At 36.3% G+C, this 121896-nt stretch overlaps 4 protein-coding genes, 2 non-coding genes and 1 pseudogene across 6 annotated transcripts; all 7 read right to left on the reverse strand.

The window, feature by feature from the left end:
• Positions 1-12300: 12300 nt before the first annotated feature.
• Trnaa-agc lies at positions 12301-12372 on the reverse strand. The gene has a single exon. It is a non-coding gene; the product is annotated as a tRNA-Ala (tRNA).
• A 177-nt stretch (positions 12373-12549) lies between these two features.
• On the reverse strand, positions 12550-12621 carry Trnaa-agc. Its single transcript has one exon. It is a non-coding gene; the product is annotated as a tRNA-Ala (tRNA).
• A 418-nt stretch (positions 12622-13039) lies between these two features.
• Positions 13040-23725, reverse strand: LOC117324651 (neo-calmodulin-like). The gene is made up of 5 exons (XM_033880583.1): positions 23441-23725; positions 16581-16611; positions 16086-16229; positions 14312-14554; positions 13040-13653 (listed from the first exon to the last, which is right to left on the reverse strand). The coding sequence occupies exons 1-5, from the start codon at positions 23465-23467 to the stop codon at positions 13616-13618; spliced, it is 483 nt and encodes a 160-aa protein (XP_033736474.1). The 5' UTR covers positions 23468-23725; the 3' UTR covers positions 13040-13615.
• A 4324-nt stretch (positions 23726-28049) lies between these two features.
• Positions 28050-31803, reverse strand: LOC117324673 (calmodulin-like). Its single transcript, XM_033880611.1, has 3 exons — positions 31210-31803; positions 30442-30687; positions 28050-28244 (listed from the first exon to the last, which is right to left on the reverse strand). Exons 1-3 carry the CDS (start codon positions 31280-31282, stop codon positions 28219-28221), a joined length of 345 nt encoding a protein of 114 aa, XP_033736502.1. The 5' UTR covers positions 31283-31803; the 3' UTR covers positions 28050-28218.
• A 5830-nt stretch (positions 31804-37633) lies between these two features.
• Positions 37634-41861, reverse strand: LOC117324669 (calmodulin-alpha-like). The gene is made up of 5 exons (XM_033880606.1): positions 41663-41861; positions 40891-40921; positions 39185-39328; positions 38255-38497; positions 37634-37742 (listed from the first exon to the last, which is right to left on the reverse strand). Exons 1-5 carry the CDS (start codon positions 41663-41665, stop codon positions 37717-37719), a joined length of 447 nt encoding a protein of 148 aa, XP_033736497.1. The 5' UTR covers positions 41666-41861; the 3' UTR covers positions 37634-37716.
• Positions 41862-41984: 123 nt separating this feature from the next.
• On the reverse strand, positions 41985-56159 carry LOC117324676 (calmodulin-like). The gene is made up of 7 exons (XM_033880614.1): positions 56034-56159; positions 53569-53632; positions 52948-53091; positions 52231-52473; positions 43210-43353; positions 42601-42843; positions 41985-42278 (listed from the first exon to the last, which is right to left on the reverse strand). Exons 1-7 carry the CDS (start codon positions 56034-56036, stop codon positions 42253-42255), a joined length of 867 nt encoding a protein of 288 aa, XP_033736505.1. The 5' UTR covers positions 56037-56159; the 3' UTR covers positions 41985-42252.
• Positions 56160-60222: 4063 nt separating this feature from the next.
• On the reverse strand, positions 60223-121566 carry LOC117324586 (annotated as a pseudogene).
• Between the last annotated feature and the right edge of the window lie 330 nt (positions 121567-121896).

A 121896-nucleotide genomic window follows, 5' to 3' on the forward strand; every position in this document is an offset into this window, starting at 1 on the left:
TCTATATACACTGTCTGAAGTCTATATACACTGTCTGAGGTCTATATACACTATCTGAGGTCTATATACACTATCTGAGGTCTATATACACTGTCTGAGGTCTATATACACTATCTGAGGTCTATATACACTGTATGAGGTCTATATACACTGTGTGATATCTATATACACTATCTGATGTCTACATACACTGTCTGAGGTCTATATACACTGTCTGAGGTCTATATACACTGTCTGAAGTCTATATACACTGTCTGAGGTCTATATACACTATCTGAGGTCTACGTATGCGTCTATATACACTGTACTGATGTCTATATACACTGTTGAGGTCTATATACACTGTCTTGAGGTCTATATACACTGTCTGAGCTCTATATACACTATCTGAGGTCTATATACACTATCTGAGGTCTATATACACTATCTGAGGTCTATATACACTGTCTGAGGTCTATATACACTATCTGAGGTCTATATACACTGTCTGAGGTCTATACACTATCTGCTATCTACATACACTATCTGAGGTCTATATACACTGTCTGAGGTCTATATACACTGTCTGAGGTCTATATACACTGTCTGAGGTATATATACACTGTCTGAGGTCTATATACACTAGTCTGAGGTCCTATATACACTATCTGAGGTCTATATACACTATCTGAGGTCTATATACACTGTCTGAGGTCTATATACACTGTCTGAGGTCTATATACACTGTCTGAGGTCTATATACACTATCTGAGGTCTATATACACTGTCTGAGGTCTATATACACTATCTGAGGTCTATATACACTGTCTGAGGTCTATATACACACTATGAGATCTATATACACTGTCTGATGTCTATATACACTGTCTGAGGTCTATATACACACTATGAGGTCTATATACACTGTCTGAGGTCTATATACACTATCTGATGTCTACATACACTATCTGATGTCTATATACACTGTCTGAGGTCTCTATACACTGTTTGATGTCTATATACACTGTGTGATGTCTATATACACTGTCTGAGGTCTATATACACTATCTGAGGTCTATATACACTATCTGATGTCTATATACACTGTCTGAGGTCTATATACACTGTCTGAGGTCTATATACACTGTCTGATGTTTATATACACTGTCTGAGGTCTATATACACTGTCTGAGGTCTATATACACTATCTGATATCTATATACACTGTCTGAGGTCTATATACACTGTCTGAGGTATATATACACACTATGAGGTCTATATACACTGTCTGATGTCTATATACACTGTCTGATGTCTATATACACTGTCTGAGGTCTCTATACACTGTCTGAGGTCTATATACACTGTCTGAGGTCTATATACACTATCTGATATCTATATACACTGTCTGAGGTCTATATACACTGTCTGAGGTATATATACACTATCTGAGGTCTATATACACTATCTGAGGTCTATATACACTGTCTGAGATCTATATATACTGTCTGAGGTCTATATACACTGTCTGAGGTCTATATACACTGTCTGAGGTCTATATATACAGTCTGAGGTCTATATACCCTATCTGATGTCTATATACACTATCTGAGGTCTATATACCCTATCTGAGGTCTATATACACTGTCTGAGGTCTATATACACTGTCTGAGGTCTATATACACTGTCTGAGGTCTATATACACTGTCTGAGGACTATATACACTGTCTGAGGTCTATATACACTGTCTGAGGTCTATATACACTGTCTGAGGTCTATACACACTATGTGAGGTCTATACACACTATGTGAGGTCTAAATACACTGTCTGAGGTCTATATACACTGTCTGAGGTCTATATACACTATGTGAGGTCTATATACACTGTCTGAGGTCTATACACACTATGGGGTCTATATACACTGTTTGAGGTCTATATACACTGTCTGAGGTCTATATACACTGTCTGAGGTCTATATACACTGTCTGAGGTCTATACACACTATGAGGTCTATATACACTGTCTGAGGTCTATATACACTATCTGATGTCTATATACACTGTCTGATGTATATATACACTGTCTAAGGTATGTATACACTGTCTGAGATCTATATACACTGTCTGATGTCTATATACACACTATGAGATCAATATACACTGTCTGATGTCTATATACACTGTCTGAGGTCTATATACACACTATGAGGTCTATATACACTGTCTGAGGTCTATATACACTATCTGATGTCTACATACACTATCTGATGTCTATATACACTGTCTGAGGTCTCTATACACTGTTTGATGTCTATATACACTGTGTGATGTCTATATACACTGTCTGAGGTCTATATACACTATCTGAGGTCTATATACACTATCTGATGTCTATATACACTGTCTGAGGTCTATATACACTGTCTGAGGTCTATATACACTGTCTGATGTTTATATACACTGTCTGAGGTCTATATACACTGTCTGAGGTCTATATACACTATCTGATGTCTATATACACTGTCTGATATCTATATACACTGTCTGAGGTCTATATACACTGTCTGAGGTATATATACACACTATGAGGTATATATACACTGTCTGAGGTCTATATACACTGTCTGATGTCTATATACACTGTCTGAGGTCTCTATACACTGTCTGAGGTCTATATACACTGTCTGAGGTCTATATACACTATCTGATATCTATATACACTGTCTGAGGTCTATATACACTGTCTGAGGACTATATACACTGTCTGAGGTCTATATACACTGTCTGAGGTTTATATACACTGTCTGAGGTCTATACACACTATGTGAGGTCTATACACACTATGTGAGGTCTATACACACTATGTGAGGTCTAAATACACTGTCTGAGGTCTATATACACTGTCTGAGGTCTATATACACTATCTGAGGTCTATATACACTGTCTGAGGTCTATATACACTGTCTGAGGTCTATATACACTATGTGAGGTCTATATACACTGTCTGAGGTCTATACACACTATGAGGTCTATATACACTGTCTGAGGTCTATATACACTGTCTGAGGTCTATACACACTATGAGGTATATATACACTGTCTGAGGTCTATATACACTGTCTGAGGTCTATATACACTATCTGAGGTCTATATACACTGTCTGAGGTCTATATACACTGTCTGAGGTCTATATACACTGTCTGAGGTCTATATACACTATCTGATGTCTATATACACTATCTGATGTCTATATACACTATCTGATGTCTATATACACTATCTGAGGTCTATATACACTGTCTGAGGTCTATATACACTGTCTGAGGTCTATATACACTGTCTGAGGTCTATATACACTGTCTGAGATCTATATACACTGTCTGAGGTCTATATACACTATGTGAGGTCTATATACACTATGTGAGGTCTATATACACTGTCTGAGGTCTTTATACACTATGTGAGGTCTGTATACACTATCTGAGGTCTTTATACACTATCTGAGGTCTATATACACTATCTGGGGTCTATATACACTGTCTGAGGTCTATATACACTATCTGAGGTCTATATACACTATCTGAGGTCTATATACACTATCTGAGGTCTATATACACTATCTGAGGTCTACATACACTATCTGATGTCTACATACACTGTCTGAGGTCTATATACACTGTCTGAGGTCTATATACACTGTCTGAGGTCTTTATACACTGTCTGAGGTATATATACACTATCTGAGGTACTTCAAGTATATAATGTATTGGTGCTGTACATATATGGGAATCATCCGAGGAGCACGAAGTCTTTTACAGAGGTGAGAGCTAAGCACTCTCGTGTTTGATATTGCTGATAAATTTACAAATCAAACAAGCGAAACAATTCGTTCTGTTAAAACTAGCCAGGTATCGATCCGTTAGTGAAATGGATACCGGGAGTGACAAGCCGTATGATATAACACCAGCACCTGGGTGGAGCCTTGTCGATATCGCTAGCACAGGTGTGGAGGCACGTTAGTATTGACACCATACCTCCTTAATTATTTACGAGTCTCGTAGTTCCTACAGATGGTCAATGAATTTGTAATTCGATATTCTCAAATATTGGGTCACTTGATCTATGTACGGTTCTGAAGCTTGTGGCCAAGCTTGAGTCAATCTGACGCGTGACCTGCAGCTTGTGGCCAAGCTTGAGTCAATCTGACGCGTGACCTGAAGCTTGTGGCCAAGCTTGAGTCAATCTGACGTGTAACCTGATGCTTGCGAAAAAAAAAAACCATTGAGTCAATCTGATGCATGGCCGGATGTTTTTGACCAATCATTTAATCAAACTGACGCATGACCTGATGTTTTTGACCAATCATTTAATCAAACAGACGCGATGTTTTTGACCAAAGTACTGATTCAATCTGGCGTTTATTTTACTCGTTGTCCAATGAGCGTACAGCAATAAAACACAGCAATTTTTGATGATGATGGCATTTTACCTGTCCATATTAACTTTGGCTTGCGTGAAATTGACACGTTTGTTGTGATTTTTTTTATCTATTTTAATCGAATTGGATCAAAGCATATGTTGCTATGCGAACCTGCTGTGAACAAATTAAATTCCGAAAAAAACAGTTCGGATATCTTTGATGTTCGAAATTAAAAAAAAATAAAAATAAAAATAAACCCACCATAAATAGGAATATTTATCAAACATAAACGACAGCCAATTCTAAAATTTAAAATTAAATTACAGAAGAGGTGCTGTGATCTTAATAGATCAATCTATTATAACGGAGCTTGGTTTGGTTTGTTTTTGTTTAACGTCCTATTAACAGCCAGGGTCATTTAAGGACGTGCCAGGTTTTGGAGGTGGAGGAAAGCCGGAGTACCCGGAGAAAAACCACCGGCCTACGGTCAGTACCTGGCAATTGCCCCACGTAGGTTTCGAACTCGCAACCCAGTGGTGGAGGGCTAGTGATAAAGTGTCGGTACACCTTAACCACTCGGCCACCGCGGCCCTATAACGGAGCAAAATGTTCCATAATTTGCTGAATTCCTTGCAGTTCACAGAGCAATTTTATCTAATTTGATATATGAGGCGATACGATTCGGTATCTGTACTAAACACATACTATAGGGACGATTTGGTATTTTGTACTATACACATACTATAGTAGACGATTCGGTATCTGTACTATACACATACTATAGTAGACGATTCGGTATCTGTACTATACACATACTATAGGAGACGATTCGGTATCTGTACTATACACATACTATAGGAGACGATTCGGTATCTGTACTATACACATACTATAGTAGACGATTCGGTATCTGTACTATACACATACTATAGGGACGATTTGGTATCTGTACTAAACACATACTATAGTAGACGATTCGGTATCTGGACTTTACACATACTATAGGAGACGATTCGGTATCTGTACAAAGCACATACAATAGGGACGATTTGGTATCTGTACTATACACATACTATAGTAGACGATTCGGTATCTGTACTATACACATACTATAGGAGACGATTCGGTATCTGTACTATACACATACATGTACTATAGGGACGATTTGGTATCTGTACTATACACATACTATAGGAGACGATTCGGTATCTGTACTACACACATAATATAGGAGACGATTCGGTATCTGTACTACACACATACTATAGGAGACGATTTGGTATCGATGCTACACACATACTATAGGGGACGAATTGGTATATATAGCACACGATTTCGTTTTTATACCAAAGAAGACGATTCGGTACTCGGTACATATACTATAGGAAAATTTGGTATCTGCACTATACACACATGCTCATATCATAGGGATGATTTAGCAATAGGTGTGTTGTCCTTTGACACTGGATAGCTATCGCATGAGATGCGGTAGCCACCAGCTACTACATGACAAGTCGCCCTGGTAATGACATTGGGTTTTAGCGGGAGAAACAATCATCTCATCGCAATCGTATACACTTATTATTCTTTATGGGGGTCGTTTCGATGATTCATCAACCGAAGATAATATCCTCTTATCCGGAGGGCATTTTGTTGCACGTCGGCCTAACGTTGACTTCGGTTTACCGATCACGAGAAACTATTCGACATCCGATAAGACAATGGGTATGTTCTCTTTTGTGACATTACCAATTTCGTTTGTCTTACCTGACATCAAGAAATAAAGACATGGTTTATTGAAATTAAACACATCAACACCTGTTGGCAGAACATGGCTCATTGACTAAATGTAAATATATCGCACCTGTGGAGCAATCATTCGTTGGGTGGCTACCTGGCATAACGGCTACTAATTAGCATTAATTATTCATTAAAAGAGACAGTTTTTTCCTATTGGCGCCTGGTATGTCACGCGTGTATATCGATTTCAGTTTCCTAAAAAATATATCGACATTTATCTTCAACAGTGTTTTATTAAAATGCATTGAGTTACAATTAAGTTATCAAATATCAACGATACAAATTTAGATTTAAAAAAAAAATATTAATCAATAAATATTAAAACTCAACAACACACAACGCCCATACTCTGTTTTCGTTGAAGGCAATGATCCCTGTCGTTTGATCGCATGCAACTATAGTAATCTGCCGCATTGCGGTAAAACTTTCTCGGTTGAACCCCGTAAGTGTATATATATACATGTATATGCGGTGTCATAATATACATACACATGGCCGTATCCACACAATGGAGAGAGGTGACCCATAAAATATTTGCCCCCTACTTCTGGACGTTGTCCAGTACACCTGGACACTTAGAAATACATACTGGATACATGGTTGTCGTATGAAGTTTAAACACTGAAATGATTTGGTCTCTGATCGATCTGGTGTCGGCTGGCGCGTTATGTTTACTGGGAGCCTATAGTACTGTACACAACAGCGTTATAATGCCCAGAAATGCACACTGTTTATTAAAGCAAAGGGGAGTCCCTATTTGATATACTGTTAAATTTCGCTAGGTTTTAGTTCCGGAATCGACAAAAGAAAACAATGAAATGCCATTAGGTTGCTCTGGGACTGAATGGTTATGTTATGGCCTTGGTTAACGACTACATTGTCTGTCCACGTGCGGAAATGCTTACATAAATATCTATATGTACACACATCCACATGTATACCACAAATGAGATGGACTTGAAGAGCTAAATCGGATGTGTATTGTAATAGTTTCGAGGAGAAGCTAAACAAATCGTTCATCAATGTCCATATCCTGGTTGTCGATTTCAACTTGGGGTTGTTGAACTTGTCCAACGGACACATTGAGGCGACCTCTGATTTTATTGACTCAGTATTGAAATAGATGTCCCCCATTCGTCGTACATCTAGGATTTTATCGACGGAGTGATTAAATGTATGTTCCATTTATAATTGAATACAAACAGACCTTTGTAATGTATCTGTTAGTAGATATTATGTTGTTAAAAGATTTCGAAAATATTTGATGAATAAAACAAGATATATTGAAAGACCAATGAGAACAACAACAACAACAACGATGACGACAACAAAACAACAACAACAACAACAACAACAACGACGTAGGATAAACAAATATTCCACATCAATATCATATCATAAGTGCTCCGCAAGAGTAAGCGTCTATACAAATCTAGGTCGAATTTGGGTTACGTCATGTTCTCAAATTGAGAACTAGGGTGATGGCAAGGAACCGCTAGGTACATCAACAAGTATCAAAGACCTCTGACTTGATACCGCACACAAATAGAATATCTCCAGATGAGATCAAGATTTCGACCATAAAACTTTCCTATTATCTTCATCAACCTGCATCTCTCGAAACCCCGTGTTGAAGATTTCTCCTCCAGAAGTCGATATCTGGCATGGAAATCGTGATTATGGGAAAAATTCCTTGAAAATTTAATCAACTTGGACATGAAACCACCGTAGTTTGGGGATGCAGGGATGTTGCTATCTAGAAAGGGAAAATTAACAATTGTGAAATTATATCCTGCAGCTTTTTTGTAAGTGGTCCCCGTTAGTTAGTATGTAAGTAAAGATAAAGGTAAGCTACCGGTGTTGAGGAATATGTAGTAATCCTTAATTTCATTTCAACTGGATATATATCATCAAAGTAGTCAATAAACGTTTTGTTATTTAGTGATAACATATCGTCAATATACCTTTAGGTGAAATTGAAGGACTTCACAAAGTCTCTGGAACCTGTTTTAATAAGATATATTTGTCTCTAATCATGGGTATATAGCTGGATGTTAACAGCCGTTATTTGATGTTGTTACGCAATCTGAGTCGGAAATTTTCGGTGTTGGTCATCGTGATGTCAAACTTTCAAGATTTCGTCACTCCGATAGGTCAGTTGGTGTTGCCTTCCCTTTTGTTTTGGTGTCCAATCAGTTTATCTATTATATTGCATAGTATATATCTTACCAGAACATGTCATACGTGAAATATGTCATCTTCAGCCCATACACCATGCACACAATATGTATGCAATTAATTCAGAATTTTCACAGACATGTATGTTTCGTGTGTGAATAGCGCATACTCGTCAATGATGTCACTATTTTGATATGCCACGTGACTTCTGGCAATGATGGACGTTGATCATCAATGGAAGGTCTGTCCCATATTGTTAGATTTTCTGGTATAAACTTGGTCCAATATCGACAAATACCGAATATTTCAATTGTATATTTGAAAGTTTTGAAATTTCGATAGTACTGCAAGTTCCACTTTCCCCTATCAATTTCTTTCTTTCATCTATTTCACTTTTTGACGCCGAACCCTCCCCCCCCCCCCCCCCCCCCCCCAAAAAAAAAAAAAAAAAAAAAAATCGACCTTTATCAATAAAACCAAAATCTGAAAGTATCTTGGATTCATTTCCAATCGTAGAACGATGTAATTTACAGCGACTCTGTGTCGCTATGGTTACGGCGGATTTATCCTGACTGAAGTAAGATAAATCTATACGCACTATAAACAACTGTAGTCTGATGCGCCAGCCGAAGGTGTGGTTTTCTTACGTAATTATAATACTTCTTAACATTATATTTACTATAAACATTTCTACAAATTGTTCACTTATAGGGAACGGTTAAGGTGTCCCGACACGTTATCACTAGTCCTCCACCCGTTAGGTCATGAGTTTGAAACCCACGTGGGGCAGATGCCAGGTACTGACCGTAGGCCGATGGTTTTTCGCGGTGTACTTCGGCGTTCACCCACCTCTAAAACTAGATACGTCCTTGAATGACTCTGGCTGTTCATAGGAAGTTTAAAAAATATTAAACCAAAAATAAAACCAAATATCAACATTTTTTTTTGAATTAGTCATTCAAGGTGAACAAAGGAACAGAGATTAATAGAATCTAAGATGGGTCTGTTCCGTGGACAGGGATATCTCAACCCGAGTGTAAGAGCTTGGCCGGTCAGCACGAGACTTGCCGAGTGCTGGCCAGTCAGACACTTACACAAGGGTTGAAATATCCTTGTTTTATGAAAGATTTTCATCGCGCCATCTGCAATGCTCCCTTGAATGTGCATCAAAATTAATGACGCCATCATTCAAATAGAGGTTACACAGCGAGTTGTTGTTGTATATGGTATTTCTTTCTCACGAGTTAATTATTTTTCAAAAGTTGCAAAAACACGAGCTTTAGCGATAGGTTTACTGTTTGAAAGCAATATATTGATAAAAATCTTTGTATATTTTCAAGAATATGGCAAAACAACTGCGAACTACTTCTTATGCGTTATCATTTCCAGGACATCGTGAAGCGGCCTTCAAGCGTTAGCCAATCAAATTGCATTGAACCACGTTATTAAAAGTAGTCCCGGTCAAAGGTCATCATGTCAACCAATCAAAATGTATTTAGAGTTTATTCCACGTGTGGTATACACTGAGTGCTATTCAACAGGTGTAATGATTATTTTATGACTTGGGAGTTGAATAACACCCACCTATTGTGGTAGAAATCATGGTGACTCAACGTAAAATGATGACGTTACGTTATTGTGAACAGCGTCATATAGCGCGTGCCAGCTGTCTTTACAAACCCTGTGTGAGATGGATTTATCTTTTCCCTAGCAACCGCGGGATAACACTGTGTTACCTAGCAACCGCAGGATAACCCTGAGAAGTATGTGAGAAATTTTGATATCCTTTCCAAGCCATTGTCGTCCTGACATATTTTTGAAGACCAGACAGACAGACAGACAGATTCTTTATTTCCTCTTTACAGAGATTTTGAACAATACATAAATACAATACCTTAGTTACGAAATGCAATACATAAATTATTTGAATCAAATCATCAAATCATTAGAATGTTTTAGTTTCTAAATCAGATTACACTGATTAAGTTTTTTTTATAGTTATAGTCTTCAGAGAGCAGCACATCAATCCCGTCTGAGACTACCAGCATTAGGTGTTTCACTTCCTCATCATCCAACTGAACCTGCGTACGACATCCCAGTAAAAAGTCAGTTTGAACATTGTCTTCAAGAAATGAAAATTTTACATAATCTTTTACGTTTATTACATTAACAACCTGCTCTAAGAAAGCATCGCGTGTCATATAGAGTACTGGGCATTCAGTAAGTAAATGCGCAACGATATCGATGCTATTTTTCGCACACAATCTACATATCACTTCTTCGGTTACATTAGTCACTGATAAGAGCATAAGGTCTACTAATTTCCAGCAATGTTTCGGAAACTTTGAACATAAACTCAGAATGGGGTTAGGACCCATCGATACGTGTATTCCACTATACCGTTTTAGTTCCACTTTTGAAGCAAGATCATGTCACCATTTATCATAATACCAATATGCTATAACGTTTTTGATAAACCTTTTCCATGTAGTCTTCGGATATGAAATATAGTCAGTAACCTGTTCTTTGAAAGACATATCGATTTGGAATTTCGCCATTGATTTAAAAACATCTTGGATAAAACCCATTACGAGGACGTGGAAGGCGCAACAATGACGTCATGTTACATATGCATACCTCAAATGTCACTAAATGTTCTGGAGTCCGTTTTCATTTCCATTCCCGATATGAGCAATCGGCAAAACCAAGGATTTTAGCCATAAACGTGGTATGACTGCTGTGTAATATAATTGTATTGAAAGGCGGAAACGTGTGCTCTGAATATTGTCTGGAAACTGACTGCCTGTCTGTCGTAAGACTCGCCATGGGCATAATAAACATGAAATATGTACGATGATATTATTTTTTGTACGGAAATAAATCTAACCACAAAATCAATATTTAGTATTTGAACGCAATGTAGAAAATGTATGTAATGCAGTTTTATATATATTCTGGAAAACCATTGTTACCGTGGTCTGGTTAGAGCTACTAAAGGTGTTCCGAAAATCGTCATTATATATACTGTGGTCCAGATCGAGCTAAAACAGGCTTTCGCGTACTTTTCATTACCGTGCACGTGATCCGGATAGATGTACAAAAGGATATCCTGAAATCGTCATTACTGCAGTCCTGGTATGGGTGTAACAATTCCATATCTAGTTCCAATATCTGTATTCCGTAAATCGCTATTACGATAATCCGGATATTTGTATTCCGGAAATAGCTATTACGATAATCCGGATATCTGTATTCCGTAAATCGCTATTGCGATAATCCGGATATTTGTTTTCATTAAATCGTTAGAACAGTAGTCCAGGCAGGTTACAATATATTCATATGCAATTTATTGCATAGCATAGATATTATTCATAAAAAATGTATAACTCATGTATATATTTATTTGTATCTTTAATAAAGATTAAGTGAAGATCATGTACATATACATAATTCAATGGACATTATCTACAATATATATATATATATATAATTTTAGATATAGATATCTGATATTCGCACCATCAAATAACACATGTTGTAAACATGCTATTTAAAAATAAATTGATATGAAGACGGATTTTTGTTCATCACAAATGCATTAATGTATATTTATTGACACACTGCATGGACATGATTTATATGAACTTCAATATTCTTAAACTGTAAACCTTTTATGTTTGTGAATTACAAATTTTAGAGGGGTCCGGAACTCCTCGTTTTTTTTCTTCAAAATACACCCGAGGAGTTCCGGATGACTTTAGAGGATGACACTTACATGTACCCTGTTGCGAGTGTCATACAATATCAGTCATAAGGTATGGTATGTTGCACTGAGCGGAGATCGTAAGTTCTTATGGTGCTACTTATGACGTCATGATTCCAAATTTATAATTGTATTATTGTAATAGGAGTGGAAAAATGCACGGCCAGACCGGGGTTCGAACCCGGGACCTCCGAACGCTAGCCGAATGCTCTACCGATTGAGCTACCTGGTCGCCGATGATCGACCCGGCAGTTCCGCTACACTCTTCCCTCCTATTTTTTTTAAGTCTTCGACCCAGAAGACTTCACAACTCACAACCAAGGTTCGGGTATCCCCTTGTCAAGTATTCACCTCACTTGAAACAAGGTTTGGTCACAGGCACCAAATGTGTTAGGAGTGGAAAAATGCACGGCCAGACCGGGGTTCGAACCCGGGACCTCCGAACGCTAGCCGAATGCTCTACCGATTGAGCTACCTGGTCGCCGATGATCGACCCGGTCCAGTTCCGCTACATTATGACGTAACTAACGAATTGAAGACAAAATATCAATATTTTCCCTTTCATCATACTTTTTTCACGAGTATAAACAAAATATTAAATTAATTTTCTTGTCATGCGATTTACTAAATCAATCTTTGGTTAACCATTTAATTTATAATTAAGAGACTTTTAAAAATAGAAAGTAAATCTGTGACTCGTTTCATCAATCTTGTACATTTATGAAGCGGAAAGTGGCGTGGAAAAGTGGATTTCTTGTGTTTTTCTATTGTGAGAAATTTGATTTAAACATATTCTACTGTATCTTATTATGTACAAGGGAATTGGGCACAAGTTAATAGTTATAGGAAAAATTATAAGAAAGGATATAAGAAATAGTATATCCATAACAAATGAAAAATTGGTATTGGTGATTGTGTTTATTTGAAATCAATGACATAAAAATTCACGAAAAATATTTGACGTTTGTTTGTCTGATAGGACGAACTCGTGTACATCAATCATAATAATTATATATTAGTTAAACGGACGGATGATAACTGACAACCATATTTACTTACAATATAACGATAAACTGTACGTACACATGCAGTTATACTGGCATGAACGCAATTGTATGTATAAAACAATAATTTCACCACAAAGTCCGGCTATAGATCCGGTATAAGTATTGATATTCATCCCTTGAATATATACTGTAAGCCCGTATATTTTAGCGGTGCTCTTATTTTGCGATTATGGCGCTTAAAACGTGCCTAAAACCCCTAGATTTGCGCAAATTCCAATATTTTCTGCAACACATTTTTGGGAGTGTGTAATATCATTTTATCTAAATTTGATGAAGCGCAAAAAAATTATTTCGCCAAATCATGTTGGCTTACAGCATAACTCATCTCGATTTTGCAAATAGCGTAGTGTCCATTCTTTTGTCTTTTCAGCGTACAAAATTAGGAGGAATACCACGAACGTTATGACATCACGGCATATTCTGCATGGACATCATTTTTGAGAATTCTGAAAAAAAATACAGAAATTGCTGAACATTGCAATTAAAATAGACGCATGAATTAGTAAAATAACGCGTACATACATTTCTCTACTGCAGCATTGCGGTGTTACTAATTATATAAAGCGATAATTTTTGCACGGACAATCTATTTATTTGTCAATTTCCATTTAACAATATATATATAAAACATGTTATTATACAAAAAGGAATAAAAAAACAAGTCTCAAGACACTTATATATATCTAACACCTATACATTAAGGTTGACGTTACATAACAGCATAGCCATGATAAAACACAACATCGTATCATAATGACAATAGAGTCTAATGTGAAAACATCAGTTGGAATTTGATCGAATAATTAAATATTTGTAGTTAATAAAAAGGAATAAAAACGTGAATCTGTTAAATGGATGGAATGTAAAAGTATTTCAATATTTGTAAATAGATTCTATTTGAATATGAGTAACAGATATTGCCCTAGAATCAATTGTGAAAAGTATTTTTTGTAAGTGATGTGGGCGCTGGGGTTAAATATTACAGTGATCTGGGGATCGGACACTGGGTTGGAATATTTCTGTAGTCTTTTCATGATGGGTTATAGGAACGTGCTAAGCCCCTGTTGGTATAACGAGGTTGTGCCAAACGTAGAGATAAAATACCTTCGTAATTAATTTGCCCATCACCGTCTAAGTCAGCCTCTCGGATCATCTCGTCCACTTCATCGTCCGATAACTTCTCGCCGAGATTTGTCATCACGTGACGTAATTCCGCCGCGCTGATTTGTCCATTTCCATCCTTGTCAAATACTTTGAATGCTTCGCGGATCTCTTCTGTGGAGTCCGTGGCGTTCATCTTCTTTGCCATCATTGCAAGGAATTCAGTGAAATCTATGATTCCATTTCCTGAAATGAAAAAAAAAGTTTAATGTTGGATTTTCATTGCTGAATCGAAATAAATAGGACATCAAATATATACTTTACTCGTTCTCTTTGCCATGGCTTTATGTATTTTGTCTGGCTAACATCGAGTTTCAATGAAACGAAATGACCAATTCCGGTTGGTATAAAAGACATTTTTATATTAAGAATTGTATTCGGCGATTTGAAAAATTTTGAAATTACATGTATGTTAAACTCAGACTTCCGTGTTTATTAAAAGAGATTCATGTTCGCAGAATTAGAAGAAAAAAGTTCAAACGCATTTGTATCTTACAGAAAAATAGAAACTATTGCAGTTACCTCCCTTCGTGTACTTTTCATGTAGAAGGAATGCTGACATACACTACAGAGTTTGTATTTACGTACTCTTACCCACAGAGGATTGAGAATTGATTACAGTCTACATTTACAGACGTTTTTTTTTTTTGTAGCATATTTTGCAAACTGTTTATTTATTTTTTTTTTGGGGGGGGGGGGGGGGGGGGGGGGGGGGGGGATTGAAATTCAGTAAAAATGAAACCCCAGGTGTTCATTGTATACAGAACTACCGGAGTACCCGGAGAAAAACCAACGACCTACGGTTAGTACCAGGCAACTGCCCCACGGGTTTCGAACTCACAGCCCAGAGGTGGAGGGCTAATGGATAAAGTGTCGGGAACACCTTAACCACTCAGCCACTGCGGCCCCTTAGAGCAAACCACGTGCTCGGCCAAGAAATCGAACCCTGGTCATCATGGATGAAGGAACATGCACATCAAGTGCCCAAATCGCCACATCATTTCAACCACTGTCAGACCACAGGCACACGTTACAGTGTATGTGAAATGGTCTGATTGGGTATACGAAAGTATATTCCCTAGTGCCACACCACCACCCCCATATACCCAATAAAACCTTTCCATATATCCCCTAACACGCTCTTCCATTCCCTATCGCCCTCCCCCCTATACCCAATACGATCGTTCCATATATTCCTATAACACCCTCCCCCATATACCCATTAGGACCTTTCCATATATCCCCTATAGCCCTTCCCAATATACCCAATACAACCTTTCTATATTACTCCCAGCGCCCCTCCCCCATATACCCACTGTGACCTTTCCATATTACCCCTAACGCCCCGCCCCCATATACATAATATGACCTTTCCATATTTCCCCTAACGCCCCGCCCCATATATATAATAGGACCTTTCCATATTACCCCTAGCGCCCCGCCCCCATATACCTAATATGACCTTTCCATATTACACCTAGCGCCCCTCCGATAGGACCTTACCGTATTTCCCCTAACACCCTCTCCCATACACCCATTAGGACCTTTCCATATATCCCTATTACTCTGTCCCATTTATCCAATACAACTTTTCCATACATCGTAACGTTACAGTATACAATCAAAGATGATTGTAAATCAACGTTACATTGTAGCTTCACATGTAAATGGCGTTTCATCTCCACGAGTATGAGATCTTGTTTCTCCCGATACCTACCGTCAACATCCACTTCGTTAATCATATCTTGGAGATCCTGTTCGTTCGGAGACTGTCCCAGTGATCTCATCACTGTTCCTAATTCTTCTGTCGTAATGGTTCCATCTCCGTCTTTGTCGAACAGACTGAACGCTTCTTTAAATTCTGTAAACACGTGATAAATAGTGAAAATCGATAAAACTGTGAATGATTTTTTTTTTTTTTTTTTTTTTAAATTTATCGAACCAAAAGATAACACATCATCCAATAAATTGTGATAGTATACAATTTCCGCAAATAATAAACATAATATTTCTATCATAGGAGACTGGTGTATGATGACGTAAGACTTCTTGTTATAGTTTCTTATATTAAAAACTTCAAATTAATTTAATGTGATTACATGACGTAATACTTCAGTACATGTAATGTATTCATGATTTTATACATACGGACTATCTCTCTACTTAAGATTTTAAATATTGAACAACATTTATAACGTAAAAAATAACATACCTTTTATTTGTTCATCTGATAATTTTTCAGTCTAAAAAAACAAAACATACACAATGTATTAAAAAACCAAAACAAAACAAAACAATAATAGTTGAACATTTTATGTCTCACGTCTGCTAAACACTTTCTGACAACACAAGGGCGATAACTCAAAGAGCTATGCGCTTCATGTATGAACTAGATAAACAATTGTCTATCGAAGTAGAAACTGAAAACCGAAGTTCGCTCTGAATATTGATAAGAGTGAAGTTTAGTAAACTTTTATAGATCAATTCATGATCTTTTTCAGTCCTCATAGTTAAATAAATAATAGTAATAAAAAAATATATATGCATGGTGTTGATACTGAATTTGCTATAAGGAGAGTAAGCCATGACATGTGTAAGATGATACAGGATAATACATGTAATTTGATAAATCACCATTTTGTGAAAAAAATAAACGTTCGTGTATGACGTCATTAAAATATAATAAAATTATATACAAATGTGTAATGGATACACTTCTAATGACGACGGAAGATCTAAACAAAGTTCCATTTGAATAACAATAAGGTTTTAACTATCTTTAATTATGCAGATTACAATACAAATAAAATAAAACGACTGATTGCTCGAACCTACAATGTATTTTCATATAGAAATTCAACATGGCAGCTCTGTTGGTGACGCAGGTAGAACATCCAAATAAAGAATTACCAGAAGCTAGTGAACCAGTGACCTCGGTAGAACCAAGGAATTACCGGAAGTTTTGTGACCTCAGTAAAACTAAGGAATTAAAGAAAGTTCCGTGAACTCGGTAGAACTTAGGAATTACCGGAAGTTCCGTTACCTCGGTAAAAATATGAAATAACCGAAAGTTCCGTGGCTTCGGTAGAACTAAAGAATTACCGGAAGATGTGTGACCTCGGTAGAGCGTACGCTAGTCTTACATTTGGTTTGTTTTGTTTAACGTCCTATTAACAGCCAAGGTCAATTAAGGACGTGCCAGGTTTTGGAGGTGAAGGAAAGCCGGAGTACCCGGAGAAAAACCACCGGCCTACGGTCAGTACCTGGCAACTGCCCCACGTAGGTTTCGAACTCGCAACCCAGAGGTGGAGGACTAGTGATAAAGTGTCGGGACACCTTAACCACTCGGCCACCATAGCCCCTAGTCTTACAACTCGCCGTACGTGTTTTTGCACACACGGGCGGCGTCAATTTTATCGAATTCATTGGCCGTAGCCATCCCGTAGAGGATGTAGTGTTTCTGTGGTGTTGCAAGTGTGTCGTACTTATGGAGCAAGTGGCTCGTACATCCAACTTACGTGCCGCTCGCCCATCGTACGTCAATTGGACGATTTTAATCATGCGTGCAGCGTGCGCCTCGTTCGTGCTAAGTGCACTTCTGGTACGACTGTCGTGCGTTTCACTCACTCGGTACGTACGTGTTTGGGAGTCGTACGTCGCCCGTGCGACTCACTCACTTCCATTGCAAGATAAACGTACTGGCATCCTACAGCATCTACTCCTACCCTGAACTTTATCCAGAAGTAATAAAGACAGATTATATTGGACCACATCTTCAATATCATCAGTATCACCTATAGGATCGCCATGGCTACTCCAACCACCACTGTGAGCTATTGGAGGTTGCTCGAAGACGAAGACCGTGTTCGCTAGGAAGCGTCTAGAGCAACAGAGAATGAACCGACGTTTCTGGACGAAACCTTGGCTCCAGAGAAGGCCAAGGTTGGGTCAGTACGAGACACCTAGACAACTTGACAAAGAGTCAGAAGATGGCCATTTTCTTCCTTTCTTTGGAGTCATCTCTTCACAGAAGCCGAAATAGAAGTGTGCTGTCCCAAAGACAAGTGCTGCCACATGCGTGTGGAGTAAAACACGTGTTTGCCCCTAAGGTCACTCTTGCGAGTTAGGTGGTACACGCACTTGACAAGCACGAGCCACGTAAGTTGTAGGCACTTGCAACGTACTTGACACGGGGAACGCAAGTGGCAAGTGAGGCACAAGTACGTGCCCCGTAGTTGTTTGGAGGTGACTTTTTCGCCTAACCTTCCATTTTAAACGTGTGACACACACAAGGAGAACGCAAGGGTAGCGCACTGTCCCCGTGCAGTCCCCTTGCGGGCTAACTGCGATTCTGAAATCGCAGGGTGCACGCAGAAAATAATGTGCATGCCAATTTTCTTCTACGGGCCTTTGCGTTGGGTCTACGGGGCTGGAAAACCGTACGGGTGCCTTGCGTGTCTCTTGCGATTTGGTCCATTTTTGCCCGTAGACAGCACGTAGAAGCACGTACGGCGAGTTGTAAGACTAACTTTAGGAATTACCGAAAGTTCCTAGACCTCGTTAAACCAAGGAACTACCGGAAGCTCCGTGACCTCGGTAGAACAAAGGAATTACCGGTACCTCGGAAAAAATAAGAAATAACCCAAGTTCCGTAACCTCAATAGAAATAAAGGATTACCAGAAGTTCTGTGACCTCGGAAGAAAAAGTCATAATGGCGACTCACGTTAAAATATGGCTGTTTTCTATAAATGTATATAGTATTACGCCTATAAAGGACACACTGTTTATCTATGTTTAAAGATGGTACATGCCGACAGTTTATACACTGCTTCCTAAAACATACATAAAATGGCACCAACAATAAATCTATCTAATTAATTAACCTAATGAGCACCACGAGATAAAAAAAATAGTAATTGCTTCCTAATTAAAACCAATTTTACATACAAAATAAACACTAAAGAATAACCGAAATTTTCGTGACTTCGGTCGAAATAAGGAAGTACCGGAAGTTCTTTGACCTCAGTAAAACCAAGGAATTACCGGAAGTTTCGTTACCTCGGTAAAACTGAGGAATCACGGGAAGTTCCGTGAGGTGGGGTTTCCGTGGGTTTTCCGTTGGGTTGCTGTTGGGTTTCTTTGAGGTTTCCGTAGGGTTTCTATCCTTTTAATTTAGACTCCGTTAAAAGAACATACAGCTGTAACGTACATGCATCCTGGGGTCCGCAAGGCAGACATTTTTTTCGACCTGCACTTTTCGAACGACTAATAAAAGTGAAAAAAAAAACAAAAAAAAAACAAAAACACACACACAAAACACACCTTGAACGTAACTTTGTAACCCAATGATTCTGAATCTACATGTACATATGCAATTTTGACCTGACAGCAGTGAACCTGACCCTATTCGACTTTCACAGAAGTTTGAAGTTTCTTAAAAAAAAGCACGAGAGATGTTACATCTTCGACAAAGTGTCATTAGCATCGATTGAAAACAGGATATTCTGTTTACGCTATCACCACCATCTAAAAGTTTGAGTTTTTTAATTTAATGTTTTTAATTCAAAATTGGTTAAATAATTAATTGCATACCTAAGAAATTCTATTATATTTTGTAAATAAAATAGGTTTTAATTAGGACGCTTTTACTATCTATCTTTAATCTCTTGGTGCTAATTAGGTTAATTAATTAGATATAATTGTTGTTGGTACCATTTGATGCATGTTTTATGAAGCAGTGTATGGAATGTCGACACTGTAGCATCTTTAAACATAGATAAACAGTGTGTCCTTTATAAGCGTTATACTATATATATGTATAGAAACCAATATTTTCAACATTATTTCAAAGGAGCAATATCCCAAGTGAGTCGCCATGACTGCATTGCAAGCATAGTGGAAGGGAGAATCATAACTGTCTCAACAAGAACCAATTCATGTAGCCTATTTCAGACTTTAAAACTTTAAAACTAAAAAAAAAAAAAAAAAAAAAAAAAACAGAATGTGACAAAGTTTCATTGTATACACAGCTATATGCTTTTACTATCCAACACACACAGGTCCTTATATGGAAGTTCAATACCTGGCCGAATTGTCGTTTTAAATTGTATAAATATATATATAACCCTTCGGGATTATATGATGCGGAATAATGCGATATCGACAAAACCTGTCCTACATGTTTAAAACTTACAGAACTCTAAACCTGACAAAATTTTCTGTAAACTGCATACATTTTGTGATAAGAATGATCTAAACCGTCTGATAAATCTTTATATATGTATGTAATAACTAACAACTTAAACAACTCGCAATCATTGATTCGCGTTTTAAATGTTTGGCTTGACTGAGCAAATTTTAAACTGCAGCTTTTAAAACTTCCGTTTAAATCATTTTAATTTTAAAAGTGCTCTGTTATTAAAATGTGTTTTAAAAACTACATTGAAATCTGGAAGTAACCGTTGTGTTAAAACTGAAGATTGTAACAGGTATTATTACAGTATTATACACTGAACATTCACGGATAATTTCTTGTAGGATTTTAATCTATGAAGATAGCTTCGTGGTTAAATTTCCATGGCTAACCTAATAAAATGCCTTAAGTACAGGATAGATCACAGGAGCTGTCATTTCATATGAACACCTTAGCATTGTTGCTCTGATACCAAATCCCTGATGGTTCCCGTTGTTGTCTAGTTATCCTCCAACCCCTATGCCATACATTAGGCCGTGCGATTCCAACGTTCCCTATAGGGCGACTCCCAGGGTTTCCGCAGTACCGACACCGATTCAAGTGAAACATTACTGCGCTTCATACATCTGATGACGTAAGATTATGTTCTACGTCATCACTGAATCACTGATTGACATCATTCTAAGACTTAAATGATTTCCTTGATGTATGGTGGCGTTTTCCCATAAATGAAATTTATCGTTCGCGACTTCCTTCCGGCTGCGCATGCGCTTCAAGTATAAGAAAAACTTAGTATTTGTATTTTTGCCCTAGTAACAAGGGGGTTTCTGTTCATAAAGTCTAAATTGGCACCATGAACTAAATCTCAAACAACGAATAAGTAGCCAAACGTACCTCCATCCACACAATAACTGGTACATTTGTACTTGTATGATAAACTCTGCTACCAGAGACGACATAGATTGTGTCGTTCTTTACTGTCGGTATAACCAAGGATTTTAAAACTTAATTTTGCTTTAGCGAAATAAGAGACAACAGTGCAAACAGATTGTGACGTGATATCACTCTATATACACGGGTCTACCGTCTAAATCAACGAAATCCTCTCCAAAGTCAATGTGATACAGGGAAGGAAATCTATTTTTACAGGGAACTTAACACAAACAAGCAATCAAATTAGCAATTTAGTAAGCATGCAAGCAAGAAGCAAACAAACAATCGTGATAACTGGCACATTCCAACGTCAATAAAACAGACAAGGGGCGATGTTATATCAATGTCTACGATATGGTATTTCAGGGAAATATCTCTCCAAAAATGCCCGTAAATTTGCCCCTTTAAGGAGTCACCTTCATTAATCCAAAAGATGACATTAGAGTGTCATAGAGTGAAGGTTTATCAATGGCGTCTGATCTATTGTCTGGCCTTTGTTTATTGTGTATACATTGTAAATTGATAATCAAGCATTGTTTACTTTACTATTATAATTTTATTGTCATCATCATTCAAATCACTATCCGTGTTTATTAGATTAATATACGCATACGTTTCATCGTAGTGTCAACGCGATATCATGTATGACACTATATGTATTGAGCATTTCAGAGCATATTCTAAACCATTTCAGCTTTTTGTTGTTGCCTATGGTTATTTTCAATTAATAATTCCCAAATTAGTAGTCTGATTTTAATTGCAATTAAAATAATTTAGTAAATATCTGGGATTAGAGTTAGGTTTGCGATAATCTAGCTACGCCTCATTGAACTTTTCGATAGAATTTTATTAACCAACGAATGGCATTTAATGTCCAATATCAAGTACTCCTGTATGATATTTAAATTCTATACATGAAAGTACACTCTGTATTACAACAAACATTTTGTTTAAAACTTTTATACCTGAGGGACTCAAAGTACCGAAACTGACGCAAATCAGGTAACTCTTTTACGTGTTAAGTTCGTTAAAGTAAAGCATGAAGAAATGTTCAACATTATACAGCTGTGAGATATGAATGGGGTATTTAGAATGTGTGAATTCACAGGGCATTTCAGGGCCATTGACCGTAATCCGGATAAAAAAGCCGTATTTGTGTGGTACACCTATCCGATTTAACTGTTAGACGTAAACTCTGAAGACTGGACGGTGAAAACACAACTCCGTCACGGGTTCGTAAACACTACGTATATGATCGAAACACAAAATACGAGACTGAAATCCATTATATAAAATCATTAAATATCGTGTTGAACTTTAAAAAAAACACACACACAAAGTTGTATGTCTATATGTACGTATATAATGTGCGTTTTAACTTTTAATGAGTGAAATCTGATTCCCTAGACGGTAGTTTTGGATCTTGTATAGGTGTTTTAAATAAACTGTGTGTATATATTTCATTTGTACAAGAACGCCAAATGATTATGTTTGACAATGAAAAGAAATGAACTGCCAGGTAGAACTTGTTCTAACAATCATAGGTTAAAGGCTATAAATAATTCCCAAATTATATTTCATAAACTTGGGTTTTGTTCAGAAATAACCAAAAGTTTTTATCAATACATATACTATAGTGTATCAATCAACTTATATTCTCCTAGATATCGATACATTTTGTAAATCGAACTATAATAATTCCTGTTTTATATAAAAGTTTATAGAACATGAAAATATTATTTATTTACAGTAATCAACTATAAATAGAAATTGTATGTAAATATATTTGATTGATAGCAACGACGGTGAAACCTGTTATATTTGTCATAAAATTAACATTGGTTTATTGTTACTGGTGCCTTACAATCATTACGATATCTTTTTATCATACTTAATGTACTGATATAAGTAAATTATGACAAAGATAAGTAAAATCGATACTTACCAGCTCTTTCACCGTTTGGGCAGCCATGATGTCACCAGCTATTAGACGAAAGCTAGTCGAGACTAGTAAGGCAGTATACAGATTTTCTGATATACACCACGCATGGATTTGTCAATACTGTTGATTCTATGGATAATGACAGAAACTTAACTTCTGGTGTTATTTTCTGTCATTGCCTTTAAATATACACCTTCCACGTACATGTACCTGTAACTAACTATAGATATCCTGTTTTGTTAACAGACACTTATCGCTATTTATATATACTTTTCTTTACACAGCGAAGGAAGGGGAAAACATTGTGGATTGTCCTTTGTGTAACTTTGGCTGGATATATATATATATGTATATTTGTACAATACACGCGAGTGATTTGTGCACCCGTAAATGTTACGCTCAACAGTCTCATATATATGTTCTTTGTGCTGATAACACTCACTATTCATTAGCCGAGCGGAAGTTCATTCCGGCTACAAATCACTTCATTAGGTTCATATATATATACAAATGCACAAATGTATATCTATTGCATTAAATACATAAATAGATAAATAGATAAACAGATAAATAAATAAATAAATAGATTAATGAAACTAGTTTCCGGAAAACTGAGTCGAAAAAAAAAAAAAAAAAAAAAAAAATCATAACTTTCAGTTACTTAAGAATGAGAAAGCTAATTTAATGTTTATAGGGGAAAAGAAAAAGATAAAAACTGATATAACTGTCGACTAAAGAGCAAATTAACAATATGATCCGTGAATAGACTACGGGGCTCGATGAAACAACCCATAAAGAAAAGAAAAGTCAATGAAAAAATACGATGGGACACAAGAAGAAGGAAGAAAAGAAAAACCAACGCCATTTCCCACTGGAACCGGTTTAGAATAAACACGTATTTATGATTTATTTGAAAATTATCATTCAGAATACGGAATTATTTAAATTATGAAATTTATGCACCTCACTTTCCTAATTTAGCTTTTGTTTACCTCCATTTTGACTTCCCATGAGAGTTTACAGAGTTGTAGCCCCTTGTATCACTATAAGATGTCATATTGACGATATGATAAAATTCATATGTAAAGATGCTTTTCACTGGTGTGTGTAGTTTGTGCAATACATTGTATGTCGTTCCCTCAACTTTTTGAAAAAAAAATACGTCCTTAACATGACTTTAGAATGATTGAATTAAATTCAGGTAATAAAACAAAAATGATTTAGTTTTCAATCATTTAGTCATGTTCTTACTATGATACATATTTATCATAAAATAACTTGGATACACTGTTAGGGATTATAAGATGTTCGGTGGGGTACCGTTGTATGGAACGGAATATTTATATGAGCGTAACTAATGTTTATATATTAAAGTTTTATCCAGGGATTTTTCCACTTCATTAATCAGATTTACGACTGTAAACATCAACACGTCACTCCAGACAGGTAAACTGTGCATAGGTAAGTAATACAAATATGTATTACACTGTAAATGTGATGGTAAAGATTTACATGTCGCCGTTGAAGGCGTGTGTTGGCGAGACTAGAAACTGGAACACCGTTTTTCGTGGAAGATTTCTTTCCATTTATTCCTCAGATACTTAAAAAACCCCAAAAGAACATGTTCTATAAACATTACTGTAACGAAGACATTGTTTGTGTGTATTCTAAATGTTTAGATAGTTTTTCAGAATAAGCCATAACAACAACTAGTAATGTAGTATATCATCTATATGTATTGTTTTTTCTTTCATTGTTCATTCAACACAACACATCTTTAATACAACACAGAAGCAAACAAAGTTGCTCTGAGGTTGGTGTGTGATAAGCTGTATTAGCGGTTGGTATAAGTTGTCACTGTTTTATGTATCCTCGCATACTGTGTCTAAGCCGTTTTGGATAGTGACATCCGTTCAGAATAAACACGCATGCGTTATGCTCTTGTAAATGTATTAGGTATCCAACGCCTATAAAATTGGTATAATTATCATATTAGTGAAGCTCTACTTCAATTTTTTAAAGTTTGCGCAATCATTTTTGATTTCCCGAATAACCCTTTTTGATTTCCCTAATAATCCTTTTTGATTTCCCTAATAACCCATTTCGGTTTCTCTAATAATCCTTTTTAATTTCTCCCTATAATCATTTTTGACTTCCAAATAGCCCCTTTTTATTTCCCCTATAACCCGTTTTAATTTCCTTAATTACCCCTTTTGATTTCCCTAATAACCCTTTTTGATTTCTTTAATAACCCTTTTTGATTTCCCTCCTTTGGCATTTTTCAAATATTCTGGCATTTGGCATCACTGACGAAAAGTAAAAGGACGAAGCAACTGCTATGATGTTCTATTAGTAGATACTTAAAAAAAGTAATATTTATTGGTGTTTGGTTTTTCAATCTGGAGAAAATATACAAACAACACACGTCTAAATAACAGGTTTAAATATTAATCTGGTAATGTATGCATGACTAGCTGTATAATGAGTCTAAAACTGCATCATACAGCCAATTGTTCTTTCGGTGACTCGTCAGTAATATCAGAGGTCAACATTGTACAGATCCTTAAAGGATGGTTGGAGGAGAGTCGTAAGACTTAAAGTGATTTTCACCTATGTATGTTTAGTAACATCCCCCCATTGATTGAATATCTGTTATTTTACTTAATTTGTTAATTTAATTTTTATATCCAAGTCTATCTTCGGATGGTCCGCGAAATACATTATACACAAGACAATGGATCTTATTCTGTAATGTTTAGCTTTGTATTATTATCAAAATAATAACTTTCTGATAAACCTTGGACTAAATAACATGTGTAGTAACATATGACTATTCATCTATCCTTTATCGCCAAGTTAATTATAAAGTCAATTGATAGCTAAAGAGTCAAAATATACAATGCATATTCGATTACCATATATGTAGCTTGATCACGGTTATTGAAATCTTCAAGCTGGTCTCGTTACTTCAGAACTTAGTGAATTCACAATCTCACACAAAAATGTCTACGCGCTGGAAAAGTAAACTTATACTTTGGAGGCATTTTCATGTTAAAATATACTAAATAATCTATATTTGTTGTAAACTATAAGGTCATAGGGTCACGTATTTACATGTAATTGTTGTCAATAAATGATAATTTCAATAATGTGTAGCAGGATTAAAAAGAAATGGATTTATGTTGAGAGAATATCATCTTTTGACTTAAAAGTTTGGTCGAATATCATAATAAACTATCTGTTGAATAACTAACGTACTATTAGTGGAATTTGGTAATATTAAAGAAAAAAAAAAGTTCATCATTCTTAAGATTAAAGTGTCTCATAATACCGCAGCCAGTAAAGTAGTGACGTCAGAAGGAAAGTGTTGGGTATCAAAGTAAGGGATGACAAGTTGTAATAAATAGGGATTGAACGCTGTTTTTATTGCGTTTACGGAGGTATGAACGCAATGGGATACAGACATATTCCATATAGCGCATCATGATATTTAAATCACTTGTTATCATTTATGGAGTCTCAGATGCTGATATTGCATAGATTTTAACGCACGTACTGGACTCGTTATGAATTAAATAGACATCAGGTACATGCATATAACTTGACCCTTAAAGCTTTGCCAATCACTCACCTAACATATAAAACCCAAATGTTAGATTCAATTTTATCCCAGACCGTCTGAGGTTTATCGATTTCACATTTATAATGTGAATCATAATTATAATGATTTTTAAAGTAGTCAATAAAAATAAATGAGCTTTTCCGCAAAAATGTTTTGAAAAGGAATGGGCAAGATGATATCAATATTCGATGAACTGTTAGGGAAGATTGATGTAAAATTTGTGCTATTATTGTTATTATTTGTGAATTTTGCTATGTTGGCCCGTATTGAATTGATAAAACATTTTGTATTTGCTTTTAGTATTTCTATTTTTTATTGCAATATATCCAGCTAAAATATATCTTTTTATTAAAAATTCTTCTTGGTGTTCTACACTCACAATATAACGATGGCCATGCCAAATATCGTAATAGATAAAATCATCCTTTCGATATATTAGATAGACAGCAATTGCAAGCTTTCCGCGATACATGTACATGTATTTCTTTTTCATTGTTTCCTTTTTCTCTCGACATATTTTAAAACAATTATGTATATTGTAAGAAATCAGCGAAGAGCTTCTTCTAAATATATTTTTCTCTCTATAAAGTTTTTTCTTCTTTTACCAAGATGCTGTCATTAAGGAATGAAACATTATCATCATAAGACATATATGTCAGTCAGTAAGGTATCCTTATATATGGGGCCGTACAGTGGCTGTCTATAACAGGGGGCCGCGGTGGCCGAGTGGTTAAGGTGTCCCGACACTTTAACACTAGCCCTCCACCTCTGGGTTGCGAGTTCGAAACCTACGTGGGACAGTTGCCAGGTACTGACCGTAGGCCGGTGGTTTTTCTCCGGGTACTCCGGCTTTCCTCCACCTCCAAAACCTGGCACGTCCTTAAATGACCCTGGCTGTTAATAGGACGTTAAACAAAAACAAACCAAACAAACCAAATATCCATATATACTAAATATTTACGTCCGTTTACAACAAAATAACGACACAAGTCTAGTTTCTAAGACAGAAAGCGAAATAGGAATGAATATTGATTTATTATATTGTATAATATCGTCTTTTCTGCGCTAAGGTATAATATAATGATTAGAACAATGGCGGTGGGTGGCTTGTCCTTGTGCGTTCCTGTACACTAATCATCTCGTGGTAATCTCAGCATTTCTAAGAATTCATCATTTCCACAAAATCTGTGAAAAAAACAACAGAAATTCTGTTATAGGTGTGTGTGTGTACAATATTAGAGTATAAAACTGTTGTCACATACAACATACCTACAGTTCAGATACTCTAGATAGTGAGTCAGAATACCGCTTCTAAATGACCCCAAAGACACTTCAATTAAGAAGTTGTGATTATTAAAAAAATCAACTTGATCTATATTACCCAATATTTTAGCAACGCTCACTCAGGATTTTACGCACTACATCTCTCTATTTTATTCCTCATTGCTTAAATATTGTTTCTTCATTGACCATTGTTTTTTTTAATTACAGCTAACCTTTTAAAGTTTCTGGATGGTAGAATCTTAATCCACTAGGTAACGCAGATTGTCGTCTTTATCCAACTGTGTCTTAATCAACTAACACTGGTACTGAACAGTTTTAATCCACTAAACGTTGTTATAGTCTCACTCCACTAACCTTTGTAGTAAACCGCTTTACCACACTAACCCTTGTATTAAACCGCCTTACTACACTAACCTTTGTAGTTAACTGACTTACCACGCTAACTTTTATAATAAATCGCCTTAGTACACTAACCTTTGTAGTTAACCGCTTTACTACGCTTAACTTTGTAGTTAATAACCCCACTCCATTAACCTTTGTAGTTAACACCCCTACTCCACTAACTTTGTAGTTAACCGCCTTAATTGACTAACTTTTGTAGTTAATACAGTAGCTATACTCCACTAACCTTTGTAGTTAACCGCCTTACTAAACTTATCTTTGTATTTAACCGCCTTACGAGTTTAACCTTTGTAGTTAACCGCCTTACTTCACTAGCCTTTTTAGTTAACCACCTTATTTTACTAACCTTTGTATAAAACCGCTTTACCACACTAACCTTTGTAGTTAACTGACTTACTACACTAACTTTTATAATAAATCGCCTTAGTACACTAACCTTTGTAGTTAACCGCTTTACTACGCTTATCTTTGTAGTTAACAACCCCACTCCATTAACCTTTGTAGTTTACCGCCCTACTCCACTAACCTTTGTAGTTTACCGCCCTACTCCATTAACCTTTGTAGTTTACCGCCTTACTCCACTAACCTTTGTAGTTTACCGCCTTACTCCACTAACCTTTGTAGTTTACCGCCTTACTCCACTAACCTTTGTAGTTTACCGCCTTACTCCACTAACCTTTGTAGTTTACCGCCTTACTCCACTAACCTTTGTAGTTTACCGCCCTACTCCACTAACCTTTGTAGTTTACCGCCCTACTCCACTAACCTTTGTAGTTTACCGCCCTACTCCACTAACCTTTGTAGTTTACCGCCTTACTCCATTAACCTTTGTAGTTTACCGCCCTACTCCATTAACCTTTGTAGTTATCACCCCTACTCCACTAACCTTTGTAGTTTACCGCTCTACTCCACTAACCTTTGTAGTTTACCGCCTTACTCCATTAACCTTTGTAGTTTACCGCCCTACTCCACTAACCTTTGTAGTTTACCGCCCTACTCCACTAACCTTTGTAGTTTACCGCCCTACTCCACTAACCTTTGTAGTTTACCGCCTTACTACACTAACCTTTGTAGTTTACCGCCCTACTCCACTAACCTTTGTAGTTTACCGCCCTACTCCACTAACCTTTGTAGTTTACCGCCTTACTCCACTAACCTTTGTAGTTTACCGCCTTACTTCACTAACCTTTGTAGTTTACCGCCTTACTCCACTAACCTTTGTAGTTTACCGCCTTACTTCACTAACCTTTGTAGTTTACCGCCTTACTCCACTAACCTTTGTAGTTTACCGCCTTACTCCACTAACCTTTGTAGTTTACCGCCTTACTCCACTAACCTTTGTAGTTTACCGCCTTACTTCACTAACCTTTGTAGTTTACCGCCTTACTCCACTAACCTTTGTAGTTTACCGCCTTACTCCACTAACCTTTGTAGTTTACCGCCTTACTCCACTAATCTTTGTAGTTATCACCCCTACTCCACTCACTTTTGTAGTTAACAGTCTTACTCCACTAACCTTTGTAGTTATCACCCCTACTCCACTCACTTTTGTAGTTAACAGTCTTACTCAACTAACTTTTGTAGTTAACATCCTTACTCCACTAACCTTTGTAGTTAACCGCCTTACTCCACTAACCTTTGTAGTTAACACTCCCACTCCAGCAACCTTTGTATTTAACCGCCTTACTCCACTAACCTTTGTAGTTGATATTCCCGTCCTTGTTTTTGTCGGCACTGTGTATGAGCTCCTCCACTTCATCAAATGATAGCGCTTCCCCTAGTTGGGTTAAAGCCTGTCTGATCTGGTTGACCGTAAGGTACCCCTTCATATCCTTGTCAAACACTCGGAATGCCTCTATTAGTTGTTTCTTTGAGTAGGGGTCGATCTCCTCCTTCTTCATCATCAACGTAATAAACTCGGGTAGATCTATACATCCATTACCTTGAAAACACAATAAATATTTACCATATCGTCATAATGTTATCTTGTGAACTATTCTTTCATCTAGAATCTAGAACTCCCCCCCCCCCCCAAAAAAAACCCCCCAGCAAACACGCACAAAAAAATATAGTGATATTTCAAAAAAAAAAATGAAATAAAAAAAAAAATTATAAAAAAAAAAAAAGATAAAAAAAAACAAAAAAAAAAACGTATAACAAAACTATTCGGTGTTTAACCTGCTCTGAGAGTAATTGCAATACATTACATTGTATGTTCATATGCAAAGATGATACTTAACATTGGTTCCATACATGACAATTCAGCTGCTAACTCAGTATATAGCGTAAGAGGGACAACCACCAGTGTCACGAGTACAATATATGGGTTTAAATAGCCAGTGCCTTAACGCTTAAATGAAATGTGTGTTTTGTCTTAATCAGAGGAATGTTTTATTCGTCATTTCTACACAGGGAATTGAAACGCCCGGATATACTGCCATTGTTACATTGATAAACATCTTACCGTCGCAGTCGAACCGGTTTATAAATGTTCGCACTTCGGCGTCAGTCGGGGCTTGCCCAATGGAGAGCATCATGGCCGCCAATTCCTTAGAGCTAATAAAGCCATCGCCATCTTTGTCAAACAAATTGAACGCCTCCTTCAACTCTGGAAAATAGATTTGCTTTAATACAATAAAGGTAATATTGTCATAATGGAAATTGTGATCATTGTTACATTAGCAAAATTTTCAAATTTAATCCAATGATTAAAACTACTATACCAACCTTTCTTTTTCATCATTTTCTTTATGTATAATAAAGATATAAGTAGACACATATTCATTTGAACACTGATGGTAACATATACAAATATACAAAATATGGATATTGCTATAACAGTGAAAAGTTTGGTTATCATTTCTAAATCTTAATACAAAATCTATATTTCAAAAAGCTAGGCATTATAATGTTATTTCTTTATCTCAACAAACATAGAAGTATCATAATTCTTTCACAGTAGGTCCATCTTGTCCGGAGTTGGAGTACATTGTACATTCTGACCTCTTCTCAAAACTGTCATCTAAGTATTCAAATACACTGTCTTATCTGACATAAGCTTGAAGTTACGATGGCCGATATCGGACGGGCAAAACAGTGTTACTAGTAGTACGTTTTTGTCAACGAAAAATGTACGTACATATTGTGTGTCAAAAATATCTACTGCTAGTAGTAGATAAATTTGTACACAAAAAGTGTACGTACAAATCCTGTGTCAAAAACCTGTTACTAGTAACACATTTTTGATAACAAATTTGTACGTACATATTTTGTGTACAAATTTATCTACTACTTCTAAATATCAATTAACATTCTTTCCTCTCTTGATTGATCGCCTTGTGGTCGTATGTTGACTGCATCCGATAGAAATACGAGAAAACAATGAACTTTTGTCACATTCGCACGAGGCAAACCAGACATATTTCGGTTTCGAGTGATACCATTGTTCTATTACGCTGGATGGATATTCTGCTTTACTTAACATCATACTTTAAAGCCAAATGCTTCAAAGGCAATGTTTACATTTCGAGATCTTAACAGTTTTCAAAATTAATAGATATCTAACAAATCATCGCGAATCAAAAATTGGAGGAAAATGTGTATTTATGAAAGTAAAAGGGATATTCTCGAAAATAATAACTGGGTCCGACAGACCAAGTTTCTATGCGAAATAGTCCCATAATGCAACAGGCGTGTTATCAGTCTGTTTGAGCCTGCCAAAACACAGACCGATTCTGCCCAAAAGAAACGTAAAAGGGACTGGAATCGGCAAAACCCGAGTATTTTCTAGGAATAGGAAAGGATTCGTTGGAACTTAGCGGGAGTAGATAAGGGAATAGACTCGATTCCGATTTTGCCGGGCGCCTTTTGGATTGCTGGTTAGCTTTTGCAGAGACGTATACCACACGTCTCTGGCTTTTGAACATTGTCAACTTTACCGATGTTTGTTTATTTTGTTCAGTTATTACGCGAATATTCTGTTAATATGTTCAAATTAAAGCATTAACAGGCAAAATTCCTCACCTATACTCGTAACGTAAACAACGGTCATGTGTGTACAGTAGCTTGTTTATGTTCAGTGCACGTTGTCATAGCCTCGTTCTCGGCTCCATGACAAATCTTGCGATAAAAAGAAATGCGGCGATCTCAAGTTAATTTTATACACAGATCCTCCTGTCAAGCGTCCAGACCAGTGGTCATTTCAATAGGAGAGCATAAATGAGCATCTTGGACTGCCATTAATACATGTGTGCAACTAGAATTTTAGGTTACATGTATTTGGGAGTATGTGGCTTTAAATTCAAGCAGATAATTGGGTTCTGGCGTTTATTACCTTATCAGGCAAAATCAGCATACGACCGCATGGTTATCAATCAAGAATAAAAGGAATGTTAATTGATATTTGGAAGTAGTAGATAAATTTGTTACACAAAATATGTACGCATAAATTTTGTGTCAAAAATGTGTTACTAGTAACAGGTTTTTGACACAGGATTTGTACGTACACTTTTTGTGTACAAATTTATCTACTACTATAGCAGTAGATAATTTTGACACACAATATGTACGTACATTTTTCGTTGACAAAAACGTACTACTAGTAACACTGTTTTGCCCGTCCGATATCGGCCATCGTAGGAAGTCAATTCTATAAAACCTTTATTCTAAGGCTAAGTCCTATTGTGCAATTTTGTGGATTTCAGGTTAAAACAAAGTCTCTGTAGATAGGTTTATATTATTGATTAAACTTCTCACAGGTCTACCAAAACTTGAATTTAGCGAAATAAACACACACAAGATAATAGTACAATTGAATATGAATTACAAACTATAATAATGTATAGTTATTATTTTTTATAGGGATAGTTAGCGGTTGACCCAATCAGAACAGTTTCTCTGTTATTAAATTTCGCGCAACCTCGCTTTATAATCATTCTGTAGTGAATGCTTGTATGCATTTGTAGGTACATTATTATTTCAAATATTTGCTGGCTGAGTATTCATATTCAGGTTATATTAAATGACTGCGGATATAACGAAATTAAATTTCCCGCGAATAGCAGCAGCTATACATATACGGTATATGTATAATAATTCATAACAACTGCATCATACAACTGTCTCGTCTTATTAGGATTCCCCAGTTGACGCCATGTATGACGAGTGTCGTCGACGAAGGAGAAGACGCTTACTATTCCTGAACGCATGGCCTGTACTTTTCATGAGTGTCCAATACAATCTCTACTGAATAACGGTTTCGTCATTTAGCGGTTTTCTTTTTTGTTGTTGATTCGAATATGAAAGTAAGTTAATTATGTCAACAATATCATAAATACAGACAATTTTAGTGAATACCTCGTCCAGTACAAATGCCGGTTTATCGCATTTATATCAAACACTTATTCGAGCTCCACTGTTGTTGAACGAGATTTCATATCTTTGCAAAATTGTAATGTTTTCATTCCCTTTAAGAATTCTCCTATACAATCATCAACTAAAGAAAAGTTGAAATTTGTTGAAAATGTCATACATTGTAAGAAGATGTATAAAAATAAATGCTTTCTCAGAATTACACCATTATGCAGACATGAGCACTATTGACTTACCGTAGTACTGTTCAACACTTAACTGGTCCATCTTCCATAAGAAACAATAATATATTACTCCAAGAGATTCCAATATATAGATAACTACGTAATCCCTGCCCTTTTCCTGTAGCAGGTTGTTTATGTAGGTCCTGTTTATTGACGGTCAGTAGGTATAATAAGAAGTTAAAAGCTCCCGTTTGGTAGGTGAATTTTTACATTGTTTGTAACATTCAAGTCTAAGCCCATCTTACACTTACATAGCTACAAACTTTGACCTAACGTTCTCTTCATCAAAGGTGGGTGACATTTTTGCACGATGGATACCATCCGTCCTCATAAAGTTTAAGAGATTGGATTCAGACACATCAAATAAAACATGTTTTATTGGCTCAAATCCGTTAATAGTAGAATAGCAACGAGTTGTGTCTTTTATGATAGAATGGCACAGGACTCACTTAACGACTACAGGTAGCTATTGACGCTATAGTTAATTCTGTCAACACACGATTAGAGTGCCTCATTGTGGTGGTTATGTGCTGTATTAAGTATCCGAGTGATGGTATGGTAAAATATATCGTGTGTGTTGACGCTTTGGTATGATTTGTTGCTCTGTGTTGACATTGTTGAATATTTTGTTGCGTTGTGTTGACGCTGTGGTATTTTTTGTTGTTGCTTTGTGATGAGACTGTGGTATGAGCTGTTGTTTTGTGTTGACACTGTTGATTATTCTGCTGTGTTGCGTTGCCGCTGCGAAACATTTTGTTGTTGTTTTGTGTTGACGCTGTGGTATGTTTTGTTGTTGCTTTGCGCTAACGCTGTTGAATCTTTAGTTGTTTTGTGTTGACGCTGGGGTATTATTTGTTGTTTTGTGTTGACAGTGTTATATTTTGCTGACTCTTTGGTATTGTATTTAGAGTATTGAATCTTACTAGTGATGGTACAGTATCTTTGGTTTTCGTATAAAATGATGTAATATTGTAACGATATTTCAGCTGAATAATTAGTTTTTGTTTTTTGTTTTGTTTTTGTTTTTGTTAAATTGATTTCAAAAATGCTTTGCTTGTTGCTTACCTGTTTGTTGTCATTTTAGCGATTTCTTTTAACATAACGTACATTATAATTTCCGTATATACTGATACTGTAGTACGTGCTGCTTCATCTCTTTCTTATAAACAGAAAAATATTTTCTTATCGCAGTATACATCTAAAACAAATACACAGCATCCATTTAAAGCAATGATTCATTCTAAAAGCATGGCATTCCCCTAGTCTTTGCGCAATGCAGGCCTATGCAGTCTACTGTGGTTTAGCTGTATTGACGTCTTGTTATACCGGGAGGTTTTGCAGAAGTTACTATTGATTTCGTCAAGTCTGATGCAGAAAACGTGATTGTGTTCAAAGCTTACCACGTGATGCATTTACAAATGATTGATATTGTAATGAGTTTTAAAATACAGCTGCAATTGTTCTGCGTAGTTATCATAACTTTGCCCACAAATTGGATTATTGTGCTTTTGTTTCCAAAAAACGTTCAACATCATATATAATAATCACCTCAACTAGTCACAGGCAACAGTATCACGTGACATATCATTTGATTCGACAGCCTGCAGGTCAGAACGGCATTTTGTACTATCTAGATTTCCTGTTTAGCCTGGTTTCTGGCACAACAGTTAGACGTTTCCATATCATAAATGAAGCTACTATTGGATTCTATATAACGAAATGGTTACAGCACGATAAATGGTAATGTCAAAAATTGAGGAGTGAATGCTTTGTTCCGGAGATATAGTTTAATTTCTTGTTTATCCTGTATGGATGGTATTATTCGTTGAATATTTAATTTTATTATATTAACGGTCATTAGATATAGCGCGAAAATAAATACATAACGTAATACAATGACATGTGAAAAGTGCTTACTTAATTAGGTTTACATAGCATGGTTGCTCGCAATTTATTATCCGCGAACTAGGTGTGACTGGTTCAACCGCGAAAAAATAGCACCGTGAAGTTTAACAACTCTACAGTAGTTCTAAAACTATATCACTTTTACAACAAACCAATCAAAACACGACGTTTACATCACATGTCAGGTTCCTACCCATAAGGTCATCATTCCAACTGGACATGGTTCATCAGCTGTCAGGTCGGTAAATTATTGACCAATGGTATTCTACCCTGACGCATTAATTTCGGTTTAACAATGGTAAAAGAATAGAGTAATTTCAGATATTTGGGCTTAGAATTGTATGTTTTCATATATGTTGTTGATATCAGTAAGATACAAAACAAATGTTATTTCAGGACATATGGTCTAACATATTTTTCTCCTATTTTATCCCTTTAGCGTATTAAATGCAGTAAATGATGTCAAGGTTGAGATGCCATTGGACCATTCCTTAAATTTACAATGGTATCTAATCGCATAGTATCACACCATACTTTTATAACACAAACTTACTTTTTTCCCTGAAACTCGTTAACATACCTTAATAGTGTCTTTTACCATATAACTCCTTCACTCGTTCTGTGCTGTTAGACCAACTTAACAGTAACAACAGAATAAACTAAAGATATTTAGCACCTTTCAAAACGAATTGAGAGGAAAGTACAGTAGAGTAAAAATGAATTAATCTGAATCATACTGCTGCATAGTTTTTCGTTTAGGACGCGTTATTTATGCTAAGGGTCTAAAGGGGTTATAGGAGGCGATTAAACTCGAAACTGATCGAAGAAATATCAAAATCTGGACGGGGAGGAGCCGACGACACCTCACTTGAATACAGGTCGGTCCTGTTGACTTGATTTTGTAAAATGGTTTCATAATGCGAGACAAAAACCTTTATGTTGTGGAAGACAGTTTCACACTGCATTCGCAGAACTATTTCGCATGTAACTTATAAAAACGAATTATTTAACTGTCATTCATTCTAGACGAGCGGATTTTGTTTTGGGAACAACAGATACATTTTAAACGAACCATTGGGCTCTAGAACGAATATTGTCATATAGAAAGTAATATTTTGAATACCGATTTGCAACAGAGACTTCCAATTGAACTAAAAAGGGCATTTTAACATCGTTACGTATAAGGAGTAATGCTTTGCAAGTAATAATTCGCCTTTTTGGTATTGTGTTAGGTCTATATAAAAATACACGAGTCATAGTTTAACCTTCTAACTACTTTTAATTAACTTTAAATCATACATGTATCTATTATCATGATAGCGACAACAGAGAAAGATAAAAAAGATGAAAAATCAAATCAAGTTTCTAAGCAAGTACATGTAGTAACGTGGAAATAGAAAAAAAAAAGAAAAAAAAAAAAAACAGGAACGGATGGAATACGCAAAGTAATAATCATGAGGGAGTCCATTTTCCTATTTCTCCAACAAAGCACGAAATTCTAAAAATAGATAAAAACACTTTGTTACCAATATTTTAATTAAGAGGTAAAAATACATGTTCATGAACAAAACTTTATATACATTAATATGAATTTAAGAAATGTTTCTGATGGAATAAGTATTCTTTGAAAATTGTCATGTGGATACATGTACTATCTAATGAATTCCATTGTTTGAACCATTTTAATAATTATGGTTTCGTTCGCAGATTCACTTCCTCTTAATATGTCTTAGAAAGTCGGTTGTTTAGGTCACCATTGCCTATGTAAAAGACTGATACTTGGAACAAAAGACTATTAAAGAGAATGGAGAAAAGAGAAAAGAACTTAACTTGTAGTTCTTCATTTATCCATTTAAGAAGCGAAATCAATTATCTGGAAGTGGATATACAAACACCTCCTACACGATATCGTTAACGCAACATAAATCCATCAATTGTTTCGACAATACATATATCGAAATATTTGAAGTTATTAAATGAAAATACATTGTGCCTATCACAGCTTCCTACCTTTAAAGTTGATCTTCCCATCATCATCTTTGTCAACTCTGGAGATGATATCCTCGACTTCCTCATCAGAGACTCTCTCCCCGATACCCTGAAGTACGAATTTGAGTTCCGAATGTGTGATGTAGCCGTCGCCATTTTTGTCGTACACCCGGAAAGAAGATTTCACCTGGTCCTCTGTCTTCATATCATTATAAAACATCTGGAAGAGACGCATGAATCCCTTGATGTCGAGTGACCCGTCACCTACAGAAGAATGAAATAACAAATTATATAGGATGGGATGTTCCGTATACCTAGATTTGATACACTATATAACATGCAATTTGTTCATGCGTTATTTCTTTTTATGGTTTGGAATCTTTCAATTATTTCGTTGGTACAAACATTCGTGGTAAGCCAATGCATCAAAATTAAAACTATAATATATATATAGCATTAATCGTTGTACTTACATTTGTGATTCCATAGCAACCACAGTATTACATAGTGTAATGCGTTGATATTGCGTTTGGTAGAACAAGAAATGTGGGAATATAACTATTTGATTGTACTTAGGCTAAGAGTTTTTTTTTTTTTTTTTTAGAAATATATATATATTTATTTAGAGTCATTGATAACGTATGCATTCAACAATATATTTCTATCTGTATGGCATATTTCCTTTTTGTTTCTTTGGTATTTTTTTCTACCGAATATCATATTCTTGTGGAATACGAATCAGAAAGTTAAACGTTAGCATTGAACTATTTCAATCAATGAATCATTAACTTCAAAATGAAATGTAGCTGTCGTAATGCAGTTATGTTTAATGTCAGTTATCGATTAAACGTATTGATTAAAGATTATCTATTTAAAGTATAGTGTTGAATAGTTGAAAACCAAAGTATAATCACATTGATAGCATATCATGAATCATTTATCAATACGTACCTTGAGGATCCGCTTCACTAACAAGCTCCTCTAATTCGTCTACAGTAGGGATAAATCCCATTGCCTTAAGCATTTTCCCGAGTTCGCCTGTCGTTACTATTCCATCTCGATCCTGATCGAAGATATGGAATGTTTCCAGACATTCTGTTAGGTAAAAGATAACACTGCAATGAGACATGTAAACAAACAAACCAACCAACAAACAAATAAGTATTTTTGTTTTTACAAAAGGTCACATAAAGTGTACAAATACAAGAAACCTTCAGTATATGAGGTCACTTCGATTTTCTAATTTGTATCCTTTACCCTTTTCACTGCCCGCATAAATACCATACACACATGCATGTCCCTCAAAAACTAACAATCCAAATTCAGCCAAAATGACACCAATAACCAATTGATAACTAACCGCTATGCATGTTTTTTTGTTTTTTTTTGTTTTTTTTTGTTTTTGTTTTTTTTAAATAACATCATCGTTATTCTGTGACACTATTTCAAAGCACAATTATCATATATCAACTACAGTGATACTAATGTATCAATTACCTTGAATAGGGGTTGTACATGTATGTGATTTGAAATCTCAACGTGCGATATGTAGATGTTTAAGTATCTTTTTAAGTTATAGAATATATGTATTTGTGAGTGGGGTATGTTTGTTTTAATATCTTAGAATCTTAGGAGAGGAGGGATTACGCTTATACCTTGAAAAATAATACCTTTATTGTTTATGTACGTATGAGTATAAGCGTAATCACTCAACATCCTTGTGGGGTGCATTCACCGATTCATTGCGTCAAAATATCTTCGTCGCCTATAGGAGACGATTTTTAGAGTATTTTTCCCTTTTACCCATTAATCAACATTAAATCTCACGGCGCATGTGCTTTTTAGCGACGGAATGAACGGAAATAGAAACAGATTTTGAAATTCTGATCGACTTGCACCGTGCACCCCACAAGTTTATAGACAAAACACTATACCCCACTAGTCGACACTGGCCGTTCGTCCGTAAATATGTATGAATGTAATATATCAGAGTTCCCATTCGACTGTCTGACTAATGAAAGCATACTAAAATAGTTTGCATAGATGTGGTGCATTGCGATTTCTAATTATTCTCCATAAAATAACTAACAGGTAAATCAGGTACCACTAAGTAGTGTTTAACTGATATTTAAAGCTAGTCTGTGTAACCTTAATGTTGATACTACGATAAGGAATCACGTGACATCCTTAACTATAGCTGAATGCCTAACGTAGGTAATTATTTAAATACTGTGCCATAATTACCATGCTATTACGTATTTGGCCCTTTTGACCTCTGATCCCTTTTCTGTTTAAAATCCCCTTACTTACAAAGCTGTATGTGTAGGTCAGAAAATAGACATTACCGCATTTTTTCATGTCGGGGTAGATTATAGCCATCTTATTCATGTCCGTAGTGTTTGCATTAATTAAGTATTAAAGAGACAAATGTAAGCGACCATTCAACCAGCATAATGACTTGTACGTCAAACTTTTTCTTACACATGGTGATTATTTATAAAGAGACAGACAACCTATTATGATATTTGAATTATTAACAGAGTACTGTACAAGCATTTAGAGTATTTTTTTCCCCTTGACACCCTGTAGATTTCTAAGCGACATTACTGGTCGTATGAACTAAAGATGTATGGAAATTTGCACTTAAAGACACAAACCTTGCCTCTGTTTCTTGTTGAGTTCATCAGCCTGTAATAAATATTTAAATGTTTCATTTGAAACACATTGAATACCTTAATTCTTCACGCCGAAATATTTCTTTAACCCAGACATAATACAGTTCTTTAAAAGACCTCTAGTGATCGGTAAAACGACCCTTTATATACTTATATTTGTTACACACAAATTATAATGGGTTCGACTGATGATTTAAATTTCAGAATATCTTTAAAATCCATCAATCTTTCTGAATACCTTAAAATATGAGGAAATACTGTGAAATGTGAGATAAGCAATTTGTAATCGTTTTACTTCATAATCTTTGTGCTTAGAAAACTATCTTAAAATATCTTATTCATTAGCATAACAGTGTATTTTAGAAAATCATGCTTTTAGAAATAAATCATATCGTTATTATTATTAGAATATTCCATCTAACAATTTAGTTTATTAGAGTGTAAATAAATGCAGTGAGAAATTCGAAGACTTTCAATTAACACAGTCATATATTCGTTAAAAAAACATCATCGAAAACATTTTACACAATGACATCTCATATAACCACATGCATTTACATTTAATTGCATGTTGTCGTTGATCTTGCTTCCTGTTTATTGCCCCTTATCTTCTGTTTTCTGAAATTGATCATGAAACCAAATTACGCAATATATGATATACTGATGATAGATAAATATATATAATATATATATGTATATGTGTGTATAATGTTCTTTAATCAATACATTGTAGCAAATCCAATGTTAAACTTACCATCGATGGTTGTATACAATTTTCCTCTGGCTATAAAGCTGCAGGTAGAAACCAACGGGTATCGCACAACTGCCTGATTTGAAAATACTTTCTCAGTATAAGATGGATGCGTGCGCATTTGATGCTTCCGCGAGAATTTAAGTACCCTTAATGCTTCAGATATAGTGATATTTTGGTGCAGAAAAATAAATAGATGAGGTTCATATTACAATCAAATAATTGAAGTTGTTACATCAAATACGTATTCGTTACAGATTCAACAGAATTATAGTCATCTTTTGAAACGGAAAATCTCCCTTCATTAAAAGCCAACACAAGCACGTAATGTTTTATCAATATTGTTTTATTGATTTGTTTATTAAATATTCAACAACAAGATGAAAACAAAACATACATTTGTTTGATCCGTCGCGTTTTTTGTTCGCTCCAATCTTCAAAATATTGTAGCGACAGTTTCTTTATAACAACTATAAAACAACAGGACAAAAGCAGGAAGATGGCAGGTTTAAATAAACAGCAAGTTGGTGACGGGAATGAATAATCCGGACTGTAGCAAAAGCGATGACCAGGAATGAGTCAGGAACACAAGGTTATTTGCGTAGAATAGACGTGAATTCTGAAATAGAAATGTGCATATATTAATCATTATAACACATCTATAATCCATTCTATTTATTCCATCAAATTAAATTATAGCCTGTTGTCTAAATGTATATGAAATTCAAATTTAACAAACATCACAAATATTTGTTTTGTTTAATTATTTAGCGCTGTAACAATTAAACAACCAGTATAATAGAATTCCATAAGATTCCTGAATTCGAGTTACTGTATGGTTTTGATGAACAATTAGATAGTTTACATTTAAGTGAAAAGAAATAAAACATTCTTTAAAAAAAATCAATATTGATATAACATTTTAAGCTGGCCGAATTTACCTTGATAGTTTAGTTGACCATCTCCATCCATATCTGCCTCCTTGATCATTTCGTCTATTTCTTCATCAGTGAGTTTCTCTCCGAGGTTATACATGGCATTTCGGAGTTCAGCTGCTGTAATCATTCCGTTCCCGTCCCTATCGAACACCCGGAAGGCCTCTCGCATTTCGGTTTCACCGCCTGCCTCCTTCATCTTTCGGACAAGGAGAACAAGGAATTCTGGGAAATCGACTGTACCGTCGCCTGTAAGAACATACGATGTTGACGTCACAATATACATACATAAAAACTTATATAACAGTGATTTTCGTTCAGTACATGCCGCAAACCTTTTCCTAACTGCTTGCTTGTCATTGCAACATGTGAAAACAGTTGATTAGTACCGAAACATACAAATTAGAACTAATTTTTGATATTTCAAAACCACACAGAAATATCTTAATGTAATCAAATACATGTTTATATTTATGAATCCTCTATATTTCAATGAAGTCAAATTGACCACACAGCAACTTATTTTTGATATAGTTTCAACGATATTTGCTGACAGATATATGGAATTTTCGTTACCATAGCATTAAGAAATCAACAGCTTGAGTATAAAATTACCATCTTGATCGACTTCATTGATCATTTGTTTCAGCTCGGATGCCGACGGATTCTGACCAAGAGCTCGGAGTACTGTTCCCAATTCAGCAGTAGGAATGGATCCGTCTCCATCCTTGTCGAACAGACTGAATGCCTCTCGGAACTCTGCCAATACAATACATAGTATATAATAAATATCTTAATAGTAAAGAATAAATGTAACATGGAACTCTACCAATTAAATGTATTGCATCTAATGGAAACGTTTACTTAAAGAGTCATTCTTTTCTTCGGTCTACTTAGATAAATATAAATTTTCCAGTAAGTTTAATTTTGAAGACCGAAAATTCATTCAAACGAAGGAATGCCGCTTTAAAGGGTTGAGGTTTTCTATTGGAACTCCTCAAAATGAAATACATTATTTGTGAAGTCCCATTTTATGTGCCCTAAACTAAACGAGGAAACATAACAAACTGTCCCTATCAGTACTTGAAAATAATAACTTAAGCAAAAATACGAATCATTATTTTATCTTTATCAACTGTCTAACAAATGTGACGTCATAAAAATGCCCGAATAAAAACTAATAATTTTATCCGTAATATATTTTGTTGTAATTTTCTGAAATATATTGTAGCTTATGGAGTAAATATTGGCAAGAATTACACTAATGCATGGAAATGAGGTATTTTTTTTATTAAAAAACTTTGGATGACGTAAACAAAACTTTAAATCTGCTACTTATTATTTTTTATAATATTTTGATAAAGAAGTAAAGTTTAATCGTAAGGTTGATCTTTAAAGTGCTCGGTATAGATATTTACCCTCGATTTCGTCGTCCGTTAAGCCTGTCTCACTGAGGCTCTGTAAACATAAAATGTTTATAGCGGTTAAGTGTATACCTATAAATCAATAACGCCATATGTTGTGTACAGGAGAAACCAACTCACCTGGACATGCGAATCAATCTGCAACACACGCAGGTAACAAAGGGAGACAATTCGAGGTAGGAGGGCCCTGTTGTTTCTAATAAATCTTGTTTTACATACAATAGGCCCATTAGGGTTCCGCTTATCATAGTTAATGTAACTATTGGATATTTTGTTTAGAATATTTCTATGACATCCCACCCCTAATGGTTATTGAATACAATACAATCTACCACACTTGATCATCAATTTTAGGCCACCTCAAACGCTAACAGATGGCAGACCACAAGTGTACGTATACATTGTACACGTACAAATACAGCAGAATATTTTCGTAACCATGAGTTAAAAAACTAAAATATTCTAAGCAATTAAAGATTTAATTTAATACGAACAGAAATAGCATATGGAGGTATATATTGTATATAGAACTAATACAAAAGTTAAATATAAGAACTTCTCATGACATGCAACCATATACATGATTTTTTTTATCTTTAAATATAAATCATGTTTTTATTGATTGTGATAATATTTTTTATCAGAAGTGATACTAAGAATTTTGACAACAATCACGCACTTACCAAACTATTACATAAGCACACACACACGACGAATTTATCTAGACTATCTATAAGATTCCATGAATAAGATATCTCGTTAAAACGTTCTAGCCTGTTTATATTCAATACAGGTAGATAACATATACTATGTTTTACATGTTTGAAGTGTTCATATGTAAAACCATAATAGATAAGATAGGAGAAAATTCATGATCACGTCTTCCTTCAGAGATATGGCAATACAGTGTCGACAATTATATATATTGATTGATATATGTTTTTGATTTTGTAATATTAATTTCCATGTTACACCGAGATGGTAAGAAGACTATGAATTCAATATTTCTCTTTCGATTAACTATTTAGCCGATCTGAAGACAAAAGTGTCAAAAGTATAAGAATAATAATTTCCATAAACAATATCCTTTGTTATAAGCCATTCCTTACATCATGCTAATTATATAATTCATTGATTAGAAATATATTACTATATCACTACAAACATATATCATGTATACATATCCAGTAATATTTGTATAATCGGAAACTGTACCTACATGTATATATGTCCATATCGTCGCTATTACTTACGAGATCCTGTATATCCAATAACATAAACATACATGATATATCTATTTTACTTATAAAGATGATATCAGCCCACAGACTTGAGTTCGGAATTACTTATATGACACATCTCTTCAAACATTCCTTTGTAACCTTGTATTGGCATATGGGTAAAACAAGCGAATACATATCCAGTATCCGTATCCATACAAATATGCATATTAATCAAATATCGAAAAACCATAGATATTCAAAAGGGAAAACAGAAAACAAGATTGTTTAAAATACTTACCATTGTGGCCTTCAGAGGTGTTGTGTTGATCTAACGGTCGTTCTCTCTCTGATCACCGGAAAGTCATATAAGCTGTCGACCAAACGTTGTTGTATTAGCTGATTAAAATCCAAACACTAACGTTACCGCTTATCATTTACCTATAGGATTATACATATCAAAATATCACCCTGTTCGCTTTCACGCACTCTTAAACACCCTACTCCAAACGACACACCTACAACACGTACCGTAAGGTACAAAGTATAACGGCGATGGATCCTATCTATGTATATAAGTAATATCCATCTCTTATGAGAGTCAGGTAGGGTATTAACATGTCAATGTAAGGGTAGGATCGTTTTAAATATTATAAATCTAGCATAGTAGATTTTTTGTTTATTTTATACACAGGATTTCCGAACGGTTGGCGGTCTGCTAAACTCATTACCAATACAGTATAAAAGCAGGGCGCGTTTTAAATCACCGATAATACACATGTTGAACGCCGCTAAGGAAATCGATACCTATATTGGACATGAAACAGGTTTTAAATTTTCCTTCTATAAACATATCACGTGGTAAAATGGGATTCAGGTAACATAAAAGGCCATTTAAATAATGTCGCTAAAACGCCATTAACTGAATTAAAATAAAATTTGTACCTATTGGTAAAAAAAATGTGACATGTTCATGTACTTTGCGGCTCAGATTTATTCCTTTGTACTAGGCACGATAGGTTTATTTGTATACCACATCAATGCCTCATCTAATATTTTTCGCATTTTTAAATTTTTTTATAGTGATGAGTCCATTAGTGCATAAGCATGCTTTTATGTAAATAAAATACATAATCAAAAGCTAAGTTGACAAATTGAGGAAAAAGATTCGAACTTAATGAACATAGCGAGATAATAGAATCTGTTAGCAATGTTGGGATAACACAGCATGTAAAATGTATTGTAAGCTTAACATTACTAACAATGTCAACACTGCTAGACCAAGTCATGTAAAGTGTCATCAATCTAAAATTTTGTTATACAAGACTGCACACCTGGACCACTGTGTATGTCTTTATCAAAATAGCTTATTGAATTGCGACATAATAACTGTTTATTCTATTTTTGTGCAGACATCAAATCTGGTATCGTTTTGACACAAGACCAAGAAGTCTTTGTCTGTATAACCGAATAGTATGGAATTGCGACAGTAGCGTTTTGCCCAAAATGTGCAAGATTTCATAACAATACCTAGATGTCTATTTGATTTTTTTTAAATGTTGCTCTTTATACAAGTGTAGTACCTTTAAGTGACCAATGCATGGTCTTAAGTACAGTGAAAAGGTAATATGAGGTAAAAACCAGGCTGGTTCAAATCCAATAATAGCTGGTATGGGACAGGGATGTTTAAATATACATTATGTTTTCTATTGGTCTGTTTCCATTTAATTTTCTAGTACAGGTAGATATTTAAGTACGCTTGTGCGCTCGAATTTTACGGCTTGAATAAAACACATTTTTTTCTGGGATTGTATAATAGGCACACAAGCAATTAGCACCTTTCTTAACAGATTGAGAGTAAGATAATTTGATAAGGTAGAGCCAAAATAAATTATACCTAACAACTATTTTTTGAGCCAGCAGTATTGCTAAGAGCCTAAAGCATTGGCACAGGATGTGACCAAAAATCTGAATATGTCGAATGAAATGTCAAATTCCAGATGGAGAGTTGTAATGTATTTGGTATGTGTTACTTTCTCTATAGTCTGTGACGGTATTTAGTAATACTTGAATTCGAACTCTCCTGTGTAGAAAGTGCTGAATAAAACTAATTACTGTTGGGTTTATCATGGATTCAGTCCTCAATATATCAAATGGAGTCAGAAATTACCTCAATAGCTCAGAGCTTATCGAAAAAAATGATCGAAAACAAGAAAAGTCAAGAGCCGAAGACCTGCCATTAATCAGTGGAAACGGGTAGTATACACCCCACACCCAAAGTCAACAGGGAGGTAGCTGACATCGTGGAAGAATACAGACTCTTCATTCAACATGAAGAATTCTGGTTTCTTTGGCCGTTGAATAAAAAGACAGAGGAGGTAAAATGTAATTACTGATACATGTAATTCGGATAGGAAGTAAAAGTATAAATATTTACTCTAAAAGTACATTAACTGGTGAACAGAAAAATCTTTGAGTTTGAGAGGCATGTTAAGCTTATCGAAAACCGTATGCATTCTTAATATCCGTTTCTCAGTAGAACATAAAAAGTACAAAGTAAGAAGGAATAAGAAAAAAATGAAAAGTTCCTCATCGACCTTAAAGGAATAGTGGTTTGCGCCATTTTGCATGGTAACAAGTGTAAGACACAAAATCGACAAATCCTTAATAACACCAGGCTATAAGGGAGAGAAAACAAAAACTGAGGATCACTTTATATAAGTCGCATGGACGTTAATGAAGACAATGAATAGACAACATACACAACATTCCGTTAAACTCCCAACAAGATAGATGTAGCGTGATGCTCTATGCGTTTTCTATGACAAATCAAGAACATTGCTCTGAAACCTACTCCGATATATCTCTGATCGTTCGTTACCACACAGTCAACAGTAAAAGGATATGTTTTTTTTCTGTTGTTGACCTAGATGTACACCCAGTGTTGGGATCAAATGATTGTCAGGATTTGGGACTAGTGCTCCACGTTTACTCTCTCCAACAACAATCCAAACTAGTGCCCAAAGGAATATCGCCGAACTACTCTGATCCCATGGCTTAGGATGCTAGACTGGAACTTACACTGGCCAATCGGTGCCGCCAGTGGTTCACTCACCAATATGCATTTCTCTCTTGAAAAGGGATAAATTGAAAGCCGAACATGACATAATGAATGAAATAGGTCCGGCTATGAGACCTAATGACCGAAACAAGGCAATTCATGGGTGAGACCCCCCTCAAAACAATTAAATTTACTGAAATGATGTCCGAGGCCAAACTATTTAGCAAATGTGATGCTACCTTAGGGTTCTGGCAGATGTGTCTCGATGAAGAGATTTCTAAACATAGTGGTTCACTGACCCATTTGGTTGCTACCAATTTACACGCCTTCCCTCTAGACAAACTCTCCTCATGAAAGTGTTCAAAATCCGATTTCCGATAAGATGAAAGATCCTGTCGGTGTCATTGATGATATCCTTATTTAGGGTGTCACAGATGAGGAACATAATCACCTCTTTTAGAAGTGATGGATGGCGCACGAGAGTTTAGTAAAACATTTCAGAGAAATGCGAGATTGGCAAATTTGACGTTACATATGTTAATCACAGACTCACGTATGTTTGCCTCTAATCCGATCCAGCGACGATCCGTGCTACCATGAACATGGGCCGGGCTGTCTGTTTCTATAACACTAAGCGCATAGAGTTTTGATACAATTACCACTTGTATCAAAATATTGAAAACGTTGATTATACAGTCATACTCGATTATTCTTATAATGATAAAGAAAATATTCTGTTAATGTAAATTTGGTATTTTGTATTCGAGTTATCTCCCTTGAATGATAAAAACAATTATATAATTTCATGCAAACATGCATTTATAGTATTCTCTGTCTAAGATACAAAATTTATACTGTAAGTGATATTATTTCAGCATTTCATAATCGCACATAATTACTATTCCATCATCGATTGAATTTGCCGTTGAATCGAGAAACGAACGAAATATTAAAGAAATACGAAAAATAAATGTAAATAATATCTGATAAAACTTCGACACCACTATCCATTGAAAGGAATGTATTTGATTATCCTGAACATATTGCTCTACCTTACTTCCTACATAGTAAATGAAGTGCATTGCAGTTTCGAGGTCTCTATGATACTATATACAAGCAAGTAAACATATATGTTTCTAAGGTATATATATATGTAACCAAAATAAATATACACGTGTCTTCCGAGGTTTGATTCTAGGTTATGAAATGTATTGACGTTTACTTCCAGGTGTACGCTGTATAAACAGAGTAATCTTCAAAGCTTAACGACATTCGTTACACTCAATATGTAGTGCTACAGTGTTAAGGTGTGAAGCTTTTACAATTCATATTGTTTATTTATGGCAATTTACCAAGTAGCACGCGTATACTGGTATTTGATTTTCCCTCCCAAGCCTTAACACAAACACTCATATTACACATCGTGACATTTGATAGCACTTGATACATTTTAGAAACTGTTTCTAAAATAGTCCCTTAGACAAAGGCAATGCCAATTCACCCCTTAAGATTGTAGCAACGGCAGAGTTAATCTAGAATAGCATTAAAAGTATGTAATTAATATATCACTGAAAAAGGTGTTGTTAGTTCATATATTTCTATCATATCTCCCATTTGTCAGAAGTGTATTGAAGACATAAACTTGAAATGGCCATTCAATATGAATTCAGAAAAATATTAATGAAAGTCATATAATAAATAAAACTCATATCATCAAGTTATTTCGTCCATCAATATCTCATTAGGGATGTAACCTACATACATGTAGTTCCAGTAGAGAAATCCACGTCCGTCGCAAGATGTTCAACAAAGAAGACACGTACAAAAAGTACAGCTATATTTGAATAAAGAATGTGTTTTGTGGAACATCCGTCATTGATACACCGTTGCTGTTGCCCTCTTATATTCTCCTCACTTGCCTGCAATAAATATCTGAAGGAGTTTCTGATGAACAATATTAACACCTCTGCAAAATGAATGCGTGCGTTGAGCATCAGTATATAAATGAAAGTCAAGAGTTTTAATTGTTGTCCTTGATAATAGTTTATTCAACATTAAATCAAACCATTAAAAAGCGAAAATAGTATTCAAGAAATTAAAACAAGAAAGACATTTGTTCAACGATCCAATGAGCAACCTGTCTTTCAATTCCCAAAATTATTAGACGCCAAAATCACTCAAGACTCTTTTTATAAATGTAACTCTCTGAGCTCCATTGTCAAAGAGGGTGTCAATGTTGAGTTTCATGTGATCACTTAATAGACGGAATAACACATGAACAATTATATATATATATTTTATAAAATATACATATGGTGATGTTGGTGTTAAATGGTGTCACAAAAGGTCTACAATTACGATGAAATAAAAATAAGTCCAAACGACAAGATAATTGTGGGAAACGAATAGATAAAATACTATTATACTGAAGTATAGGAATGCAGGTCTATGCCATTTTAATAGTTTAATGGTAAGACTGTCTAATCTGGTTCAAGGAAGGCATGAGTGCCTGGTCCTTGGCCTGGTTCAAGTGATAATGCAATGGGGTAGAGGTATATGAGGAGATGCGGCTACGCATGCGCCTTCGGGAATACTCGGGATGCATGCGCAGTCACAGATATTCGATTGTCACAGTCAACTCTCTCAGGTGACAAATATGCATATACGTGGACAGACCAGGCCCGAATTATGTAATGAGAAATTCACAACTTGTAAATATATACAATGTACAAATATATACACACAGTCTACACATAATTCTATATGTATATGTAGCAAATGATGAATAAATACGACTGGAATGAGTTGTAAAACATAATGAAGAATGCTTATGAAATGATACTGAAGTAAACTTTTTAAGTTCCATATATGTTACACAGTCTCTATGACTTTTAAGTATTATGTTCATGATCAAGTCCTGGGTATATAATTTTGAAGACCGCTTAACTCATGTAATGAAAAGAAAACACACAATGTTTTGACGTGGAATTGGGACCATATCATAGTCACTGTTACGATGTTCATACAGCATGATATATGGTCCTGATGTGTTTTGATATAGAAAATTGTCCTTCGATGATCATTGTCATCAGATATCTTCACACTGGCAGGCTAAACCTGGACGTCCAGAATCAATCACCACCGCCGCCCATCATACGAACAAATTCTGCAAAAAAGAGAACACGTTCAATAAAAATATTAGTAGAAGTTTCCCCCTTTAAAATGATTGAATTCATAGCAGGATTGTCCTAGTAAAAAAAAAATATTTTTAGATTACATACTTGTGTTTGCAGCAAATATCATAAATCATTATATAGATTAAATAATGTCAAACAATGTTGATCCTTGAACAATGCCTTTGTAGTACCACCACCAGTAACGATTCTTTCCGACAAAACTATTCCCAACTGTTTATTTTCATTCCCCATTATATGATTTTATTTGCTTTTTCGAAAGAAAAATTTTGTACGGTATATACAAAATGAAATATAATTAAACACAATCTTTGATAAACAATGCAAATAAATTTCACATAATAAACAAATGATCTCTTAAATTATATTGATTAACGCGACTCATTTTAATAAAATGTACATTTTTTTTTGTATTTTGTATTACTGTTGTACATTTCGGATACATTATGCTTTTATGATATGCTTTGTTATGCTAAATATCCTTAAATATCTATCAAGGTAAAGCGTGTATTGTCTACCTGCTTAGAATTAATAGTTCATGTAAATCATTTTCATTCTTTTGTAATTATGATTGTATTTAATGAGACTACTAAATAATTATTTAACAAAGAAAATTAAACCACTATGAAATGAACTGATATTCATATAATGAAGCCCCTTTCTATACTTATACAATGTATATCACACCCAATATTTGCTCATATTTCTCCCAATGAATGCTGATACTTTTTACCTACCTTCGAAATTAATTTGCCCATCCCCATCTAAATCTGCTTCCAATATCATTTCGTCGACCTCTGCTTCTGTCAACTTTTCTCCCAGATTTGTCATGACATGCCTAAGTTCAGTCGCACTGATGAACCCATTGCCGTCCTTGTCAAACACTTTAAAAGATTCCCGTAAATCATTCTCCGGATCAGCGCCTTGCATATAACTTCCCATTAGTACTAAAAATTCTTCAAAATCCACAGAACCACTACCTATATGTAAATAAGAAAAAAATATTAATAAACATATGAAGTCATAAAGCCAGGATACTACTGCTATATCATTATGACGTCATCTAGAGGTGCGTATTACGTCATTTGGTTACAATTTTGTGTTTTTCAACTACTGAATTGCAATGTTTTTGTCATCGTCCCTCTTTGAGTAGCAACTACAAGCTAGTTCTAAAATGTGTTATTTTGGTAATTTTAGATTGATGTGTTATGGAAGGAGAGGTACCGACATATACTACAAACATTGAATGTAACAGAGGTACCGACATATACTACAAACATTGAATGTAACGAGAGTTTGTAACAACAATTACCTATTATGACCTAGTTGAAGGGATAGAATGGAGTTCAATATTAATCTTATTTTGTGATACATAAATTAAAAGAGACTGGACACCGCGACGTTAATATAAATACTACAATAGTGATTCCATTGATAGTATAGTGTTATCATACCGTCTTTGTCGACATCGTTGATCATCTGCTCTACCTCAGCATCTGAAGGATTTTGTCCCATCGAACGCATCACTGTTGCTAGTTCGTCAGTGGTCACTGTCCCGTCACCATCCTTGTCGAACATCGCAAAGGCTGCCTTACATTCTGAAACACAATTTAATTTCGTTGCTATTAATATTCTCGTTGTATCAGCATTAAAACTTTCTGTTTGACAAATTTGATTGAGGAACAACATATTTTGATAGGAGGTAGAAATAATTTCTTTATCCAACCTTTATATGATCTTGTAGTTTTTTCATACAAAAACACCCAAACGGTCCTTTCAATAGGCACTCACTTCGATCTATTATAAAGTCTACTCTATATACAGGCAGCTGAACGCATTATGATATCAATGATCCGCTTTGGTGATGTTTCCACGTCTTAAAGTAATACTGAGATATCGGTAAGATGCCACTTTGAAATCCGATTGAATCTTGCTGATACTACTCACTTTTTTCTGCCAAATATGGCGCATGCTATGTTTCTCATTCTGATTAAACATTGTAAAAATGTGCATATAAACCAATATATGTTCGGAGGGTAACACTTCAAGATTAAATGATAAAAATGTTTACTTACCTTCCAGCTGTGTTTCCGTCAGCTGGACTGGCTCGGCCTGTTCCTCATCAGCGTCACACTGGGACTTAAATGAAATAACGATTGACGTCGTTACTAAAATTATTCTTGTAACTTTTTTTATTAGTACTTATATTTATACAATTTAGACATTTTTGATAAACTGTCTATCAACTTGACATAAATTTGTTACAACAGAAACAACACGTGCTCATACCATTGTACAAAAAGATGATGACAAGTTTCTCCGAAGTTCCCTCTGACGTTAAAGAAATCAAACGGTTCTCCGCCAAAGACACGTTAAAGATGGCTTTGTGTCATAGCAAACACTCATAGAAGTACTGGTTTCTCTCCTATCATTGAAATCGGTTCGATAACTAACACGTGTTATTTGATCAGGTCCATACTATTTAATGAAGGGTTCTTTTAATAAGATTTACATATAAAGCGGAATGAGAAATAAGACTTGGCATATTGCCAATATTTGATATCGTTAGGAGATAATGCTTTCTGATGGGTACAAAAATCAGTATTAATAAACACAGTGATAGGATGATCCACATATTGTATGCCTGGTTCGAGTATACGTCAAAGTCATCAATTTATGAATGCATTATTACTTATCTACTAGTCGATAATACATCTGAGGAGTGCAAATTCGTTTTGCCAAGCCTATCACAAACTATGTCTCCAGTATCACGATTTAATTCCCTACGAGTTAATTGTATTCTGTATTTCAATAGCCTTGATCACTCCTTGTAAGTAAGTAATGGGGTATTATCATAAATCTAAATGATGGTTTCTATTGTGATGGTGAAGGATAGCTTAAGGAATAATGATATTCTGAATATATAATGTGAAACCAGAATTGTCTTTAATATAAAAATTTAAAAAAGTCCAACTGAAGGTCACAGCGTACAAACATCTGGTTACAGCAAATACGTATACTTTGATTTATTTACACTGCGTGCATAGAGCTGAAACACCCTGTTCTTAATTGAACTCCACGATATATTGGACAAGGTGTATATAACTCTGCTGCGAAAAGTATGTGTGCTGTTTAAATGATTATTGATGTCAGTACGTCCACCCGTCCGTCCGTAGTTACTGAGCCATTCACTTACTGACTGACTGACTGACTACTGACTGACTGACTGACTGCCTGACTCACTGACTCACTGACTCACTCACTCACTCACTCACTCACTCACTCACTCACTGACTCACTGACTGACTCACTCACTCACTCACTCACTCACTGACTCACTGACTGACTGACTCACTCACTCACTCACTGACTCACTGACTCACTCACTGACTCACTCACTCACTCACTCACTCACTGACTCACTAACTCACTCACTGACTCACTGACTGACTCACTGACTGACTGACTCACTCACTCACTCACTCACTCACTCACTCACTCACTCACTCACTCACTCACTCACTCACTCACCGAGTGAATGACTGACTGACTGACTGACTGACTCACTCACTCACTGACTCACTCACTCACTGACTCACTCACTCACTGACTCACTCACTGACTCACTCACTGACTCACCGACTCACTCACTGACTCACTGACTCACTCACTGACTCACTGACTCACTCACTGACTCACTCACTGACTGACTCACTCACTCACTCACTCACTGACTCACTCACTCACTCACTCACTCACTCACTCACTGACTCACTCACTCACTGACTCACTCACTCACTCACTCACTGACTCACTCACTCACTCACTCACTGACTCACTGACTCACTCACTCACTCACTGACTCACTCACTGACTCACTGACTCACTGACTCACTGACTCACTCACTCACTCACTCAAAAGCTAAACTTAAAAGCTCCGTTGTTAACACAGTTATCAACCATTCAAAATCGTATAGTTCTAACTTACATTTTGGTACCATAGCGGAGTATGCTTCTTTATAAATGAACGTTAATTTCTCGATAAAAATGAATGAATATATGAAAGATGATGTGGCATGTCTATGTTAATTTGATAATATGTTTAGTTTATTGGAATGTTTTTAATATTGATTTGATAGCGAAGATGGCCGAGCACATTTTCAGAGAAGACCATATACATGTAGTATTTTTTCATTCTTTCATTTATATGACATTTGTAGTGTTCTTAAACATGATGATGTAAATGTATATATCAAATCTGTGTAAAACAATATTATCTCCACATATTGATAATATATAGGCATTCTTGTTAAACCAACACATACTCGTCTAAAATCCCTAAAGCATATTGCTGCCATACAAAGTATATGTATACCGCTGTCATCTTTAAACAGAAGTATTTTAGAGAAAATATCAAATATCATTTGATTGTCAAGTAGAGGTAGAGGTTTAGGAGTGACAGATGAAGAAAATTTGTTTATAATGCAGCGCTACATTTCTTTATGAAGACACAACAGATACATAGAGACAAGGGACTTACCATTTCGGCGATCACTTAGTGTATCCGTCCGTATTGTGTGGTACACGTGGATATATGAAAGGGAAATAAAGAAAGACTGTCGAGAACAGTTATATTTACCTGTTCTTAAGCTACACAAACACTGAAAACGACTGCTCACTAAAGTCGAATCCAACAAATAGAGTTTTAATGGATATGATTATTATGTTCCGTTTGTCAAGTGTAGTTTATTGACATTCTCCGAGTAGCATTACATAAAGAAGTTTAAAGAATACCTAATTGTTTACGAGGGTCAATGGCAAAATTGCCGAATGCGGCTTCAGGCAATGAACTTTATCCATATTGAAGCATTCTATTCAATAATTTATCTATTTACATTTCCACAACCCGAAAGGAATCGGCTCTAGTGTATTTCATTGACGTCAGTTAAACAGACATGTCATGACACGGGTCAAATCAAAACATTTGTATACCCGTAGTAAGTTAGATGGACTACCTATCGTCACGAGACGAATGCGTCACCTTAATATAAGAGCCACTCACTTCTGAAATACAACCACTTATTTGAAACATATTTCTTTCAACAAGCACCTGCCGAAATGGATATATACATTCAACAGTTCCTCCTTAAGATACAAAATTAAATCTCAAATCTGTATTGGCGTCGTCGTTTCTTAAAATCACTAACATGGCACAATATAAAATGTTACTTTTATGCGTTAAAACTTTTTTCGATAAGCTTCTTTCATCAGCTTGTTCGTCATTTTTAGGTTATGTATTTCCTTGGTTGGTAAACAAATCACGTAAATATCTCATAGGAAACAGTCGTACATTACCTGTATGATGAATATATATTAGCATTTATCATACAATAGTAGAAGACTGTCTTAAATTAAACGGATTTACTTGTATAAGTTATCAATTTGATTTATAATTTTGGAATCTAAGATTGTATTGTTTTCAAATGAATAATTGAAATTGATAAATGCTATCAATTATTTTGATATTTCGATTTTTTAACAGGGAATATCTACATAATTACGAAACCGTCATTCTTACTCAGAATCAATCAAACGGAGCAAAATATGAACAGAAATAAAGTTTCGCATGGAGGTTCTCCTTTATGTAAGTTTTCATTATTATCAACAGTCGGCACACCACTCTTTATTTGGGATTTAATTATACATTAATGGTTTGTATAGGAATATTCTTACCTTGGTACTGAAAACCAGCTATTCCTAGCTGGGCATTGGTAATTAGAAAAAGGTTATTTATCTTGTTACCAGCAATCTTTATTTGGACGCTTATTGCATATTTCAATCATATCATTGCAATTTATATATATCAAAACAAGTACATATAATAACCATCTTCAAGAACTTGACCTTGACTTCGTTGCTCCTCTTTCGTAATTGACATTGACATTGAATTGACACTGTAACAATGGATGTTAAAAGTCCGAAGAATTCATTTTGTCCACGAAACCAGAACAAAATTGGTTTTCTCTAAGGATATATTTCATTTGACGCGATGTCTTATTGTGACAATTGAATAATGGTTTTTTAATCCAAAATAATTAAACGTTGTGTGGTATCGTGCCAGTAAGCTACATTCCGGTAATTCTATCGCCTTTGTGAATACCTAACGAGGTGAAATGTATCTACCCGACTAGAAGGTTAACCTAGATTGAAATGTAGTTCGCCTTTTTTGAACATTAAAAAATGTTGAAGACCATTATGTGTTCCAAATAATGATTTTTGTCTCTTTAATTATTGAAACTAATATTCCTGTTTATTTCTTTGAGGTTGTCTGATTTAGTTCCATGATTACCAACTGCACTTAAGTTTTCCTTAATCGGTTGGCCTTATTGTAACATCAAATCAAAACCTTTCCAATTCGACTACTCAGTATTCCGACGTTGTGTTTCATTGAACGCCATAAACTGTACTGTAGTCAAATTTGTTATACAAATCTACAAAATAAAAACAATAGAAAACTAAAATAAAAAAATCGATGAATGAGGGACAAATACGAACAAAAATATAGATTTGTTGAAGACATGTGACAGAATTTATGAAACCTTAATAATGCTAAAGTAACACATGGTTTGCTCAGACCATATACTTTTGGTGATATGTTTAATGTTTAGGCAATAATTGAAGGGAGTTTGGAAAGATATGCGATATATAGTTTTCATGAATATATTATACCTTTAAATTGCTATTTAAAGAATGTTGGGTTCCCCACAGAATTAATGTTTGAGCATGAGAATGGTTTTATAAGTGCGGGCCCGGAAGATCCGGAAGAGTAAGCGTCTTCTGCCTCATCCACGACAACTGACATACATATCGGGTTTTGAAAGAATGGACCTTGATATTCCGACATTATGCGACCACAGTCTGCATAACTTGCAATCAAATGATAATAGAGGTATTTCAAAGTATAATAAGCCATAGCCACAAATATATATGAATCTTTGTCAAAATCAGCAAACCCCGTGTTTGGCCTTTTCCCAATTCGTCAATATATCATCTTTTTTTTTAACATTACGGGAAGATAACGATTGATGTCGTCATTCAGCGTTCGTACCTTAATAAGTTTTTCTAATTTTGACAAAATAAAATGTAAAATATGGGTTACTTTGTCTTAGTTACTATATCTCAGGAAAAGATAGATAAGTTAGTGAATGAACTATAAACCTGTTATTCTGAGACAAACAAGTTATTATTAATGTACCTTAGCTTCTACCAATCATTATTCGTGCTATATATAGAATTCATAACTCTATGTCTACATTACTCTGTTGGACTGTTTTAATATTCAGGAAAGGGAAATTTCATTCCGTTATAATCAAATGACAACAAAACAGATTCTTAACAGCATTAATATCAGGCCCATTTTAACCTTGAAGTCTTTTTCGTTAAAGGTCTAATAGTTCGAATGAGTCGTGCTGTTTTACGTGCAACTTTCTAAATAATTAGTATGTGTTGACCATATGCAAAATGTCCTGTAGAGATGGTAATATTTGTATATTTGCAATTAATACATTTTTTATATTTTATATACATCAAGCAATATGTGACTTATTAGCAGAAATTTACAGTATAAACATAGTTAAACAATAACAGAGTTATACAAGTTTAAAATTTTCCTTATTTCTAGAACATGTGTAGGGTACATACATGTTAAAAAACTATAGTTTCATAGGACTCTGCCTAACCCGGGCTCTGTTTATTCAGAAATCCAGTTCTATTTAAAGGTCCCGTTCCTTCTTTACCCTTGTCGTTATAAACCGGCGTCGGCTTCGTTCTGGTCCAGTATGCAGTGGTACCTTTGTGGGCTCCTGGTGGTTGATTATACCGTTCAAATACGTGACTATGCAGGAACATTATCAATTCATCATGCAAGGTAGACACAGTCAGCCAAACACCTGAGATCATTTAAGGCTTTACGTAATTATGTCACAATTTCAAATTGCTTTCTGCGAACGAGATTTCCTCTCGAGGGCCTCACACTCGCGGAATACCCTGATGAGGAAATAGGTAGACGACGATAACAAATGTTTCCACCACTAGGCCTACCAATATCATCTGGAAATGAAACAGGGACTAAACACTTGACAATGTCCGACCAGTTTACGTTGGTACAAAAATAGATAAAAAATGAAAATGAAAATGAGATGAACTTAGCTATAGGCGTAAGCGCGATGTTTCTGAATTCATGGATAAAATCTGGAAAAATGATATCTACTATCTGGATGAATTGAAAAAGGATAACAGGGATTTAGATCGTTATGATGAAGGCGACTTTTTCTAAAAAGAAGAAGACTTTTTAAGTAAATATCGTTAATGTCAAAGTTGACAATATAGTTAAGTGATAACGACTGAATGTCAGAGCTGAGTTAGATTTCATATTTTTACTTTCGTTCATATCTTGCATTATGAAATAAACGCTGTTTATATACAGATAGAATAAAACGTGGTTTAAAGATTTGTAAAAACACTGTAACATACATAACAAAACTATTATAAACAAGAAATATCTTTAAAAAAGATAAACGGCATAGTTTTATATGCTGGTGGTTATGATGTAAAACTGCTGGTGAAATAAATTAACGAACTAATGCGTTTCAGCACGGATAACAAAATTATATCAATTTGAATCATTTTTGGTAATAATAAGACTGCATTTGAATCAAGAATACAATTTTATTGATGTGTCATTTAAGAAGATACATCCACTTATTCAGCTTGCATTCAATCGTAACTCTGTTTCGTTTTTAAATGCATATATGCATTTTTCATTTATCGCTACATTGACCAATCACATACTTCATCTTGACCAGTAACGCCACCTGTCGCATCATATCCGGGGCCGAAAGAATATCATACGGCTATGCCGAAAAAAAGTGTACATGTATTGATACAAAAATCAGACACTGTACAATCCGGAGCTCTATACAAACCGGCCAAATTGTGAAGTCTCGCTGGAGTCTGGTTAAGGTTTGTTTGGTTTTATTTGTTTAACGTCCGATCAACAGCTACGGTCCTTTAAGGACGGTCTCCCGTGCGTGCGACATGCATGCGTGTGGTGAGCGCATATGAGTGTTTTGAGAGGCTGCGGTATGTTTGGGTGAGGTCTCCTTATGATAGTCCTGAAGTTTTGCCAATTTATAGTGCTACTTCACTGAAGCATACTACTGAAGACACCCAGCAGAACTACCCACCTGGTCACATTATACTGACAACAAGGTTTCACTAAATTGAATAGCCGCAAACTAGGTCCGACTTAGACACCCATGAATGTCAGACCCGTGAATATTTTCAGCTTAACATTATCCAATTTTTACCATACAACAACGTATACATACATGTAATATATGTATTTTTTCCAAACGACACGATACATGTACCTAAATATGTAACTATTATATATAGGCAAGCACAAGCAATAAACATTAAAAGACATTAGTACATTGTATACAGTCTTAAAGTACACATGGTACATTTGTTTTCTTATGGATTGATCTTCCATTGAACGATGAATGTTAAGTAGTGTTTGGCTGCTACAGCAACTTAAATGTTTGTTCCAGAGATGAATATGTCGACGAATGTTCATGAAAATCTCGTTCTATATTTGACCACTTTTTAAAGATTTTCCTGATTTGGCTCATGAATTTTCAAACTTATGGACGTTAAGATGAATGAAGAGCCCAAAAAGGGCGAAACATTTCATATAGTTTAAGTAGTATGTGGTTACGTGTCGTTAATGTGAATGGCAGTCTTTGATCTCTTTTTGATTTATGCATTCCATAGGTAATATAGTGATAGTCTTCTACGTTCTATTACGTCACACAATTACTGCTGTAACTTTATAGTGATGGAGATCATTCGAGGACAGTGCTAAGCTCTTTTGAAACAGGTTCTGGCGAGGGAACCTTTTCAGTTGCCAACATTTCAACGAATTCTGAAATAAGAACGATATATTTAAGTGATAAATTAATGTCAATTTAGTAGTTTCTAGGTTATAGGTATCATCAAGCAATATTCATATCTATCTGCCCTTTGTTGAATTTGCTAAAAGAAGTTTTGTATGTGAGCAACTAATTAGCGGTAATTATGGGTTTTTTGTGGTTTTCGAAAACATTCAGTCTGGTATAGATGCGATTCTTAAGGAAAATATTTGCGGTCGTACAGTTGTACAAGTCTCATAATAATTTAAAACAGAATATCATCACATTTTCTCACATTATTTGAACTCTGTCCTGCTTTTATATTATGGCGCATTGAGATCCAATTTGGCCACTGTACTTAATACATGTAGCTGTATTTGTTGAGGTAACTCATTCTTATACGACATATGTATAGATTCAAGGTTTTTAGTACTTATCTAATAGGTATCTTACCTATATAGTTTATCCTGCCATCACCATCAGCGTCAGCATCTGTGATCATCTCCTCAACCTCCTCCTCTGACAACTTTTCACCCATGCTCGTCATCGCATGACGTAATTCGTTAGCAGTGATGAAGCCGTCTCCATCTAAGTCGAATACTCGGAACGCCTCGCGTAGGTCCTCCTTCGATCCCCGGTCTTTCATTCTTCGGGACATCATTGAGAGAAACTCCGTGAAGTCTATTTCACCATTTCCTGTATAAATGAATAACAACATATTGTAATACTGTATAAGCCCTATGTAATGTTATAGCAATCTTGATTCACATATTCTGAAATCTATAGAATGACATATATTTCTAATGTAAATGCCAGTTAGCAACTTTCATATAAAGATGTATAGATTAAACCGATATTCTTATGATATGACATGTATTTATAAAACACACGAGAGATTGTTACGTTTCAATTAAAGTTGATAATAGGATACAGTAGAATTAAACTAAAAATGGATTCAAAGATCATGAATTATGTTTCTATTTCTGAAATAAAAGGATGCTGTAAAGTGTACACAATGCAAACTCATCTCCATTGCAAATTTTTCCAGACTTGTATTCCATACGGCGCCATTAACAAATGACGCATATATTTCCCGATATAGGGCGCTTTGACTAATGTGTCTTGACTTAGGTGGTACAGCTAACTGGACTTAACTACATTTTAATTCACCCTGCCGGGTCCCTAGGAAGAACCATAAGATTAGTGTGATCAAAATCGAATAGATGTTGTTTGCTGAAGTTATCCAGCCGCTGTAGTACACCTACCGTCTTGATCGACCTGTAGCATCATATCGTGAAGGTCGTTATCCGACAGACTCTCCCCAAGGGACCGTAGAACTACCCCTAGTTCCTGCTCAGTGATAACGCCATCTCCGTCCTGGTCAAATGTCTTGAACACGTCACGCATTTCTGAAGAAGAAAACAAGAAAACAAAAAAACATCTTCTTTATCAAGTTTCTGCTCGTCATGATAGAATTTAAAAAACAAAAAAATCAGTTAAATCAAAGACTTCATAGCACATTTTACTTTTTATTTCCTAAAGATATTCAAAAAAATTAATTTCGCGAATTAATTTTTCTAATGAAACAAAGTTTGGTCATCTTCATATTTTTGCCGATTGTTGAGGACTCTGTTGAAGGCATACCTTTCCTTTTCTAAGGGATGTCTCTTGTTTCTTTTTAGATAACAGTAACAGTTTATGATCCAAGCAATAATAAATGAATGTTTACGTACAGATAAAGATTTGTCAGCTTGTTTGTTAAATACCGTACGACATGTACTTCTTAGATTAAGTATCAGACGCTGTGTTCGAAATTGTATTTTAAATTACTTAAGCACAATTATCCAGCCATTTCTGCGTTAAAGCGTGTCATGGTAGATCAAAGATAATTTATCAACCACATTCTTCTCTATCACACCATGTTTTAAATGTGTCAGGAGCATGTCTCAATAACTACAGTCTATTGTTATGGTGTCAATATCATTGTCAACATACCTTTGATCTGCACCAAGGTCATGTCGTACTTTTCCATTAGCATTTGCTGTGAATTTAAGATATTAAATATCTGAATGATTTAAAGATATTTTGAAGCAAATACATCTTCGAAAATATAGTTCCATATTTATGATATACTTTATGATATATCTATTAATGGATTAGAAGATAAGCATAATGTTTCACAGATATCTATGAAAGTATGCATTTCCAAAAACAAAAAGATAAGATTGAAAAAAATTGTAAATACATACCAGTGTCATGGTTGCGGTGATTATAAAGTTTGATGGGATATGAGATCAAAATTTCGTCCTTGAATGATTGGTTCTTGTCGTTGATTTTCCTTTTTGATGATGATTATGAAAAGGAATCTTCTATCGCTTTATGGTCAGGCGACACAGTTTAAACAATCCTTACTTGTTCATTATCCTTACATATTTTGTTTTCCTTCTTGCATGATGCACATTGCTTCCTCTCTGAGTACTTCTATAATACTCCTTTCCTCTTCAGCATATATATTAATAATATTTAAAAATGATGAAGTATGCAAAATATGCAAAGACACTAAACTCTAAATTTTCTCCTTCTGGCAAAATTTCAAATATTAGAAACTAGACATCTGTAACAACAGGTCCGAATATTAAACTGAACACATTGTCAACTACTGAGGAACGATTTTATTAAACCTTGAAGACTTTAAACTATTAAATTTTAACAAAGTGATTCTGACCTAGACTTAACAAAGGGATGGGACACATTAACAGCCTTTATGAGTTTGTCCTTTACTAAAGTTTCATTGTTGCGCTACTGTGGATGACATCACGTGAACATAAATGGGGAAGACCCAGACACATATCACTTAATCAGGATTTAATGTTTGTTGTATTTAAATCGCCAAAGGATTGAATTCTTACGTAAGCTAATGGAATGTTAATGTCACACTGTATACAATTATCAGAGCTACCGACTTCTTATAAAAGATGACAACTGGGTGATTTAAATATCACGAACACATTTTATATCGAACAAGAAAAGAAATAAAACTATGGCATGAAATATGTAACATTATAAACATACTGTCATGTATTTACCTATTTGCGTCACTTTTGATTTCCAACGATGTCATTAACAATATAACACGGACTTCAGAATTTAAAATTCAGATTTTCTGTCATTGTTACAGATATTTACAAACTTTATTGCTAAAACACGTACGGAGAGGATGATATCTGAAAGGAATAATCTGACGTTCAACGTCAGCTGAGGATGTACATTTCAAATGTGAAAGTGTGTTTAAATGATAAATGAATGAATAAATAAAGATAATATGTAGCCCCCCCCCCCCCCCCCCCCCCCCCATAAAAGAAACAGCGTAAAACCAAATTTAAAAAAATCAGTACTGATGCCCTTTCTGATGAATAGGGTTTCTACATATTTCTTGTCTCATGTCTGTTTTAGAGCTTTCAGCCGAAGTCATAAATAAAAGTGTTGTCATATTGAATTGTCGTATATCGCAACCAGAGTAACATGTAATACGTCGTTTTACCGCGACTTCACCGTGTCAAATGAACAGTAAAGCGTATGCCCTTGGAAGTGTGAAAGTGTACGAGATTGTTATGAAATCGACATGTCTTTTTCGTCTATGATGCTGGTATTGTCATCGTATTACCAAAACAATAAAATGATACCAGCAGCTGCAATGTACCATCAAACATCACAAACGCAACCCCTATATTGGTAAGTTACATTTGATCCATATTATCGAGGCAGCCGACTTAGCTCATTGCAATTTCGTCTTCTAGTTTTTTCTCGCCGATATAAAGGTCGTGTCAGGCGAAATGGTATGTTGATAATACACTACTAAGCCATGTATCTGTATAAGCAAATATTCAGTCTACGCTGACGAAATTGTATTGTCTATTGTTTTTACTATGAAAAAACTGTGTAAGGTAAGTTTGGGATCAGATCACTGGAACAGCTAGTCGTCAAATATCGTTTCGAGTAGCATATTTTTTGTATTGCAACTTTCAATTAATTATCAAAGACATTAAATTACAAAAGATCTTTTTAATATACCAAATTTGTAAAGTTTCATTTCTCATGAATAAGTATTGAAGATATCCTCCAGTTATGTGTCAAGGGAGACTACTCCGCTAGGTATAGTATTTTGAAGACAAGTTCACTGCTCAGCACTCTCCGTTCAGGAACGTACTTTGCCACAGAGAATCCTTCACAGAACATCCCCACCTTCAAAATCTATCTATTCTGCTGGTTGATTAAGGTACATATTTAGCAAACGAACAACATACAAATATACAAGCGATGATTTCACTTTACAAGTAATTTTGAAGCATTGGATAATAGCCTAGCTTATTTTATTATACAAACCCAGTTATAATATGAACGCTAGCATATCAGTAAGTATACTTCCAACACTCATATGTAATATTTTACGTCAACACGGCTTCCATAGTGATATGAAATAGTATAATATTCGAAGAGTATGACAACCGGAATACCAGGAAGGATGGGAAAACCCTCCAGTCTTAGACATGCAACACACAGCTGGGTTGTTTATAGTATGATCTTTTCCACTTCCATGTAGTTATGTCTCTTTCAGTTATACCAAAGTTCCATGGTCACTACACACAGTTGTACACTACAAGATCTACTTAGTTGTCATCATCTTAACAAACTCTGAAAGGAAAAAAAATGGTAGTATTTTTAATAAGTCCTGCATGGCATTCAACATATTCTAGATTGATTATAATTCACTTCTATACTTTATGAGTAGCAATTATATTATCTACATAATACTATTGAGTTCAATATAGATACTGATGAGAAAACATATGGTTATTCTTGTATGAAATTATTTTCTATTGTGGCTTTCTCGAAGTCAATGTTATCTGTTTAAATAAAAAAACCATATATCATAACGATTCGAGTTTCCAAATGCACACTGTGACATAAAATTCATAAGAAATAGCAATTTTAAAGGTTTTGATTCTTTTATCTAATCAGGATGATAAAAAGAAATAAAAATGATATATTAACGATATTGCGTCACGCTTAAGCAATAACGTTACCCGTATTTATTTTCATATTTCTATATTGTTGTATTCAGCCATACAACAAAACCTAGTGATCTAGACTTAGTTTTATTAACAGAGCAGAAAAAGGAGAATATTTTCTTCGTATAGACCGATAAATCCCAACATCTTTACCTTCGTAATTAACGTGTCCATCGCCATCGACATCCGCTTCTCGAATCATCTCGTCCACTTCCTCATCTGTCAATTTCTCGCCGAGATTTGTCATCACGTGACGTAATTCCGCCGCGCTGATTAGTCCGTTTCCGTCCCTGTCGAAGACTTTGAAAGCTTCGGTCAGTTCTTCCTGTGAGTCCATGCTCGTCATTTTCCTCGCCATCATTGTCAAGAATTCCTGAAAATCAATCTCCCCGTTTCCTGCGAAATAGAAATTTTGAGAACATATACATTGTGTAGAAAAGTATGTATCTCTGCAGTAAACAGGAGCAAACATGATAAGCGTCAACAAAGACATCATATACAACAGCGACAACAAATAATGACATCATATATCCATGCGTCATCAAGCAACAGAATAATATACTACAAAGTCAGCACAAGGACACTATATGCAACAGCTTTAGCGATGACCATAAAACACAGCGAAAAACCCGCATAATTATACAATATATAATACATCAAGGCAAAAACACAAAGCGCATCATACAGTTAACAATTGCAAATATACACGAAAATACGTGTACAATAGCGAAAACAACCAATAATATAATAACAACAACACCGGGATAACAAACAATGAGATCGTTTACTACAGCGTCAACAATCGACGACAAAGCATACCAGTTGTCAACACAAATTGATGTAATATACCACAGAGTCAACACACAAGGATATTATAGAACACAGCGTCAACACAAATTGACATAATACACCACAGTGTCAACACGAATTGACATACAATACCAAACCGTCAACGCACACAGATATGATATACCACAGCGTCAACACACACGAATATATTATACCACAGCGTCAACACACATAGATATGATATACCACATTGTCAACACACACAGATATAATATACCACAGTGTCAACACACTCGGATATAATATACCACAGCGTCAACACACATAGATATGATATACCACAGCGTCAACACACACAGATATAATATACCACAGCGTCAACACAAATTGATATAATATACCACAGCGTCAACACAAATTGATATACATAAAGATGTACTTATTTAAGAAATGTAATATACCACAACATTAACGCAAACGGATATGCTTAAATTGATCATAATCTTTATCATGCATTTTTGTTATGAAATGAAATGATATGATAGCTTTTGTTACATCCAAACTACCATAGATTTAATGTTTTCCTTCAAATTACCTGATCACGTTTGCTATTTACTGAATGTTGTGCCTAAGCTCTGGATTTTCTTTTTTAAATCTCAGGTTTCTATAGAATGTCATTAGGGATACATACATATCTCAGAATAGTCCATTATTGTACAAATACATTGCAAAGAGCTTGGTCGTCTGAGCTAGCTTACGATAAATTTAGACTAGACTCCATTTATCAGAGACGATAAAATCAAATGGATCTTCGATTTTTGAATAGAGGGATATTAAACTGAGTACAAGGGGAGTCTGGAGAGTATTGAAACTCTGGGAACGCTGATGAAACGAATAAGGTTACAGAGTTTCTTTTAGAGGAAGATGGTCAATATGGTATATAAAGTGAAATGGATGTTTTCTAACAGAAAGACTGAGATTCACATCCATTTCGAAACAAAGAACACAATGACAATAAAATGTGTTTACGATTGAAATAAATTTCACTTTTGTAAATTAGGTTTTTGTAATTATGTCTTCTCCTCGTGGTGTACCTTGGCCATTTGCATCAGTTCCAAACAGTATACTATGTTAAATCTTTGTTTCACTTTGTTAAAGAAAATATCTTTATAGGACATGAATTGTTTCAGTTTTTATTGTTTAATGCAAACATCTTCACAGCTACTCTATTCGGCCGTAATTTTCCTATTCTCTTACGAAAACTCTCATAACGTCACTTAGTTGTCTGCAGACCTCGAACACTATGCATTTTGAGAGAGGCGAACCATCTAATGTTATTCGGCTCAGTCGACTTCGACTTATCTGAACTTTTACTCTATTGTAAATATTTGCATATTCATATTTGAGCAAATTAGTGAATCGATGAATTAATGAACAAAAATGTATCTATATAAAGCATTTCAAATATATAGCATTGTATTAGTATTACTGTTAATAGCGGAAAGCAGTAACCGTGAAAATCGCTAAGATAAGATTACCGCTATATATAGATATTTAAAGTTCCCTGTTTATCATCCCCATCCTCATAGACTTATGACACATTGTAAAAATACTCATTTCGCCCAAATTATGACTTTCAATATAATTAACGTCCCTTCCATTGTAGTAAAATTTAAAATGTCAACAGATGTGTACTTGTTTCCCTACACCTGGATGAGATAGCTCAGTATCTGGTCACTCAGTTTTATTCTGTGTTTACTCTTGCAGAATAACCCGTACATGTAAGGGAAAGACCACGACTGTCCTTATGTTGTCGTCTGATATCGGTAATTCTGAAGGATATATATATTATAGTATATAATAATATTTTGGAAAAGTTTATATACTTTCTTTCGGACAAATATCGTCTTTTTTCGGTGTGTTATATTTACCGTCCGCGTCCACTTCGTTGATCATGTCCTGTAACTCAGCTTCCGTCGGATTCTGACCTAGTGACCTCATCACTGTCCCCAACTCTTTGGTTGTTATGGTACCGTCGCCATCTTTGTCGAACAGACTGAATGCCTCTTTGAATTCTATATATAAAAGGAGTATGTAGTATGGTGATTTTCATTACAGCTAATGGGCGTAAACAACAATAATATGACGTCCAAACGATACCTCGTACAAAACGAATGACATATCACCAACATCAATGTAGGTGGCCAGCGGTCTATTTTTCGATGATTGACATTGGTATAATGTATTAATACATTAGTACATTAATCTAAATAATGGCCTTATGTCATTTACCTGCAATTTGATCCTCCGTCAGGGCCTCCGTCTGAAATTACATAAACGGCAACATCATAAACCAATTACATTTTGGAACACGGAAATACATGTATATTTGTTCCTGAATAGTACACGCTTCCATGAAATTGTAATTCATTAGGGATGAATAAAGTCCTATTTTCTTAATTGAAAAGGAGAGAATTGGCACGTTTATAGGGAAAACAGCCTTGAAAAAAAATTAAATTATGCGTCTTTAGCAACTCCCCATTCAGATTTTGTCATTCTGTTTATCTATTTCTAGGTTTTGGACGAAACAGCTGTATTGTGTCCTTGGCAACACTGACGAGTCATAGAAGGACGAAACAGCTGTATGATATCCCTAAGATCACTGACGAGTTATAGAAGGACGTATTGTCTGTGTGATGTCCTTAGCATCACTGATGATTCCTAGAAGGACGAAACATATGTATGATGTCCCTTACATCACTGACGAGTTATAGAAAGACGTATTGCCTGTATGATGTCCCTAGCATCACTGATGATTCTTACAAGGAGGAAACAGCTGTATGATGTCTCTAACATCACTGACTAGTCTTTGAAAGTCGAAACAGCTGTATGATCTCCGCTAACATCACTGACGAGTCCTAGAAAGACGTAACAGCTGTATGATTTCTCCTAACATCACTGACTAGTCTTTGAAAGACGTAACAGCTGTATGATCTCCGCTAACATCACTGACGAGTCCTAGAAAGGACGTAACAGCTGTATTGTGTTCTTAGCATTACAGACGAGTCCTACAAGGTGATCACACATCCACGTTATTTGAATGAAGAATGAAACACTTGAAGTACTTTATAACTTAATCATATAAATATGAAACTAGAGTATGGTGCGGGCTTCCTTAGCGACATAACATCAATCGACTTATATGTAATATATATTCCTCTACACGTGCTGTTTAGTCGAGGTTTACGACATGAAAACAGGGATAAGTATAAATTAGTTTATCATTAAATTTTCGTATATCATAACCAGTACAGGATGTGACGGTTTGGTGAGCACACTCTTAAGAAATGATGAGCCACAAGTGGAGGAAATAAAGTAAAGTCAAGCTTTTGTTCAGAAAACGAAACAATGTGAGCTGAAAATCTAACGCAAAATGAAGCAATGGATGCCGAGAAACAACCACAAAACGAAACAAAGAGATTAAAAGCGAACGCAAAAGGAAACAACAAAAACTAAGTAACCACAAAAGATAAAAATTGAAGGCGCAACCGGAGCTGCGAAGGAACTACTAAAGAAACAATGGATACTGGCGAGTAACCACAATAGGAACAATGGGACCTGAGGAGTAACCACTAACGAAACAACGGAAACTGAGGAGTAACCCCTAAAAAGCAACGGGAGCTGAGGAGTAACCATTAAAGAGAACTAAGAACTTAGGAGGAACTACTAAAGAAACATTGGAATTTGAGGAGTAACCACTTAAAAGGAACAGGCGCTTAGGAGGAACTACTTAAGTAAACACCGATAATTGAGGAGTAACTAATAAAAAAAACCCGCGGGAACTGAGGCCTAACCACTAAAACGCAACGGGAGCTAAGGAGTTACCACCTAAGAAACAAAGAAAATCGAGGATTAATCACTGAAGAAACAACGGAAATCGAGAAGTAATCAGTGAAGAAACAACGAAAATCGAGGATTAATCACTGAAGAAACAACGAAAATCGAGGATTAATCACTGAAGAAACAACGGAAATCGAGAAGTAATCACTGAAGAAACAACGAAAATCGAGGAGTGATCGCTGAGGAAACAACGGGAGATAAGAAATAATTACCAAAAAAAGCAACAAGAGCTGAGGAGTAACAACAAAACGGATTCACCATACGGGTAACAAGAGCAGCTGGAAGTCACCACAGGTAACCAGAGCGGCTGGAAGTCACCACAACAAGTAACCAGAGCAGCTGGAAGTCACCACAACAGGTAACCAGAGCGGCTGGAAGTCACCACAGGTAACCAGAGCGGCTGGAAGTCACTACATGTAACCAGAGCAGTTGGAAGTCACCACAACAGGTAACCAGAGCAGCTGGAAGTCACCACAACAGGTAACCAGAGCAGCTGGAAGTCACCACAACAGGTAACCAGAGCAGCTGGAAGTCACCACAACAGGTAACCAGAGCAGCTGGAAGTCACCACAACAGGTAACCAGAGCAGCTGGAAGTCACCACAACAGGTAACCAGAGCAGCTGGAAGTCACCACAACAGGTAACCAGAGCAGCTGGAAGTCACTACATGTAACCAGAGCAGTTGGAAGTCACCACAACAAGTAACCAGAGCAGCTGGAAGTCACCACAACAGGTAACCAGAGCAGCTGGAAGTCACCACAACAGGTAACCACAGCAGCTGGAAGTCACCATAACAGAAGCAGTGGATAGCCACCTCAGCTATTAACAACAGAAGCTGAAGAATCACAAGACATAGAAACAACGGGAGTTGCGAGGTCACCAATAGAAGTTGTTAAGATAAATAGAACAAGGAGCTGAATTGTCAACACAAAAGGAAAGACAGTGTGAATGAATAGACAGCTGGGGATTGTTACTCATTATCTGTAAATATACATTACACCATCTCTGTCATGTATAACCTTTAATTCATAGAGTTTCACCTTGCGAAAGGAATGTGAGAGAAGCACCTGAAGTGTTATCGACTGTCTGAAAAAATCGATATGTTCTGAAATATGAAAATGGTATTAAACTAAGGTGGATTTCTAGCACGGTTACAATATGAACGATCGATTACGGTAGATTTCAGGCATGCAACGAACTTGATATATGAGGTTAGTGATATATTTCATACCTTGTATTGTTGGTTGTTTATTATGGTGTTTGCTGGTGACAAATAATGTCTCTACACATAAAAAAGAACAACAACAAAACCCAGAAGTTTATGATGTCACTGATGGCTGCTAAAACAAGAAAATAAACTAATTTAAGTCTAAGACCGCTCTTCCTATTTTCCTTTCCTATTTCCTAGTAATTGAAGTGAGCCAATGAATTATCGATAAATGGTTCAGGAAAAACAAAGAACTAAAATCATAATACATTATGTATACAAATCCGGATATAATAAACTGAACTATTTCCCGAAACATCAAAGAAATCAGAACCTTACGTGAATTCACATATCATATTTCTAAAACAAGATAAAGATAAAACAGAAAATCCGTATCTAACATTGTCTTAATGAGGCATATCCTGATTCATTCCTATCAACCTCACCATAAATGTTATGATTACGAAAAATTTATATCAAAATGTTTTGACAGATTCATACAAAATAATATTTTTTTCGTATTGAATGAAATAAGATCAATGGTACTTACCATGGTCTGTGTTCCTCCGTGTAGTTAGGTACGTTTCCTTTCGTGGAAGCACTTTGAAATCGTCGTCGCACTACAACACTAACTTAAGTCTTTTCTCTCAACATCGATTTTACACTGCTGTTTGCTTTAATATTTGCAAGACATTTGTGTAAACTTTCAACAAAGCCTCAACAAACTTTCAAACTACCGATACAATGTATATTTTTGTAATGCTTAGTACATTGACTTTCATAAGTGTTGCAATGTATCTAAGACGTGTCTTGACACATAGATAGAGCGCAGGCCAATAACCAGTCTGGTGTTAATCAATGCCACTAGAAACGGCTGACTCTTTAGCATCGCCTCACAAAGGATTACATTGTGTTACTATATAATATTATCCTGTATGAAATGCCATTTTACAATTCACTACCACGTGATGTTGTTTGTAAAGGTGTATAATATCATAGAGTTATCTGTATAGGTGTCGTGTAGTTAGTCTAAATATGTATACTAGTGGTTATTTTTATTGCTTTTGATCTCTCCAACATAAATAGTATCGTCACTGAATGCACAGGTGATCATTGACGGCAGCAAAGCTATAAAGTGGCTTTCTGTTAAATATGACGCCTTTGCATAGAAATGTATTGTCTCGATTTCTATTATGAATGTTTGAATATACTACGCAAGTTGTAGTCATGTTTTTACATTAGCTAATATTTTATTTGCGAAAACTGAAATAGATACAAAAGTTATTGCTATTTTTTCTTTTTTTTTTCTGTTTTGCTGGGGTTTTTTTTTATAATGAGGTTTATTTAAACTTGTACACATTTTCTGAACTCTCGCTTGTCATCAATGTCATTCTGTCACTAAATGTGACAACTATATTCCATCTTAGAAAATTATTATATTCTTTTTAAGAACCCACAATTTCAGACTCCATCTTATGTACCTCTCAATCAAAGTAAATACCTTGTTCATTTTACCACTTTGAACTTAACATCCACTCTTACAAAGGATAATCACATATTTTCTTTCTTTCTCGGTTGTTTTTCATTGATTTGATTTTTTGTTTGATGTTTTACTTGATTTATATAATATTCAAATAAGGTTCCATATTTTCAATCTAGTAATACGTATTCAATTTTCTTGTAATTGTTAAAATAAATGAATTGATGGAACGATATTAGTTTGTCTGCTGCATTTTATTTGTCGTTCCTTTTACTTTTTATGACACAATCTATCTATATTTTAACCATTATGATATGACGAACCGTAGAATCTCTAAATCCTAACCAGGTTGCGTAGCTGAAAAGTGGGATATCCGTCAATGCTAGTGTTAATAGACCGCGCCTACGATCAGTTTAACAGTAACAAACTGGCAAGATATTTACAACATTTTATTCGCACGTCTTCATTAACACATTCCTGTCGATAATCTTTCTAGCTTTAATTTCCTATCTCCCGCGTGGAGCTATTTACCCAACAACGGAAAATCATGCAATATCAATTTACTTGTAAATATCCAATTTTTTAAAACTATCAAATCAGGGTTGACTATTACCTCGCGTCTCAATTAAGGATATAAAGTATTAAAGAGTAAGGATGTGAAAAGGTATTGGGTCACCTGCCCGACCACGTGTTTTTTTCACCATGGGTAAGACAATTCGCGTGCTTCTATCGGGACCAACAGGCATGATTAATATAAGTTGATATCACTTGTTTCACAAGGAGTTATTTTTTATTGGGATAATGATATTAATCATGTTTCCATTATTTACGGATAGAATTCTAGTTTTTACAAGTTGTTTACTTTCAGTAAGAGGTTAACAATGACTTATATATCGATCCATAAGAATCAATCGATATTACATTGTTTATATACATGTATATATCAGCCTTTTGTCCAAACGCAGCTTATTACAAATTTATTATTGACTCTAGTGGAGGTGCTGGCTTTCAGACCTAATTGCATAAATTGTTACATCCAGATTAATTAGATTTTAACAATTATAGTTACTAATTGATGAATTATGCATTAATGTGATTTTTTGGTTCAAAAATAAACCAAAAGGTTTCAAATATAATATAGAACTGTTCAAACATGTATAAACATTCCGTCAGTTTGACAATGAAATAAATATATCCTTGAAATTTAGAATTAAATAATTATTTGATAACAAAACAAACAAAACAAAAAAAACAACAACAACAACAAAACAAAACAATGGATAGGAGCATTTACATGTACAAACTCGTGTATTTCCGAGGCGTTCTAGCGACGTGTCGTTATTGGATATCGTGAAACGTGATTATAAAGTTTAATGTAATTGATAGTAATTTCAAAATTATTTCACTACAAATCAGTGTATTAGGAAGAAACGAGAATATTCTCCAAGGCCAAGAGACTAGAATGATTGTATGAATGACACACAGCTGAATATTATGTTAAACTTGGATTCAGTAAGTTAATCAATGCAGTTGATACTGATAATTAAGTAAATACATTTTCAGAAATATATAAAGAAGTTACAAATTAAAAAGAAATCTTAATTGGTATGGATGTTAAATGAAAGAAGACAACTTCAATAACTCGGTGGTTTACGTACATGTAATCCATTTTGTAATTTTTTTTTAAAACTTTTTATCTCTCTTATGCATGCATTCATAATCCATACCATTGTTCATAAGAAATTGTCGTAGCGTACACGGTATAAATAACATACGAAGACTACTAGTTCCGCCATGACATTAACACATAAACCGCAGATTAACTGCACTTAAACGTAATTACATGATGTTTATGGATGAGACTTAGTTAAATATCAATACACATCAAATAATACACGTATAAGGCATGTTAGCTTATAAAAAGATGAGTATAAGTATCCAGTGCAGAAGGCATATCTATTCTTCTTCTTTAAAACAAATTAAATTTGTATTGCGATACACTGGTTTGTATCAACCTCGTCAAAATGAGGGTCAATATTAGTGATAACAGTTTTGGTGTTGCTATCTTCCTATATTGTCATTATTATTGTCATTTTTACAATTGACCTGAGTGTGCAGCTTGTAAGGTGTTCTGAAACTTCTTCTGCATTGAGGTCAGCCTCCAACGTATAAGGTGTTCCGAACTACTTCTGCATTGAGGTCAGCCTTCAATTTGTCCACACTCCGTGTATGATGACATTAACCGACCGAATGTTTGTGTGTTAACCTTATCTGTTAACTAAGGATTCCAGTAACGTCTTTGTTCTACGTTGTTATTGTTATCAGCCTTCGGTGCAGTTTCTTTTTACTGTTGACGTTAACAATCATTCACGATTTTTTCACTCTACTTGTGAGCTTGCCTTCGTCTTAAGAAGAGAGTCTGTCCCCTTTGTGTATGCCTTCAGTGACGACTTTGTCCTACATTTTTGTTGACATTAGCCATCAGTGTAGTTTATTCTATTTCTGTTGTCGTGAACCTTCATTCACAATTTTTCGCTCTACTTGTGAGCTTACAAGACTCTTCAGTACAGATTGTGTCCTGCTTGTGTCTGGACCCCGATTTTGAGGTAATTTTTTCCTCTATACAAGTTTAAGTCTGGGTGTACTTGATAACCATTTGTAATACCTTTGTACATATCTTATATCCGAAGTACCTTAGTTTTTAGGTTATGTCCTCTATACAAATTTACACCCATTTGTACTTGGCAATCTTTTGTTATGCTTTGAAATATCCTTTTTTTATCCGAAGCATATTCATAATTTATATATAAAGTAATCAATATCGGTCATTTGAAGAAACATCAATACATACTCCATTGTTGAGATAACTAGAAATTTCCTTTGAACCTGTATCTCTCCGTCGCCATGTTTTCCTCAAGAGCCTAATTATCAACGATATCAACTCAAGGTCGTTTCAAACTTGTTCAGAAAATAAATTGCTGGCGAAAACCGTCACGTAATGTTACAATTGTATTAATCCGAAATCAACATCAGAGTGACGAATTTCTGAATGGAAATAACCGCAATCGGAAAACAATCGCTGTTGATCTGATTTCAAAGATCAGGTGTCATGTTGGTCTGATCAATGAAATGTTACAAGGTTATTGACCTCGCCCATTTCAGAAGATGGCCTTTGGTGTTTTCCCCCGGAAATCTTGTATTAACGAATAATGAGTGTACATTAACGTTGAATTAAAGAAAGTTATAAATGACGGGAACAGGAAATGGATTTGATTCGTTCTATTTTTGTCACGGGTTTCTTACAAGCGTAATCAACATCCCAGTATCTTGTATTTATATGTACGATCTGTAGCTTCGCTATCCAAGGGTTTCAATCCGTCTATTCCACTTCACAAAACGGAATAGGTGGATCGTTGCCCTAGCAATGATTAACTTGACAGACTTGTAATTTAACTTGTTCTATGCAACTGTCCTAACTAAAATAAAAATGTTTCTCTACAGCATTATCGTGTATCAAAGTTTGTATATTCTCAACAATATGGAATTAGTATCAGGTGACATTTGTTACCAAAGACATTTATTCCATCTAAAATTCCCAACTAAAATAAAAATGTTTCACTACAGCATAGTCGTGTATCAAAGTTTGTATATTCTCAACAATATGGAATTAGTATCAGGTGACATTTGTTGTCAAGGACCTTTATTCATCGCCCATAGTCATTGGCGAGTGTTTCAGGAAACAAATTCCATATTGTATTCCAATATAGGTCGATGGGAAAACACAAAAAGATGTTGGTGATTGTTTGTTGATTCCTTGACAGATTGCATTGCAATATTTAGTCCCTGAGGGTCACTAACAGTGGCTATGTTTCTATACTACAATATGCATACTTATCCTATATTCTGTTATTTCTCGCAGCGTACTATAAAGAGTAAGTCGCAAAATCTTTGTAATACAATTGTCTGAATTGTGTCTCTATATTCAGTATTTCCTGACTTTTTAAGAAGAACGATAGTTAATATCAATATTTTACTTTCTTAAATAAACAAATAACTTTACTCTTCTGAATTTTTTTTCTTCGTGTTGGTAATGTAAATATAATATAAGTTACATGACACAACCAATGTGATATCTAAGAGTGTAAGGTTTCAATGACTACACTGTCATATTAATGCGACTAAACTTTAAATGAAATAAAATAACTTTGCTTTTTTGCAAGGTGCATGTAACCAACAGAATTTCCATCACAGGAAACTTAATGCATTTCCCCATAAAACTAACTTTAGTTTTACCTTATGATAGTACCGACATTGGAATATAAGTACTTTCCATGTTCACTACCGTAAGTGGAATTCACATTATCAATATCTAAATGCTGCTATATTTATGCATATGTCATCTTGGTAAATTTCGTAGTTTGCAATTTGGGGTTGAGTTGTGAATTGATTTGATCCATGTGGTAAGTAAATAGAAGAAGAGTACGTATACGCGGTCGTTGGTTTTGTGAACGGAATCACGATGATATATGTAAGATAGCTGCTGTGTGGTTAACGCAACGCAATGTGAATTTATATTAGTAAGTATGTCAAGAAAAAAAAAGGCAGTATTTGACCTTGGGAAACTGAGCTTTAAATGTGTTATTGTTTTAGTTAAAGTTATGTGATCAATATAAGCCAATCACATACGTTGTTACATAAAATGAGTATAAAGATTTATTTTATTCATTGCAAATGTGTAATATTCGTTTAAATGTCAAATACACGAATAAGATAAAAGTGCTGTATGTTCAAGGTGAATTACATTGTATAATTTAATTTCATGCAATGTTGGAACTCTTACGAATACATCAATTCACAATGCAAATATGAAACTCAAGTACTTATTATCAAAAATATACCAGATTCCTTGATAATTATATGCCTACTTTGATTGTCATGACTTCCTTTTTTGATTTCCATAGTTTTGTTCCCTAGCATTACTGACGAGTCCTAGAAGAACGAAACAGCTGTACGATGTCCTTAACATCACTAACGAGTCCTAGAAGGACGAAACAGCTGTATGATGTCCTTAACATCACTAACGAGTCCTAGAAGAACGAAACAGCTGTATGATGCCCCTAACATCACTGACGAGTTCTAAAAGGACGAAACAGCTGTATGATGTCCTTAACATCACTAACGAGTCCTAGAAGGACGAAACAGCTGTATGATGTCCTTAACATCACTAACGAGTCCTAAAAAAATGAAACAGCTGTGTGGAGTCCTTAACATCACTAACGAGTCCTAGAAGGACGAAACAGCTGTGGTGAGTCCCTAACATCACTGATGGGTCCTAGAAGGACGAAACAGTTGTATGATGTCCTTAACATCACTAACGAGTCCTAGAAGAACGAAACAGCTGTGGTGAGTCCCTAACATCACTGACGAGTCCTAGAAGGAAGGAATAACTGCATGATGTCCTTAACATCACTAACGAGTCCTAGAAGGACGGAATAGCTGCATGATGTTCCTAACATCACTGATAAGTCCTAGATGAACTAAACATCTGTCCGATGTCCCCAGCATCACTGAAGATTATTAGTAGGACAAAACAGCTTGACGGCGAATTCTATATTCAATATTCATCTAATAAAGTCTGTACTATAACTAATTTATAATTCTTGATTAATGTTTTAAAAGATATTCACTTGCGTTTTTCGTACAAGTAAGTGTTGAAAGGAATATCCTAGCTATAATGTGTTGTTTGTGTATTTTGCTTAGCTGGTTAAGTTGTATCTGCATCAACGATTTGTAGTTACACTTATGTATAGTAATAACACATTCGCTATCCAAAGGTTCCGATCCGCCTATTGCTCTTCAAAAAAAAAAAAAAAAAAAAAAGGATTAGGCAGATCGTAACCGTTGGATAGCGAAAATGAAATGATTAACGTGATTGGCCTATGTGTAATTCTTTGTCCTAACAGCTGTGTGAGTAAAGTGTTAATTATTTGTCTTAAATTGTTATCTATCATGTTATGAATTACATATTAATTGATATAAACGGATTATTTCGATATTCTTTGAAAACATACATTTAAGGCCAAACACCCGAAAACAGTACATATTCCCTCTTAAAATTGTCTGCCAGCATAAGGTCTTGTACTAATGACTTGAGATAATATCTTGCGTTGACGAAATATGTGTATTTTGATGATAATAAATTCCTTTCTGTGTCATTAACTATAAGAACAGGCATTGAAATTAAATAATCTTAGCCATCGTACATGTAGTATATTTCAAATGCGTTTAAAATCGGTGTCGGTAGTCTCCCTTTGATTGAGTTAAGATTGCACAAATAATAACACCAAGTCTCAAATGTCAAAAGTTTATTAACGTTTGTAAGAAAAAAATTAGTATATATATCTTAAAACGAGGACAAAGACATCGGAATACACACAACAATACCTAAAAACTGTAATACGGAATGGTATATCACGAATACAAAAATTACTAAATTATTTCAAACATTTTCTCATCTCTGAATATCACGTTATGATATAACGACCTTACCTTAAAAAAAATCACAAAGAAACTGGACGCTATAGCACAAAGTATTTTGGTTTCTACCGTAGATAGGCTAATAAAATAAACACTTTTTAACAACTGGACAAAAGTATTGCTAAAATCATGGAATGTTATCAATAGTTTTATAAATAGATATACAATACCATGATATGTTCTCAAGCTTCATTCAAGGTTTATTGTTTACTATAAGCAAATAGCCGCTTTTACCGAATGATGCAAGTTGAATCTGTGGTTAGTAATTATTTGATTAAGGTGTTTTTTTCAATAAAGACAATCTAAATGTTTTTCCTTAGACTGCGAAAAGCATTTTTTCATATTGTTTTTTTTTTTATCATTTAGACGATATTTCAAATTAATAAAAACGTATAGAGTATATCTTTATCATAAAGAGATTAGTTATACTTGTAATAAAAAATAAAAAAACATAAAGTTTTATCTGTATTATGACGCATTGACAAAATATCATGGAATTGTATTACAAAACGTAAAACTACAAAAACAGTTACCCTGAAAGTTTAAGTCTGAAAGAAAATAACATATAAGAACATATCTTATTTTCAATTATGCACATGATGTAATAAAAAAAATTCAATACGTAACCACGGACTCATCGGTTGTTGACACCAGAGGTAATTTGTAAATATCACATCAATACAGATGATAAAACTAAGTGTATTTGCATGTGAAATTCACAATAAATCATATTTAAGAAGATATCAAAATATTTGACAAGCAGGAAAATATCAAATATGACAATAAGATGTTATGTGTCACCAAATTTCGCCAATCAGAAGCTAGCATAACTAATGACGTCACACAACCTCAATACATCTGAGCAACAACAAAATTATGTAAACTATGAGGGGATAAATTTTAGTGACCTGTCCTAAGCCAAGATCTGTACTAAACTAAGATTTGTACTAAACCAAGATTTGTACTAAACAGAGATCTGTACTAAACAATCTGACGTCACATTAGCACGTGCTGACCCCATTATATTTTCGATACGCCACAAATGACACAGTACACAATACTCAAATTGAAAGAAATGTGGAAAATACAACCTTACTAAATGAGATTTTGCACTAACTAATGCTTTTTTACTTATTTTAGATTAAACACTTATCAAAAGTCTTATTGCTACGAAACTTATTTGGTATCGAATCCACAACTACAGGCCATACATACATGTACATAATAAGAACACAAAGTCATTCGGAAACATATAAATATAACTAAACATTTGATGAACATATACTGTATATCGAAAGACATCTATATTATAATCAATATTTTAAAATCAGTCTACAGCAGTATAATTATATATAGGAAAAGATATTTATCAATATCAATAAAAGAATTAATCAAAAATGTCATCATTAAAATACCACAAAGGACAGATTTTATTGTTTATACGTATATATATATATCATGTTTTAGAAATAATTTTCATAATTTTCATAATTTTTTTGTTTTCATAAAGTTCGAAAGCGTAAATAATAACAAAAAAGTAAAGAAATTGCAGCTTACTTTTCGGCTTGCAACTCGTTATGTATAAAAGTATGTAAAATGTAGAAGGAAAAAAATCTATAGACTATATATATTATGTCATCATGAAATATATACATATAATAAGAGAAAAAATGAAACGACACGAGCGAGCCTTATTATTGGCAGCATGTATCCGTATGTACGAACTTGCGTAGTATTTCTTTTGATGACAAAGATATTGTATTTACAAAAGGGTAAAAATTCGGTAAAACGTCGAGCAAAAAATTACAAAATATGTGAACATCGAACAGTGTTATCCGTCCGTCCGTCCGTCCGAACACATATATATGTACGTCCGCCTGCCTGGACATATCATTGGATGATATGAGCGTGAGGCACTTCCGCGTTCGGCTTTTGAGTCGATCGCTACCTCTCTTATCCGATGACTGAATGTACATGTCTGTTATGGTTAATGCATAGGGGATTTGGCCAGTGGTTTTCTTAATCACGGACATGGTTCTGCTTGTTGGTCCTGACTCATCATCATCATCACAAACTCTGTTTAGTAAAAAGTAAAAATCGAATTTTCATCATTGCATGGCGTGTCAGCAAAACGTTACAAATGGCAAACAGAAGGACAATATGTCTTTGCCTTGAAAATTTGACAATTTGCATTGCCCTTATTGTTGGAATTACTTCTTTACCCAATATGACCTTTCAAGTAATTCGTATCCTGCAGACATACGTTTGCAAGGATCAAGTGTTATCCAGCATTATATCTAATTTGTCATGTAGCAATAACGACAGTACTGACAAGTAAATAGTCAAATTTTCGAAGCAATCTGCCCCTTTATCATGACACAAATGAATTACAAACGATTACATGCAGACATGAAACAATTAAACAAGTTTAGTAGATAAACAACGAACAATATCGTTATTCTTGTGTTGATGATCCCCTCGGTCGATACTTAATTCACCGAAGGCCTATTGTAATCGATATGTGATAGTTTGTAATTTACTTGTGTCTTGATAAAGGGGCAGAGTTTCCTTGAAACTTCGACAGATAACTTGTCTGTACTGTTGTTATTACTACATGACCAATTATCTATTTCTATTGATACGCAACAACCAAGCATCTGTTTGTTAAGATCCAATACCTACATTGGACCATACAGTCGTTATTACTTACTAGTCCCTATATTCGAGAATAGAATATACTACAGCGTTTACACTTCAAAACAAGATATACCAAAGAGTTTACACTTAAGAACAACATATACCATAGCGTTAACACCTCAGAGTAAAATGTACAACAGGGTTTACTCTTTAAAACAAAATATACCATAGGGTCAACACATCAGGTCACAATATTCCATGGTATTGACAGACATCGAAGGGATACATCTTTTCAGAAACTAATGTGCGGTCTATGTCATGTAGAAGCATGATTTCTTCGGCACATTTTATGAACGTCTCGGATAGAATACCTTTACCACGTACACTACCAGACTACGAGTCAGTATGTATAAAACCACAACAGCGTAGTTTGATAGTCGACAGGTAGGAAACCTTGGCTACGGGTCCTCAGCATTGCTACATTAAGGTCAAAATGTAAGATTTCTAAAGGTATGACACGCAACTAACGAGCATGGCTGAAAAATGACAGCTTCAATTAAACTGGCATATTTGCCAATTTGGCGATAACAATAAAAATGACAGTATACCTAGTACACTGTATAACTGATTATGACCTATGACCTTTGGCCTGTTATCGGCGGTGACATCCCTATTCCACTGTACATACCCTCAAAGTTGACTCCTCCGTCGCCGTCGATGTCGGCCGACTTAATCATCATTTCCAGTTCGTCATGTGATAAGTCCTCGCCCAGTCGTTCCATAACTTTTTTAAGTTCATCGAGACTGATCAAACCATTTTTGTCCTCGTCAAACATTCTAAAGGCCTCCTTATAATCTTCACGGGTTGTCTTTGAATTACTTTTTCTCATCATGTGGACAAACTCCTCGAACTCGATCGTACCATTGGCTATCGAAAAGAAAATCAACAATTCTCATTGGATAAAACTACGGGCGAGTTTTGAGATGATAAGTTGAACATTTTGAAATTAAATGAAAGAGCTGTATGAAAGACACTGAAGATATTGGCACCATTTGATTCAAATTCATGGTTATGTCAGTAGATCCAAATTTCAATTATATTGAAACATACAACTTATTTTTCTTCTTGCACTAATCAATGCATAAAGTTTTGATACCTTGCATAAGAGACGACAGAGGGAACTAAGATCAGGATTACAGCCAGAACTGTAAAAATCTTGATGGGTCGATAGATTATAGCTGCATGATAAAGAGAAAGTTCCAAACAGTTTTGGATTTCTTTACTCGAAATGATCATGATAATTGTGGCGTCATTCAGACTTGAACAAATAACCAGATTTGATGTAAACTTCAGTCGGCAGGTGCCGGTGTATTCTCTACCTTGTAAACAAGCATGGTCTTCACACAAACTGATGACGTAGTTATCATGTAAACAACAAGGGAGCACTCATTATACATAATGTGGGTGACCATTATTTATGATATAGTTTATACGATAACTATCGTCACAATAATAACATATCATGTCACGTGACCTACCGTCCTCATCGACGTCATTGATCATGTCCCGTATGTCGCTGGCTGTTGGATTTTTACCTAGCGACCTCATGACAACCTGGAGTTCATCAGAGGTAATCTTGCCGTCACCGTCCTTATCGAACAGTGAAAACGCCTCCTTGTAGTCTAAAACAACAAATCAAAACATACAAAACACATCTCTACTGCTTGGAAAAACAGAATAATTGAATCATAAGCTATATTTCATATATATATTATATATATATGTATATACTGTCGTAGTTGTACCGAGAGAAATATCTATAATATATGTACAATTCGTATCCATGTATGTAAATACATTGCGATCCAGGTATTCTATATCATCTTATAGACGACTTCCACAATGATCATGTCAGGGTATCGGGCCGACCATCACTGCGCCATTGAAACGTTCTTTTTAGAACGCCGATGTGGCGCAGCGGTATAAGCTGCGGGTATTTCTGGCTAGGCGATTAGGAGCCGTAGATCATGAGTTCGAGGCCCGGTCAGGGCACGAGTCAAAAAGTTGTCTTCCTTCGGCATTTGTGTTACTATGTTATAGATCTATCTATTAGCACAATGTATCATATACACTATGTGTTGGTGATCCGAAGAGATAGATTTGAATTTCCTGTCCGGTAGTTGTACCGAGAGAAATATATATATATATATATATATCATGTAAAATTAAGTAACATACAATGTACTATTCGGCATTGCTCTGTACGGGCGCTAATAAGTTTTTTTAGTATATAATCTATATAACAAAACACTATACAACTCCAATAGAAGACGCATTGGGTGGTTGGAGGGCACATTGGTAGCACACATGCCTTTCAACTAGGCGACCGGGGTTCGATTCCCCGGTCGTACGTGAAAACGTATGGGAGTCCCCTGCCAGACCACGTGGGTTTTCTCCGGGTACTCTCGTTTTCTTCTACATGTAAACCCCTCGCGCGCTTCAATTCAGGCCAACAAAAGTGATAGACATAAGATGATATAACTTGTTACGCAGTTGTAGATAAATACATTGTATATTATATATTTAGAACAAGCATCAGTAACACCGCTGACACCCCCGCGACGGTATGACGGCAAGGCTGAAATTAGCATTTCACTTTTTCCCATAAACCATTTTGTTCTGCTTAAAAGGTTATCAGCTGGCTTTCTAAAAATAATTTTATCTTGCAAGCTTTTCCACATTGTATCGCGTGAACATCTATTTCAATGCATGATTGAATTTGATGTTATTTTATGCTCTCTTGCGGCTGGAACACGATTTGTCTTCTGTGTCAAATGAATAATCTATGCATGTATATATTAGCAACTTATAATCAATAACATTTATTAGATAATTGCAAAAAAAAAAAAAAAAAAAAAAAATTGCGAGGGAGTACAATTGTCGTGTAAATGCATGCTTAAGCAAGCTAATTAATTTACAATATTAGTTCTATCATGAATCATTCATGAGGCCATTTCAAATAATTCGAACGTATTTTTCAAGTCAAATAATTAGAGCATGGTTTTTTTTAATCATATTAATTGTGACTAATGGCGGCCATTTTTAAATTATACTACAACTACAAATAATTAAATAAGTACCGTTAGTGAATATAAGCTGATGAAACTGTCTCGAGGCTTAGGTAAACACGTCACCATGGTTACGTCGTTTTTATTGTGCCATAGCCTTCCGTTGACCAACTAATTTATCAATTATCCATGACCACTGTACACGGCGCCTGAAACCCGGGCGACAATTCGGTATCTGTTACACGAAATCCCCTGGTAATTGTATGGTATGTGATATGCCCTTAAGTAATTAATATATCTGATTAAATACGATAAATATTAATTATGCAAATGATGGTTTAACATTTAAATCTAATGTTGATAGCGTGATGAAATATGGTAGGGTTCCGTTATTATCAGAAATCATCGGCGACATTTCTATTCGGAAGATCTCGGTCAATTTAGTATTCTTTTTAGTAGTTTAGCAGTTAATGTGAACCGGATAGAATATTAGTCATTATCGCATTAAATTGTCATATTTTATCAAATTTTGTTTGACAGGATCGCATAAAATATTAAGAGAATGGTAGCGTTACGTATTCATTTAGTAAGTATAACTATACGGTATAAGATGAAATGATAATGTGAAAAATGTATTATACAGCTGTTTCGTCGATCTTGGACCCGACGGTATCTCTTGGAGCCAATATGTTTGAATTTGGAAGGGATGCGTGCAAATAAAACTGGGCTCAGACAAATATCAAAAATACATGTATACCCCCTGGGGATTGAATAACCCTATGACTTCTTCAGTTTCTTAAATTTTAGATTTCAAGTTTTAAATGAAAAACAATACGACAACCTGAAGTATATATGTGAAATATGGAAAATGGATAAATAAATAGATATGAATATATGTATAGATAAAAAAAATAAGATTAGGAAATAAAAAATAAAAAATATTAGTTATTTTCCCGCAACATATTTGTTTATATTTTTGTTTTGTTAAGTTGACCATACTTTAGCCAATTTGTATTGCACATGTTACATGTATCCAATATACGTCTCAATTGCATCACGTGCTAGAGGTGATAACGATCGATATAATTACGTCCTGGGGCGACATATTTTCTGCACGTTTACATAACGTATATGAAATTACCCATTTGTATATAGATTTCCCATCAAATATAAATGAACAATCTGTAGGCCTGTCTGCTACATCTATCGGTCACAGAATAACGAGAACTATATACATTGTATACCAGTTATATATTATGTAAGGAATACCAGCGTTTACTGCCCTTTCTAGCTAACTCAGTAGCTGATCCACTTGCTTCACAAGAGGGTTTTTTTCAAAGAATATCTAGTAATTTCTCAATAAAAGAATAAACATGAGCTAGTTGGGCCCAGTGACGTCACGCGTACACGTGGAATCGGGTATTTATAAACTTTACTTATCTTAAAACAATTGGAAACAAACCATATCAACTCAATGCTATGTCAATCAATATTGTTGGCCCGATTGAAGCCCGCGAGGGGTCTTACTGTGGGAGAAAACCGGAGTACCCGGAGAAAGTCCATGTGAAAGCATGTGACTTTATGCTGTTTCAAAAGTATTTATTATTCAAATATCGATTTTTGTGAAGCATCGTGTTCGGAACTTCCCCTCTATCATTTGTTTGTTGATATTCGTTCAGGCCGATTCTTATTTGTCAAACTTACCTTTAAGTCAATTCTTATAATTTGATCTGCTATCATAATACACAACTCTTGTAAACGTATACTTTTATGGACCGAGACTTTTCTCATAGAGATAAATGCGCCGCTGCATTAACGAATCAAAAGCGACGTTACAAACAATGACGTCATTTTAACGTTATGGACCGATAACATAATATCTTAAGCATTGGAAATACAATGTACTTGTTAAAAGCATGATTATATTATCTACGTTTAGCGGTACTTAATTTCCTAAGCATTGGAGATAGTTGTTAGAAGCAGGATTACAATATCTATGTTAAGCGGTACTGACTCTATGCCTTTTTTAACAGTTTATAATAAGTGCAGCAGGTACAAGGTAACGCCAGGCTGATATTGATTGAGACACATACAGGCAATGTCTAATACTGAACACACGCCTTATCGCCCTACAGGTGCCATGTACAGACAAGAGTTGTCAGAAGACATCATACAATGTAGGTCGCCGAGTGGTTTAAAATTCAAAATTGACTGTCAAATATGAAAGCCCTATCTCATACGGTTAACATATTGTGTCCAAGGTTAAAATTTGTTTTAAAAGCAGGTACAAATTGACGGTCAACGTCAGTAGGTCCGCAAATGTCGAATCAATGGGATGGTTTTGTGACAAGGAACACACATGTCAATTATAAAAGCCCTACCTCGAAGGGTTAACATACTATAGCCAATATTAAAGTTTCTAAAAAGTAGGTCAAACGTCATGATCAATGTCGGCAGTCCGCTAATGTACAATAGTACAAATGAAAAGGTCTTATGACAAGAAACACGTATCTCAAATATGAAAGCCGTATCGCGTAAGGGTAACATAATGTGTCCTAGATTTAAGTTTTTTTTTTAAAGTAGGTCAAAGGTCACGGTCAAGATCGACAAGTCAGCTAATGCAGCACAGATGATAAGGTCTTGTCACTAGGAACACGATATGTAAAATACCTAAGCTGTATCCTGATTAGTATTGACACAACACTGTTTTATAAAATCTTTAACCTAGCTGTCTACCGACGCCGACGCCGACGTCGATGCCAGAAGTATAGTATTAGCTCCCCTAAAAACCACACTAATGCTAACATGCCACACGTGTACGACTATTAGTGTCGTATTATTGAAAAGGTTGTCAAATGTGTTATTTTAAAATATTGTTCAGCGGTAGTCTTATTTTAGCGTATTTTGTTCTGGGACGCTATTGCGCTAACTTATTAATGTAGGTGAATCAATTCATAATTGTGCTAATCTGTAAAAATGATATTCCGCTAATATTTGACTTCGCCAAAATTTGTACGGTTACAGTATATACAGAAAGGGGAATGTGATTCTGTATTTAACAATACGTACCGGCCAAAGTGTCATCTTCCGACTGCTCCTGGAAACAAAAAAAGAAAATAAATATAAGTAACGTACTAATTTGTTAAATAGGCAGAGTACAACTGACGTGTAAAAAAAAAAAAAAAAGACTAAAAAGACACGCACACAAAAAAAAACAAAAAAACAAAACAACAACAACAAAACAAAAACAAAACACACACACACACACACACACACACACACACAATGTAAACGGATTTCACTAATAGCAAAATGAGAAAAAGACAAGAGTGTAAGACAGTGTCCTCTGCTACACGATACTTGTTATGACAATTCCATGTGATAGCACGTTCCATAAATAAGAGCCGCGACAGTAACAACAAAACTGTAGAGAATATAGACGAACACATCTAATAACACAAAGAATTATCCCCAATGATATCGTGCTGGTGACTATAACCCACGTTTATGGTAACATGGCAATCTGTCACGATCACAGCAAATCAGAAACAAATTGTGCTTTAAATGACGTGTTATTTCGAGCACTCTATTCTGTATTGAGTGAAACAATTTCCGTTTTCTAATCACAAGATCTTCCATCGTGTGGTCGACAGCATTATTTCAATTCTTCAAAGAAAAATATGCTGTTTTGTTAATGCATTGATATAGAGATACAAAATGTCATATAATATTTTTGCATTGTTTTTTGTACTATTGTAATATTAATGCGGTTGTATCAGAAGCATCGATAAAGTTACAGTTCAATTTCAAAAACATAAGTTCCATTGTTTCAAAAAAACAATGTGTTGTTCATGAAACTTGGTTCGTAAACGCCATTTTTTTTTTCATTTTTTTCTTTAAACAAAGTTAAATTTTCTTTGTGCAATGTGATTGACATGCCCATCAACATTCTTCCAGGGCCGATATCTTTCGTTTGTTTTATTGCAAAGAAAGAAAAACGTTTTAACACTCGACGTAACAAACCTAAAGTATCTGGTGTAATTTTATTCTGATACAGGCCAGCCATGCGGCGCAGTGGATAACGGAATCCCTTTACCAAGACAGCCGGGCGTCCATTCCCCGATTAATCCCGATTAGACGTAAAAATGAAAAATGTACACAGCCACTTGCCTGGCAATGTGGGTTCTAAGTGGGTGCTTACGTTTTCTACCATATTAAGATTCCATGCGTCTGAGTGGAAGACTTATCAATATATATTGTTAGTTGATTACATCTGTTTCAAAATGAAATTTATTTATTCTACAAAAATATTTATTATACGTTTTATATAGATACAAAGCAATGAGGATATAGTATTACCACGGTAATCCTTGCCAATATCCTTGTTCGGATATACTACAGTCCCGGAGGAGAAATATCCGGAGAACCGTACATATTATACTGTAAATAATTGTGATACATCGTGAATCTTATATGAGTACCTAATATAGCCTTTACAATTATTTATAGACCTAACATCAAGGTCACAGGGGTCACGAACTTTTCTCTACTGTGAATATCGATACTATTTTCTCAATATGATTGACAGCTACGAACATCACGATCGGACGAAGTTTTTTTGCTATGGTACAGTAAAAACGAAATTGTCACTCACCATCATCATCATCATCATCATCATCATCATCATCATCATCATTATCATCATCATCATCATCATCATCACCCACCACCACCACCACCACCACCACCACCATCACCATCATCAATGAAGAACATTATTGAAGTAAACTAATTAAAACTTCTGTTTTACAGACTTAACAATGGACAGAATGATACATCAAGATAATTCCTATAAAAATCCTAAATAATGAAAACAAAAATATTCTGTGTGCAAAATACGGCGCAGAATTACGCGAGGTCTTTAAAGGTCATTGGAACTCCGTGATACCCAGACCAACACTCCCCTAACACACAATTAAAACGCGACAAGCACGAGATTTAGAAATAACTGGGACTGGATAATCGATCTCTTGTGCAAAATTATGCAAAACATGTCGAAACTTCAAAACCAGAGTTCCTGCACGGAGTTTCCGAACGTCTGATGAATGAGGGGATTCCGGCGGATCGGGACTCTGAATCTATCGCGGGCTCTCGGTACAATGCTGTGTTTTCTGTCCACTGCGGTAATCTTGACGGTGGATTCAGCATCATTTGTAAGTGGCGCCGGTAAGATGGCGGTCATTTGTAGCAATCATAATTGACAATTCTGAAATAATTTCTATGTTAATATCTTACAAAAATGAATTGGAACGAACAAGGTCGAATCGGTCGAGACCAAGTCTAAAATGCTTTCAAATATGTGCATATTTATAGTCTGTTTATTTTCAGATAAAAAATATATTGTGAATACCAAAGAGAAAAAAAAAAATATTTCTCCATAATTTCCCCTTTATTGGTACATAAATATGGGTATAGCTACCAACGATGGCACAAGGATTATTTAAAAGACGATTAATTATAGCTATAGACTGCAAGATATAGGGACTTGTACATTTGTATAACCCAAACCTGACAAAGCTTAAAGACGAAAACCTCGTCGAAGTCAGTCCACGTCGATTTATTTCCCCCCGTAGCCTTCGCATAACATCTGTTAAACATTAAATAATCTGCTTTAAAATTGCTTTGACAGATGTGCTTTGGAATGTCCTAATCTTGGCTAAAAAAAAACCATAGGAATTCATATTTCGAAAAAAAAAGAAAGAAAAAGAAAATGAGTAAAACGTCACAGATTTAGCTGACGAGTATTTCTATTTATCGTGTTTGGACATACATGTATTCTAATTTTCAAAACAAAAATGCTGAAATATATTTACATGTACATACTTTGTCAATAAGATTTATGATGCAATGTGATTCAAGTTGAAAAAGATGTTTTTATTACTTTTAAATGCGCACGTGCTTTGAACACGTATATCCGAAAAAGGGTCCAGACTGCTCTGTCGTTTGAACACATATCATTTATAATGCTACTTTATCTAGAAAATGATGCATACCACATGTCTATGGAAACGGCTAACTAGGCAGAACTGGTGTAGGTACGCCGGATCGCAAGGGACGAAGCTGAATCGAGTCCAGACCTGTCAGGAGCGCGCGCGAGCCTCCCAGGATCGTCTGCTATCGATGCACCTGTCATCCGTTACCGAAGTCAGTGATATGGAGCAACGCAGAACATGCAGTACAAACAGTACATCGATTTACGGTGGTACTCTTATTACGCATGCCATTGAATTCAGAGTCAATATTTAAATTAATGAATAATGCATAGACGGGGATTTCCCGCCTTCTGACAACGCTCCCCCGGCTCCTCACTGGGGATCGCTGATCCGTACTCACGTGACAGGCAGTGAATCGGACTACGGTTCTTGTCTGCGGCTCCCGACTCCCGACTAACGGATCACGGATCACGGATCGAAAGTGAACCTTGAATGTAACCTTGAACACGGACTATGTTGGTAACTTCACATGCTATAATGACGTGAAAAGAGTGTTGTTTCCCGGTCACGTGACAGACATTTCAGCGGATTTCGCTAGCACGTCGTGTTACTTTATACATACAAATGTACTTGGCATTTCAGAGTGATGGCGCTATAAAAAAAGCTCCGTCAGTGGCAACACCATCTCTAGCACCTTGACTGTATACCCAAATAACTTAACATATAGCCTATGTCACTATAACTGTTGGTGTCTGTGTTTAACGACGTGAACATAGGTATTATACAGATGTATGTTGCAGTTTAGTTTGAAAATGTTCTTATTACATACAAGGCTCTATCATAAATGCATACTTTACTGATACAGTCAATGTTTGTTTGGATTAGTTATGCTTTCGTGTATATTAGAAGTCTATATTTTTTGCTGGAACTTCTCGGACGTTATCCAAAATTCGAACCGACATGGTGAAAGAAGAATGGATTCCTGACACTTATAACAGTCTTACATCGTTTTGAAATGACGTCATGATTCCACCAAGAAAGAGTTCTAATCTAAACTGTTGTTATGGATGGTTGAGTGGCACAGGGAAAACTTACTTGCCTTTCACCTAGGCGGCCGGGGTTTGATTCCCCGATCGGCCATGAAAAGATAAAGGTCACCTCTCCGACCACGTGGTTTTTTTTCCTCTCATAGTTAGACTCCTCCCGCGCTTCTAGCCAAGCTAGCAAACGTGATCAATACAAGTTGTTGTAGCTTGTTTCGCAATTGTTGTAAAATAAATATTGTTTACATCAACATCATTAGATTATGTTTATGTAAAACAAAGAGATATACTCCATATGTACCCATAATACAAAGAACAATAAAAAAAAAAAAAAAAAAAAAAATGTCACAAAACAAAGAGAACCAAGTATACATCAGGATTGTTCAAATGCAATTTATTGATTTAGAATTATGTACTGACTGCTTGTTCTAAAATATTGCATGATAAACTTGCATGTTTATCGAATGTTGTTATCGACGTACAGCCAGTCCGGCCTTTGTCACCAGCCCACCCCCACACTCTTCCCAAAAGGCCCGACAAACTCAGACACTGTCACCAGAATAATCTATTGTACTTCCATACTCAATACTAAAACCTAGGATATGGTAGATAGCACAAGGACACGAAATTAAAAACAACTGATTTGAGAAACAGACTCTTACACTCGTGGCTATGTCATATAGAATTGATAGGCGGATTTCTCTGCAGATGCAATCGTGCGACGTCACACAGACAGCTTTGTACACGGGTAGTAAAAACGTGCACGATTTATGCCTTTATGTATTTAGCTTACGCACATGCGTTAGCAAAGATCAAATAAAAAAAACCCCACTGGAATTCGACTCACTAGCCATTTGACACATATTAAGAAAGATTAGTTATTTTTTAGTAAGTTAAATACAAAAATGCTCTAGCCTTTTCTAGCATGTCTGCGCGACTTCAAAGAAAAATATGCATGAGAGCTCTCGTGTGTATGTGTCGTAATTCATCGGTATAGCTTTATGATTCATGGATATAAGTAAACATATTTTTCTATCATATATCACTTGGATTCACGGAATAATATAACTGAATATATTTACTGCATTCCTATATATATAATAAAGCGAGGAAATATCATTATTACGGCTTGTCTATAGCACAGAGACTGACAAAATGAAAAGAAAAAACGACAGACTATATAAACAATATATCAATCTCACAGGGGCTGAAAAAAAAACCCAGACTACATATACATAAGATCTGTCGCACATGCGCTGGGTGAACTAACACTAGTTCCGTCACTCGGGGGCTGACAAGCCGAACACGATAAGGTGTTTTTCACAGAGGGGCTTGCAAACAACAACACGCCAAATCTTCCACACATGGGCTGACGAATTTACCACACGGTCTTTCGAACTTAACAGGACCAGATTTGTCACACAGGAGCTGCCGAACTTAATACAGCAAGGCTTGTCACACAGGGGCTGACGAACTTAATACTACAAGGCCTGTCACACAGGGGCTACCGAAATTAACACAACAAGACCGGCCACACAGGGGCTGACGAACTTAATACGACAAGGCCTGTATCACAGGGGCTGACGAACTTAATACGACAAGGCTTGTCACACAGGGGGCTGACGAACTTAATACGACAATGCTTGTCACATAGGGGCTGACGAAATTACCACAACAAGACTTGTCACACGGGGGCTAACGAACTTAATACGACAAGGCTTGTCACACAGGGGCTGACGAACTTATTACGACAAGGCTTGTCACACAGGGGCTGACGAACTTATTACGACAAGGCTTGTCACACAGGGGCTGGCGAACTTATTACGACAAGGCTTGTCACACAGGGGCTGACGAAATTACCACAACAAGACTTGTCACACAGGGGCTGGCGAACTTATTACGACAAGGCTTGTCACACAGGGGCTGACGAACTGAAATATTCAGTAGATACACAGACGAGATTTAATTTGCCTTATTTCCAGCCAAGCTCCCAATCGATAGACGTTCTGTCCGTAATGGTATTTCTGCTAACCTTTTTTTCTCCTAATTAGCTGACATTTTCAGATAAACATGTTACTTCCTTTGTATGTACGAAAATAAATGTCAATTAATTGCACAATCAGATGAAAATTATCAGATATTAACAGTTTAGGCGACAGGCGGAAAGCCTCCCTTGTCAGACTGGAGCAAATTGGTAGACGTCCTGTACATGTATGTAGGAATTCATGGAATATATAGCAATAAAAAGACTGTCACAATTACCATTCAAGAAAGAAATAGTGAAAGTAATGCACTTTTGGACTAAAATTGTATCTTGTTGGTGAATAAACACTCGCTCCATACATAATGGTCACTGGGATTTATTTAGTTAAAGCGACATTTTGCATTTATTGCTAAGCTCCAGTGACAAATTATGGAGCTTCATATGCAGGTGTGGTCAGACATACCTATGTACATCATGTAGATACACTTGTATGTACATTGCTGTTTCGCGTTGAATAGTGTATATATAAAGGGTATGGCACTATGGAATGAAAACAAACCCGTAACGAGACTGCATGCTATTGCATTGAGGAATAAGTTTACCTAAGGTGAAAAATACGGATTGTCTCAGCACAAATGAGTCAAAGTAATACACTGGAATGCAGGATTTTGCATTTACCTGCTAAAATTTTCTCCGGACCCCCCGTAATTTGCCCCCCCCCCCCCCCAAACTGAAAATCCTGTATTCGACCCCAGGTGTTTGTAAATGAAACTAACGAAGAAAGCCCTGTGGTTGCAAGTGACGAGTCTGCTCACCACGGTACAGTAACATAATTATATTTGTATACCTTCTTGTAGGACCTAGTTTCGTAATTTAAGGAAAGTCTTTGTTCTATGATCTATGTTTTAGAATACATCATTCTTAAACATATTTTCCATAGGTGCTGTTTTGCAGTTAATATCACTTCAAAACAAACGACGGTATATATAGCGAAGGAGAGGCGAAATAGAGCATTTCAATTCAACATTTGTAATTTGGTTGTCAACTTTTGAGATTGCTAAGAAAACTATCAACTTATTTTTATGATTTTCATAGACATGTATCATTTTAATTCAAATTTTTTTTGTAATTGTCATGTCATTCCCACGAAACATTAGACATATCTTTGTCAATGCCTGCGCCTTATTACACTGGTCGTATATAGCACGATTTTGACTAGAAAAGAAAGTAAATGAAGCTTTATAAACAGTCGTTATAGTCATCTTCGTATTCACTCTAAATCATAATCACTTGCTCCACTCCCCTTCGAACGGGCTCGTGGATTGGAATTAAATGATATCATTGTGAACTTTGTCACGACCTCACACTTAATTGATCAGACTGTTCCATCTAATCCAGCAGACAGACCGATCATGTCAGAAAATGGCAAGCAATTCAACCATATATGTATCACGGCATTGACCGATTTATGGCAGGTACTTTACTGACTTCTACAAACTATTGATTTTAACATCCACTAATTTAACAATGATACATCGCACGCGCAGCACGTGCATCGACCCTTAATGTGAAGTCTCATGATTTATGCATCGACCTACCAACGGGTTCTCTCCATCGAGTAACACAGCCGATATGTTTGTGTTGGTCTGTGACTAGTGACGTTGAGTCACACTAATACTGGAATTCCTCTAGCGCTACAGAAAAATCTACGTATCTTCAGTACACTCGCCGAAAAGTAAATTGTCTGCATTTGGTTCTGATATATCTCACCTATCATTTCAATTTACATCAAATACGCTTAACTTTCAATTATAAATTTGTCTGAGGAGCTGTGTATGTTTTCCTCAAACTCAATCCAAGACTGGTATCGTTGATACATCAGGTCGTGTTTCGCTGTTCCTTAGAGTCGATATTCCTAAGTTCGCGTGCAATCACGCGAAGTGCCTGTATCTTAAAGATGAAGTTCTCAAGTATGATGGATTATCTAGGCCATCTTTAACCATATCATTTCACAATTTCTTGATTAAAATACATCCCAGTTCCATTGTTCTTCTGAAATTCGAGTTTTAGTGAGAGGTTTCCACGGTAATACGTTACATTTCCTTGATTAGAATACATAAATAATTTGGTATTTCGTCAGAGCTGTGAGTTATGAATGATTTATGGGTCTATATGGCTGTGTTTTTATTAGGTAGGTACAGATCTTGATTAGAAAGATTAGTTATTATAATATCAAGTTGCAAAACGAAAGAGAATATAATATTATGATTGGTACGAGTGATATCATGGTGCATTGTTGCAGAATAAACTGGTATACCTCGTAATGGTCGAAATTGTCCTTGTATCTGCAATGGTGTTGGTGATAAGTATCGTTATTTATTTGCCTGTAAAAATGAATCAACGAGAAACTTATACATTTCAAAATATTATTGTACATACCCTGATCTGACAAAAATGAAAGGTTTAGTATTTCTATGTAATGCTCGTGTGCTCTCAAATGTTAGTAAGTTTGTTGAAAGATTTAAAAAAAAAAAAAAAAATGCTGTAAGATTTGTGGTGTTCTGTCATTTGTAATATTTGCATTTTATGTGTGACCCCTTGTAACACTCATACGTGTGTCTGAGTGAAAAATAAAAGTCTGAAATTTGAGAAATCGATAAATACATGTATATAGCCAGGGTTTTGTACCAGAGAGGATTCAATCTACGCTTTAACCATACTATTTCAGCGTTAACTATACATCAAGATTCCCGGAATTGAAGATATCTGTAACTTACATACAATATGATAACCTGCACTGAAGACAAAATTAATGGGGATGGAGTAGGAAACGATTCACTCTTCTCTCCTTTGCATACATGGAATCATGGTTTGCTATGCCATATTTTTGTATAGGGTCAATTTTTTCTGTTTGAAAAATAAACAATCAGGTATAATTTGGATTTTCGGTCGACACAAACGTGCTGAAATGCATTCAAACGACGGCTTTCATTAGCTATATTAATCTCAACGTCTTAACGACGAATTAAAAGAATAAACACGAATTCATATGCTAACAACAAAATTGCAGTTCTGATCCGATGCTTTTCAACGGATGGATTATCAGAACATGGAGAAGTTCCGATGCACTGTTGCAAGAAAAGAAAAAAAAAAAAAAAATCCGCATTCTAATCGCCGGATGGCGTGTATGTTCGGATTAGGTCTGTCCTTGAGTGATGCTGGTATCACAACGGGACAGGACTCCGAATAGAGCCGTTATCCCAGACACCAGGACTTCCACGACACTGCAGCATGCATGGAGCTAATGACGGATTTTCAAAGTTTAAATGACCCACTCTCACCATCCGTCAGTGTCAACGAGTGTGACACATCAAATGTTCCGAAGAGATGATGAGCATTAAAGAGGAAATTCGTCTAAATTATGTAATATCATTAAATTAATTGTGTTAGACCGTTATTTTTGTGTCGTGGTCCTGATAAAACTACAGCGAGGAAAAAACAATAGTTCTAATTAAATTTTATTTACTATCTATTCTACTTATTAATCTGTGCCCAAATGCGCAAAAGGTGATTAGGCTAATCACAGTTTAGTAACAATTTCAAAATCCTGATAAAATCATTTCTGGTAAAATTCACTTTTTTAATTTTTTTTTAATAAACTATGACAATCGTCAGTCTCTTACTGCCTGTCTAAGGAATACACAGGATTTTAAGTCAAGGAGAAATGAGATATTCTGTAATCACGTGCTTAAGCTAATAACTTGTTGCTTCTTTTCTCTCTTTCCATTTCTTCCTCTGTCTGCTCTGTTTTTGCGCTTTTACTTCTATTGGCGTTTCATATATACCCATCCTCGTTACCACCCCCCCCCCCCCCCCCCTCCACCCCCCAGCCCGAGCCCCATCCCTAACCCATCCCACCCCTTACCCCCACCCCTTTCATCCCCTCTCCAAAACTATCTATTCAGTAACAATATTAATTAATTTTCTTCCTTGTTTGTTGTCCTCCTAAGAAGGATTATTTAATTACGAGTTTTAATTACTATACCTACATCTATATGTGTATGTAATCCCTACTTATTTACAATATCTTAATGTATCCTGGTATAAAATCGCCGGAAATTCTTCTTGGTGACGTCATTACGTTAAGTGCATTTACAACTTAAAAGTTCATTATACGTATATGTGTATATCTGCTTAGTTGCCAATCGCTTTTATTTTAATCTCATGGTTATTATTGTCAATGAGTATGATATTTCGCTAAGTATTGCTAAAATTGCATTAATTAATCAAGAGAGTTCAGTAGTTCATTGGTTCGTTTGAACGTCATGCTTAGTCCGATTAGTCGTGGTGTATGTAATATCAAAAGTGAACGGCATCCAACCGAAGTTATGGAGACCGAGAGATACCATTCAAAGTATGGGAGAAGGAATTTCGTAGATGTGTACCATCCAGTTCTGTTACGATACCTAAATTTGATATACAATCCCCAAACTTACATATTTGATAAAAGACCGATTCCTTTTCCCCTTTTTCTTCATATTCCAAAATGCAATATCTATTTTATTCCATCTTTAAAACAATGACATGTACAAAATTATTATTGTATAGATATCGAAATCAAAGATTGATCAATATTGTTATTTTGACAATAAAATGCGTTACATCAGGAATTTCTGACCGTATACTTTACGCTCACCGTAAAAGACCGCCGTGCCTCATCTGATTAGCATATACATCTAATAAACACGTATTTCTCACGAGAGACGTCTATCTACCACAAATTAAAGCTCACTCTTCTGGAAATATTACCCATAAATAAATCGCACAGCGACTGAGAAATGATGATTTAATGAAACAGACGCCATTAAGGCAGTATGGCGCGAGACCAGTGAAGTCACGTGATGTGTATAAGCACATATTTCCCCCATTAGGACATCCTCGGGATTTTTCCTAAAACACCCTTTCCAAAAATTCCCGAGATATTCTGATCGCATAATTTTACAATAAAAACTTTTTCCTTGTGTACTCCCGGAAGTAAGTTATTACAAACAATGTAACTAACTTCGAAATATACATTATTTCATACTGAATTTATAGAATTATATAACACGGGCATAATGTAGTTGTATGAAATAATTTAAAATGATATTTGAATTAGTATACAAAATCACATTTACCTGTTTAAATGTAATAATCAAAACGTAATGTGCTTCCTTGTAAGTGATATTTTGTGTAATTATGTGAGCAAGCACAGGAATGGACATCATACACGAAGTATTGAAACCGACTTATCGCTTTTAATTTTCTTTGTGACTTCACCTTATTCGTGTCCACTATCGTGATACCAGACACCACGAAGTACCCAAATTCATACATGAATCTTTACAGCAAAACAAACAAACAAACAAACAAACAAACAAAAACAAACAAACAAACAAACAAAAACAAACAAGCAAACAGTAAAAGCAAACAAACAAACAAAAGGAAAAACAAACAAACAAACAAACAAAAACAAACAATCTAGTGTGTATGCCACTGATAACCATACCATGGTCGGGTGGCATTGCGGCAACATACCTGCCTATCGCCTAGGCGGCCATGGTTCGATTCCCCGATTAACTTGATCAATTCACGGGTCACAATGACGTAACAATTACGCAATATGATTTATGACGCCATGATCCACCTTAGATGCAATGCACCTACTTTTGGTTTGATAAGATTCTGAATAGGAATAGGAATGCGTCTTCTATAGCACTTATGGACTTTGAGGGACCACCTCCTTCAACTCGAATTTTCAACAAATTTGAGACTACTAAGCCTCTTTTAAACACCAGAGAACTGTAAATGGTTCAACAGAATGTCGGTTTTGCTTACCAAATCTTACGCTATCATAGCTTTTTTCTTTGCGATACTTTTTCATTTGAAGTTGAATTTTGTTGTCATTACCAACGGCTTAAACAAAACGAGACAAAACTTGTAAAAATCTTTTTTTCTATCACAACCTTGAGAGCTAATAATCCAGATTTATTTGGATGTACTTTAAGTGCCTGAATTAATTCCTTAAATAGATAAAATAAACAATTTAATTATTTACTATTAGCGGTTTTTATTTAACATTCACACGAGGAATTCATTAAGATACGAATGTATTGGTTTTATCTAATGACCACTGCTACTTAAAGCTCTCTAGATAACGATTATAAGGTAGTAGAAGTGTACGGAATTGAAATAATGAAATATTAATCTACGATTCCTTAACTTCCTTTTCCCCAACAACAATAGTTATTTGTGTGTAAAGGTTACTAAAGTGAGTGACACTCGCTGTGCTATTAAGTAATTTCGTCTTACGAAAAATCGATTGTCTTTTTTTTTATCTGCCATTGTCTACAGTTCTACACTCTCTATTGCAGTGCCACCTACCGAGCGAATTTAATCTCGGGGATGGTTCTGTACACCAAACGAACAGAACAGCAGCTGTTTTATACGACCTCTTAAACAAAATAAAAAAATCTCCCTGGTCACCCAACGAAAGACCTTTTTCAGTAAGAACACTGGGTTCTTGTTAAATGTTAAAAGAAATGTTTCTGAGCATGTGAAGTTATTGCATACACTGCTACCATAAACAAAGGTTTTTCCCCGTCTTGTAGCTTTCCTACATTGATTTTAAAAGTCTTTCCGAACAAATGTCTAGTCAGAATTCCTTGTGATTCATTACTAGTCCTGCCGCCTTTTGTGAATTCAAGGCCAAGAGATTGAAATGAGACGTAAAATCGAAAAACGAGAAAGTAGAAATCTCCAAAGATCTCAGTAAACCTATTTCTTATACCGCTAGTACACACATATTTATTTTACCACATAATCGACCATATTTTTAAAAAATTCGCCCGTGATTTTTTTCCCTTATGACTCTTTCTAGTAGCGTTTAGTAACTCTGAAGCGTTTGTATTTGGCTTTGTAGGTCAGATATCGATTGTGACGTCCTTATATGAACAATGGTATCACGTCATGAATTGTGAATGACACAGCAAAATGGCTATCTCCCATACTTTACGAAAACCTTGTCAAAATGGGTGTTTTCTGAGTTATGTGATAAAAGGTGTCTTAAATTTCGTTTCGCTGAATATGAGATTTTTCAGAAGTTTCAAAATAAGAATATAATTCCCATATATTTAGATTTCCGATATCAATTTATAATTGTATCTTATAATCTGTTCGTAATACCACTTCGGAACTTCTCTAGACCAACTACATTATATATATAATATACATTTGTACATAAGGCAAATGCAGATACCATTTTGGAACCTCTCTAGACCAAACACATCATATATATACTGTACGTAAGATAGATACCACTTCGGAACTTCTCTAGACCAAACACATCGTAGATACTGTACGCAAGACATATACCACTTCGGAACTTCTCTAGACCAAACACATCGTATATACTGTACGCAAGACAGATACCGCTTCGGAACTTCTCTAGACCAAACACATCGTATATACTGTACGTAAGATATATATATAGGGAACCGTGTCAGTTCGGATTCAATTGATTCCATTAATCACATATGCATATAAATACAATGAATACTACGAACTGTTTGTTTGAAACAAAGAATTCCACTTCATACAATATTCAATGTGACAAACATTCCACACTAGACTAATCTGTGGTCTAAAGCAAACATTTCAATGACCTATGGAGTCAGCACGCAAGCCATTCCTGTAGGTTTATTATCATTTTATCAAGAACGAGCACCCCATGAATAACTAATGAGATTGAGGATGATGTAATGGAATAAAATGTCATTCGATATCTGTTGTGTATGTCTGTGGTGACTTCACAGCATTCGGCCTTGACCAGAGGACAACATAGCCATTATGCATTGCCACCCTACACAGCCAGCGATCAACGATAATTCGGCTGCTGCTGGGATTATCATACACTACTGGCGATTAATGTCAATAACAGGGACCAGCAACACATTCCAACAACGTTAGTCTATTTCATCATGTTTTCATTCATGATTTCCCATCAATGCCTTCAAACAACCCTCGTCTGTTTCGTGTATATTTCAGACTATTTTTACAAAGACTTCCGACAACTTTTGTCAATTTCGTGTATATTTCAGACTTTTCTGTCAAAGATTCCGACAACCTTCATTCATTTCGTGTACATTTCAGACTTTTCTGTCAAAGATTCCGACAACCTTCATTCATTTCGTGTATATTTCAGACTTTTCTGTCAAAGATTCCGACAACTTTTGTCAATTTCGTGTATATTTCAGACTTTTCTGTCAAAGATTCGGACAACCTTCATTCTGTCAAAGATTCCGACAACCTTCATTCATTTATTATATATTTCATTGCATTGTGGAAGTCAAGATATTCATTTCAGGCTATTCCATCAAGACATTCAGACAACATCATTGTCTATTTCAGGTTCACGTCAGCTGTTTTGTCAAATTCCAACACCATTACTTCATCGGGTATATTCCATGCTATTTCGTCAAAGCATACCGACGACCCATGTAGATTTCATGCACTCATGCCATTTCGGCAGCAGAGATATTCCTACAACATGTGCCTATTTCCTGTATTCATTTCAAGCTGCTCCGTCACAATTACAATACTTGCGAACAACAAAACCGTACATTAAATATTGATGACAGCCCAGGAGGACTTGCTTACATATCGATTACTGGGGAATTTATTACTATTGACTCACTCTCGGTGTGGATCTGATTCAGGGAACGAACAATGATGACAATGTTTGGCTCATACAGTTCAATTTAATGTCGTTTTCTACTTACAAAAGATACGTTTTAGACAGGACAATTATACCACATGGCATTTTCTGCTAACAAAAAATGCGGAAAAATGTTTTTTTTTTGTATAGGGCAATTATATCATATGGCATTTTCTGCTGACGAAATATACACAAAGATTTTGTTTTTGTATAGGACAATTATGCCACATGACATTGTATTTTCAGTAACACTGCCCAGAGCGATTTAATTTAAATTGTTTTGAACTGAATAGACCCATTTATATATAAATCAAACGTTTGGATTCTGAACATGACGGTAATGTAAATAATCAACTATGGTTTGTATGTAAATGTATCCATTTCTGACAAACCTATAACAAAAGAATACAACCTTACATTGATCAATGGTTTCAATTAGTGACGACCTTGATGTAACGTTTGGCACGATATGCAAAGTCTGGCAGACATCGTGAACGACCTTGGAACGGATGAAGATGTGACATACACACGTCTGTCAATGGGTCACATCAATTTGACTGTATCTCGATTATCATCATATTATCATCACATACTAAAAAGCTAAATTTTTTGGAGAAACAAATTTCACCAGATTCCAGACATCTTTTCTTTCATATCTGAAAAGTTTGTGATGTTTCGATATACAGACAGCGTATGATATTTATCATTATTTCAGCTTTAATACCTAAAATGTATATTAAGTTATATTGGATATGGTCAGATGTTTCTCAATTCTCATTGGTTAAAACATGGTCACATGGATGTCACTACTTTGTGATTTAACCTGGTGTTTATATTTTTGAAATACCGAGTCAATATTGCATTTATGACGTCATACTTATTGTGACGCACAATTAATTTATAATTAAGTATAATTTCTCCGGTATCAAGATAAGTATTATACAAATACAAACTTTGGTTGAGGGCAATCCATAGTTTTACAGACCTTTACTGGACAATATTCACCGAGGCCGAAAACCGAGAGGGGTATAGTTCAGGACAGGTCCGTAACACTATGAAATGCTCGAAACAAAAGTCTGCATTTTTTTTATCATATGATTTATATCATAAAAAAAAAAAAAAAGGAAAATCACTTTAAAAATCCTCATCACATCACCTAAAAGGTCAATATAACGTTTCGTCAGATATTGACTCCTCGGTGATGTCATGAGGTATATCCAAGGAAATAATTGATGTCATGTGATCTCATTAGGACCAATGATAGCCCGAGTTTCATCTGGCCTTGACACCATGTCTGGTGTAGGGCCCCTACACCAGACATGGTGTAAGGGCCAGAGGAAACTCGGGCTAGACCAATGAATGATAGTGTTACATACCAATCATATGATAAAATAAAATCCCATCCTTTTGTAAACAGGGTTAATATCAAATATAAGAAACAAGGACATTTGTTTCGGCTAATATGGTGTCTCAACAAAGGTCAATCATTGATAAACATTTGGGGACACTTCTGATGACGAAAAGTTTTGAAAATACATGTATTTACAGCGAGCGGAAATTCGCCCTTGGGCAAGCAAACTCCAGTCTTGTTCATGCCACATTGTTATAAAAATGATCAGAACAAAATGTTTGTCTAGACGTCAAATTCGCACAGACACCTTGCGATTAAATAGCCAATATTCAGACAACGTAAGCCTTTGTTGACCACACGAGTACTCCTTCCCAAGTTAAAGGCCATTGATGACGTGACATTCACATATACGGTAATATGTCTCGGTTACCGAATTCTAATCCAGATAAAAGACTATTTATTTAAAGCGCCATATCTCAACAATAAGCATTGTTTCTGTAGACCTGTACTCCTATTAACAAGCAAGTGAATATCCGGAATATGTCATTTTTGTATGTTAGGATGTTTTTTGTCTTTTATACATATTATATAAAAAATAAATAAATACAAACTTTTCAAACATTTAAGTGTGCTGCCTTTAGCAAATACACAATGTGCAGTATATATTTTTGTATCTCCTAAATATAAGAATACAAAAAACAAAAAAACAAAAAATCTAAATCGAATTGATACGAAACATCATTTGTTTGCTTGGCCTTAAGACAATTGAGTGACTGTTGAGTGTTTGGGAAATCACTTCTGACAAAGGAGTCAGATAATTTTCCACCTCAGAAAACACCAATTGACGAGATGGCCGCTGTATCACCTCCCAAGTGTCAACACTGAATGTTGTACTCGTTAAATAAACTAATCAATGTATCGGTCGGTACTTAACAACATCACAGAGGTACGGCGGAACGTCCTGACCTATTTCTCGTACCTATAAAATCCTATGTTATCCTACTGAATCCACATTACACTCTCCCAAATACCCTTAACCATTATTCCTCCTCATAACATGTCGTAATGTACGTGATGTCCCCCCCCCCCCCCCCCCGTTTTTTTGTGAGATTGGTTACCCGAGTAGACATCCCACTCTCCTGTGTAAAACTGTTTACCCCCGATATATCCTGTGTGAGATTGTTTATCCCCGATATATCCTGTGTGAGATTGTTTACCCCCGATATATCCTGTGTGAGATTGTTTACCCCGATATATCCTGTGTGAGACTGTTACCCCGATATATCCTGTGTGAGATTGTTTACCCCGATATATCCTGTGTGAGATTGTTAATCCCGATATATCCTGTGTGAGATTGTTTACCCCGATATATCCTGTGTGAGATTGTTAATCCCGATATATCCTGTGTGAGACTGTTTACCCCCGATATATCCTGTGTGAGACTGTTTATACCCGATATATCCTGTGTGAGACTGTTTATACCCGATATATCCTGTGTGAGATTGTTTACCCCCGATATATCCTGTGTGAGATTGTTTACCCCGATATATCCTGTGTGAGATTGTTTACCCCGATATATCCTGTGTGAGATTGTTTACCCCGATATATCCTGTGTGAGATTGTTTACCCCCGATATATCCTGTGTGAGATTGTTTACCCCGATATATCTTGTGTGAGATTGTTTACCCCCGATATTTCCTGTGTGAGACTGTTCACCCCCGATATATCCTGTGTGAGATTGGTCACCCCCGATATATCCTGTGTGAGACTGTAACCCCCGATATATCCTGTGTGAGATTGTTTACCCCCGATATATCCTGTGTGAGATTGTTTACCCCCGATATATCCTGTGTGAGATTGTTTACCCCCGATATATCCTGTGTGAGATTGTTTACCCCGATATATCCTGTGTGAGATTGTTTACCCCCGATATATCGTGTGTGAGATTGTTTACCCCCGATATATCCTGTGTGAGACTGTTTACCCCCGATATATCCTGTGTGGGATTGTTTACCCCGATATATCCTGTGTGAGATTGTTTGCCCCCGATATATCCTGTGTGGGATTGTTTACCCCCGATATATCCTGTGTGAGATTGTTTACCCCGATATATCCTGTGTGAGATTGTTTACCCCGATATATCCTGTGTGAGATTGTTTACCCCGATATATCCTGTGTGAGATTGTTTACCCCGATCTATCCTGTGTGAGATTGTTTACCCCCGATATATCCTGTGTGAGGTTGTTTACCCCCGATATATCCTTTGTGAGATTGTTTACCCCGATATATCCTGTGTGAGGTTGTTTACCCCGATATATCCTGTGTGAGACTGTTTACCCCCGATATATCCTGTGTGAGGTTGTTTACCTCCGATATATCCTGTGTGAGATTGTTTACCCCCGATATATCCTGTGTGATACTGTTTACCCCCGATATATCCTGTATTGAGATTGTTTACCCCCGAGATATCCTGTGTGAGATTGTTTACCCCCGATATATCCTGTGTGAGACTGTTTACCTCGATATATCCTGTGTGAGATTGTTTACCCCCGATATATCCTGTGTGAGACTGTTACCCCCGATATATCCTGTGTGAGATTGTTTACCCCGATATATCCTGTGTGAGATTGTTAATCCCGATATATCCTGTGTGAGACTGTTTACCCCCGATATATCCTGTGTGAGACTGTTTATACCCGATATATCCTGTATGAGACTGTTTATACCCGATATATCCTGTGTCAGATTGTTTACCCCCGATGTATCCTGTGTTAGATTGTTTACCCCCGATATATCCTGTGTGAGATTGTTTATACCCGATATATCCTGTGTGAGACTGTTACCCCCGATTTATCCTGTGTGAGACTGTTTATACCCGATATATCCTGTGTGAGACTGTTTATACCCGATATATCCTGTGTGAGACTGTTTACCCCGATATATCCTGTGTGAGACTGTTTATACCCGATATATCCTGTGTGAGACTGTTTACCCCCGATATATCCTGTATTGAGATTGTTTACCCCCGATATATCCTGTGTGAGATTGTTAACCCCGAGATATCCTGTGTGAGATTGTTTACCCCCGATATATCCTGTGTGAGACTGTTTATACCCGATATATCCTGTGTGAGACTGTTTATACCCGATATATCCTGTGTCAGATTGTTTACCCCCGATGTATCCTGTGTTAGATTGTTTACCCCCGATATATCCTGTGTTAGACTATTTATACCCGATATATCCTGTGTGAGACTGTTTATACCCGATATATCCTGTGTGAGACTGTTTACCCCCTATATATCCTGTGTCAGATTGTTTACCCCCGATGTATCCTGTGTTAGATTGTTTACCCCCGATATATCCTGTGTTAGACTGTTTACCCCGATATATCCTGTGTGAGATTGTTTACCCCGATATATCCTGTGTGAGACAGTTTACCCCCGATATATCCTGTGTTAGACTGTTTACCCCGATATATCCTGTGTGAGATTGTTTACCCCCGATATATCCTGAGTTAGACTGTTTACCCCCGATATATCCTGTGTGAGATTGTTTACCCCCGATATATCCTGTGTTAGACTGTTTACCCCCGATATATCCTTTGTGAGACTGTTTACCCCCGATATATCCTGCGTTAGATTGTTTACCCCAGAAATATCCTGTGTGAGACTGTTTACCCCCGATATATCCTGTGTGAGATTGTTTACCCCGATATATCCTGTGTGAGACTGTTTACCCCTGATATACCCTGTGTTAGACTGTTTACCCCGATATATCCTGTGTGAGACTGTTTACCCCAGAAATATCCTGTGTGAGACTGTTTACCCCCGATATATCCTGTGTGAGACTGTTTATCCCGATATACCCTGTGTGAGACTGTTTACCCCGATATATCATGTGTGAGATTGTTTACCCCGATATATCCTGTGTGAGACTGTTTACCCCCGATATATCCTGTGTGAGATTGTTTACCCCCGATATATCCTGTGTGGGATTGTTTACCCCCGATATATCCTGTGTTAGATTGTTTACCCCGATATATCCTGTGTGAGACTGTTTACCCCCGATATATCCTGTGTGAGGTTGTTTACCCCGATATATCCTGTGTGAGACTGTTTACCCTGATATATCCTGTGTGAGATTGTTTACCCCGATATATCCTGTGTGGGATTGTTTACCCCCGATATATCCTGTGTTAGATTGTTTACCCCCGATATATCCTGTGTGAGGTTGTTTACCCCGATATATCCTGTGTGAGACTGTTTACCCTGATATATCCTGTGTGAGATTGTTTACCCCGATATATCCTGTGTGAGATTGTTTACCCCCGATATATCCTGTGTGAGATTGTTTACCCCCGATATATCCTGTGTGGGATTGTTTACCCCCGATATATCCTGTGTTAGATTGTTTACCCCGATATATCCTGTGTGAGACTGTTTACCCGATATATCCTGTGTTAGATTGTTTACCCCGATATATCCTGTGTGAGGTTGTTTACCCTGATATATCCTGTGTGAGATTGTTTACCCCCGATATATCCTGTGTGAGATTGTTTACCCGATATATCCTGTGTGAGATTGTTTACCCCCGATATATCCTGTGTGAGATTGTTTACCCCCGATATATCCTGTGTGAGGTTGTTTACCCGATATATCCTGTGTGAGATTGTTTACCCCCGATATATCCTGTGTGAGATTGTTTACCCCCGATATATCCTGTGTGAGATTGTTTACCCCGATATATCCTGTGTGAGGTTGTTTACCCCCGATATATCCTTTGTGAGATTGTTTACCCCGATATATCCTGTGTGAGGTTGTTTACCCCGATATATCCTGTGTGAGACTGTTTACCCCCGATATATCCTGTGTGAGGTTGTTTACCTCCGATATATCCTGTGTGAGATTGTTTACCCCCGATATATCCTGTGTGATACTGTTTACCCCGATATATCCTGTATTGAGATTGTTTACCCCCGAGATATCCTGTGTGAGATTGTTTACCCCCGATATATCCTGTGTGAGACTGTTTACCTCGATATATCCCGTGTGAGATTGTTTACCCCCGATATATCCTGTGTGAGACTGTTACCCCCGATATATCCTGTGTGAGATTGTTTACCCCGATATATCCTGTGTGAGATTGTTAATCCCGATATAGCCTGTGTGAGACTGTTTACCCCCGATATATCCTGTGTGAGACTGTTTATACCCGATATATCCTGTGTGAGACTGTTTATACCCGATATATCCTGTGTGAGACTGTTTACCCCTGATATATCCTGTGTGAGACTGTTTATACCCGATATATCCTGTGTGAGACTGTTTATACCCGATATATCCGGTGTGAGACTGTTTACCCCCGATATATCCTGTGTCAGATTGTTTACCCCCGATGTATCCTGTGTTAGATTGTTTACCCCCGATATATCCTGTGTTAGACTGTTTACCCCGATATATCCTGTTTGAGATTGTTTACCCCGATATATCCTGTGTGAGACAGTTTACCCCCGATATATCCTGTGTTAGACTGTTTACCCCGATATATCCTGTGTGAGATTGTTTACCCCCGATATATCCTGTGTGAGACTGTTTACCCCCGATATATCCTGTGTGAGATTGTTTACCCCGATATATCCTGTGTGAGGTTGTTTACCCCCGATGTATCCTGTGTTAGATTGTTTACCCCCGATATATCCTGTGTTAGACTGTTTACCCCGATATATCCTGTTTGAGATTGTTTACCCCGATATATCCTGTGTGAGACAGTTTACCCCCGATATATCCTGTGTTAGACTGTTTACCCCCGATATATCCTGCGTTAGATTGTTTACCCCAGAAATATCCTGTGTGAGACTGTTTACCCCCGATATATCCTGTGTGAGATTGTTTACCCCGATATATCCTGTGTGAGGTTGTTTACCCCCGATATATCCTGTGTGAGACTGTTTACCCCCGATATATCCTGTGTTAGACTGTTTACCCCCGATATATCCTGTGTTAGATTGTTTACCCCAGAAATATCCTGTGTGAGACTGTTTACCCCCGATATATCCTGTGTGAGACTGTTTATCCCGATATACCCTGTGTGAGACTGTTTACCCCGATATATCATGTGTGAGATTGTTTACCCCGATATATCCTGTGTGAGACTGTTTACCCCCGATATATCCTGTGTGAGATTGTTTACCCCCGATATATCCTGTGTGGGATTGTTTACCCCCGATATATCCTGTGTTAGATTGTTTACCCCAATATATCCTGTGTGAGACTGTTTACCCCCGATATATCCTGTGTGAGGTTGTTTACCCCGATATATCCTGTGTGAGACTGTTTACCCCCGATATATCCTGTGTGAGGTTGTTTACCCCGATATATCCTGTGTGAGGTTGTTTACCCCGATATATCCTGTGTGAGACTGTTTACCCCCGATATATCCTGTGTGAGGTTGTTTACCTCCGATATATCCTGTGTGAGATTGTTTACCCCCGATATATCCTGTGTGATACTGTTTACCCCCGATATATCCTGTATTGAGATTGTTTACCCCCGAGATATCCTGTGTGAGATTGTTTACCCCCGATATATCCTGTGTGAGACTGTTACCCCCGATATATCCTGTGTGAGATTGTTTACCCCGATATATCCTGTGTGAGATTGTTAATCCCGATATATCCTGTGTGAGATTGTTTACCCCGATATATCCTGTGTGAGATTGTTAATCCCGATATATCCTGTGTGAGACTGTTTACCCCGATATATCCTGTGTGAGACTGTTTATACCCGATATATCCTGTGTGAGACTGTTTATACCCGATATATCCTGTGTGAGATTGTTTACCCCCGATATATCCTGTGTGAGATTGTTTACCCCCGATATATCCTGTGTCAGATTGTTTACCCCCGATGTATCCTGTGTTAGATTTTTTACCCCCGATATATCCTGTGTGAGACTGTTTACCCCGATATATCCTGTGTGAGATTGTTTACCCCCGATATATCCTGTGTGAGACTGTTTATACCCGATGTATCCTGTGTGAGACTGTTTATACCCGATATATCCTGTGTGAGACTGTTAATACCCGATATATCCGGTGTGAGACTGTTTACCCCCGATATATCCTGTGTCAGATTGTTTACCCCCGATGTATCCTGTGTTAGATTGTTTACCCCCGATATATCCTGTGTTAGACTGTTTACCCCGATATATCCTGTGTGAGATTGTTTACCCCGATATATCCTGTGTGAGACAGTTTACCCCCGATATATCCTGTGTTAGACTGTTTACCCCGATATATCCTGTGTGAGATTGTTTACCCCCGATATATCCTGTGTTAGACTGTTTACCCCCGATATATCCTTTGTGAGACTGTTTACCCCCGATAAATCCTGTGTGGGACTGTTTACCCCCGATATATCCTGTGTGAGATTGTTTACCCCCGATATATCCTGTGTTAAATTGTTTACCCCCGATATATCCTGTGTGAGACTGTTTATTCCGATATATCCTGTGTGAGATTGTTTACCCCGATATATCCTGTGTTAGATTGTTTACCCCCGATATATCCTGTGACAGATTGTTTACCCCGATATATCCTGTGTTAAATTGTTTACCCCGATATATCCTGTGTGAGACTGTTTATTCCGATATACCCTGTGTGAGATTGTTTACCCCCGATATATCCTGTGTGAGATTGTTTACCCCGATATATCCTGTGTGAGATTGTTTACCCCGATATATCCTGTGTGAGGTTGTTTACCCCCGATATATCCTTTGTGAGATTGTTTACCCCGATATATCCTGTGTGAGGTTGTTTACCCCGATATATCCTGTGTGAGACTGTTTACCCCCGATATATCCTGTGTGAGGTTGTTTACCTCCGATATATCCTGTGTGAGATTGTTTACCCCCGATATATCCTGTGTGATACTGTTTACCCCGATATATCCTGTGTGAGACTATTTACCCCCGATATATCCTGTGTGAGATTGTTTACCCCCGATATATCCTGTGTGAGATTGTTTACCCCCGATATATCCTGTGTTAGATTGTTAACCCGATATATCCTGCGTTAGATTGTTTACCCCAGAAATATCCTGTGTGAGACTGTTTACCCCCGATATATCCTGTGTGAGACTGTTTATCCCGATATACCCTGTGTGAGACTGTTTACCCCGATATATCATGTGTGAGATTGTTTACCCCGATATATCCTGTGTGAGACTGTTTACCCCCGATATATCCTGTGTGAGATTGTTTACCCCCGATATATCCTGTGTGGGATTGTTTACCCCGATATATCCTGTGTTAGATTGTTTACCCCGATATATCCTGTGTGAGACTGTTTACCCCCGATATATCCTGTGTGAGGTTGTTTACCCCGATATATCCTGTGTGAGACTGTTTATTCCGATATACCCTGTGTGAGATTGTTTACCGCCGATATATCCTGTGTGAGATTGTTTACCCCGATATATCCTGTTTGAGATTGTTTACCCCGATATATCCTGTGTGAGATTGTTTACCCCCGATATATCCTGTGTGAGATTGTTTACCCCGATATATCTTGTGTGAGATTGTTTACCCCCGATATATCCTGTGTGAGACTGTTTACCCCCGATATATCCTGTGTGAGGTTGTTTACCTCCGATATATCCTGTGTGAGATTGTTTACCCCCGATATATCCTGTGTGATACTGTTTACCCCGATATATCCTGTGTGAGACTATTTACCCCCGATATATCCTGTGTGAGATTGTTTACCCCCGATATATCCTGTGTGAGATTGTTTACCCCCGATATATCCTGTGTTAGATTGTTAACCCGATATATCCTGCGTTAGATTGTTTACCCCAGAAATATCCTGTGTGAGACTGTTTACCCCCGATATATCCTGTGTGAGACTGTTTATCCCGATATACCCTGTGTGAGACTGTTTACCCCGATATATCCTGTGTGAGATTGTTTACCCCGATATATCCTGTGTGAGACTGTTTACCCCCGATATATCCTGTGTGAGATTGTTTACCCCCGATATATCCTGTGTGGGATTGTTTACCCCGATATATCCTGTGTTAGATTGTTTACCCCGATATATCCTGTGTGAGACTGTTTACCCCCGATATATCCTGTGTGAGGTTGTTTACCCCGATATATCCTGTGTGAGACTGTTTATTCCGATATACCCTGTGTGAGATTGTTTACCGCCGATATATCCTGTGTGAGATTGTTTACCCCGATATATCCTGTTTGAGATTGTTTACCCCGATATATCCTGTGTGAGATTGTTTACCCCCGATATATCCTGTGTGAGATTGTTTACCCCGATATATCTTGTGTGAGATTGTTTACCCCCGATATTTCCTGTGTGAGACTGTTCACCCCCGATATATCCTGTGTGAGATTGGTCACCCCCGATATATCCTGTGTGAGACTGTAACCCCCGATATATCCTGTGTGAGATTGTTTACCCCCGATATATCCTGTGTGAGATTGTTTACCCCCGATATATCCTGTGTGAGACTGTTTACCTCCGATATATCCTGTGTGAGACTGTTTACCCCCGATATATCCTGTGTGAGATTGTTTACCCCCGATATATCCTGTGTGAGACTGTTTATCCCGATATATCCTGTGTGAGATTGTTTACCCCGATATATCCTGTGTAAGATTGTTTACCCCGATATATCCTGTGTGAGATTGTTTATCCCCGATATATCCCGTGTGAGATTGTTAACCCCGATATATCCTGTGTGAGATTGTTTACCCCCGATATATCCTGTGTGAGATTGTTTACCCCCGATATATCCTGTGTGAGACTGTTTATCCCCGATATACCCTGTGTGAGATTGTTTACCCCTGATATATCCTGTGTGAGATTGTTTACCCTGATATATCCTGTGTGAGACTGTTTACCCCCGATATATCCTGTGTGAGATTGTTTAACCCGATATATCCTGTGTGAGATTGTTTACCCCCGATATATCCTGTGTGAGATTGTTTTCCCCCGATATATCCTGTGTGAGATTGTTAACCCCGATATATCCTGTGTGAGATTGTTAACCCCGATATATCCTGTGTGAGATTGTTTATCCCCGATATATCCTGTGTGAGATTGTTTACCCCGATATATCCTGTGTGAGATTGTTTACCCCCGATATATCCTGTGTGAGATTGTTAACCCCGATATATCCTGTGTGAGATTGTTTACCCCGATATATCCTGTGTGAGATTGTTTACCCCGATATATCCTGTGTGAGATTGTTTACCCCGATATATCCTGTGTGAGATTGTTTACCCCCGATATTTCCTGTGTGAGACTGTTCACCCCCGATATATCCTGTGTGAGATTGGTCACCCCCGATATATCCTGTGTGAGACTGTAACCCCCGATATATCCTGTGTGAGATTGTTTACCCCCGATATATCCTGTGTGAGATTGTTTACCCCCGACATATCCTGTGTGCGATTGTTTACCCCCGATATATCCTGTGTGAGATTGTTTACCCCCGATATATCCTGTGTGAGACTGTTTACCCCCGATATATCCTGTGTGAGACTGTTTACCCCGATATATCCTGTGTGAGATTGTTTACCCCCGATATATCCTGTGTGAGACTGTTTACCCCCGATATATCCTGTGTCAGACTGTTTACCTCCGATATATCCTGTGTGAGACTGTTTATCCCGATATATCCTGTGTGAGATTGTTTACCCCGATATATCCTGTGTAAGATTGTTTACCCCGATATATCCTGTGTGAGATTGTTTATCCCCGATATATCCCGTGTGAGATTGTTAACCCCGATATATCCTGTGTGAGATTGTTTACCCCCGATATATCCTGTGTGAGATTGTTTACCCCCGATATATCCTGTGTGAGACTGTTTATCCCGATATACCCTGTGTGAGATTGTTTACCCCTGATATATCCTGTGTGAGATTGTTTACCCTGATATATCCTGTGTGAGACTGTTTACCCCCGATATATCCTGTGTGAGATTGTTTAACCCGATATATCCTGTGTGAGATTGTTTACCCCCGATATATCCTGTGTGAGATTGTTTTCCCCCGATATATCCTGTGTGAGATTGTTAACCCCGATATATCCTGTGTGAGATTGTTAACCCCGATATATCCTGTGTGAGATTGTTTATCCCCGATATATCCTGTGTGAGATTGTTTACCCCCGATATATCCTGTGTGAGATTGTTTACCCCCGATATATCCTGTGTGAGATTGTTAACCCCGATATATCCTGTGTGAGATTGTTTACCCCGATATATCCTGTGTGAGATTGTTTACCCCGATATATCCTGTGTGAGATTGTTTACCCCGATATATCCTGTGTGAGATTGTTTACCCCCGATATTTCCTGTGTGAGACTGTTCACCCCCGATATATCCTGTGTGAGATTGGTCACCCCCGATATATCCTGTGTGAGACTGCAACCCCCGATATATCCTGTGTGAGATTGTTTACCCCCGATATATCCTGTGTGAGATTGTTTACCCCCGACATATCCTGTGTGCGATTGTTTACCCCCGATATATCCTGTGTGAGATTGTTTACCCCCGATATATCCTGTGTGAGACTGTTTACCCCCGATATATCCTGTGTGAGACTGTTTACCCCGATATATCCTGTGTGAGATTGTTTACCCCCGATATATCCTGTGTGAGACTGTTTACCCCCGATATATCCTGTGTCAGACTGTTTACCTCCGATATATCCTGTGTGAGATTGTTTACCCCCGATATATCCTGTGTGAGACTGTTTACCCCCGGTATATCCTGTGTGAGATTGTTTACCCCCGGTATATCCTGTGTGAGCTTGTTTACCCCCGGTATATCCTGTGTGAGATTGTTCACCCCCGATATATCCTGTGTGAGATTGGTCACCCCCGATATATCCTGTGTGAGACTGTAACCCCCGATATATCCTGTGTGAGATTGTTTACCCCCGATATATCCTGTGTGAGATTGTTTACCCCCGATATATCCTGTGTGAGATTGTTTATCCCCGATATATCCCGTGTGAGATTGTTAACCCCGATATATCCTGTGTGAGATTGTTTACCCCCGATATATCCTGTGTGAGATTGTTTACCCCCGATATATCCTGTGTGAGACTGTTTATCCCGATATACCCTGTGTGAGATTGTTTACCGCTGATATATCCTGTGTGAGATTGTTTACCCTGATATATCCTGTGTGAGACTGTTTACCCCCGATATATCCTGTGTGAGATTGTTTAACCCGATATATCCTGTGTGAGATTGTTTACCCCCGATATATCCTGTGTGAGATTGTTTACCCCCGATATATCCTGTGTGAGATTGTTAACCCCGATATATCCTGTGTGAGATTGTTAACCCCGATATATCCTGTGTGAGATTGTTTATCCCCGATATATCCTGTGTGAGATTGTTTACCCCGATATATCCTGTGTGAGATTGTTTACACCCGATATATCCTGTGTGAGATTGTTAACCCCGATATATCCTGTGTGAGATTGTTTACCCCGATATATCCTGTGTGAGATTGTTTACCCCCGATATATCCTGTGTGAGATTGTTTACCCCGATATATCCTGTGTGAGATTGTTTACCCCCGATATTTCCTGTGTGAGACTGTTCACCCCCGATATATCCTGTGTGAGATTGGTCACCCCCGATATATCCTGTGTGAGACTGTAACCCCCGATATATCCTGTGTGAGATTGTTTACCCCCGATATATCCTGTGTGAGATTGTTTACCCCCGATATATCCTGTGTGCGATTGTTTACCCCCGATATATCCTGTGTGAGATTGTTTACCCCCGATATATCCTGTGTGAGACTGTTTACCCCCGATATATCCTGTGTGAGACTGTTTATCCCGATATATCCTGTGTGAGATTGTTTACCCCCGATATATCCTGTGTGAGACTGTTTACCTCCGATATATCCTGTGTGAGATTGTTTACCCCCGATATATCCTGTGTGAGACTGTTTACCCCCGGTATATCCTGTTTGAGATTGTTTACCCCCGGTATATCCTGTGTGAGCTTGTTTACCCCCGGTATATCCTGTGTGAGATTGTTTACCCCCGATATATCCAGTGTGAGATTGTTTACCCCCGATATATCCTGTGTGAGACTGTTTACCTCCGATATATCCTGTGTGAGATTGTTTACCCCCGATATATCCTGTGTGAGACTGTTTACCCCGATATATCCTGTGTGAGATTGTTTACCCCCGATATATCCTGTGTGAGACTGTTTACCCCCGATATATCCTGTGTGAGACTGTTTACCCCGATATATCCTGTGTGAGATTGTTTACACCCGATATATCCTGTGTGAGATTGTTTACCCCCGATATATCCTGTGTGAGACTGTTTACCCCCGATATATCCTGTGTGAGACTGTTTACCCCCGATATATCCTGTGTGAGACTGTTTACCCCCGATATATCCTGTGTGAGACTGTTTACCCCCGATATATCCTGTGTGAGACTGTTTACCCCCGATATATCCTGTGTGAGATTGTTTACCCCCGATATATCCTGTGTGAGACTGTTTACCCCCGATATATCCTGTGTGAGACTGTTTACCCCCGATATATCCTGTGTGAGACTGTTTACCCCCGATATATCCTGTGTGAGATTGTTTACCCCCGATATATCCTGTGTTAGATTGTTTACCCCCGATATATCCTGTGTGAGACTGTTTACCCCCGATATATCCTGTGTGAGACTGTTACCCCGATATATCCCGTGTGAGATTGTTTACCCCGATATATCCTGTGTGAGATTGTTTACCCCCGATATATCCTGTGTGAGACTGTTTACCTCCGATATATCCTGTGTGAGATTGTTTACCCCCGATATATCCTGTGTGAGACTGTTTACCCCCGGTATATCCTGTTTGAGATTGTTTACCCCCGGTATATCCTGTGTGAGCTTGTTTACCCCCGGTATATCCTGTGTGAGATTGTTTACCCCCGATATATCCAGTGTGAGATTGTTTACCCCCGATATATCCTGTGTGAGACTGTTTACCTCCGATATATCCTGTGTGAGATTGTTTACCCCCGATATATCCTGTGTGAGACTGTTTACCCCGATATATCCTGTGTGAGATTGTTTACCCCCGATATATCCTGTGTGAGACTGTTTACCCCCGATATATCCTGTGTGAGACTGTTTACCCCGATATATCCTGTGTGAGATTGTTTACACCCGATATATCCTGTGTGAGATTGTTTACCCCCGATATATCCTGTGTGAGACTGTTTACCCCCGATATATCCTGTGTGAGACTGTTTACCCCCGATATATCCTGTGTGAGACTGTTTACCCCCGATATATCCTGTGTGAGACTGTTTACCCCCGATATATCCTGTGTGAGACTGTTTACCCCCGATATATCCTGTGTGAGATTGTTTACCCCCGATATATCCTGTGTGAGACTGTTTACCCCCGATATATCCTGTGTGAGACTGTTTACCCCCGATATATCCTGTGTGAGACTGTTTACCCCCGATATATCCTGTGTGAGATTGTTTACCCCCGATATATCCTGTGTTAGATTGTTTACCCCCGATATATCCTGTGTGAGACTGTTTACCCCCGATATATCCTGTGTGAGACTGTTTACCCCGATATATCCCGTGTGAGATTGTTTACCCCCGATTCATCTTTCCCCTGTGTCATATTATTCACCCATGATTAGCTTCCCCCTATGTGAGATTTGTTATTCTCTATCATACCCCGTCGACATATCTTAACATTGTTACGCTCCCCAAAAAACGATATAATCCTCTGATCTAGTTGTTTCTCTGTTTTATATATTTCCCCTATAAGATTTAAATGTATTTGCACGATTGAACATCTTTCTGTCTTTTGATCTATTTTACAAATGACAACCCCTCACCTCCTCCCCTATTTCATTTTCATACAGCTGAGAGCACATGTCTGTAAGGGTTGACTAGTCCTCTACCTCCCTTCTACCAGACAAACAAACACACATGCATAAGCACACATACAAACACGTCGCTTTGTGTTAAATATCGCTATCCATTGTCATATATTGACTTTTTCACATTTGAAACACGTGTCCCCTTTCCCCTTTACGAATGAATCTCGTCATTAAAATCTCTGTCTACCAATGCGCGTGCTGGAATGAAAGCACGAGCGTCGATAATGTTACACGAGTCACGTTACAGTCTACTCATATCGAGCATGGCAGTCTGGACGTGTTTCAGAAGTGTGGCATTTGTTTAAGTCATATCGACCCGACATTTCATTCAGCAGTCGGCTTACCAGATTATTGTATCTTACAATAGTAATATGACAAATATTTGAGTTAAAATTGATACTGTAATTTAAATGTAAACCCCTATAACATGTTTTGTGTAGACGCACGAATACTATGATTTCAATTTTCGCGACCTTTCAGCAGCGAGGCGAGTAATCCTAATTATACATAACCGGTGGCTGGTATTATTTATAAATAGATGTATCAAAAAGTACACGAAACCAAATATCGTTGCATGTAAATGTGAAATTCTAGTATCACTACAAAAATGAAGGATGGAAGGAAGTGAGAAAGAAAGAAATGTTAAACCTACACAAATGAAATAATATCTCGAAGTAAGAACAAATGATTATTGAACATGATCACTGTTATAAAAAAAGTCTTATGAAATAGTGTAAATCAAGATAACACTAAAAGACATTTTGAACGAACATGAAACGTCAGCTGTACAGGTACGCATATATAAATGATTAAAATGCAATAATCCCGGGAAACAGTTCATGCATTATGAACTTACCATTTCGTTTGAAGAGTTCCTGTCGTCCGTGTTAAGGTTTCGAGTGGCGTGGTAACGTCCCGTGAACAAAATGAAAACGAGGCTGTCGTGTGTTGGAGAATCACTGGGCCGTGGAATACTGCCGTTCTGCTATTCGACGAAAGCCGCTAAACCATGAATAATACAGTGCATTTGACAGGACTCCGATTTTCATTAGTTTGTAAAGATATGGTAATATAGCTCGTGTGTAAATGTTGGCAGTCAGGTGCCTGCCAGTTAAGGGCGAGCAAGCCGTCTATATACACGTGAAATGATAAGAGGACGCAGGCAGATACAAGAGTACTATATGGAAATCGATGGTACTGTGGAGCCAACCGCCATGCTAACATATGTCGCACCCTATCCCTGGCACAAACTCTAAGTGTCTTCTGTAAAACCAGACATTGTAATGTTTACAACGGTTAAAATCAATGTCGTGGAAGAATTCACCCTAACAGGGTATTGTTGAAAATGTGACGCCTAGCCAATTGGGGCCAGGAACAACTGATGTCAGTTTCATGAGCCGATGTCGGTTTCATGTTTAGGCAAGTTTTCGATAGTACAATGTGGGATATGCTATATCCACTCTCGTACGTAACTCAAGGTCGGGTATTATACTGAACTGAAGCAGCATTTGTTACCTGATGCTGGATGAACGCGTACGACTTCCATAGGCCCATTATTTTATTATAACTAACTGATTACATTTTGTTTACTCAAGGCCGGGTACCATTAACGTAAACAAACAAAAGAGATAAAACGGTTCTTTGTTTCTGATACT

The sequence above is a fragment of the Pecten maximus genome, chromosome 3 (genome assembly GCF_902652985.1).
Source record: "Pecten maximus chromosome 3, xPecMax1.1, whole genome shotgun sequence".
Classification (NCBI taxonomy): domain Eukaryota; kingdom Metazoa; phylum Mollusca; class Bivalvia; order Pectinida; family Pectinidae; genus Pecten; species Pecten maximus.

Coding starts and splice junctions, on each gene's coding strand:
- LOC117324651 (XM_033880583.1), bottom strand. CDS start 23,467: ATGGCTGCCCAAACGGTGAAAGAGCTG. Junction 14,555..16,085: donor TAACGAAGTGGATGTTGACG/GTAGGTATCGGG, acceptor TTTTCATTTCAG/GAAATGGAATCATAGATTTC. Junction 13,654..14,311: donor TGGGCAAATTAATTACGAAG/GTATTTTATCTC, acceptor ATTTTTTTTCAG/AATTCTCAAAAATGATGTCC.
- LOC117324673 (XM_033880611.1), bottom strand. CDS start 31,282: ATGATGCTCTCCATTGGGCAAGCCCCGACTGACGCCGAAGTGCGAACA. Junction 30,688..31,209: donor AAACCGGTTCGACTGCGACG/GTAAGATGTTTA, acceptor TGTGTTTTCAAG/GTAATGGATGTATAGATCTA. Junction 28,245..30,441: donor CGGGAATATCAACTACAAAG/GTTAGTGGAGTA, acceptor TTTTTTTCACAG/ATTTTGTGGAAATGATGAAT.
- LOC117324669 (XM_033880606.1), bottom strand. Junction 39,329..40,890: donor CAACAAGAAACAGAGGCAAG/GTTTGTGTCTTT, acceptor TTTACCTAACAG/AATGTCTGGAAACATTCCAT. Junction 38,498..39,184: donor TAGTGAAGCGGATCCTCAAG/GTACGTATTGAT, acceptor ATTCTTCTGTAG/GTGACGGGTCACTCGACATC.
- LOC117324676 (XM_033880614.1), bottom strand. Junction 52,474..52,947: donor CAACGATGTCGACAAAGACG/GTATGATAACAC, acceptor ATTTACATATAG/GTAGTGGTTCTGTGGATTTT. Junction 42,279..42,600: donor TGGTCAACTAAACTATCAAG/GTAAATTCGGCC, acceptor TTTCTATTTCAG/AATTCACGTCTATTCTACGC.